The following is a 144,179-nucleotide window of genomic DNA, read 5'->3' as shown; positions in this document are numbered from 1 at the left end:
GGTATGTCTTTTATTTTTCTTAAATTCCATAGACATGTGATAGCATTCTGTGTCTATCTCTCCCTCTAATTAATTTCAATCAGCATAATCGTTTCCATGTCCATCCATGTATAGGAAAATTTCACAAGTTCATTTTTCCCAACAGCTGTATAGTATTCCATTGTGTATATGCACCACAGTTTTTTTAGTCACTCATCTATTGTTGGACACATGGATTGTCTCCAGATCTGGTTATTGTAAATAGAGCTACAATGAACATAGGCATGTAGAGGGCATGTTTTTGTATTGTATTTTTGTGTTTGTAGGGTATATCCCTAGGAGTGGTATTGCTGGATTATACAGGAACTCAATTTCCAGGTTTCTGAGGAATCTCCATATTGTTTTCCATAAAGGCTGGACAAGACAGCATTCCCACCAGCAGTGAATGGGAGTTCCTTTCTTCCCACATCCCCGCCAGCATTGATTGTTCTTGTTCTTGTGATGTATGCCAGTCTCTGCGGCATGAGATGGTACCACATTGTTGTTTTGATTTGCATCTCCTTATTAGTGAAAAGTGATGTAGAGTTTTTTCTTTTTATTTATTTATTTTAACATGTACATTTACTTTGTCCCTCGAGCCCCCAGATTGTAGTACATTATAATATTTCTTTTTTTATTGTAAGAATTTATTCAAGATACAAAATTGATTAACATAATGAGGTAAACTAACATAACAATATAATAACATAACATAAATAATATAATTGATATAATAATAATGCATGTTAGTCAAAGAAAGTTTCTGATTAAAAAACACAATTCTTTTTTTTCCATAATGGCTTACATATCTTTCACAGTAGTATTTTAGGTACATATTAACATTGAATCAGGGGAATACCCATCACCAACTATGTCCTCCCCCATTCCAATTCCCTTTCTACAACTCATATACCCCACCATCCACCCCTCAGGCTGCTAGAGTAGGTGGACCCCTCTTTGTCTGGCTTACTATTAGTGATCACATAACTGTTTGGTCCTGGAACCCTCCTTTGTTTCCCCCTCTATTTAAAAGGCAGAGCTAGATAAATCAAGGTATGTGGTTTTGTTTGAAGGAAGGAAAAGCAATGGATTGGGGTACAAAATAAGAGGGGAAAAAAGAAGTCAGGGCCCGGAGAGATAGCACAGCGGCAGTTGCCTTGCAAGCAGCCGAACCAGGACCAAAGGTGGTTGGTTCAAATCCCGGTGTCCCATATGGTCCCCCGTGCCTGCCAGGAGCTATTTCTGAGCAGACAGCCAGGAGTAAACTCTGAGCAACGCTGGGTGTGGCCCAAAAACCAAAAAAAAAAAAAGAAGTCAAAAGTCTAATATGCTGAAAATGGGCGGAGTCCTGGCTTCCAACCTCAGTCTGAAAGAGGATGTGAAAAAGGTAATTGAAACACCACAACAATACAGAAAGAAATATCACATTAAATAACCAGTGAGCACTACAGCAATAAAGACAGGCACCACACAATAGTCTCAGTTCTGAAATCAAATCATGCTCGAGTGCAAAAAGAAAAAGACAAGACAAAATAAAATAATATTGAAGACATCAACCTTAATCTCCACACCAAAATAAAGACATCAAAAAAATCGATCAATTGATAAATAAACATGTGGAAAAATGATTGTTTTGTGCTTTTTTTCCCCCTCTTTTTCTTTATCCCCCTGCATAGGCACAGTAACTATTGGGGATATTGTAGAGGGAATTCCATTGACCTAGGAGATATAGGGTTTCTCCACCCCTGAAATATACTGTCATGGGATTAACTGTAGACTCCTTGCATGATCATTTACTCTCCCCTTGTTGCTTTCGTGGTGTGTGGAAGACTTCTGCTTTGTCTTGGATGTTAAAATCAGATCTCTGTATCTAGAGATCTTGGTGGTTGTGCAGCTCAGAGAATGGAGCTTATGAAGTCTTTCTTTGTGGTTCTAGCAGTTCTGTTCTTCAGTGTCATTTTAATCCATCTTCTGTAGTTGGTGGTCTTGGTCGTTATGTTGCTCCTAGAATGGAGCTTGGGATAAAGTCTTTCGTTATGTTTCCGGAAGACCCGTTCAGTTGCGGTTGTCTCAGTCAGACTTCTGGAATTGGAGCTCTTGTTTGTTGAACAGATTGTAGACCAAAAGCTAGGCTAGAGCTTTTTGTTGCTGTTGTTGTTGTTGTTGGTCCCTGGATGCGTACTGTCCGGTTTTGGTTGCAACAACCAGTCGTCTGTATATAGTGATCTTGGCTTTTGCACAGATCAAAGGGTGACATGTTTTCTGATTTTGTCTTATCAATAGCTGATGAGGAAGGACAAAGTGCCTTTTTCCCATCTGTATTTCTTTTATGAGGAACTGTCTGTTCATTTCGTCTCCCCTTTTTTAGATGGGGTTAGATTTTTATATTGTTAAGTTCTGTCAAAACATTGTATATCTTAGATGATAGTCCCTTAACTGATGGGTATTGGGTAAATTGTTTCTTCCATTCCATGGGTAGCCTTTGTATACTAGTCACTATTTCCTTTGAGTTGCAGAAGCTTCTCAGTTTAATTTAGTCCCATTTGTTTATCTCTGCTTCCAATTATTTGGATTGTGCTGTTTTCTCCTCAAGGATGCCTTTAGTCTTAATATTATGAAGTGTTTTACCTACGTGTTCTTCTATATACCTTATAATTCCAGGTCTGATACCAAGGTCTTTAATCCATTTGGTTTTGACCTTTGTGCATGGTGTTAGATGGAGGTCTGAGTTTGCTTTTTTGCATGTGGCTGACAAATTGTCCCAACACCACTTGTTGAAGAGGCTTTTCTTGCTCCATTTTGTGTTTCTTGTCCCTTCTCTGAATACTCACTTCTATTCCTTTGATCTGAGGGTCATCTTTATTCCAATACTATGCTGTTTTAATGACTATAGCTTTGTAATACAATTTAAAGTTGGGGAAAGTGATGCCTACCATTTTCTTTTTCCTAAGCGTTGCTTTAGATATTTATGGCCATTGATTATTTCAAATCAATTTCAGGAGTGTTTGATCCCTTTTTTGAAGATGGATATCCTTAAAGGAATTGCATTAAATCTGTACAATACTTTGGGGAGTATTTTTATTTTAATGATGTTAATCCTCCCGATCCATGAATAGGGTATGTGTCTCCACTTCCTTATATCCTCTTTTATTTCTTGAAGCAGTGTTTTGTAGTTTCCTTTGTATAGGTCCTTCACATCTTTAGTTAAGTTGACTACAAGGTATTTGAGTTTCTTTGGCACTATGTGAATGGGGTTATTTTAAGGTTCATTTCTTCTCTATCATTATTTGTGGATAAGAAGGCCATTGATTTTTGCATGTTAATTTTGTAGCACGCCACTTTTCTATATGAATCTATTGTTTCTAGAAGCATTTTGGTAGGTCTTTATCGTTTTCTAAATATAATATCATGTCATCTGCAAAGAGTGAGTACTTGTCTTCTTCCTTTCCTACCTGGATGCACTTGATATCTTTTTCTTGTATAATTGCTATGGCCCAACTCTACTTTAAAAGCTTTTAAAATCAGTGAATAAATAAGATAAATGATAATTTTATTTTTTATTATTTATTTATTTGGATTTTGGGCCACACCCAGTGGCTCTCAGGGGTTACTCCTAGATCTGGACTCAAATATCTCCTGAAAGGCTCAAGGGACTATAGGGGATGCCAAGAATTGAACCTAGGTCTGTCCCAGGTTGGCTGCATGGAAGGCAAACACCCTACCACTATGCTATTGCTTTGGCGCTATAAATGATCATTTTAAAATGTAATCCTCATAAGAGAATAATATGTGTGGAGACAGTACACTAAGTGAGGAACCTGTGAAGCCTCATTTGGCTATCTGTGATTCCCCAGGGCTATCACCTTCATTCTCTTGCCATGAATTACCTCAGGCCTTCATGAAAGGAAGAGAACTGGGAAAAGTTCTATTTTATGCATTTCTAAATGTGCTAAAGAAAATTTTGTCTTGGAGAAGGGTGGTGTCTCTGAATGTTTGTATAGGTACTGGACACTGGTCCATCAGAGATGGGAAGACATGGGACACAGTTGTCACAATAACACTTGTGAAAACCAGTTAACCATGAGTTCATGACAAGATCCCAGGCAGGTCTGAGGGATCAGTGTGTCAAATGGTCCCTTTGAATAGTCTTTCTTAGCTTTTCTGGAGGTCAATGAGAGGAATATTGCCTACAGAGCATGAATTACACAACTGGCCTATTTTTGCCTTCACCCTCCCTTTGCCCTCTTCCTACTACATTCCTCCTAGCTCTTACCCCATACCATCTATGTGAGGCAATAACAGAAAGACATCATTTCCCTTATTGAAGCTCTACTCATGGAAGGTGTTCAGCCTATTAAATCAAACTATTCATTTGGGTGAATATTATTCTAAATGTCCCTCACCAACATAAGTTTTCCCTTGCTTAGCATAAACAAATCAAAGTTCTGAACCTTCTAATAAACAACTCTGGAGTTACCTTTATTCCTTTTTGAAAACTGCAAGCTAAGAGCTTTCTCACAAAGAACCCATTTTCCACCTCTCCCTCTTGTCCATACCAGTTTGGATAGCTTTCAAAGCCCAGAGATTTGAAGCCAGGGTTTTTATGACAAAGCATGAAGTTCCTTTAAATGTAATCTCATGATTGGGAATTCAACCCTTCAAGGAGTTACACTCTTGCTATGACTTTCCTATTGTGCTATTAGAATAGGCACAAAAGCTGGACACTGAAAACCTGAATTGCTCTTGCTATGTCCCATATTATTGTGATTGTTATTCCCATATTTTTATGAAAAATTCAGCATATCATATGCCAAAGAGAGGAGTCCAAGGGCCATGATCCCATGTAGGACTGCCTGAACAAATAGTAGGTATAAGACTTATCCTTGGGAGGACCTAGTAAAGACACAACAGCATATGTGCCAAGAAGACAAGTGTTAGGCAAGTAGTGCCTATACAGGCATCTATGGGATGATCATCAACAAGAGTACTTGTTTCATATCCTTTCTGGGGAAGGTTCTGAGGTTCTTAGCTTGCCTTCAGGCACTCTGACACAAAGACTCTAATTCACATCACTAGGGCCAGGCCTCAGGCTCATTCCAGGACTCTGGCCCCTGGAGGCATGCTGACACTGTGGTGGTAGGTGTGATATAGCAATATGCTATTTCGAACCATGAATTTTAACTGTATTGCAAATCATGATGCCAAAATCATGCATTAATTTACTCATACTGTTTCCCGAAAAAATTGCATGTGCGTTGCAAGTCTTTGGCTTTTGAGTTTGATTGCCAGGACACCCCTCTCCCAAAGGCCATCAGTAGCTGGAATAAAGTTTGAATTATTTTTTTTAAAGTCTGGCAAAAATCACAACCCCAGAACTGGCGGGGGGTGGGGTGGGGGCATGACTCCAGAAGCTCTGAGCTCTTCTAGTCCTAATCCTCTTTGCTTCTTAGCCATCCACTTGATCCTTCTTTCCCATGCCGACACATGAGCTTTGATGAGAAGGAGCAATACAACCCCAAATCTCACTAACTCCTTCTTGCTCCTGGACACAGTGTTAACCAGAGCTCTGGCCATGCAGAAATCATTGAAACAGCTTTAAGCTCAGGAAATGTAGACATTTGTGTGGGAGGAGTGCCTCACTGTAAAACTAAAAAGGAAAATAGAAAAAAGGAAAGAAAGAAAGAAAGAAAGAAAGAAAGAAAGAAAGAAAGAAAGAAAGAAAGAAAGAAAGAAAGAAAGAAAGAAAGAAAGAAAGAAAGAGAGAGAGAGAGAGAGAGAGAGAGAGAGGGAGGGAGGGAGGGAGGGAGGGAGGGAGAGAGAGAGAGAGAGAAAGAAAGAAAGAAAGAAAGAAAGAAAGAAAGAAAGAAAGAAAGAAAGAAAGAAAGAAAGAAAGAAAGAAAGAAAGAAAGAAAGAAAGAAAGAAAGAAAGAAAGAAAGGAATGAAAAAGAAGAAATGAGGGAAGGAAGGAGAAAGGAGGGAAGGAAGGAAGGAAGGAAAATTAAGGAAGGAAAATAGGAAGAAAGAAAGGGCTAGGGAGATGGTTCGAAAGGCTGGTGTGTATATTCCCTGCTGGTATAAAGTCTGGGTTTAATGCTCTGCACTAACTGGTCCCCTCACCCCCAGAAATATCCTGGAAATAGCCCTTGAGCAGTTTAGATCGACCCCTCCAAAAAGGGAAGAAAGAAAAGAAAGACAAAACAACTCGCCTGATTGTCTTTCTGCTTCAGGGCTGACCACACAGTATCCCCACCACAGAATGAGTTGAAGAAAAATGAGAAAGCAGAAATGTGGGGTAACAAGTTGACATTTCATGGTTTTCAGAAACCACCAAATTTGATTCCTTTGTCCCAGTGGTCCAGAACAAACAGGAGGCATGAGGGACCACCACCCATTGACATGCTCCCGCCTTCTGTGTCTGCAACAATGCCAGCCACCCACAACATACCACACCCCAGCTCTACTCCTTCCCACCCGAATTCAACTGGGAGAATGGGATGAGGCAAAGGGCTCCCTCCTTTCTTAGTCATGCTGGGTTTTTTTTGTTTGTTTTTTTTCTGTCAACCCAATGGGTACAATCCCCTGACAGTCGCTGTAAAGAGAAGGGGGAATGCAGGAAAGATGGTGAAGGTGCCTGAAGGCTGGAAGTTATCTCTACAGAAGAGGGTGGAGGGAATCACTTATCCAGCTGCTTCTCTTGAGAAATCAAATGGCCCCAAAGGCTGAAAACCTGCCCCAAATCCTTAATGATATTTTCCAACTAGAACTATGGCTCTCCCTAATTATTTGGGTAAGGTTTCCATTGCCTTACAAACTATGACACAGGCATGTGGCATTGTAGGAAATGACCTTCAGAAGCAGCTGACCTGCCAATTCCTTGGGACAGTCTGGGTGCTGATCTAAGTCTTTAAAGAGCTATCTAGCTTTAGGTCAGATACCTGTAGGCAGCTGGCCCAACAGACTGTCCTGCTTAAGGTTTAAGACGGAGATGAGGGGCCAGAGAGGGAGAGAACAGTGGATCAGATGCTAACCTTGCAAGCAGCTGACCCAAGTTCAATGCTTCCCACCACATACCTGAATACCACCAGAAGTAAGCACTGAATGCAGCGCTTGAACCCTGATTTTGACCTGAGCATCATCTGGGGTCACTCCTGAGCACATTGTCAGGAATAGCCCTTGAACACAATGGGTATAGCCAATAGCAACAACAACCAAAAAATGTGGGACACATGAAGGGGATATTTTTTCAGGTGTCACAGACCTTGGTTGGGATGAGCACCCCTGGTATCTGGCAGCAGTGGAAGAGTCAGTGTGCATCTCCCAACGAAATCTCTCAGTAGGGCAACACTAACAGAGGGCTGAGGAGGTCATTCCAAAGACTGGAGCACAAGCTCGCATGCAGGACACCTGAGTTCCATCCTGAGTTCTTCATGGTCCCTGAGCCCAAACACTACTGGGTATGGCCCAATAATAAAAAGTCTCTGATAATATTTAATAAAAACAAGAACTCTGACGTGCTTGTTAAAAAATCATTCTTTTGGTGCCGGAATGATAATGCATTGGGTCGGGCATTTTACTCTGCATCAGCCAAACCAAGTTCAATGCTAGCATTCCCTATGATCCCCTGAGCACGGCCAGGAGTGACTCCTGAGAGCAAAGGCAGGAGTAACCCCTGCGCGTCACCAGGTGTGGGCCACCAAAAAATCTGTTTCTACATTTGTTGTTGTGTCATGTGTTTGGGGAGAGTGAGAATCAAAGAAAAAGGATGGCACAAAATGCTCTCATCCTGGAGGGGCAGACAAGGAAGGGGTCTTCAGGGCAGACCTTGTCAAACCTTTGCTGTAAAGACCTGATAATAGGTATTTTTTGCTGTGTGGCCCATGTGGACTCTGTCACATTAGCTCAATTCTGTCTTTGTAGTGTGAAAACAGCTGTAGGCAATATCCAAATCAATCAATGTGGCTATGTGCCAATAAAACTTTATTTGCAAAAGCAGCCTGAATAAATTGGCTCTGTGAGCTGAACTGAGACTTCAGGTTGTGTGTCATCCCTGATAGTAGTCAAGAAGGGCACACGCAGTGAAAGTCTTTTGGTCTGACAACTCCCAACAACTTGCTGAAAGGCAAAAGAAGAGAGCAGAGGCCCCTAGGCACTCATAATCTCATCTCTTCAGCCATTCTCAGGCTAATCCTATGATGTCATGCTACAATGCAGTGGGTCACTGACAGGGTCACATTACTCAGAGAAAAACAGGATGTTTGACACCTAAAATATTCAGAACAAGACCAGAGCTCATCCCTGGAAAAATATGCTCTTATATAATGGGAAAACGGAGGAGTGAGGAAAGGGGAGGGGCAGCAAAGGGAGCACAAACCTGCTTGCAGCTGTCACCCCAGTGGATAGATAACTTCATTTCAGCTTCCCCCTGTACAAAGGAGCAGTAATCTCTCATTTGGGAGAAATGCCATCTGGTAGATGCTTTGAAAGGTTGTAAGGAAAGTATAAAGTACTTAGGTGGCCGGGGGAAGCTACTTCCAAAAGCATGAAATTTGCCTCGAAAGGATCACACGGGTTCTTTGAAATACCATCGCTTCCTAGAAAAGCTGGTCTAAACCAGGGGGATTAGGTAACAAGAGGGGTATTATCTGGGCCAGTCACTGGGGGAGATCTGTTTCTTGTGTTTACATACCTTCAGTACAGCTCAAATCTGCAACACTTACTCACAAAGCCCTCCCCGACCTGCTCCTGCCTTCCCAGTCCCCTCATTTGTACTCCAGACTCACAATGAAGAGCAAAATGACTTCTAATTCCCCGAAGGCCAGAGAGCCTGTGATTGTGCCCCCACGGCCCCATCCCAACCCCCAGCCTCGTTCTTGAGATCTTCTGGTTCAGGAAGTTCCTTTTAGCCCTTTGGAACACTGTGTCCCTTCGGTGTTTCACAGGGCCTCAAATGGGTTCAGAGGAACCAGTACATGCATTTGTCCTGTTGGACTCACCCCAGTGTTGAACTGTTCATTTATTGGATGATGGATCCTTTTCAAGAGCAATACTCTATGGATTCTTCCAGGCTGGAAGAGATAGTCCAGCAGGCAAAGTGCTTACCTATGCATGCTGTGGACCCTGGTCCAATTCTTAGTGCCACAGATGGTCCCCCTGAGCACCACCAGAAGTGATGCTTGAGCATAGCCATGGGCAGCCCACAAACCAAACATAAAACAAATTCTCCTTTTGAAGGCCCAGAGTGTTGATAGTTCTGGGAAGGTGGGAACCACTCTCTGCGTACTTGTGAGGTGGGTTGTCCAAAAGTTACCACCCAGGAGGCCAGAGAGATAGCACAGTGGTAGGTCGTTAGCCTTGCATACGGCCAACCCAGGAGGGACTCAGTTCAATTCCTGGCATCACATATGGTCCCCCCACAAGCCAGGGATGATTCCTTTTTTGTTGTTGTTGTTTTTGGTTTTTGGCTCACACCCGGCAGAGCTCAGGGGTTACTCCTGGCTCTATGCTCAGAAATCGCTCCTGGCAGGCTCGGGGAATCATATGGGATGCCAGGATTCAAACCACTGACCTGCATGCAAGGCAAATGCTTTACCTCCATGCTATCTCTCCAGCCACCAGGGGTGATTTCTAAGTGCAGAGCTAGGAGTAACCCCTGAGCACTGCTGGGTGTGGCCCCAAAATAAATAAATAAATAAATAAATAAATAAATAAATAAATAAATAAATAAATAAATAAATAAATAAAGTTTAAAAGAAAAGCAAAAGTTACCACCCAGATGACTTACTTCCCTTGAACTGCAGCTGATTTTGTGGGGCCTGGTCCAAGTTAAGGTTCCAGGTCAAGGTCTCTAGAAGAGAATCAACTGAGGCCTCAAGTAGGTGGGAGCAATCAGACCCACATACACACCATTGACTTCTCATTAACATTCTTTCCCCCCTTTCCCTTCCCTCTGTAGTTGTTATTATAGCTTTTGCTGTGACATGTGAGTGTGGTGGTGGTCTAGAGATTTGCACACTTCTTTGTGGCTCCAGAGAGCCCAGAGAGCAGAGCAGCTGAGTACACAATGGAGCATGCAGAGTGGTGCTGGGGATCAAACTCTCAGCCTCACAAAGCAGGACTCTCCCACTGAGCTAGCCCTAGACCCCTCATTAGCTTTATTTGGAAGTGTGGGGACATACCCAATGGTGGTGGGTGTCTATTTCTGGATTGGTATTTGGGACTTACTCTTGGAAGTGCTGGGGGACCATGCAGTGCTGGGGATCAAACCGCAGCTTCCTGCAGGGAAATTATCAGAACTCTGATCCACCCACACTCCAGTGCAACTCCAGATGTATGCTGTTTTGCTGCACACCACAGGAGTTGCAAGGTTGGGGAGTGCCTCTGCCAACTTTATTCTGAAGTCATTTTAGACTTTAGAAAATTTGCAAACGGGGCCGGAGAGTTAGCATGGAGGTAGTGAGTTTGCTTACATGCAAAAGGACTATGGTTTGAATATAGGATACCGTCCTATATGGTCCCCCGAGCCTGCCAAGAGCGATTTCTGAGCATGGAGCCAGGAGTGACCCCTTAGCACTGCCAGGTGTGACCCAAAAAACAAAAAAAGAAAATTTGCAAACATAGTTTACAAGTCACATATGCCCTTCTGATTTCTTACTGTGAGGGCAACAATGCTTACAATCATAGTGCAGTATCAGAACTTAGCAGTCAGTATTGGCGCTAATATGACTATATTTCTTAAAGACCCTTCACCATGAACCTGCCCCCCACAAAGAATGACCACTTTCTTTTTTTTTTTTTGGGCCACACCCGGTAATGCTCAGGGGTTACTCCTGGCTATGTGCTCAGAAGTTGCTCCTGGCTTGGGGGACCATATGGGACACCGGGGGGTCGAACCGTAGTCCGTCCAAGGCTAGCGCAGGCAAGGCAGGCACCTTACCTTTAGCGCCACCGCCCGGCCCCAGAATGACCACTTTCTAGAAGACTAAATGATGGTCATTATTTTTAGCAATAAAATGGGGTTAAAGTAGATTGGTCCTTAGATGTAATGCCATTGTGCACTGATAGTGTAACCTAACTTAGACACAGTGTAACCTAATTTACATAACCTTAACTTCTAGACAGAGAACCAAAAGATTCCTTTGACTTCGTTTATGAAGATATTAATTTTGATTGTGGTGTTGCATATGCTGCAGTATTTCTGAGTGGTGTGTATTTGTACTGTGTCTCACAGACAACTTTTATGTCCCTTCTTCTGCAAGACCCTTGCTGACACCTCAGAGTCCCCACTGTTACTCTGTCTCAGGGCTCTGTGTGTTTTTCTGTTGGCCATTTATCTATTCTGTAGCAAGTTGTATTGTTTCCTTCTTTAGTGTCTGTCTGTCCTACTGAAGGATCAGGTCCAGGAGGACAGGCACTGGTTGTCTTGGCATTCACTGCTAGAGCTCTGGACTTGGCATTTGGTGCCAACGTTTGTGTCTGCTGAATAGATGAAGGAAGGCGCATTGTCAAATGTGTTACATAATACACCTGGAGTGCTTCAGTGATACCCTTCACCCAAAAGCCCCCTGTAAATGTTTTCTTTACCAACAGCTCTGCAAACATGCTAATCCCCAGAAGCAAGTGGAAAATCAGACCATGTTTCCCCTGCTTATGCTTCTAACAAAAATAATTACCTCCACCTACACCCAATGTAACGAGAGATGCATGCCAAATGGAAGGCAGTTGGCATCTTCCGTGTCCAAATAAGATCAGAAGTTGACAGCATTTCTGTTCCCATGTAGTGTGGCAGAAGCGAAATTTCCCACAGCTAATGCAAACGGAAAGGCCAGATATGTTCATGCATAACCTTAACAGTGGATGTGATGATACTGGCCAGTGAAACAAGTTCGGGCTTGGGAGATTATGCCCATATAAGGCCCTGCAGGCAGCTCCCATGGGGCTTGAGATAATTTGATGCTCTGTGCAAGGACTAACAGGATTGCTCTGCAGGGCTTTGCTCACAAATGATCCCAGATGAAATGTCTACATTTTTATTTAAACATTTGATGACAAACCTACTGACACCCTAAACATCTTAGACCACAAAGACTCCTGAAAGAAGTGGTGCAAATAGCTCAGAGGCACTCATTGTGCAAAATGTTCCCTGATTTGTTGAGGATAAGTCTGGGTTTAGATGTGGCTCTGGAAAACACTTGAGTTTAGACATGCCAGTGACCGGTCAGGCCAGGTAGTCAGCATACTCTCCCTGTCAGGGCTTAAAATATACCATGTTACTCTCTACAGTCCATAAAGCCTCTGTCCATAACTGATCAATTCTCCTATTATAGTGCAAAAGTCTTAGATCATACGGCAATAAGTGGGCATGGCTATTTCTCTCTAAAGCAGCATTGATGGACACATGTGAATTTTATAACATTTACACATGTCAAGAAATATTCCTTTTTGTTGACTGAGCCATGTCTAGTGGTGTCCAGGGACCACTTTCAATTCTGTGCTCAGGAGTTGCTCCTGGAAGCTCTCAGGGGGCCATGTGATACTGAGGATCAAACCTAGGAATCCTCCATGTAAAACATGCACTCAGCTCATTGAGTCATCTCTCCTCTCAGCATCATGAAATATTCCTTAAATCCCTTCTCTCTCTTTCTCTATCTCTCTCACACTCTCTCTCTCTCACACACCATTATACATTGATAAAAGCCATGCTTTAGCTCTCTGATCACTGGCTTGGGTGGTATAAGACATTGCAGCAATGAAAATGGCTTGACTGAGAACAGATGAGTGGCTAACGAAACTGTGGTACATCTACATAATGGAATAATACACAGCCATTAGAAAAAACTAAGTCACACAATTTGCTTAGATATGGTTGGATATGGAAAGTATTATATTGAGTGAAATGAGTCATAGGGAGATGAATTGGCATAGAATAATGTTACTCATTTGTAGGATATAAGAATAATAAAGGATAGTATGGCAATAATATCCATAGACAATAGAAATGAGGGCAAGGATTATCAGTCCATGGAAGAAAACTTGCCACAAATAGTGGAACAATCAGTTAAAGCAAAGAAGGGAACACTATGAATGATTGTTGGAACTGATCACTCGGGAAAAGAACTGGGTGCTGAAAGGAGATAAAGAGATATGCATGTTACCCCTTTACACAATTAATGTTACCCCTTTACACAATTAATAATTGTGTAAACTAGTGTCTAAAAGGGAAAAATAGTGATAAAGAGAAGTAAAATATTTGTCCCAGACACAGGCAAGAGGAAGGGTGGAAGGGAAACTGGAGACATTGGTGGCAAGAAATGTACACTGGTGAAATGTGGTGTGCACTGTATGACTGAACCTTAATCATGAACAATTCTGTAACCATGTGTTTAAATAAAGTAATTTTAAAGAAAAAATAGCTTGGGTGAAATAAGATAGTACAGAAATAAAGGCACTTACTTTGATCATAGCCATCCCCAGTTTAATACCCAGTTCAATCCCCAGCACTTCATATGGTCCATCTGAGTCCCACCAAGAATGATCCCTAAGCACAGAACCAGGAATGTGTGTCCTGGTCATCTCTGGGTATGGCCTCCAAAGTGAAAAAAATCAACTGGGGCCGGAGAGATAGCACATGGTGTTTGCCATGCAAGCAGCCGATCCAGGACCTAAGGTGGTTGGTTCGAATTCCGGTGTCCCATATGGTCCTCCGTGCCTGCCAGGAGCTATTCCTGAGCAGAGAGCCAGAAGTAACCCCTGAGCACCGCGGGTGTGACCCAAAAACAAAAAAAAAATCAACAAACTAAAAGGCTTATGGGATGGTAGGAGATAATGCAGTGGTTAAGGTGTTAAATTCCTGGAACCACCTAGACACACTGAGCATTGCTGGGAGGTCTTGGAAGCCCTGGAGAACCACTGAGTGTGATCCTGAAGGCCCCCGGCACAACTGGGGTGGTCCAGCTATCCCCAAAAGCAAAGATCATGGCTAATACTGCATCCTTGGGTTCTTGCATTGAGCCACCATCCCAGTTGACCAGAACCTCTGGTGGGTATTCCTGCACACTGCTTTGGGCACTCCCCAAAATAGCCTTGGGCCATACTTGGAAGGCATCTATAGCTGAATCCTGCAGCAGACTGTAATGCACCAAAATGCACAAAAAACCTTGAATTTTACAAGGTCACTTTTTCCCAGATGGTCTTGACAAACTCTTAAGCCTCAGTTTCCTCATCTAATCAAACCTCCCTTCTAGCAGGAATGAGAAGTCAACAAGATAAGGTATAAAATGCACTAAGTATAGCTCTTGTACAGACAACAAACACCCCATAAATAACACTCTTTTTGTTTTTGAAATTCCCTCTGATTAGTGCTGGGATTTTCTTTTCTAAAAGCATGAGAGCCTAGCAGAGTCTGGCATCCATTAGACAGTATGAATTATTTGATGAGTGAATGAATGAATGACTAAATAACTGAATGAAGGAATGAGTGAAATTCTGCTGAAAGGTTTCCACCGAGACCTTCACTTACTTGCTGCTCAGGTGGCTGACTTTCTGTTGGCCTCACTGCCAAACTTCTATTTTGGACCCAGTGTCTGGGCTGAATTATCACTGGGGCCAAGTTAAGTGTTCAGTCATTGCTTGATAAATGGATGAACGAAAAAGTGGCCATAGCTCTAGCCAAGTCCTATGGTATTTAAAATCCAAGAACAGATTGAAAATTCCCTGTGGCCCCCATTCTTAGGAATTGTGATGTTGGGGTGGTCACTAGAAAGAAGGGAGTGTCTGGGAAAGTCTACTTGAGGAGACAGGAAGCTGTTGCACAGGGCCACCTGCTAGCCTGCCCTTCCCTGCCTTTTCAGCTGGTCCCTTGGGTAGGAGCTGGCTGCTGGCCTGCCCCTCACCTGCCTTGCTAGGAGACGCAGCTCTCATACAAACAAACTGGAATTCTTTGGAGCCAAATTGCTCCCTGTAGATGCACGCTCACTCTGAGGGCCATCCTGCCAGCTGTTAAGGTGAAGAAGCCAATGTTTCAGGCTCTGGGGTGCTTTGTGTGGCTGGAGGAAAGGTGAGGGGTGGGCCAGTGCTTTTGCGATAAACAGCATATGCTGCTCATTTGCCCCATCATGAGGAGGCTGTGAGGATTCCTGCACACAGGTCACTGGAAATTTCTTAATTTCTCCTGGGTCCTGGGTGGGTGGGGAGAATTTTCCAGCTGCCAAAGCCCTAGACTAGAAGTACCTTGTGAGCACAATCTAGGGGTCTCAAACTCGCGGCCTGCGGGCGGGCCGTTTGCGACCCTCCGTACAACATTTTGTGGCCCTGCCCTAGAGGAATCTTTTTTGTTTTGTTTTAGTTGTTTGGGTCACACCCCCCAATGTTCAAGGTTTACTACTGACTTTGCACTCAAGGATCACCCCGACTTTGCCTCCTGTGGCCCCCAGGTAAATTGAGTTTGAGACCCCTGAAAGAGCACCTTGGGCAGAACAGAGGGCTACAGCCCAGGAGAAAGAAGGCCTGAGTGAAGCCCCACTGGCTGCTGCTTGTTGATGCCGTCCCCCAACGAAAGAGAGAGAGAGAGAGAGAGAGAGAGAGAGAGAGAGAGAGAGAGAGAGAGAGAGAGAGAGAGAGAGAGAGAGAGAGAGAGAGAGCTCAGCAGCTGCCTGCCCAGACAACCTCTGCCATGGGCACCACTGGGAAGGAGTCTGTGGGTGAAGTGAGAGCTAAGAAGACACTTCAAGGTTTCCAGTTTTCCTCCTGAGGCTGGCTGCACTTGGCTCCCACTCCGAGCACTGACAACCACATCAGAGCTGTTTCTCCAACAGGCTCAGCAAATGGAAAATGTTCAGGACATTTGTGGGAAGCTGGAGGGAGCCAAACATAAGCCTGGCCTCATTTCCCCCACCACCCAAGGAGCCACCTTCCCCTGTCCTGATGAGGCAAAGAGGGAAGCCCTGGGACCACTCAGCTTCCATCACTTCCGGATCTGTGCAAAAAGCCTGTGTTTTGGGGTCTTGGAGTTCAGCCTAGCAGCCATTTCCTCTGGGATATTCTAGCAACAAAACTTAGCACGGTGCCCATGATGGGGATTCACCTTAGTTCCAGCCTTGTACTGAGCTGTTGTTTGACCCTAGAGGGTCACTGCAGGGCTGAGCTAGTGGAACAATAATGCCATGCTCAGAGGGTTGTGAAATCCTGTCTCTGGCCCTGTCTGTGTGGTACTAAGTAACGAGAGCAACCGTCTTCATCACTGTTGTATGGGGAAAAGAGTAAATGATTCTGCCTTCTCGCTCTTCTCACCTCACTTGGTTTCTTTTGGTTGTTGTTGTTCTGAGAGGAGGCCATACCCAGAAAGGGCCTGCTCCTGGCAGAGTTCAGGGGAATATATGCAGTGCTTGTGGAACCTGGGTCTTCAGCATGCAAAGCAAATGCCCTACGCACTGTAATATCTCTCCAGCCTCCCTCACTCACTCTTATCTCTCCCAACCTCCAAGAAAGGGCAGAGTTTACCCTGGCCCAATTTGTCACTCATGTGTCCATCAGTAGCACTGCAAAGCAGTCTATCTTTTCCTTTTACCTCTTAGATAGGATTAATTGAGCCTGATTCCTCAGGGTGATGGACAAGGCTTCCAAAATAAGATGAAATTCTGGTTATGGGCCAGAGAGATAGTCTGGGGGTTAAGCCATTTGCCTTATAAACGGTTGACCCTGGTTCAATCTCTGACACTATTTGGTCCTCTGAGCACTCCCAATAGTGATACCCAACCAAGCACAGAGCTGGAAATAAGTCTCGAGCACCACTGTGTTTTGGCCAAAATCCTGGAATAAAAATAGTTTGTTTGCTAGGTCACTAGGCTGTGTAGTTTTGAGTACAAAGTGTCAAGGCTAAGACCCAGAGGTGGCTCAGGAATACTATGTCTACATTGTGGGTATGAGGCCATGAGCTAGATCCTTGGCACAGCCCCACACATGGGGTGTGCTTCCAGTGACACTATTTAGGAAATAGCACCATAGTGAATTGTATGGTCTCTGGTACATGGTAACCAAGCATGTGTGATCACCACTGCTAAAGCAGATAGCCTTCAGAGAGCACCACAACCAAAAAAATCACAACACTGTTATGTGTCACCGCATGGCAACAACAAGGAAAAAGGAAAATGGGATAAAAAGAAGTGCCAATGGCTGGAGAGTTAGCCAAGGGCCCTTGACTTGCATGGGACTGGCCCAGTTCAATATCCAGCCCCGATATGTTTGCCAAGCATCATCAATAATGATTCCTGATGGTGCTCAGCGTGAGAATAGAACCAGGAGTAAGTCTTGATTACAGTCGGATTTGTACAGACCCCCCCAAAAAAAGGAAAAAAAGAAAAAATTGTCAGGGCTTTAGATAATACAGCAGATATGCTGCATGCAGTTTATCAGGTTCTTTTTCCATAGCCCCAAGTACTATTCCCAAGTACTACTAGTAGTACCTGTACTAAGTATTGTTCCCCAAGTCTACTAGTAGAAATCTCTGAGTACTAATCCAAGAGTAAGCCCTGAGCCCTGGATGCAACTCTCCCTGCAAAAGAAAAGAAAATAATTAATTGTATCCTTGGAATTAATCCCCAGTATATCGTGTTGGGGATGGGGAAATTATTTGAAGGCATTTGAAAGTGAAGCAAAGTCCACTTGTTCTGGGAGTTTCTAAAAGCACCAGGAAACTCCTTAGTTCATTCATTACCATTGTGTTAAGGTTCTACACTTTTTGTTTTGTTTTGTTTGGGGGCTGTACCATGAAAGAAAAGGAAAATCCTCACAATCTTACAAAATATCACAAAATACAAAAAGAGAACATTCTGAAACTCTAGGCTTCCAATTTTACCTATGTTGTACCATGAAGTGCTCTGGAGTTTCTCCTGGTTCTGGGCTCAGAGGTTACTCTTGGCAGTATTGGGGGGCATATGTGGTGTCAGGGATCATTGGTGCACATAAGAAAAATACCTTAATCACTGTCCTATCACTCCAAGCTTTAAGTGTCCATTCTTTTTGGGGAGACACAGAGAGTTGTGCTCAGAGGGATGGATACTCCTGGCTCTGAGCTCAGGGGTCCTTCCTGGTCATGATCAGGGTACCATATGGGATTCCAGGGTATCAGGATCAAACCTGGGTCAGCTGCATGCAAGGCAAACACCCTACCCACTGTGCTATAGCTTCAGCTCCAGTGTCCACTCTCTACTAAGCAATATTTCAAGGACACTAGGAAAAAAAGAAAATACAACTACTCAGCCCACGTACAGATATTCGATTTAAAGCACTTCTTCAAAAATACCAAAATTGTTTATTTAAGGCCAGAGACATAGTTTAACAAGCTGAGGACATGCTTTGCATGCAGGCCACCTGAGTTCAATCCTTAACACTTCCTGGAGTCCCAAGTAACATTGAGTAAGAGCCCAAAAAAGCTCATAAAAATAATGTACAACTGTATGACTTTCTCAACACTCATCAAAATGTACAGCTAAAATGAATGAATTTAGGCTTGGGCTAGGGAGACAGTTCAACAAGCCTCGTGCCTGTTTTTCAAGAAAGAGGTCTGGATTTTATCTCTAACACCCCAAGCACTTAAGTTTAGAGTAACTCATGAGGGCCCGGAGAGATAGCACAGCGGTGTTTGCCTTGCAAGCAGCCAATCCAGGACCTAAGGTGGTTGGTTCGAATCCCGGTGTCCCATATGGTCCCCCATGCCTGCCAGGAGCTGTTTCTGAGTAGACAGCCAGGAGTAACCCCTGAGCACCGCAAGGTGTGGCCCAAAAACCAAAAAAAAAAAAGAGTAACTCATGAACCTCACCAGATGTAATCTAAACTCCCCAAACTATTTTTATTATTTTGCTCATCTGTTCTTTTATTTGTGCGTATTTTTGTGGTGCCTGAGAATCAAACTCTGGGCCTCACACACATGCAGGGCAAGTGCCTTACTATTAAGACATGCATCCCTTTCCCTCTTTTGTTGTTATAGGTGCATTCAGTAGGAGTCTCACATACTTCATTGTGTTGCTTAAACATGCCAGAGATTGCATATTGCATGTCGGTGCCTGGGATCTCCCAGTTGGGGCCAGGATCAGTCTCAAGCATATGGGGCAGTACTGGAGGATGGAGTTAAATATTCCCACTCCACAATCAGTCATGTGTGTAATCCTCCCTCTAGTGCCATGACAATATCACAACATCATCAACAATAAAGGAATGGGAAAGAAGGGGAAGAGGAAAATCTTGATAATCTTACAAAATAGTGCAAAAAGAGAACATTCTGTAAACCCCGGGATTCTAGTTTCACCTATGTTGCACCCTATGTAAAATGAAATGTGCACAGAAGGAACATGTCAAAATGTTCTATACCGGGGCCAGAGAGATAGCATGGAGGTAGGGTGCTTGCCTTGCATGCGGAAGGACAGTGGTTCGAATCCCGGCATCCCATATGGTCCCCCAAGCCTGCCAGGAGTGATTTCTGAGCATATAGCCAGGAGTAACCCCTGAGCACCACCGAGTGTGACCCAAAAACAAAAACAAAAAAAATGTTCTATACCTAGCAGTGTTGGCAGTTATAGGTTATAATATGGAATGAATCTCAGGTTTTGCACATGCTAGACATGTGCTCTGACACTTGAGCCACATATCTGGCCTACAGAAAATATTTTCTTGTTGTAGTCACCTTAAATCTCATCGGCTGAAAAAGTCACTAGTCAAAATATGAAATGAAGGCTGGAGTGGGAGGTGGTAGGAGATCAAAGGAGACCCCAGGGGCTGGAGCGATAGCACATTTATCTTGCATTTATCTTGCATGCAGCCTGCCCAGGTTCTATCCCCGACATCTCATATTGTCTCCTCAGTCTTCTAGAAGCAATTTTTGAACACAGAGACAGGAATAACCCCCAAGCACTGCCAGAAACCCAATCAAAACAAAACAAAACAAAGGTGGCCCCTAGCCAGGTAACACTTCCTTGGCCTCCTCACCTAAACCCAGACAGACAGCAGGACAGCCAGGCAGCAGGGATCTCATCCATGTGCACAGGGCTATGGCCTGGAGACCAAGGAAAATCAAGGGTTTGGGGAGCTACTAGGGTATAGTCTTAGCAAAGCCCAGCAACAGGGGTACAGAGCAGCCCAACAAGGGAACACAAGTGACAGGGTTCTAGCTGCAGGTTTCAGGCTAGGAAAAGTGGACACTGCATAGAGAATAGGCTTAAGAAACATATCAGGGAGCAGAGAGATAGCATGTAGGTAAAGTGTTTGTCTTGCATGCAGAAGGACGGTGGTTCGAATCCAGGAATCCCATATGGTCCCCCGGCCTGCCAGGAGTGATTTCTGAGTGTAGAGCCAGGAGTAACCCCTGAGTGCTGCTGGGTGTGACCCAAAAACCAAAAATAAAAAAAAGGAAACATATCAGATCATTGTACACCAATGGCTAGTAGACAACAAAGGACACGATGCATGACATCATACATGAGTAAAATGAGAGGTCCAAATCCATCTACTTAACCTGGACAGTAATCTTTAACTCCTTTAGCAATTGAATTTTGTATGCAAAATTTCCATCATACACTGAAGAACCTATAAGTTCAGTAATAATCCACTTTCATGTCAAGGGGGTGAGGGGTCACATACCCCTCACATACAGTACTCAGAGACCAGATGGTGCTGGGAATTAAACCAGGACTCTTGCCAGCAAAACATGTGCTCTAGTTCCTGTGTCATGTCCTCAGTCCCTCTTTGACAGTTTATTAGTGAAATATTAAATGCTTTCTTTTTCTTTGTTTCAAATAACACTAGTATATAACACTGTGTAATTTAGTAGAACAACTTGACAGGTAGTTTTGTTTATTTTTAGCAATGAACTTTCATTTGCTTTACTACGTGAAAAAGTAATGTTCATTTAAAAAAATGAGGAGTTTGCAAAAAGTCATATGCTGACTGACATGACTTTATGTGACATTTTGGAAAAGGCAAAACTATTAAGGGACAGAATACAGGTCACTGGGTGCTAGGAGCCTGAGGTAAGGAGAAGGACATAGAAATTCTTTTTGAGAGATGAAAATGTTCTATACTTTGATTATGGTGATAATTACATAACTGTGTGCTTTTTAAAAACTCATAGAACTCTAAATACACTAAAATTACTGTGCATAAGTCCATACCTCAATAATTAAAGTTTGTACTATAAAGTAATTATCTGGATCATTTCTCTAGCTTTTATCTTGGAGAAGATGATAAACCTCAAAGATAATACAAACGTGGATGATATGAACTTGAAGGGTAGATTAAAGAAATAGGTCAGGGGAAATTTCTGTATTCTTGACAGTCTTTCCAAATTCAACCTTAGATGTTGAGTTTTGAGTTTTGATGGTGGTTCTTTGTTGCTTTTCTTAAAAGTCATTTGAAGAGCAGTCTCAGGTACATTAATGAAAATAAAAAAGGACAGAACTAAATATCCAAGCCAAAGGCAACAACAATAGAATCAAGAGACCCAAACTCTAACAATCTAAACTTTAAATGCACCTGTTATACTGGCAGGCTGGGGGGCAAAGGGTTGTGTTGGGATACCCTCTGGGAACATGGTGGAGGGAGGCCGATACTGGTGGTTGGACTGGTTCTGATTCATTGTATATCTAAAACCCAATTATGAAGGGCATTGTAAATCACAGTGGTTTCAATAAAATAAAAAAAGTCATTTGAAGGTTTTAGGAATACAGTTCAGGTGTTTATGCACATGGCTTGCTTATGACTAGCCCATACCCCCCACCCCCCACCAGCTCAGCATGGTCCCCCTGAATCACATAGGATGTGGTTCCAATGGCTTGTGAACACCTCTGGGATGATCTGGCACCACAGGACTTGAGCAGACTCACATCAAGTATTGCTGCAAGGAAGGTCTCCCCAAAGTCCTTCTGAGCACTGCTTGAGAGCTCCTCCATCAGAGAAGCCATTTGAGACCAGGAGTTAATTGCAAGGGTATAGTTATTTTCTTGCTACTTAATGAGGTGACTTGAATAAGAATTAAAGTATATGATTTACAACTCAAGCAATGGCTTAATAAAGCATTTATATCTGTGATAACACCTAATAAAACCCTTTACTGGAAACATTATAATGATTATAATGGACTGTCAAAACTACTCCCCTGTTGACTAGGTACACCACATAATGATCATTTGTTTGGTCGTTCTTGCCAATATTACTAATCTCAATTTAATTTGAAAGAGAATGAAAGAAGGGACAAGTGTCTGACACCAGTTTCTTTATAAAGATGAAAGTTTTCATCTACTACAACACAACTAAAGCTTCTCTTAGGAAAAGGAAGTCCATGAGCTTACGTAGGCTTTCCCTTCCTGCACGGAAGCCGAGGACCTACTACAAATCCTATCCTATACTCCCTGAATTGGACCTATTTTTCTCAAAATCTATTATATTATTACATTATTTAACAATGCTGTGTGTGTTTTTACCACACCTGACAGTATGTAGGGATTGCTCCTGGCTCTGTGCTCAAGGATCACTTCTGATGGTGCTCAAGAGGGCTATATATTGTGCTGGGGATTGAAGCAAGGTTGGCCTCATGCAAGGCAAGTGCTTTCATCCCTGTACTATTTCTCTATTTCTAATAATAGAATCTAAAAGTAACCTTTTGTTTCCAGGCTATGAAGTACAAGATTTAGAATAGGTCAGATTTCTGAAAAGGTGATAAGTAGCTCAGTAAAGGGAAGAAACCTGTTCCAGTTAGATTTTAATTTACCTGCAGTTCTTCCATTTCTCCTTTGAAGTGTCAACGATGAAGACCAGCAACAACACAAAGACAATCAGTTCAAGTACAACCTACTGAGAAATCACAGAGTAGTGCTAAAAATTAGAAGACATCTAGCAATTGATGCTAATAAAAGGTATAAGGAAAGGAAAAAGCAAAAAGGCAATGGTCATCCATTTTATTTACAAGTATAAATGCTGAGATCCAGAAACAAAATGTCAATAGCCAATACCGGATGTCTCTACTTAGCTTTGTCAAAGGCCTCGAGAGCACTGTGATTTCAAATCTAACTCCAGGTTTTTCCTTCTCCCAAGATCTGGTCTTCCTCTTGCCTTCCACATCTTGGTAAATGGAATCACCACTCACAAACAGATGGTCTGGAAACTCAATAGTCATCTTTAACAACCCACTCTCCTTTATGTCCATCCATCAGGAATTCACATGTTCTTTGCTGAATCTGTGTTTTACCCTCCTCTGTGACTTCTGGTCAGTGATCATTCCATGCTGGATCCGATGAATGAGCCTTTTTCATGTTGTGTCTCTGTGTGCATTTGTGTGTGTGTGTCTGTGTATGTATGTGTTTTTATTTTTTGGCTATATCCATTGGTGCCAAGGCTTACTTCTGGTTCTGCACTCAAAGGATGTGGGTGACTATGTGCAGTACCAAGAATGGAACCAGGCAGGAATCTTGCCTGCAGTACTCTCTCTGTCCACTCTGCAAATGTGTGTGTGTTTTGTTGTTGTTGGTGGTGGTGGTGGTGGTTTTATTTTTCTTTTTGAGCCACACCTGGTGGCACTCGAGTTACTCCTGGTTATGTACTCAGAAATTGCTCCTGACTTGGGGGACCATACGGGATGCCGGAGGATCGAACCGCGGTCTGTCCTAGGTTAGCATGTGCAAGGCAAATGCTCTACCACTTGTGCCACCACTCCGACCCCAAATGTGTTTTCTTTTGTTGTTGTATATCTCCAAAATTTTACTAACTTGGACATTGGACATCATCTACAATGCCTTCCTTATAAAATTCTTTGTCTCCCTTGATACGACTGCTCTTCCTTGTTTTTATTGTTTTTCCCTTTTAGCTCCTTCTCAATCTCCTTTCATGCTACTTTCTCTTGAAATGCCACCACTTTTGCTAGTCTTGATGTTGTTTTGTATTTATTTTTATAGACTTCCTATTATACATTTTCACTTAGCTATCTCATCCATTCCAAACTCTGTAGGAGCTGGAGCTTCTTGGCTTGCACACAGCCTCTTGCCTTTCACACAGTCTACCTGAATTTGATCCCCAGCATCCCATATGATCCTCTGGGCACTGCTAGGAGTAATTCCTGAGTAAAGAACCAGAAATAATCCCATAGTATCACCAGGTGTGGCCCAAAATCAAAAAAACAAAAGTGTAGATCTCTCTGCTGGGGGGAAAAGTTGACTTTGGGTAAAATTCATACATTACATGGGATCAATCATCGTTACTGAGAAAATAAAACATAGAGGCCTCTTTTATTCTGCTTCATTCAGACTTACATAAATAAATTATCTTTTATTTTGTTTTTAGAGCCAATAGAAATGGGCTGTGCCCAGGGCTTATTCCTGGCTCTTCACTCAAGAATTACTCCTGGCAGGGCTCGGGAACCATATGGAATGCCAGGGATTGATTCCAGGTTAGTCTTATGCAAGGCAAGAACCCTATCCTCTGTACTTAACTTATAAGTTAAGTTACATAAATTATCTTTTAAGACTCAATTCAGAATCACTTTCATCAGGAATATTAGGCTAATAATTCATCTGGGCCACTGGGCCAGAGAGATGACTCAAAGAGATAGAGTACATATTTTGCATGTGAAATTCTTAGTGTTCAATCCCTTGCATTGCATGGTCCTCAGAGCACTACTAAGTCCAGGCTTAGGCCCTCTACTACCAGGGGTGGCCCTCTAAAAAATAAAAAAAATTATTATGAGTATGTTTTTAATCACAAGATTGTGGGTTTCTTGGTGGCAGAAATAATTCCTTATGTTAGTTTCCTCTGGATTCTAGGGATCTACAGCAAGTAGGCAGTCAGCCAAAGTCTATTGAAAATGAATGATTAATGAAAATAAGTAATCAATATCCTAGGAAAGGTGAAGGTTGAATACCTCTTACCTTTCATTGAGTCAGAAAACTAGAGTTCAGCTGGAGAGAGTTAAGTGAAATGAGAGCAAAGTTGCATGTCTTTTTCATTCCACAGACCAGCAAACTTCATCCAGAGGTCAACTGTAAACTCAGAACCGCCATGTTGAAATGCAATTTTGACCATCCACAGCAGCTCATGAGAACACAAAAACACTAATCCAAATGGTGGTAAGTAATCTTTATTATCAAGTACCTTACCTAGCAAGTAATCTTACTTTGCAATCTTACCTAGCAAGTAACCTGACATACCAAGTAATCTTTCTTCTTTTAGTGGTGTCACCACTGGAGTTCCGTATAGGATAGATGTTGGTTCTTAAGATTTGGGGGGAGAAGAAGAGTTTTTCCCTTTCCATAGAGAATGTAGGGGCTACAATCCACTCAATTAGGAAAGTCTAGGATGGAACACTAAGTCGAAAATGGCTCTAAAGGTGAAGGGCCTGCACTTGAGTTGAATCTATATTGTGAGTCAGCAGTTCTCAAAATTCTAAGTGCAGCAGTATAAACCTACCGAAGAAGGACTATAATTATGAGTTAACACAAAAGCAATTTTAGGAAATGCCTGTCAGGGCCAACATGACTTTTTTTCTCAAAAAATGACACTTGTCTATAGATCATCTTTTTCTCAAGGTAGTTCTGAAGTGATTTTTCCTAACCACCCTCAAGGCAATGAGACTTCATTTTGGAAACATTGGCTGGGGAAGATGGTGACTCACACCTCAGACGAATTAATAAAAATTGATAAAATTAAAACCAGATGTTTCCTTCATCATTATATTGACCTTAACATGCTTTTTTTCTTGTTATATTGTCAATTGCTGATTTCCTTCTCACGAGGCAAGATTCAGGTTTTGTTTTTAAAATTTGAAGCTGTTGACCTCTGTCTCAGCAAATGTGCTTTGGTTTGGCTCCAATTTTGCACCAAAAATGCAGCTTGGGGATCAAATGTTTCAGCAAGCAGCTGGCATACAGTGTTTGAGGAGAGTGGCCAGAGCACGTTGGACACTTGCTTCAATAGATAGTTCTCGAGCCATTGAAGGGAAGCATACAGTGAGACAGTCTCCTTGTTTGCAGGCAAACCTCCAGCAAACCCAAAAGGGTCTGGCCAGCTCCCTGTGGCTTCTTTTCTATTCCTTGGCCCTTGACCTTCTGGAAAAATCAAAGGGCTGCAGTTTAGATAGTCTCAACATATATTTCTTCTTCTGGCCAGACCACCAGAGGATACACCAATATCCAGAGTGACACACTTTTTTTTTTTGGGCCACACCCGTTTGAAGCTCAGGGGTTACTCCTGGCTATGCGCTCAGAAATCACCCCTGGCTTGGGGGGACCATATGGGACACCGGGGGATCGAACCGCGGTCCATCCGCTTGCAAGGCAGACAACTAACCTGTAGCGCCACCTTCCCAGCCCCCAGAGTGACACACTTTTAACTATCCTAAAAACACTCACTCCCTGAGAACTTCAGAGGCATTTTTTATTAAAGAAGGAAAAATAACTTAATTTTTCCTTCATCTATGGTACTTTGGATAAAGCAATTATTTCCCCTAGACACCACCCACAGCACATAACTCCAGATGTTATTAGGTTAGAATGGGAGAATGGATTACAAATCCTGTTTCATGGGGGGACTTTGGGTGGGTTTTTTTTCCCCAGACCTGCATTGTCTCCCAATATTCTCATTGGTACCCCTCAGACTCCTCTAATCTCTCTTACCTAAGTGATTCAGAGGCCGAGTTAGATTTGTATGTGGATTAGTTAGATTTGTATTAACAGCTCTTGTCATAATAGGCATTTTCTGAAACTGCAGTCATTATTCTTCCACCCACCCCATAACCCAACTCAGATTTCTGAGTCATTCATTGTAAATTCCCCTCTTACTCATTCACACACACCCCTTAAAAACGTATTGGGTGAACTTCTTAAAATTTATTTTTTTATTTGAGTTACATCCTACAGTGCTCAGTGATTACTCAGGGGAGTATAAGTGGTTCCAAGGATCAAATATAGGTTGGTTGGCTGTATGTAAGGCAAATCCCTTAACCCCTCTACTATCTCTCTGGCTCTCACTCACTTCCTTAAGTGTCCAAATAGAATCTACCCATATCCAGGCCATCTCTCCTGTTCTTGCCTCTTTAAGGTCATACACATGGATCTAGTCAAGGCCATACTCCAATCTGGTCAAGTCTTTACATCCTCTCCTAATCCATTCTTGAGTCCCTAGTGATAGTCCAACCTTCCCAGTACAACCACAATGAGAGTGATCCTTCTAGAACTCAAATATGATTTTGCCTCCCATGCACTGCCACTTCTCAGTCATATAGTGGGCATGGTGACCCGGAAAATTCCTTATACTAGTGGCCAATGTATAAAAGAAGGTGCAAGTCATAGAAATGACAGAATCCTCTCTGGACTTCTAGTCTTTCCCAGGGTCTTAATTCGTTGCCTGGTCTTTCCTCCATCATCATTCCATATTGTCTGTCCACATGCTAGTCGTCCCTGCTAGACTGTGAACTCTGGATCCTGTTGAGTTCTGTATCCACAGTAAAATGCACAGTGCCTGGCACATTCAAAATAGTAACAGCCAACACTCTGTCCTCAAAGGCAGGGTGTTAATTACCTATGCTGCCATTACAAATAACCATAAGCTCAGCGTCGAAAATAACACTTGTCATCTGATGGGTTGGAGAGTAGAAGTCTGACACAATTTCATTGGACCGAGATCAATGCAAGTCTGTGTTATTTCTATGGCTTCTAGGGTGGAATCTATTTCCTTGCCTTATCTAAATTGTAGAAGTCACTGTTCTCTTTCCAGTCCAGCAACATAGTGTCTGTTTGTCCCTGCTACCATATCTCTTTATCTGAACACAGCTGGGCAAGGTTCTTCAATTTTGAGAGCAGTGATCAGGCTGGGTCATCTGGGTAATCAGCAATATTAATTCCAGAATGCTATAGTTCATCTTTTTACCATGGAAAGTACATATTCTTGTGTTCTAGGGATCAGGATATAGATGTCTTTGGGGATCCCTAGTCTGCCAATAGTGATCTAAACTCTACATGAATACTTTTTACACAATAGCAATACTTTGAACTAATTGGTTGAAATTATCTTTAGATGGAGGACTGGAGAGAGAGTATAGGAGTTAAGGCACCTACCTTGCATCTTGGTGACTGTAGTTCCCATTCCTGGCACTACATATGGTCCTTTCAGTACCATCAGCTATCACTCCTGAGCCCAGAGCCAAAAATAGTCCCTTAGCACCACTGGGTGTGGCCTCAAAACAAAGAGCGAAATTGTAGTTTAATTACCTTTCTGTATCCAGAGTATGGTCTGGGCTTAGGCCATGTCAGGTGCTGAGGGTCTGTTTTTCACTAGTTAATAAATAAAATATTTATTGGTTGACTACGAGGTTTAATATCTTATAAAAAACCTCTTGGTTTCCCATAGAAAAAGGAATTTTGATTGTTGAGGTTTCAAGAAGATGCTAGAAAATCAATCTTGTAGTACAACCAGGGGGTATAACCACTATTATCCCACACCAAAGCAGCTCTAAAATAGCCACAAAAAATCAGGCAACTTCCATTATCAGACAGAAGTCTTCCAGATTTTTTCAAAATGAAAAACACTTCACATGCTTTTTGCTTCATCCACATGGGAACACAGCTGTATAGGAAATTCAAATGAACAAAAGACCCAAAAAAAATCAGGCACTAAAGCCTCGTGACTCCCAAAGAAACCAAGAATTGAATATGTCTCAAACCATTTTTTTTTTGAGGATTAGTATTGAAACACACAGTGAACCACTTCAGTTCCAACAAATCTGGAGAAACTAAACCTTGTTTCCAAGAAGCACTCACAGAGCCTTCAACACATTTTTCCTTCACTGTGAGAAAATGAAATTAAAAAAATCCTCCAAACCTCCACTCGCACAGCTAATACTGTATTTCTTTCATGAGACCCTGTGCCCATCAGACACTACCATGAGGAAAAATGAGCAGACCCGTGTCCAACCAGGACCCTGAGGTTGAGTCTCCCTGGGCCCCAACCAAAGTACTGCTGCATGGGAAAGCATGGGAAAGAAGAGGGACTTTCAATCCTCCAGCCAGAACTGACCAGAAAGTGCCAGGTCTCATGGAGTTTGGGCTCTGACCACGACAGCCCCAGCAAAGCCAGTTCTCAGAGTTCAGTCTTCACCATGACAACCGCTTGGGACCCCCTCCAACTTCCTGAACTGGAGATTCTAAAAGAAAGCAGCCCTGAGCAGATGCATAGTCTGCAGTTGTCCACATTTTATCCATTTAGCACCTCATCAGTGTAACATTACAGAATATTTGACCTCAGTTTCCAGAGCCTTGACGACCTCAGTCAGAAGGTTTCACTGTCCATCACCTCATCCAATCCCCCGACAGGGTTGGTGGCTCCATGGGATTGGAGTCATAATCCAGTACCTACCACAGTGCTGGCATAGGACAGTAACTTAATACATGTTTACCAAATCTGTGAATTGTCATCATTTTTACAAAGGAAGATACAGGTTCAGAGTATTTTAAGATATCTCCTGTGAGTGCTCAGTGGAAGCATTCAATCCTTGTACTTCTCCCACTCTGACATGCTGGCATTCCAAACCCCACTCTAGCTAAAAGGGCTAGTACACTTGATCTGCGTGGCAGAGAACTGAATTCCATCCCTGGTAATACAGGATCCCAGCCCCCTGTCTAAGCACTAACAGGAATAGTCCTTAAGCACTGCTTGTTATAATAATCCCTAAAAAAAACAACAGATAATTTCTTTTTTTCCTCCCTCCCTCCCTCCCTTCTTTCTTCTTTTTCTTCCTTCCTTCCTTCCTTCCTTCCTTCCTTCCTTCCTTCCTTCCTTCCTTCCTTCCTTCCTTCCTTCCTTCCTTCCTTCCTTCCTTCCTTCCTTCCTTCCTTCTTTCTTTCTTTTTCTTTCTTTCTTTCTTTCTTTCTTTCTTTCTTTCTTTCTTTTTGGGTCACGCCCAGCCACGCTCTGGGGTTACTCCTGGCTGAATGCTCAGGGACCATATGGGATGCTGAGATTCGAACCACCATAATTCTGCATGCAAGGCAAACACCCTACCGTCATGCTATCTCTCCGCCATCCCAACAGATAATTTCTATACCCAAATTCAACTCAAGAAATGTTACAATATTTTCAACAAACATTTCTTTAGTATTTGCCTAAACTAAACGTTTCCCCGACTCTCACCATGTTCTCTGCCTGCCTGAGCCCTTGGGTTTTCTGTTAGTTACCCCCTGAGCAAAGCCTTCCACCAGCCCTCCCAAATCTGCAGCCCTACCTCTTCACACTGTTACCCTCTCAGTCCCATCCTGCATTTGTTACTTGCTTTTCCCCCTTGTTTATGCATGTGTTTAACTAGTTAGTTCATGGGGGGAAGCACTTGGCAGTGCTCAAGGCTTACTCCTGGCTCCATCCTCAGGGATCACTCCTGAAGTGCTCAGGGAACAATATGTATGTAGTGCCAGAGGTCAAACTCAGGTCAACAGTTTGTAAGGCGAATGGGGCAGAGTCAGGTCTGGGTGTCAGTTCATCACTTTAATATAAAGAGATTATGGCCACTGCAACAGCAAACAAAGTGATCTCAGGTGTAGTCATAAACACGTTTATCTAGAGAGAGCTCTTCAAGGATTGGAGTGTAGGCCTAGACCATCTCCAAGATGGCTTCTTGATGAAGCTTGATACTAAGAATGGGGAAGTACAGTTAGGGCAGAGAAAGGACCACTGTGACAATGACAGTTGGAAATTATCACTCTGGACAAGAACTGGGTGCTGAAAGGCGGTAAAGGGGTATGCATTCAGTAACATTACAAACCAGTGTCTAAAAGGAAAAAAGGAAAAGAGAGAGACAGAGAAAGAGAGAAGGAAAATGTTTTCCATTGAGGTGAGTAAGGACAGGAGAAAAAACTAGGTGGAGAAAAACATTGGTGGCAGGAAATGTACACTAATGAAAGAGATAGGTGTTGGATGTTGTATGACTGAAACACCATCATGAACAAGTTTGTAATGATGTATCTCAGTGATTCAATTAAATATTATTTTAAAAAATGAAAGACCTAAAAAAATAATGCCCCTTTGAGCACTGCTGTCTGTAGCCCTGGTGGTCCCAAGCATTATTGGGGTTGCCTTAAAAAATGATCAAACCAGTCAACCAAACAAAACTTCTAGAACTTCTGGTGTCTGGAAGATAGGAAAGGAATGGGGATTCTTAGCCTGGAATACTGTGAAGACAGAATAAGTCAGAGTCATGCTGCCTTCAGGGAGGTGCATGGTAGGAGCTGATAGGTGGCAGATTGAGGTTTAAGGTACTCCTCATTATTGGATATTTCCTGTCTTCCCCATTATCTAAGTGCTCTGAGAGTTGTCATGTATTGACTTGCTTTCACACCCTGCTTGCATGTGTGTGCATAGGATAGCAATGAAAAGTCACAAGCTACCATTCCCCCCTATTACTTTTTTGGGGGTTTTGGGCCACACCCAGTGATGCTCAGAGGTTACTCCTGGCTATGTACTCAGAAATCGCTCCTGGTGTGGGGGACCATATGGGACACCAGGGGATCGAACTGCAGTCTGTCCTAGGTTGTCATGCACAAGGCAGATGCTGGTTCGCACCACTGCTCTGGCCTCTCCCCCCTATTTTTAATGCTCATCCTCACCTCCCTGTAGGTAACACTTTGCTTATTATTCTTTTTTTTTTTTTGGTTTTTGGGCCACACCCGGCAGTGCTCAGGGGTTACTCCTGGCTGTCTGCTCAGAAATAGCTCCTGGCAGGCACGGGGGACCCTATGGGACACCGGGATTCGAACCAACCACCTTTGGTCCTGGATCGGCTGCTTGCAAGGCAAACGCCGCTGTGCTATCTCTCCGGGCCCTGCTTATTATTCTTGATGGCTAAACTTTATTTTATTTTTTAAAATAATTTCTATTGTGACTAATGTGAATTACAAGTTCTTCACAGTTATAAAGTGACAGTGAATTACAGCCATTCCCACCACCAGTGTTGTCCTCCCTCCACCACTGTTCCCAGCATGTATCCCATACCTGCCCCCTTTGCCCCTGGACTGCTAAACTTTATTTTTAATAATATATTTATTTAAGCACCATGATTATAAACATGTTTGTAGTTGAGTTTCAATTATAAAAAGGAACATTCCTATTCATCAGTGCAACATTCCCACATTGAGGGCTACACTTTAAATATCACCTGGGGTAACAATCTTTAATACTACCACCACGTCCCAGACTCCTTTTCATGATTCCTCAAATCTTTCATCAGAGACTTTTTATCACAGCCAACAGTGTCCAGGAGCAATTCCTGGCTCAGTGCTCAGGAGTCACCCTTGGCAGTACTCAGGGGACCATATGTGGTACTAAGCATTTGAACCAGGGCAAGGCAAACACTTTAACCCCTCTACTCTTTCTTGGCTCCTCTGTTTTTTGAAAACACACCTGGTGGTGCTTGAAAGCCACTTGGGATTCTGTGCTCTGGGATTGCTCTAATGGTACTTAAGGGACCATGTGATGCCAGGGACTGAAGCCAGACCTCCCTTATGCAAATGATGCTTTGTGCGTGTTCAGCCCATAGAGTTCTCACTCACTCACACGCTCTCTCTCTCTCTGAAGACCCTCATCATCGTTTTTATTATTATAATTGCTTTCATGTCCTGATTACTTTAGCTATTGCCTAGTTTTCCCTGCCTCATGAGACAGTGATTAGCCTCTCCCATAGGACAACACTGAGTAGGGAGTTGTTCACTGCTAGGACCATTGTGTGAGGCTCAATGTCAGCACTAAAACATTTTCTGAGTGAATGAATTTTGCAGCTACGAAAGTGGAAAGGCTTAAGTAATGGTTGGAATTGTGCAAGAAGCACGTAGGAGAGCTTTGCTTGAGCCCAGGTTGGTGTGATTCAAGAATAACAAGCACTACCTTAACAGATGCCCCTCTTGAAGAAAATACTGGAAAGCACAATGGAACGAAGTGGTCATGATGTTTCCTTGCCCACACGGAGAGGAGGAGCTGAGAATGCAAGCCCAACTCTGGCCTGTTAATATGCAGATTGAAATTAGCAGTATGATCTGACTTATCTGTGGCATAAAGAATAACAGGACAAAGGGAATACAAGATATCGAAAAGGAGATATACCTACATTACCTTTGACCCTAGATTATAGAAAGCAGAATGACAATGAGGGGGAAGTAAGAAGAGAGGCTGGAGGTAACAGAGGCAGGGGCAGGAACTTTGGACATACAGGTTGTGTAGACGTGTGCTAGGCATATATATCTAAACCACAGAACTAACAGCAGTGAAAGCAAAACATCCAAAGTACAACAACCAAACTTACTAACGTGCCTGGGAGGTAAGAAGGTGAGAGGGAACCTGGCACATTGGTGAATGAAGTGGACGCTGGAACACTGTATGCCTCAAACTCGATTATCAACAACTTTGTAAATTATGGTGCCTTAATAAAACACTTAAATAAAAATAAATTCTGCAACCATCTTAATCCCTCTCTAGTTCTATTTAGTAGCTTGGAGTCTGCCACTGGAGCTAGCAGAGCAGTGAACAACCTAGATTTTGGAGTCACACTGGTTTGCCCTAGCTACCACTACCTGTGACAAATTTTTTCTAAAGCACTTTATCAATAAAATATCTTTCTAGCATGGTTCAGTAAAAGAAAGGTTAAAAGAATGTCGCAGGGGTCAGAGAAATAGTACAGTAGATCAAGATATTTGCCTTAAATGCCTTCGATCCTGATTCAATCCCTACTACAATATATAGTCCCTTGAGTACAGAGGTCACCCCTGAGCACAGAACAGGAATAACAGAGTACTGTTGGATGTATTTCCCCTTCCCACAAAACGAAAAGCAGCAAAACCATCTTAGGATAATGCGTACATTGAAAATGGGTTTGGAAAATGTGGAGTATTGTTTTAATTTTCTTTTTTTAATTGAAGTCATGTAACCTTTAATTATGTCATGTAACCTTTCAGTGGAGCAGCACTGCAAATCAACAGTACACTCATGTGTTTCTAATGTTTCACATCTCAAATCTCTCCCTATTTCATTTGTGTATCATCCATCTGTGTATACCAAGAAGTGACTAAATGAAAACCTATTTCACTTCCTTACATGCCTGCATTGAATCAAGGTCACAAAAGTACTCACTCAATTCTAATACAAGCAAGTGGCTCAAGTGGTGCTTTTGTTTTGAACCACCCTCAGTGGTGCTCAGGGCTCACCCCTGGAGGGCTTGGGGATCGTACAGAGTGCTTGCCAGGGGTTGAATCCAAGTTTGCTGCATGCGAGGACTATCAATCTGTCCTCTCGAGTGGTACTTTGCATGTGCTAGCTCCAGGTTCAATCCCTGCCAGTGCCTACTCCCTCCCTGCCATGGGGTACTGCTCTGGTAGGCCCCAGCACTAGAGAATGGTCCACTACAGCAGTGGGGAAACAGAATGTAGGGTTTTGTGGTGACTTACTTAATATTGGTTTGTTCGAGGAAAGAGCCTGCATCACCTGTGCCTCTCACTGGCTCACGAACAAGAGTGCTGGGGTGGCTAGCAATAGTACAGCATGACATGGTGCCACAATTCAACTAGACAAAGCTGATGTCAGTCAACTAACCTACCAAACTTTTCTGATAATTTTTTTTGTTTCGGGGCCACACCCAGAGGTGCAGAGGGCTTACTCTTGGCTCTGTGCTCAGGCATCACTTCCAGTGGTGCTTGGACAACCATATGCAATGTTTGAAATTGCACTGGGGCCAGCCACATGAAGGCCCTATAGTAGCTCTCTGGCCCCATCAAGGTCTGTCTTTAGAGGCAGGATTATATTTTTGTGATCATTCTCTCAACCAAGTTTAGACTTTGCCTTACTACGGAAGTGAATATAGAACTCACTATTCCCATATAATGGAACTAACATTTTCATGACATTACCCATTACTAAGTTAAAAGGCTACAAACCAATGTAACAGCATTCACTGCTTTGAGGAGTATTTCTTAAATGGCCTAATTGTGACCTTAAGAAAATATATCCAACTTTATCCATAAGCACCAGAAATTTGACACCTCATAAGTTAAGTTTTGTTAGGTTTCTCTGTTTCTTTTTAAACATCAGTTCCCCCTCACGCAGTAGGCATATAGGTAGAAAAATAAATGAAGTCAGCACTCTTTACTTCTCACTAGAATAAACTCTGACTCAAACACAATGAATGGTTATATGCAAGGCTATAATTTTTTTAATGATAGATTTTCCTAAAAGAAACCACTAGAACATCATCCAAGTACTCCAAGGGAAAACAAAAAAAAAAATACATAAAGAGTAAAGGTCTATTATTTTAACAGCATATTGCCAAACAAACATAGACAACTAGGATAAAATGTCAAGAAACCTTAAAAATAACTTAAAAAGATGTAACATTCAAGTCACTCAAACATGTGGGGGTTCACAAAAAAAAAAACAACAAACAAACAGAAAAACAAGTTTGGGAGGAGTTCCACTTGCGCACGACAGCAACTCAGACTGTACTTCCGCCAGATTCATTCAGGTATCTACACTGGATGGATTTATAAACGGAATTCATTGTTTTCTTCATGTGGATATGTGCACACATATTAGAAGAGAGAAAATAAAAATTTCCCAGGTGCTGACGTAAGCACAGCAGGCTTGGTTTCCCTTTGATAAAAGTACGAAGGCAGATTTAGTTGGCTCAAGCTTTATCAGTTTTCCTACAGAAAAAAGTCTTAGGCATGCTGAAATAGACGAGTTATTGAATTGGTCATGCGATATATTTACAGCCATTTGCATCACATGAGCTCAGAAATGCAACAGATCTTTAAAAAAAAAGGTAGTTGTTAGTTTTCTGTATGACCTTTGACAACTGGAAATAACTTTGTAGGTCAATGACACTGAAGCTCAAAACACCCTAAACCAACACGAACAAGAACTTATTGACTGCATGAAGAGGCACAGAGCATAGAAAACGCACACATCACAGGGTTCCTGCATGGCAGGAAATTTGCTACGGCTACATAACAAATGGCTATGTCAACAGTTAGAGCTGCCACTGATGGATACGACAGTAGAGTCCCCTTAAAATCTCAAGGAGTGTTTGCAACAGCACAGGTGCCTTTGGGAGAATCTGTGTGTTTTGCTTGGAAAGGTAGTTTTCATGTGAAATTCTGCACAACATAGAACTATACCTATTTTCAATTTGGGTTAAGATTTAAGGCAATGCTATCTCAGACCTGAGGCAGGGATAACCCCACTGAAGTTTCTTATTTTTTTCTTCTGAAATAATTTTTGTTTTGTTTGGGCTACACCTGGAGATGGTCGGGGATTCCTCCTGGCTTTGCACTCAGGAATCACTCCTGGCAGTGCTCAGGGTGCCAAGATCAAACATGAATTAGCTGCTTGCAAGGCAAATGCCCTCCCCGCTAGTTGTACTGTCTCTCTGGCCCTTTTTCTGAAATATTAACAGATGAGTATCAACATTGAAATGTCTCCCCCTTTCAAATGTTCAGTGCACCTTTGAGTATTTTCAGCATTCCAAAATAGAATCCACTTTCATACCCTGATTATGAAATGGGAAATGGTTATGCACTCTTCCTGCAAACAGTAAAAAAAATTAAATGAACCACATGGCAGCTTAGCTATTTAATATTTAAAAAAGCAACATGAAACCCAAGACAACTGCACCCAGCAGATTCTGGGAAACCACCGCCCTTCCAAGAATTCTGCAGGGCGCTGTGTTTCTCTTCCAACTGACTGCTATAATGTGGGTCAATCACGAACTCATAAATTAACTTCAACTATCAGCTACAGACTAACAAAATGACATTAGACACAGTAAGTTGAAAAAGTTTTCCATTTTGCTCCTGTTTGGCTGCTAAAGAGCAGCAATTTAAATTGATATAAAAACTGAAGACCACAAAGCTTGCTATACAGATCAAGTACAAAATAAAACGGAAGCAGCAATTACATCTTACTTTACACCTAACTTTGCGGGGGTATTTACAGAGTTGGGAAAGGAGATCTCGGGAACCACCACTAGTCGGTCTCTTGCCTCTGCCTTGCAAGCCCACCTGATCTCTCGTACTTGAAACCGTGCATCTTGAACAATCTGCACCTGGACTTTGGCTTCACTTCCAGTCCTGGAAGTCACCTGCAGCCTCCATAGCCAAACAGCAGAGTGCTGGAGGCAAGGCATCTCTTCTGGCCCATTACCCAGTGGGGAGGCCCCAGGGTCCTTCGCTCCTCAATCTGAATGTGGCAAGATCTGAATGCCACCAGCCTCCTGTGCCATCGCAGGCCACTCGAGAAAAAGAGGGGAAGAAAGGCCACGACCAAGACAGTAGCAATCAACCGAAGGTTCCCACCAAAGAAGCCTCCTAGGCGCCTCCTTCTTTTCTCTCCTTCTCCTCCCACAGGACAAAATTCATTCACATCACAAGAACTCAGTACTCTGGTTAAGTGTCAGGTAAATAGAAGAAAGATTAAAGTTGTCATGATATTTTTTTATATTTTAACAGAGACATAGAACTAACAGAACACACACAACATCACTGTGAAAAGAACTTTCTAGAAACAGATCCAGTCTACATAGTGCAGCCAGTACAACAGGAAAGGCTAGTTGTTCACAATCTGCCTCGTACAGAATATTTATATTCTTCCAACGCCATAGAAATAGCATGTATATAGCTTTGACATTCAGAGACATGCACTGGGACTTTTTAGGTAGTACAAATTTCTTCACAATCACATGTGCAAAGTTTACAAATCACTAAGTGTGTATTAATAAGCTTAGGCTGGACTGTGTCTTGTAGTATTATCTAACAAATTCAACGGGGGTTCAGAATCATCCATAGGAAGAACAAGGCGGGTTCCCCGAATGACCAGTTCATGGTCCCCAAAAGTGAGCTCCCGATCCAAAGCATCTTCAGAGCTGTTGCCCAAAAATCTCCTAGGGGCGCCGGATGTTGTTGAGTCTGTGTTCACAGTCGAATCTCCATAGGTCAGACTAATGTCGCCATCATTGAGAATGAGATCTGAGTCATCATCCTTCAGTTGTTCCTGGTTCTAAACACAAATGAAAGAAGTTTTCAGAACCGTTTAAGAAATTTAAGCACCATTTTCCAGAAGAGAAACAGCAAGGATTCCCTATTGCAAATCCTCAGAGAAACCCACTATTGTCTTCCAGATCAAGCCGAAAATACTGAATTTGCTTAGAAGACTTTCTGAAACTGGGTCTTTCAGCTTCTCCTGCCTCAGTGGTCGCTGAACTGATGACAGCTGCCCCATTCCTGCACACCTCTTCCCTCCCATCAGCTCTGCCTGCCATTGTGGATGTGGGCCTGGTGGAGGGTCTGGCTAAAGAATCACCTTCTCCTGGAGTCTTGACTTCCTTGCTCCTGTGACGCTAGCTCAGGGGTTTCTCCTCATATCCTGCACCTACCCCTCTTCTAACACTCTTGTATTACAACTGCATTTCCACTGGTGTGCTCTACACTTTCCCTCCCACCAGACTAAGTTCCTTCTATAAAGTTTGAGGTATATACAGTTTCAACAAATATAAGTGAAAAACTTTATTGCTCATTTCACTCAAATTTTTCTGGTTTGGGGATTATGCCTGGTAGTACAGGGAGGGGGGACATGCCTGGCTCTGTGTTTACAAGTGACCCATTGGGGTGCCGAAGGGACCATATACCCTGTCAGGCATCTTACTGGGGTAAATGTAGACGAGACAAGTGTATTAATCCCTTTACTATCCCTCTGGCTCCTATTTTTAATTTAATATTTTAGTAATTAATAAGACTTTTACTTTGGTATTAACAATTAAGACAAATACAATATCCTTTCAATATAATAAACCCTCACCTTACACTTGTTTCTGCTTCCATAAACTTTAGTTCAAATGGAAACTTTATAGTCAAAAGAGTCTAATTAAAGTTCTCCAAAAGGAGAAGTCATGTACAATATCATTTTAGTAGTAACAAAGTCAGTTGAGAGGTTGGAGAGATAGCACACTGGGCCTGGCACCTGGTTAGCCCAGGCTTGATCCCTGGCACCACATAAGGTCCCATGAGCCCCACACTGAAAACAGAGCCAACATTAAGCCATGAGCACAATTAATGTGGCCCAGAAACAAACAGCAATAACAATAAGAATAAATGTGCTGAAGGTAAACTGTTAGGTTATACCTTATTTTACCTAAAACAAAGATCATCCCTGGTTCCTTTGTACATTTGTTTACAACTTGAGTTTTACCCCAAAACAGAGATTGTCTTACTTGTAAACCTGGGTGGGACTGGCTCATAATAGTCTGAGCTATCTATCCTTACTGCCCCACCCAGGAGTAGTCTCTGTACTCAATAAAAACAGCAGTTTCTGGCAGGCAGCTTGCTCTCCATATGAAGTAGAATACTGCCAGACTGCACCTGTTTCACCTTAGATTATTTCATGCATGACCCTGATTCAGACTCATTCATTCACCTGGGGTTGGAGATATGGCACATGGATTGATTTTAAAGTAAACCACTCAAATCCTATAATATCAAAATTCAACAATACATAAATTAAATAACTGTGTGGAGTCCAGTAGCTACTAAGGGATCAACATTGGTGGGCAACCCAAGTGGACCCCAAGACTGACTGCTGTGCCCAATCATTGCTATCTGGCCTAGCCAGCCAATTTAGCTTATAGTGATCCTCAGGATCACTTAACTCAGCTTGGAAATACAAGCCCCCCCAAAATAATTGTGGTACATCTAATGTGATAGGCGCAAGATGTTGCTTTCTCAGGTTGAAAGTAATATAATGTTAAAAATAGATGTGTTCATAGGAAAGCATGGAAGAGTATTCAATAAGCTGATGGCAGTTCTGCATGATACAGCTGATAGTGACTTTTTCCTTCTTTTAAGTCTCTGTCTACTCTATATTTTTATTGTCCAAGCACATACTACTTTTAAAAGTTAGAAATAGGGCTGGGGAAACAGTACAGTGCATAAGGTGTTTGTTTTACATGTGACCAATTCTGCTTTGAAACCAGGCACTACACATGGTCCTCTGAGCACCACAAAAGGTCACTCCTGAGAACAGGGTATGTCTCCACCCTCCTCCATCCAAATAAATGGCCGTATAATTAAGAAATAATTTTTTATAATATATGTTCTAAACATACACCTAGCAAAAAGTCTGAGACTAAGTTTTTCTTGAGGGAAACAGAGCTTATAGAATTAGCTCTTCAATGTTCTATGTGTTTCGAACACTTTATATTAAGAGAGTCAAAATATGAGGAGAGAGTTAAGACAAAAACCTTAAAGTTGGGCCGGAGAGATAGCATGGAGGTAAGGCGTTTGCCTTTCAATGCAGAAGGTCATCAGTTCAAATCCCGGTGTCCCATATGGTCCCCCGTGCCTGCCAGGAGCAATTTCTGAGCCTGGAGCCAGGAATAACCCCTGAGCACTGCCGGGTGTGACCCAAAAACGACAAAAAAAAACCCTTAAAGTTTTTTAAGTAGCTGTTGCTAGAAATTTGCTAAATAAGGAGCCCTTTCTTTCTGCTGAGGGCCATTTGGAAATTTGTGACCTTATCTCCAGGCCAGACAGTACAGGCATATGGGCTGCGGCCAGGCAAGAAGCAGCTGTGTTCTCCCGGTCACACACCAGGACCAGACCCCATGATTTCATGAGCCAGAAAATCTAGGTTAGGGATGGGCCGAATATTCCCCATTCCAAATTCAAATTCAGAAAGATAAAGTCATGTGAATTAAAACTTGAACAGGGCCGGAGAAACAATTCAGTGGGCTGAGCACATGCTTGGCTTGCAGGAAGCCTGGGTTCAATCCTCAGAACACATGATCCACCAAGCTCTGAGGACAGAGCTGGGAGGAGTTTCTGAGCACCATTGGGTGGGGTTCCACACAACCAAAAATTAAAACAAAATTCAAACAAAGCCCTGAAACCTAGCCAGATATAATCCTTTCTGCACAATCTGGTTGTAATACTAAGTCTGACAAGAGTCTCACTTAATTCACTGTCACTTGCAATAAAATCTGTCTGCCAGGAGGCAATTTGACGTTTCTGACATTATTAAATTTGGGGTTTAAGGTAATAGCTGTTAAATTAAAAAGTAAATATGCACCTGTTTTTTGTTGTGTTTTGGGCCATATTGGGCAACGCTTAGTGTTCAATCTGAGCTCTGCACTCAAGAACAACTCCAGTGAACTCAAAAACCATACGTGGTACCAGGGATTGAACCTGGATCAGCTGATTGCAACCTACCAGCTGTTCTATCACTCTGGCGCTGCATTTGTATCTTAAGGTGACATTTTTACCTCTCAAAGCTACAGTCCTTAGAATTACTAAGCTCTGGGGACTAGCCACGGAGCCACAACACTGGATACTCTCCATGAATAAAGAGAAGGTAACAGAGTTCAAGAACTCGTAGACAGGCATCAATGTCATTTCACCAATCGGAAAAAAGAGCAGCAAAACAATGCACTTCTTCTGATCTTGTGTAAAAAAGTGATAAAAGTGATGGATATAAAAACATCTAAGTTTGTGTAGAACAGATAAATCAGGACATAGCCCTTAATAAAAAGTCTTTAAGGGCTGGAAGTAGGAAGGCAAATTTTCCTTTTCTTTTTTTTTTTTTTTTTTTTTGGTTTTTGGGCCACACCTGGTAACGCTCAGGGGTTACTCCTGGCTACGAGCTCAGAAGTTGCTCCTGGCTTGGGGGACCATATGGGACACCGGGGGATCGAACCACGGTCCGTCCAAGGCTAGCGCAGGCAAGGCAGGTGCACCTTACCTTTAGCGCCACCGCCCGGCCCCTCCTTTTCTTTTTCACTTTGTACATTGCATGCTCTTTGAATATTTGGCTACAAACATATTACATTTGTCAATTAGTTAGAAACAGAAAAAAGGGGCCAGAGAGAGCATGGAGGTAAGGCGTTTGACTTTCATGCACAAGGTCATTGGTTTGAATCCTGGTATCCCAAATGGTCCCCCGAGCCTGCCATGAGCGATTTCTGAGCATGGAGCCAGGATAACCCCTGAGTGCTGCTGGGTGTGACCAAAAAACCAAAAGAAAAAAAAAGAAATAGAAAAAAAAGTTATGGGTGTATGGGTTACATCATACCTTCCGGCAAATACTGAGATTCCCACCCCATGAATGTGACTACATGGAACTAGGACCTATACAGACTTACTGAGTTAAGATGAGGTTATTAGTGTGATCCACTATGTGGTGATTGTCCTTCTAGAAAACATGGAATGGATGGGTGCATGCTTGCACACACCTGTACAATACCACAATACCAAGACAGAGCTATGTATGCTGTATCTATCTATTTACCAAGGCTTGCCAAAGCTCATCTGGAAACCACCAGAAGCTGGGGGAAAATCATGGAACAATCAGGTTCTTTCAGAGTTCTCAGAAGGAACCAATCTGACCACACCACATAACTTAGAGATTTCAAGCCGCCAGAACAGTGAGACAGCATGGCTTTGCTGTTGAGACATTCGGCTTGAGGTACTGTTATGGCAGCCCAAAGACAAAACTACAACAATTTGCTTTATACCACAGGACACACTATTGTGAAACTTTTGGCCTTTGGCAATAGCAACTGGGTCTCTGGTATTCCACAGACAGACTTCATTGATAGACTGAGCCAAGAAAGCTGGCTGAACCCTTGGCAAAGAGGAAGACTGAATGTGCTAGAGAGAAGAGCCAGAGCAATACAGGAGGGAAGACACAAGACAATATTGGATGTTTCCTGCGAAGCCACCACACAAGCTGTCAAGAGGGATTACCTGACCAAATGCAGGACTCCCTGATCCAGAGTGCCCCACCCCTGCAAAGTCTGCACTACTCTCTCCAACCCCTCTTGGAAGAGTCTGCTACCACATGCCCCAGAGGTTCCGGAACTGGGTGTTTGTGTCTGCTTTACTACAGTGCTGCTTCTTGATCTAAGGCATTGCATCACCGTGCAAATTGGTGGGTTTGTTAATATGGGCATTTTTCTTGATGCCACAGATTATTTTAAAAGGGTTGAGCTAGAAGAAAAGGTTTTATTTAAAAAATAAAAACTTGAAAAAAATTAGAGGACTGCATTGAAAAATAGGGGCTAGTTAGCATTTCTGTCATTTCTTTCTCTGTTGCAATAGTTGTAGGATCACTAATCACATGTTACTTGCTAAAGGGAAAATAGGCCCTCTAGAGTTTCTCTAGCTAGGTTCATGCCTCTCAGTGATTTGGCATACAGAGCTACAGTCACCTAAGATCCCCAAAGCTGATAGGTATGAAATAAAAATCCCATCATCTATTGTGCTTTAGAGGCACAAAAATGTTTCCTACTAACCCGCCTACTAAGATGACTGTGACAACTTAATTTGTAGATACAAACATTGATATTTATAAGTCAAAATCACATGGAGATACCTGCACTAATAAGAATAATATATAGGGCCCGGAGAGATAACACAGCGGTGTTTACCTTGCAAGCAGCTGATCCAGGACCAAAGGTGGTTGGTTTGAATCCTGGTGTCCCATATGGTCCCCCCGTGCCTGCCAGGAGCTATTTCTGAGCAGACAGCCAGGAGTAACCCCTGAGCACCGACGGGTGTGGCCCAAAAAACAAACAAACAAAAAAGAATAATATATAGAGGGGCCAGAGAGATAGTATAGGAGTTATGGTGCTTGTCTTGAACACAGGCTGATCCTGGTTTAAATCCTGATTCTTGAGCATAGAGCTAGAAGGAATTCAGGTGTAGCCCAAAAACAGACAAGAAAAAGAGCAAGACAGACTAGAGACAATGTCAAAAAAAATTGAAAAAAAAGGGGTGGCCATCAATGTAGCTGTGAGGTGAAGCACTTGCCTTACAGGTGTGAGGTCTTGGATTTGATCCTCAATACAAAAAAAAAAAAGACTGGGGGCCGGAGTGATAGCACAGTGACAACCAACGCAGGATGAACCCAGGTTCGATTCCTGGCATCCCATAGGGTCCTCTGAGCTTGCAAGGATCGATTTTTGAGCACAGAGCCAGGAGTAACCCCAGAGCACAGCCAGGTGTGGCCCCAAAACAAACAAAAAAGACTGGTAAAAAAGGTAAAAAGTACTGGTACTGATACAACAGAGAAGAGAATTCAGTATATTGTTGATGAGAATATTAACTAGCACAGCCTAATGGAAAATGGTACAGATATTCCTTAGAAATATAAGAACAGAGGCAAGGGCTATAACTCAACAGTAAAGTATCTATATGAGGCCCTGTATTCAAATGCTGATAAAACATACATATAATCAAAAATGAAATAGGAATTGAAGTTCTACAGGGTTCAGCAATAATGCTTCAGATATTTATTTCAAGGCTATGAAAATGGGTTATTATTCACAATATCCACAGGAAGGAATCAACTGGAATGGCTACCTCCAGAGGAATGGTTTAGACAGAATGAATAGCATTCTGCCATTCAAAAGGTGAAATTGTGCCCTTTGGGATCTAGTGAATGGATCTTAACATGATTATGCTCAGTGATGTAGAAAAACAAAAAGAAACTTATTGGATGTTTTCACTCATGTAGAAAATAAACAACAGAAGCAAACAAACTGGCAAGAAACAACTAATTTCTAGACTCAGTGAAACCTGTCGTGGTTACCAGCAGAAGGGAGAGGTGGAAGGAATGGATGGGAAAGTCTTTTAGATGGCAGGTGCAATGTTATAATCATACAGAGATACAAAGCAAAAGGTCTCAAATTCTGAAATACTCTAAATCAACAATAAATCAGGGGCCGGCACGGTGGCGCTAGAGTTAAGGTGTCTGCCTTGCCAATGCTGGCCTAGGATGGACTACGGTTCGATCCCTTGGCGTCCCATATGGTCCCCCAAGCCAGGAGAGACTTCTGAGCACATAGCCAGGAGTAACCCCTGAGCATCACCAGGTGTGGCCCAAAAAACAAAAAAACAAAAACAAAAAACAAACAATAAATCAATAATCAAAAAAGTAATACACATTCATTTAGTACTGAGATAAGCCCATAAACTGCATAAAATCAAAACCCAGACATTGACTGACTCATCTACTGATAGTATGTGTTATAAAATTAATTATGTTTCAGAGTTACAAATTCTGAGGCTGGAGAGATAGTATGGAGATAGGGCATTTGCCTTGCACGCAGAAGGATGGTGGTTCAAATCCCGGCATCCGATACGGTCCCCCAAGCCTGCCAGGAGTGATTTCTGAGCGTAGAGTATCACCCAAAAACCAAACCAAACCAAACCAAACCAAACCAAGCAAAAAAATGCAAATTATTTTCTGGCTGAGCTAAATATACTCATATTTTTGCTCATGGATTTTCCTTATAAAAGCAAGTAAAGCAGAAAAAAAAGAAACCCGCTAGCTACCCATCCACAGAGAAATGTACCTTAATGAAATTAGATCCTGGAGGAATGAGACCAACTTACCTCATAAGCCTGGGGGCTAGTCAGGCACCTGGCAACAGGACCACAGCAGGCAGGGAGCGTGGTTGTAAGTGGTGGCCCACTGTGTGTTAGCAGAGGCTTCAGATAACTGTGCTGGTTAAGGAAAAAACTATGTCTTGTTTGTCACCAGTTCAAAAGAACAACTCATTCCATTTAACCGCTCCCAGCTTCCCAACGACCTCAGAGACAGGAAAAGGCTTTCATTAATATCATGTTTCCCATCACATTATACTAGTGAGACTATCTTACTATCATTATTTAATAAGTCTGGAAACTGAAGCTCAGAGAAGTCAGAGGTCCATTCCCTCACTCAATTAAACATATTAAGGATTTGACTGAACTATCTCTCTGACATCCCTACCCCCAAGATTCTTCTTAATTATCAGTGAGAAAGTCAGCAGCACCCAGGATTCAAACTACAAAAGAAAGGAAGTGGGGGAAAGTTCCATAAACGGTCATATTTATAAAGCCAAAGTAAAGACTAAAGTACTGCAGATCAACATATTTATGCACTATAGAAAACATCTGGTCACACTAAACTGTGGAATGATGAGTTTACTAGTGTGTCGAATACTTGGTATTATACTAGTAGTACTTAACAGAGTAGTAGCACTGAGGCTTAAACTGAGTTCAAAGCATTAAGTCTGAGTACTTTCTCAGAAAAAACTCCTTTAAAAGACATAAAATATTCCTCTTCCAAAAATATAGATAGTCAAGTATCTGTTGAAGACATAAAAATGGAGCTCTTGAGCACTGTCATTGTGGTCCCCAAGCCAAATGCAATGAGCCCAGAATAGCCAAAGGCAATACTCAAGAATAACACACCGGGCCCAGAGAGATAGCACAGTGGCGTTTGCCTTGCAAGCAGCCGATCCAGGACCAAAGGTGGTTGGTTCGAATCCCGGTGTCCCATATGGTCCCCCGTGCCTGCCAGGAGCTCTTTCTGAGCAGACAGCCAGGAGTAACCCCTGAGCACCGCCAGGTGTGGCCCAAAAACCAAAAAAAAAAATAAATAAAAAAAGAATAACACACCTACAGGGTTTCTCTACATATAACAAGAATTTTTTTGTGGGGAGGGGTTTGGGTCACACCTGGCAGTGCTCAGGGGTTACTCCTGATTCCACGCTCAGAAATTGCTCCTGGCAGGCTCGGGAGACCATATGGGTCGCCAGGATTCGAACCAATGACCTTCTGCATGAAAGGCAAATGCCTTACCTCCATGCCATCTCTCCAGCCCCACATATAACAAGGTTTAACTGATGCAAAAAACCAAATTGAATCAGTCAGAAAATAAACTCTACTTACATGATCATGTGATATATTACAAGCAGGTTACAGTTGGTATTTTAAAGAAATTCAATAGCCCCAAATTAGGTTCTGACTTTTATCTCATACCATGCACAAAATTAACTTTTTTTTTTGCTTCTGGGCCACACCTGGCGGTGCTCAGGTGTTAATCCTGGCTATGCTCAGAAATTGCTCTTGGCAGGCTCAGGGTACCATATGGGATGCTAGAAGTCCAACTCAGGTCCATCCCAGGTCGGACTTGTGCAAGGCAAACACGCTACTTCTGTGCTATCTCTCCAGCCCACAAAATTAACTTGTGATGAATCAGAGATGTAAATGTAATAGTTCAGATTAATTATTCTTAGGGCTGGCTAGCACAGTAGGTAAGGTGCTTGCCTTATACATGTCCTACACTGGGTTTGATTCCTGGCATAATCCCTGGCACACCAGGTGGTACTCCACATACTGCCAGGAGTGATCCCTGAGTGCAGATCCAGGAGTAAGCCTTAAACACAGCTGAGTACGGCCCTTAAAGCAACCAAACAAATCAAAATCACATGTCTTGCAGAAAATATTGAGTCATTAACAAATTACTAAAACTAGAATGATCTTTCCATCAACAAAGTGCATTAAAATGAGGAATGAACATTTCTCAAAACAGGAAGAAGAAAATGAACAGGGGGTTTGGAAAGGCAACTTAGCAGTAAAGTACATGTGGAGAGCCTCAGGTGTGAACCAACACTGCAAAATAAATATTTGATTGTATTTTACGGGGGTTTACCAAGTGGTGCTCAGGGGTTTGAGAGCACCTTCTAATGGTCCTCAGAAACTGGACCAGGAGTCTAGTGCTAGGGTTCAAAGGGCTGTTCAGGCCCTGTAGTGCTAGGAATTACTCTGGCGGTGCAGAGCAAGTACCTGAACTTTTATATTATTTTTCTGGCCTTAAGTTAGAAAAGTGAAAAGGTAAGCCTGAGAGAAAGCACAAAAAGCTAAGCACATGATTGCATGTGGGAGGCCCAGGTTCAATCACTAGCATGGTCTCCTGAATATGGCTGGGCACTACAGGGAGCAGAGATAGGGAGCCTGGAGTATCTCCAGAGCATCTCTGTGTGGATCTTCAAAGAAAAAACTGAACCAAAAAAGGGAAGGACAACTCAATAATGGGCAAAACAGACAAAATTCATAAAAGAGCATATCCAAATAGCCAAGAAACATGACATGAGGTTTTGTCTCACTGGTCTTCAGAGAAAATCCAATCCTCAAACTCCATGCACCTTTACTACACACCTAAGAACATGGCTAAAATGGAAATGGTGGGCAGAGACCAAGTTGTGGTGAAAATGGAACCACTGGAATTCTCTCAACTCGCTGGTGAGTAGACTAAACAAATCAAAACCAACCTGGAAACCTAGAGCGACCTACTAAAGCTAAACCTTCACTGGTCCTAAAGCCTCCTCTGAGGTCCTAAATAAAGTCTTTGCTCAAGAGAAATGTGGGTTTGGTCACCATAAGACTCACACCCAGGGGACCGGAGAAATAGCATGGAGGTAAGGCATTTGCCTTTCATGCAGAAGGACTGTGGTTCGAATCTCGGTATCTCATATGGTCCCCCGTGCCTGCCAGGGGCGATTTCTGAGCATAGAGCCAGGAGTAACCCCTGAGCGTGGCCGGGTGTGATCCAAAAACCAAAAAAAAAAAAAAAAAAGACACCCAAATGTTTAGCTCTATTAGTAATAGCCCAAAGCTGGTAACAGCATGATGTTCATCAACAGTAGCAAGGCTGAGGCTGAGACAACAAACACAGCTCAGTGATAGTCAACGGGCACTGAATAGGAATACATTCTGAGAATTCCATTGTCTGTGAATTTGGTTACTGTGCAAACATCACAAGAATGTAACACAAACTTACATGGTGTAGGGCCAGGAAGACAGTATAGAGGTTAATGTGCTTGCCTTGCATGTGGCCAACCCAGGTTCAACACCTGGCACCACATATGGTCCTCTGTGAGCACTACCAGGAGTGAACCTTGAGCAAAGAGCCAGGAGAAAGGTGTAAGCAGAGAGAGCTGTAGCCTCAAACCAAAATAAAATAAGACCAAACCTAGATGATACAGCCTACTACACACACACCTATGCTTCATGGTATGGCCTGCTGGGAAAACCACTGCCATCTGTTACTGAGTAAATGTCATTAGGTGACACACACCTGACTTCTAATATGGAATACTAAGCAACAGTGAAAAAGTCATGATTAGGTAATAATATGGATAATTTATACAATGTAGACATAAATATTCAGAAGAAATATTGAATGACAGAAGATACACAAAATATATAAGGTTATTTTCTTAATAATGAAGATCAAAGACATGTAAAACCAATCCACAGGACCAAAAATCCAGTAACCCGTATCGGCAGATGGGGAAAATGTTCCTGACTTCAAGGGAATGTAATGCATGTTACGGCATGCTGGAAATGTTCTCTGTATCTTTATACCAGTGGCAGGCACACAGATGCACATACAGGTGAAAATACATTAACATGTACGCTTGCATATTTTTTTTTTTGGTTTTTGGGCCACACCCATTTGATGCTCAGGGGTTACTCCTGGCTATACGCTCAGAAATTGCCCCTGGCGTGGGGGGACCATATGGGACGCCGGGGGATCGAACCACTGTCCATCCTATGGTAGCGCTTGCAAGGCAGACACCTTACCTCTAGCGCCACCTTCCCGGCCCCACACTTGCATATTTAACTTGAATCTCAGCTATAACAATCTGGCAGGAAAATCTAGAACAACGAATAATTACATTGGAGGGCATCAGGTCTTAGTACCTCATATGATAGTAATGAACCAGATAAATTTTTGCTTTCACTTCTATAAAATACATCCAAAAATGAGCTGCATTTTAAAATTGTTTTTCTCTACTAAAATTATTACACTGGATTGCACATTTTGCAGAAAATGTATACATTTGATACGTGATAATACTAGGGGATTTGGGTTGAAATAGTGGGCTAGGAAAGCCCAAAAGACAGACAGAAAAACTGATGTACAAAATGATGATAATGGAGCCAAAGTAATGACATAAACATGAAATAATTTTAAAGAGCCAGGATTTCTCTCCCTTAATTCCATAAAAATGCTTGCATATTTGTTACCATACACTAATTTAATTTTGAGGCACTAACCAAATATGCATGTAAAAAATCTAACAAACAATATAAATGCTTCTAATGTTACTTCCATCCTCACCCCATTTTTTCTTTTGAGGCCATACCCTGCAGTGCGGGGGGGGGGGGGTTGGGGGTTACTCCTGATGAGGTGCTCTAGAGCAAAAACAAAAAGATAAAAGCATGAAGGGCCTGGAGAGATAGCACAGTGGCGTTTGCCTTGCAAGCAGCCAATCCAGGACCAAAGGTGGTTGGTTCGAATCCTGGTGTCCCATATGGTCCCCCGTGCCTGCCAGGAGCTATTTCTGAGCAGACAGCCAGGAGTAACCCCTGAGCACCGCCAGGTGTGGCCCAAAAAACAAAAAAAACAAAAACAAAAAGAGGTGCTTTAGTGGTTCCTCTTAGCAACACTCATTTCTCGCAAAACCTGGCTGACAGGGGTCCTAGAGGTGGCGCTAGAGGTAAGGTTTCTGCCTAGCAAGAGCTAGCATAGGATGGACCACGGTTCGATCCCCCGGTGTCCCATATGGTCCCCCCAAGCCAGGAGCGACTTCTGAGCGCATAGCCAGGAGTAACCCCTGAGCATCAAACGGGTGTAGCCCAAAAACCAAAAAACAAAACAAAACAAACGAACAACTAGCTGACAGTAGGACAGTGCGGGGCTGGGAACTAAACCTGGGGCTGCCAGCTCAGCTTCGGCACTTAGAACTATTTCCCCTGCCTCAAGCATGTTTTGCTTGAGCAAGCTTTGGCCAGAGAGCGAAAACAAGAAAAAAGTTGTGCCCAACAACTGCCTCTGTGGATCATAAATCTGGCTTTGATTAACTGAGAAGTCTCAACCTGAAAATTCCATGGTCACTTTTTCTAGTTCCCATCCCAAATAAGGAACTCATTTTAATAGTTATATTAAAAAACACAAAACCAACAAAACATGGTTCAATACATCATCAAAAGTTTGCAACCTTTTTTAGTTTGGGGTTGTACAACCCTGGTTGTACTTAGCAGCTATACCCAGATCTGTATTCAGGGGATTAAGTGGGTACCATGGTTGAACCCAGCGGCCCTAGATGTAAATCATAAGCTCGCACCCTTTGAGCTATTTCTCTAAGTTGCCTTTCCCAGGACAGCTGATGACCATAGAAGCTAGAACATAACGCCCAAATCAAAGCCAAGAAAATGGTTCAGTGGGACCAGGAAAGGATCCAGTAAAAAAGGGACCATTGGCCTTCTGAAGGGAGAAGTGAAGTGCCCAGTCTTCGGGACAGGACAGGAAGAGCAAAAGGACTTAGCACCAGATAGCAGTTGTGTTGGACATTTCTCTTTTCCAACGTTATTTCATTTCATTCACATATTTCCCAATGGTTGCCTTCTACTCTTCAATCTTTAGGAATGCAAGGACCAGAAAATATCTTTTATAGGATTCATTAAACTAGTTAAAGAATAGTTCATCTTAGGGCTCTTAATTCCTTTCATACAACTGATTTCTGCATGAATCCGCCTTATGTCATAGATTTCCAGAGGAAATTATTGGGGGTATCTCCCAATAAACTTCTTTACAAGGCTGAGGGGGAAAGACAAACAATGGGAGGGTTGTCTTGTCCTACAGAAAGGGAATGGGCCACTAAGTTGCTCCACTAAACTGTACTTATCCATTAGGCAAGGATACTTGTGATCAAAGTTGTACCATATCCGGAAGAGCCAGGCACTCTCAGCCTTGGTGGTTCTTCTTTCACTTTCTGGAATACCCTGCAAAAATATTCACAGAGAAATCAAAACATGTACATGAAGATACAAACCTATTTATTTGGTCATTCCTTTGGAGAACTGGGAACATAGGTAGCTTGCCACCCAAAGGATAGTTGCCATTCCAGCTAACATTGAAAATGTCATAGCTCATAGACTGCAGCCCTGGAATAAGCAATGAAACACTTTCTTTGATGCTTCTATTACACAGGTTGCATGATGATTTGAGCCTATTGTCACTTAAAAAAAAGTGGGCTGATGTATCCTCCAAATCTAAAAACCTCACTATGCGAAAGGCACCTTAAGTCAAAACTATCAGACAGGGTCAGCCCTACCTTTGGGAGTTACCACAGGTCCTCAAAGAAAACTGGCATTTTCAAAGCTGCTGCCAGATTCTGGGATCACTACCAAAGAACCAGCAGGTCAGGGAATTCTACGGCAGGCCAGACCGGTAGGAAGGAAACGAAACACCGAACACCACAGCACGACTCCTTCGAAAACACGAATCTGGGGCCACAGATTCAATTAGATCATCTGGTTCCTGCCCTAACTAGTTGAGCAAGTCCTTTCCTTCTCTGGGCCTGACTGTCCTCATATACACAATTTCGGGGTGGGAGGGTGAGACACCTGAAAGGCCTCTGCCAGCATGTTTTCTGCTCTTCTGATTTACAGAGAGCAGAGCTGAGATTCTCAGTCCCAGTCAGTCTTTCCTGCTCCTCACAGACATGAATCTTCCCTTTGAACATGAATTCAAACAGACACAAATTCAAATGTTTGAGGCTATTGCAAAGGTTTATGGAAAGTGAAAAACACTTGGATTTCTCCTCACGCAGGAATAGGTCTGAATGTTCACTGTCGGAAGAGCCATGATCATATGAATCTCACTCTCCCACATCCCACCAAGACCTGCCCCTAACCCATACTTCCTAGAATGGACACTAGGGCCGGGAAAAGTGATCTTTTCCTGTATGGCCCACTAGCAACTACTTGGATCCCTCTCAGTCACTCCATATCCATTTCTCCTCTGTGGTGACAGGAAATAGCAGGTAGAGACTCATGCAGACAGTGGCCAAGTGCCTGGTTGCTGAGCTGTAGAACTTCATTCTTGTTTGGACACAGGGGTGGAGGCAAGAAAGAGCTACTAGCGGCCCAAGGAAACCACCTCAGCAATTTGGCATCATGGCTATTGATCCAGACTGGTTTCGACAAGTGTTACAAGCCCGAGGAATTCGACTTTTAAGGCTCTGAGTGCAAAAGAGGCGAGTCTGTAGCACTACACACTCATTTCTCAACAGCTTGCAAAATTAGCATCTGGGGAATCTGATGACCGGTTTTGTGTTTGTTTTTATTTTTGACTCACCCCCACTCCCCAGGACAAATACATCAGGGTTTGCAGAGAGACCCTTTCCTGCTCCAAAAACCCCACTCCTGTGAGTTCCCACCTCAGATCCAAAACCAAGTCACCAATCACTAAAAAACAGGTGGCAGGTAAGTAGCGGATAAAGCACTTGCCTGCAGCTGGGTGTGACCCCCAAATCAAAACAAAACAAAAGCAGGTGAAAAACGTCTAAACAGGCTGGTCCATTTATAAGGAGGTCACAGAGTTTCACTGCCATCAGCCAGACAGGCTCGGGGTCAAAGCAACCACAAAGAAAGCAACACCTGGAACAAAGTGTGTTCGCCAGACAGGCAGGAAAGACTGAGGACATACATGCTTCTAGGCAGTTCTCAAGGGCAGCTGCTGGTCATCCAATTTGAAAACCTCGCAGGAAGAACAGCAGGAGCGGGGCTTACATCAGCAACAAGCCTTCATGCACAAGCCTGAGTGGAAAAGGGCTCCCAGCACCAGAGGAATCACTTGTGAAGCCCCGGGCACTTGGGAGAGCTGCTCTCCTCTGTGGCCAAGGCCCAGGATGGCTCATACATGAGAGCATCACCCTACTAACCAGATGCTGTTGAACATTTTGGTTCTGCCTCTACTGAGCAGAGCGCTGAGCCAGGAATGATGTCAGTTAAATGCTGATGCAAACAGAACTGGATCTAAACAATTGTGGCACATTCAGTCTACAGTTAGTTGTTCTTTTTGTCCCCCCCATCCACTCTTCTACCCCAAGGTAGCCCAGTTGATAAAAAAAAATGCCAGGGATAACTACAAAGCATATTTACCAAATGTTCTTGGTCAGAATCAACACCAACCCTAGAGAAGAGACACAAACAGAGAATGAGATTTGGAAGGCAGAAAAAGTTCATTCACAGATGTCAATGGTCACGAGCCAACTTTCCCAAATTGGGGGTAGTGGTGGTTATTGAGCTCTGGCTTCTGTATGGATATTGGTGGGTGTTTCTGTTCCTGCCTGTCCTTAGCAACTGGGTCCTACAGAGAGCATGATCTCCTACAAGCCCACTTAGCAGCCTGCTCAAAACATTTTTTTGCCTGCTTGGCAAATAACCCCTTTAGAAAGAGAATGGGGAAAGCAACATTGTCCTAGTCTGGATAGTTCCAGAAACAAGGCTGGCACAATGCACTTCTGGAGGTAGCTACAAGTTGTTGGACCACTCAGCTTTCATGGCAATATTCTGTTATGATGACTGAAGAGAGAGCCCAGTTACAGACTTTTACCCCTCGTCAGCCAATGGCTGGCCATTGATCTTGGTTCTTCATAATTCTTTTTTTTCTGCTCAAAATTCCTGCTTCCTGGGTCCCAGGGAACAGTTTCATTAGAAAAACATTCTCCTGAACTCCTTTCTTCTTACTCCTTACTGAAAGCTTTCATCAATGCTAAGAATTCTTTCTATACAATGGCTCACAGACCTCTTTTCCATTCCTCAAGCTCAAGTTGAGGTCTCCTTTTACTCGTGGGGTCTGCAGCAAATGGCAGTAAGGCTTTCCAGCTGCTGGAATCTTCTCTAAGACTACCAGTTAAGGCCTAGAAGTGAAAGGGTTATTTTATTCTTTATTTATTCCCTTGACGAGAGAACCTGGGAGCAGCTTTTAAATCAGTTAGGCCCGAAGTCCTTTTTGGTATATAAGAACATTGCAGAAACTCGTGGAGTGTCTTAATATACTACAGATGTCTTATGTATCTCTCTGCATGTCAACCCAATTTAACATCCTTGTACCCTCATGTTCTTCTACAGACCCTAAATAAAGCCCAAATCCTTATCCTCTCCCCAGCCTCCATGCCTTTACTCATGCTGTAAGTTAAATGCACTGCCCTGATTTCTCTAACCCTTTCCCAAATAACAAGTAAATCAGTCTTTGATCCCCTCAGGTAAATTTTTTGCTGTGCTGCTTACAGCACTTTCTAGAACCTTCCATCACATATGATACACAGAAGAGTATAGTGAGTTTACCTGTCAGTTTCCCTAGACTGTAAACTCCTTGAAGGTAAAGGCCATGTCTCAAGTCATCTCTGAGTCTAGCATAGTACCTAACATACAGCAGGTGCTCAAATGTTTATCGATTAAGATCACTACTAGAGACAACACAGAATAAATAAACCAACCCAGCCGTATGAGAAACTGCCTTGTTAGTAGCCCTGAATCCAAGAATTCCAGTAATATCAAAGGGAAGAAAATGATGCAAGACTTCATGTGGAAAGCAAGTGAATTACGGCCAAGTACTTAAAAACAGATGGCCATGACCATAAAAGTCAAAGAAAGGCTCATTTCTTCTTTGTTAAAATGACCTGAAACTATTTAATAGCGTCTTAGCCACGTTCGATTCTAGCGGCATTTGTGTAACTACAGCGACACCTAGTGGCATTGGAGATAGCACAGTTGTAATAAACATTTAGAGCACCTAGTGGCAAGGAGGTAGGCCCAGGGCATAGCCATGGGTTAGGCATGGCCCCTGCCCTCTAGGACCTCACAGCTTTGAGAAGGGAGACAGACGCCACTGGAATATCATCCCCTCCATCTCTGCAGCCAGGTAGCTGGGTTCTCATCTGGCCTCAGTTCCTTACCAGTTGTAGGAACTTAGTCCAATTATGCGACCCTATTTGCCATCCTTTGAGCCCCTGGGGAGTGGGGATACAATCCAGCACTTGGAGCTGCTGTGAGGGTGAACTATGAAAAGAATGAACAGTGTCTTCGGCATCTTTTTTTTTCTGCTGGTTTTTGGGTCACACCTGGTGGCACTCAGGGGTTGGTTACTCCTGGCTCTGCGCTCAGTAATCGCTCCTACAGGGCTCTGGGGACCATATGGGATGCTGGGATTCGAACCTTCGTCCATCCTGGATCAGCTGTGTGCAAGGCAAATGCCCTGCTGCTGTGTTATCTCTAGGCCCCATGTCTTCGGCATCATTAACACTCAGTACATGGTAATGTTTATAAGTGTCATGATAAGGCAGATTAAAATGAGTGCAGCAACAAGGAGGTGCTCATTGCTGTAGACCAGCCCCAAGAGAAGAGGCCAAGGAGACCAGTTCCCGAGGACCAGTTCCAACAGAAGAGGCTGGGGGAGGGGGTATTTTTGAGCAGTGGCATTTCCTGGGAGTAAAGAGCAAATTTTGGGCAGAGGAAACAGGGTGAGCTGCAATGTGTGGCAGAGGAAGGGACTCAAATGCGAATGTAAAAGAACATCAGAAGAACTAGAGCTGTTTCTAACTTGCTCAGCACAGCTACTGGCCCAATAGCTGGCACTGCCCTGCTTGGCTCATTTTTGATTTAGGGGACACACCTGGAGGTGCTGAGGCTTATTCCTGACTCTGTGCTAAGGAGGTCACTCCTGGGGGCACTCAAGGCATCTTGTGCAGTGCTGTGGATCAAACCAGAACCTCACACCTCTGTACTTTCTCTTCAGGACACCCCCAACAGACTTTTATACTGTCAATCAAGTCCCTCTCATGATTTAGATAAAATCCTACCAGATTTCCAGCTGGATCATAAAATCCACACTTCATTTCCTTTTTAAATTGTGTGGTTCCAGGGCTTAGATCAGATCGGAGTCTCATGTTTGCCAAGGCTGAGCTACATACATCCCTAGCTCCCAGATCCAGACTTGGTACTATGCCCCGGAAAGACCAAAACAAAGGGGACCACAAGCTGTAGCCTACAGTTCACATCTAGAACACCTTCTGTCCGTGTGAAAAAGAATGGTTGAGATGCCAGAGTGTTAGCACTGCACTAAGGCATTTGCCTTGCACAGAGCCACTGGGGTTTGATCCTCGGTATTCCATATGGTTCCCTGAGCACCGTTAGCAATGAGCCCTGAGCACTGTTGGATAGGGCCCAAAAACCAAAGGGGAAAAAAAGCAGTGTTAAAACAGCCACACCAATCGGTATATTCTCTGTGGCTGACTCATGGTAAAGTGGGAATGTTGCACTGGTGAAGGGGGGTGTTCTTTACATGACTGAAACTCAACTACAATCGTATTTGTAATCAAGGTGTTTAAATAAAGATATTAATTTAAAAAAGAAAAAAAGAGAACCTGAGTCAGGGACTATAAGGCCTGCAACACCTGTTAATTACTATATGGCCCTTTATGGGATCTATTGGGCAATCCCCAGGGGATCTTACCGACCTCAGTTCATAGGTACCTTTTCATCATGGCACTTTAGCTTGGTGGTTACTGTTTCTGATCTGTAACCCTCCCAAGTATCTGCCTGGCCTCAGGGCCTTTGCACTTGATTTCCTTCTCAGTCTTGATAGTTCCTCTTCTATCACCATGGTGTCATCCCAGTAGAATGAACTCAGCTATAACTAGAGAATCCTTTCCTGACCTTCTTAACTCCAGTCACCAACACGATGATAACAGGCTGGTCGTTATTGTGCTTAAATAGCATCTAAAGTTGGCACCTTCCTTGATTTGTTTACTAGTTTATTGTCTGTCTTCTCCTACTACTTTCTCTAAACTCATTGTGAAATTCTCTCCTCAGTGCCTTAATTTCACATTATTGACAATTTCTCCAAGTCATCTTTTGCCAGGTTGGCTATACACTATAACATGTTTAGCAGCATTCTTGGCCTCTGCCAACTGGATACCAGTTACAGCTCCTCTTTGCACATGAAAATCAAGCCTATTTCCAGACACTGCCATATGTCCCATTGCAGTTACCCTCAATTAAGAACCACTAAGTTAAGAGTTTAAACCAAATGCCTAGCACTCAGTGGACAAAAGGCACATGCAAAATGCTGTGTTAAGGGCTCTGAACTCTTAAAACCATCCCAGGAGGTAGGTACTAGCACACACAGATTACAAATGAGAAAACAGGCTAGATGAGGTCAAAGAACTTCCCCATTGGCACAGAATTCATAAATGAGGGCAAAGTCAGAGACAGGACTAAGTCTGTATGAGGCAAATTTTCTTCTATTTATAGGTTTTGGGCTCCCACCCAACGGTGCTCAGGTCTTACTCCTGCCAAACCAAAAGCTCTTTATTTACCAGTTCAAATCCAATAACCAGGAGGGGGAGGGTGGAGTGAGAGAAAAAAGTACCTATATCAAGTTAATCTATTCTAGGTGGATTTTTACATATCAAAGGTATAGATGAAAAGGAAGGAGGAAGCTCTGGAACACCTTTGTTTTAGGTAAAAGCAAGTTGTAAACAAACAGATACAAAGAAATTAGGCATGATCTTTGTTTTGGGTAAAACAAGGTGTAATCTTACAACTCCCCCCGCCCTTTTTTTTTTTTTTTTTTTTCAAAAATTTGAGAACTACGTTAGTTTTGTTCTATTGTTCTCCACAAGAAATGGAAACCCCCAGAAGGAAAAGTGGCTGTTAATTGGCATAGGCATGGTAAAAGCTGGGGAAATATAAAAGAAAAAAATCTTTAGCAGCAAGTAAGGTGGTGAGGAAATTTTCTAATTCCTAGGACTCGCTGCTGGTGAGGGTAAACTTGGCTGTAAAGCATCATAGGTTATATTGTGCATACATCATTCTCCAATCAACTTTCCCAAATCCTGTCTTAAGCGTATCACAAAATTTTTTCACTGACTTCTCTGAACAGAAACATTAGAACCTTTCTGCAGATATATCTAATTTGAAAACAAGTTCCTAAACATTCTTACAATGAGTACTGTAATGTGTTTAGAGCATCCAAGTTCTTTTTCCATAAACTTCTCTAAACAAAATCATAAGAACATTTCTGCAGGTATATATAGTTTAAAAATAAGTTTGTTAAAACATTCTTTTGATGAGTACTGTATTAAGTCCTCGCTCTGCATACAGGAATCACTCCTGACATGGCTTAGAGGATCATATGTGGTGCTGGCCAGTGACTGAATCCATGTTGGCCACATGTAAGGCAAGACTCCGACCAGCTGTACTATCGCTCTGTGCCATGAACCAAATTCTGAAGAGTCACTAGCACCCTCAAAATTATACTAGATAAATGGTAGGAGCAGGAGATATTTAAAATTCAACCTTTGTTAAGGAGGTTAAAGTAGACCCCCAAATAACCAACAACATGAGGCGGCTATAAGGCAGTTTTTTAAATTAAATGATGATTCTGCTCTAGGTCGAGCAAGAGGCAGCCATAGAGCACAGAAAGCAAATTGGGATGGTCTTGGTTTGATGTGAATGGGTGAGTTTTTGTGAAGTCTCCTTCTCGGGTCGAAGCATAGATATTCTGCTTGGCTTTTGTTGTAAACAAACTTGATGTTAACTCTATAAACACTCTAAGACTCCTCTGAAGGAATGATTATTTTCTAAACTCTCCTTTACAATAAATTTTGCTATTAGTAAAATAAGGTAGTGATTTATAAGCTAAGAAAATAAGTCTAATTCTTATAAAACCTACCATGGTCTAGAAGAAATTGAGACTGGAAGGTGCCTCTATCCAGCATTTATTTTTTGTATGACTTTTAACAACTTAGTAATGTACTAAGAGTTTAGTTTCTCACTTGTAAAATGGAGCCATGATGATTAGAAAAAAATGTATAGGATTATTTAGCACAATGCCCAACACATGGTAGTGATCAACAAATGCCAGGTTCTCCTTACAATTCAATCAATCAGGATGATAAAACCATTAACTAGCTGTATTCTCTATTATCTATAATAATAGCAAAAAACTGCTGAAAGGGATTAACAAAGTAAACAGAGATAAAGCTAAAAACAGTAACAGCAACATTCAGAACTGTGGTTTAGGATTGCCTGGCCTTTAGTATCGTCAAGAAAGATCAAATGAAATAAAATAAATGGTGAAGAAACTAAAAAAGCAGTGAAATATTGCTTTCTCTGATGAAGCCTCCACATTCTGGAAGGCCACAAGCTCTTCCTGTCTATGAAGTTTCAGACAAACACAGAACTAAAATTTACAAAGACTTTAGCAGCACGGGCTGCTGTAGTCATGGAAACAATTGTAGAACTCTTGAGATACCACGGGCTTGCCAGTGGAATACATTAATTTGTGTGCACTTCATATGACAATCTCACAATCGCAGCCTGATGTCATTAAGTTAGAAACAGTGCTGAGAATAATGATGGAAGAGAATAATGATGCCTAGCATGATATGGATTGGGATAGATATTACTTCTCAGATCATCACACCTAAGAACAGTTTCTCATTTCATTTGGTGATACGGATCAAGAGCCTTAAACAGATTCATATCCTTTGATAAAAACAACTCACTTTAAAGGATACAGCCTGAGGAAATAAAAACAAGAACACAGTAATGGTTCATTTACCAATGCTCACTCTAGTAATGGCAATAGCAAAATCTTCAAATGTTCCTGGTAAAAGCTAAATCCTTGAAATACAAAGATCAGTTTATTTGGTCAAATAAAAAGTGATATAGGCAGCATTAAAACAATGCTGCAAATATGTTAAGTAACATAAATGTTCACGTGAAACGTGTGAACATCAGTTACCTGAGTGCGTGCAGTGTTACCCCCTTTTGGCAAAAAGATATAGAATACATAGGGGAGGTCTGGAGAGCCACCACTCCTCCAAGTACTAACAACAGCTTCAATTTTCCTCTTTTATGTCCTTTCCATTTTTCCTCTACTACATTAGGCACTTTTGAAATGGAACAAAAATAAAATATTATTGACACAGCTTAAAACTTTCCTCCTGAATGATAATGCAATGTTATAAGGAGGTTTCCAATCAACACTTACCTTATATGTAAGCACGACAGCATGGCAGTAGTGCCACCACCGAAGACCCAAACTGTAAAAAACACAATCAGGAGCGTGGTGCTGAACATCATCTGCCGTGCATAAGTGGCGGTATCTCGAATGGCCAAGGCAAAAGCCATTGCCCCACGAAGGCCTACATGAGAAAAGAGGGATAGTGTCAAGAATCCATTTCTAGGACTGAGTGATAGCACAGCGGTAGGGTGTTTGCCTTGCATGCGGCTGCCCAGGGCGGACCTGGGTTTGAGCCCCAGTATCCAATATGGTCCCCCGAGCCAGGAGCAATTTCTGAGTGCATAGCCAGGAGTCACAGGGTGTGGCCCAAAAACAAAAAACATTACTAATGTGACACTCTTCTCAAAAAACTAGGAATTGAGCATCAATATGACCAACAATTTCACTTCTTGGCTTCTACCCCAAGGATCCAGAAACTTTACTCAGAAAAGCCCTCTGCACCCCCATGTTCATTGCAGCACTTTTCACAATAGTCAAAATCAAGGGGAAAAAACAAGCATGCAAGAACAGATGAGCAGTATGTATGGTGCATACAGACAGTGGAATACTACTCAACATTAAAAAGATGAAGTCATGCAATTTGCTGCTACATGGATGGACATGTACAGTATCAGATTGAGTGAAGTAAGTCAGAAGGAGAGGGAGACACATATACTGATCTCTCTTAGAAATGAGATATAAAACAGGGGTACAAGAAATAGGGCCCGGAGAGATAGCACAGCGGTGCTTGCCTTGCAAGCAGCTGATCCAGAACCTAAGGTGGTTGGTTCGAATCCCGGTGTCCCATATGGTCCCCCATGCCTGCCAGGAGCTATTTCTGAGCAGACAGCCAGGAGTAACCCCTGAGCACCGCCGGGTGTGACCCAAAAACAAAACAAAACAAAGAAATACCCAGCAGCTACAGAAAATGAGATCTTGTGAGTGCACACAAAACACTGGGACAATGGTGGGTGGAAGTGAATAAATACTCTGGTGGTGGGTATGATACAGGACTATATATACTATGCATGAAACCCTACTGTTAACAGTATTGTGAACCACAGTGCCTAAAGTATAATTTAAAAATAGTTTGTTCTTTCTACAGCTTTGTAGTACTCCACTGTCTGGACATACCAGTGGCTTATTCACTCATGCACTAGAAGGCAGACTTTATCTGTTTCCAGGATCTGAAGAGTATGACTGTTCACATCCAGATCAGTATGGCAAGATGCATTCATCTCCCCTATCATTTCTAAACTAAGGGTTTGGAACCTGACCACAAAATATCCCCTTAGAAGGAATTTTGCGAAATGATTAAAACACTTCTGTTGATAGCTGTGCCTTCAGTACTGAAGGAAGTCTGAGTATCAGCATATTAATTCCATCTGCAATCAAGCCAACACTGTGGTGGTGGAATATTGGAACTTTGGTGATGTTCGTAGTGTGGCAGCATATACTCTAAAAAGATGCGAAACTGAACATCCCTAAAATATATACAGATGTAAGTGAGAACAATTTTTTAAGAAAATAAAGCTAGCTTTGGGGTCCGAGTGATAGCATAGTGGTAGGGCATTTGCCTTGTATGTAGCTGACCCAGGACGAACCTGGGTTCGATCCCCGGCGTCCCATATGGTCCTCCAAGCCAGGAGCAATTTCTGAGCGAATAGCCAGGAGTAACCCCTGAGCGTCACCAGGTGTGGCCCAAACAACAACAACAACAACAACAACAACAACAACAAAAACCAAATAAAATAAAGCTAGCTTATACATTGTGAGTGATTTCTTCAAAGGGAAGAAGAGACGGAAGAAAAGTTTTAACTTACCTGCAAACATCATCATGTGTTGAAAATTTGATCCAATCTTACTTCTTCTGCCCAAATTGAGTAACAGGGATAAGGGATAAATATTGGCAGCTCTTCCCAAGAAAATAGCAATCTAAAATGATCAATGGGTTAAGGGTAATTTTTGAAACTATACTAGTTTAGTCTTCCACACACGCAGTCACCATGTTTGTACTTGGCCAGCCCCACAGTTTCACCTGTTTTTGAAAAGGATATAAATCAGCTGTGAAAACTTACGGGTACACCAGCCACACAGCTGAAAGGTAGTGATCCTAGTAGGAGAGGACTGGACATGTCCTTGGTCTGCTGAGGCCACACCTGCTACATACCTCACCCACAATTACTGCTTTGTCAATGGCCCTGTTCACCACTCCTCTATGTCTCTCTGCAGAGACACAGATCTGATTTCAACTTCATGTATGCCAGCATTTGAGCTGATATCACCAGGACATTTTTGGAGTGAGTGTGAGAACTCTCCCTCACCTACTTATACCTTTATACCCTGGCAGCCAAAAGTAGACCTCACAAAAGCTGCACCATTAGCAATAGTGCTTGGAATTCCTGGACAACTCCAATTTTAGTACTGTCATCCCTGTAGAAACACACCAAGCTAGACACCAAAATATATCTGAAGCCAGCGACTGAATGTTCAGAAACAAATGACCTCATTGGAGATACAATAATTTTCATAAATTTGCTTTCGCTGTATTTTTTCCTCTTCCTTCTTTTTTTCTTTAATAATTTTACTCCCGTTTATCTGAAAACAAAGTATTATGATCAACCATGTAAACTAAATGATACATGCTCTTTAAGTAATTAAAAAAAACTACTAGTATACTGAGACTATACATTTAAGATGGCAAAAGATTAAGATGGTAAGCTGTTTTTAGCAGCCTTTTTTATTCTGCTGCCCAATGGGAATTATGCAATGATGGGAATGTACTATATTCGTACTGTCCAACAGAGAGTGCCTAAAAAATGTTTGGAATAGTCAAGGGACTGAAATGTTCATTGTGCCTCAATTTAAACTTTTATCGTGACGTGCAGTTAGCTGCTACTAAATAGGATAGTGCAAGTCTAACATCTAGGAAATTTATTTCATAAGTAAAAACATGGTCAGGACAGGGACTCTGGGCTGGAGAGATAGCACAGCAGTAGGGCATTTGCCTTGCAAGCAGCAGATCCAGGAAGGACGGTGGTTCGAATCCCGGCATCCCATATGGTCTCCTGTGCCTGCCAGGAGAGATTTCTGAGCACAGAACCAGGAGTAACCCTGAGTGCTCCCGGTGTGAGCCAAAAACCAAGGAAAAAAAGAATAGGGACTCTTGGCTGGAAATAATACCAGGATTAAGGTGCTTGCCTTGCATGAGACTGGCCCTTGTTCCAGGTCCCCAGCACCACATGGTCCACTTAGCACCCCTTAGCACAAAGCTGGGTGTAGCCTCAACAACCCCTGAAAGTCTCTCTCTTCAAGGTCTATTACTATAAAGGGGTAATTCATTTTATTCATCTTACAAAGCTTCTCTTATTGAGATTCTGGAGCGAACAATATTGTTAGTAAAGGCTAATTCATTTGCACTGCAACTGTTGCCCTTGCTTCACAAGGACAAAGAGAAGGGCAGCTCAGCAGCTCAAATACCTCACACCAGTGAAATTCCTGCTGGCCTGTGTATGTTCCTCTGTGCCCACACTTCCCCCTTCCGTCAAAGAGATGCAAGGTAATTCAGGCTAGTTCGAACAAGAAACCATTTTGTTCTTTTTCTCCAGTTTGCAGTCTACAAAGACTACAACTTTACAATGACATTTTTTAAATTTCAAGGATCATAAAACACTCTCAGCCCCCTTTTCTGAAAGGAACATAAAGAAAAAAATCTAAGATTAAAAAGAAGTGAAGGGCCAAAGAGAATATAATGGGTAATATATTTGTCTTGCATGTGGTCAACCTGGGTTGGATCCTTGGCACCCCATAGGTCCCCTGAGCACCATCAGGAGTGATCCTTGAGCGTGAAGACAAGTGTGAACTGAGTACCCCAAAACCTAAATAATAAACAAAGAAATGGGAAATAAAGTACTGACTTAAGGAAATGTGAAAATGGATAGTATGAGTGTCATTTGTTTGAAGGTCAACAGAGCATCACTGAGCACTGTGGGTGAAAGTGCACCCTAAAAAATAAGTCACTTTAAGCCCTAGAGCAGGGGTCTCAAACTCACAGCTCTCGGGGCTGTTTGTGGCCCTCTGTACAACATTTTGTGGCCCTGCCCTAGAAGAATATTTTTTGTTTTGTTTTGTTTTAGTTGTTTGGATCACACCCCCAATGTTCAAGGCTTACTACTGACTTTGCATTCAAGGATCATCCCGACTTTGCCTCCTGCGGCCCCCAGGTAAAATTGAGTTTGAGACCCCTGCCCTAGAGAGTCCATGTACTTCCTATTGATATCATAATTTAAGGGGTTGTAATTTGGGGGTGGTGCTCAGGGGTTACTCCTGGGCTCTATGATCAGATATTGTTCCTGGCAGGTTCAGCAGACCATGTGGGGTGCCGGGAGTCTAACTTGGGTCCATCCTGGGTCAGCCACGTGCAAGGCAAATGCCTTACCACTGTGCTATCACTCAGGCCCCTCTGAGAGTGATTTTTAAAGTGCCAATCTGTATGGGTCGACTAAAGGCAAAAGCAACTGCACATAAACTGTGCCCCATTTGTGTACCATTTGTGTACCATTTGTGCCCCATTTGTGTACCATTGAAAGACAATGGTATAGAGGAGCGATGGCATAGGAGCTCAGGCCTTGCATGATCGATCCCTGCCACCATGTGCTTCCCTGAATACCATTAGGCATGATCCCAGAGCACAGCACCAAGAATAGCCCCTGACACCTCTAGGTGGGACCCAACAGAAACCACCCCCTCAAAAAAATCAAACTACTTCCAAGGACAGCACTTCAGTAATTCTGAAACTGTGATGTTTGCTGGAACTGTACTGTTCAGTAAATGGATGGATGAGACCAAGGGACGGATCAGCAGGGTAAGAAGGCTAGAATGATTTGTGTGGTAGTGGCTGAGAGCAGTAAACTGTCACAGAAAAAAACAAAAATATGGCCAAAGGAGAGTCAGAAAGGCAACAACTCTTTGCTGTTGACTATTTTTCAAGATAAGATTTTATTTCAGGGGCCGGAGAGATAGCATGGAGGTAAGGCGTTTGCCTTTCATGCAGGAGGTCATCGGTTCAAATCCCGGCGCCCCATATGGTCCCCTGTGCCTGCCAGGAGCAATTTCTGAGCCTGGAGCCAGAAATAACCCCTGAGCACTGCTGGGTGTGACCCAAAAATCACAAAAAAAAAAAAAAAGATTTTATTTCAAAAAACTCCAATTCTTTTCTATTTGGGGGAATACAACTGGAGGTGCTCATGAGTCAGTCCTGGTGGTATTTAGGAGACTCTATGGCTCAGGGGTCCTCAAACTTTTTAAACAGGGAGCCAGTTCACTGTCCCTCAGACCATTGGAGGGTCTGACTATAGTAAAAACAAAACTTATGAACGAATTCTTAGGCACACTGCATATATCTTATTTTGCAATGAAGAAACAAAACAGATACAAATACAATATGTGGCCCGCAGGCCATAGTTTGAGGACCACTGCATGTGATGCTGGGAGTTGAACCACTGTGACCCTGTCAGATCTCTCTGGTCCCAGACGTTTCTTTTTTTTTTTTTTTTTTTTTTGGCTTTTTGGGCCACACCCTGTTATGCTCAGGCTATGTGTTGGCTATGTGCTCAGAAATCACTCCTGGCTCAGGGGACCATATGGGATGCAGAGGATCGAACCAAGGTCCGTCCTAGATTGGCTGGCTGCATGCAAGGCCCCCAAAATTTCAATTCTTAACAAATTCAGAAACTTGGGGAGAATGTGAAGCCTTATTTCTATGTACAGAGAATTGATGAAACCATGGGACTGCTCCCCTACCCAAGTTCCTCTAAGACTCACAGGGTATGAAGTTGCTGACCTCGTGGAAGTTTTCCATGTAAGGTTCTTCTCTTATTAATAGAGCTTTATCTTTTTTGCATGAAGCTCATTCCCAGCAGACTAGGACTCTGCTAAATGACATTTTGGTAATACCCCACTTTATAACGGAGATCCTACTTAAGAGTTTAATTTTAAAAAGATTTCTGCTAATCTCTTTCGCAAAATCTTGAATTTAAAAAACTTTTGAAAATCACTAATTCAATCTCATCCATATTCATGCTCTCCTCCCTCTCTCTCTCCTATCATAATCTCCCTTACATGCTTCCCCTTTATGTACCACACCTGGAACATTCTTGTTCGGTACTTGGACTCCAGACCAAAGATTCCTTTACTTTTTCTCTTGGGTTTAGTTCAGAGGTCTTTTACTTCAAAAATAAACCCTTCTCAGGCCATGAACTCACGGGGAATAGGATCCAGCTGGTCAGGCTCCTCCTTCCCACTTATTCTCACAAGTGTGTTTCCCTGGGCAAAGCAGCTTGCACTTCAGTTGAGCCCAAGACCCTTTCTCTCTGGCTCCTGATGGTCCCTTCAATTGGTTCAGGAAGTGGTCTTGACACCATGAGTATGGACCATGCTCAATACGAACATTTGTTCTCTGGGCAAGAATCCTGCCCTTTGCTTGTCTGTTTACGACCATGCCAACAGCATGCTGGGGAACACTGCTCTTCCAGTTTTGCTAAGATAGCATATGCAGGGCACTCCCTTATGGACAGTGTCCATTCCCTTTATGTCTATGCTATCACTGCTTTTGCAGATGGCATGTATGTGGCCAAAGGAACAGCACAATGTTTTCTAAAAAGGCCTGAAGAACATACAGCAGGTGCCCCTCCTCTTTCCCTGTGTGCTGGTCATTTTGGTAATTTACTGGAAGATACCACTCCTAGCTGAAAGGGTCTATTTTTTCCTTTTGGTTTTCAGGCAGGACATGGCTATTCTCAAGGTCTACTCTCTCAGTCCAGTGCTTAGGGGACCATGCAGTGCTGAGGATCAAACCTGGTCCTCTTGCACACAAGCATGAGCTCAGCACTTTGAGCAATGTCTGTCCCTTTCTCTACTTTCTCTTGAAATAGTCCTCTCCTTCTTTCACTACATCAAAACAATGTTCTTTTCAACATCCTGTATTCACTCACTTCTGTTACAGGGCACTTATTTGACAGAATTGCAAAGCTAGCTGGTATGGACTATCTTTGGCCCAATCTTAATAGCTAAGTGGTCTTAGACAAAGTCTTATAATGGGGGAGACTGTTCTCCCTATTAGCCTGTGTGCTTTTTTACCTACTTCACAGTCCTCAGATGTTATTTTTACTGCTGACTACCCAACCTTTCCAAACTCCTATACAGAGAAAGCTTGACTCAAAGGAGTCCCAATGATGCCTACCTTCTATTATACACACCCTTGAGTAGTCCTTGCTTACAGTGTACCACAGTTGGTCTACTTGACCAACAACATACGGCAGAAATGACCACTGTGTGTCACTTCTAAGACTTCGGCTTCCACATTTGTTCCCTATGAGCTGGCTCCCTCTAGGGGAATGTCTGTTGGGAAGCAACCCATGAATGAAGCTCATGTGTCAATGAATTGTAGATACCAGTCAGCAGCCTATCCCATCCCAGAGTGTGACTGCCACCTCATGAAAACCACCCAGCTGTGCTGCTCCAGGATTCCTCACACCCAGTAGCTGCATAACGATACACATCTGTTGTTTTGAAGCTTCTGTTTGGAGATACTGGGTTCTACAACCAACTGATGGGTTACTGACTCCTAGTTCACTTAGCAGATCTTCCTTAGTGTGCAGATAATACACAGTAGCCATCAAACAGGAAGTCCTTCCTCTCTACCTAGCCTGCCCTCCCAATATGCTTAGGATTCAGTTCTCAGGATAGCACCACTACTGATTCCTCTCCCATGCACTCAGCTCCTTTGCCCTTTCAAATGGTTCATAAAGACTCAATTGGAGGTGGTGCCTCTTCTTCCTAGGATCTTTCAACTATCACTCAATCATACAATGAGAACACTTCCTTGAAATCTACTCTCTCACTTCTCTTTTTTTTGAAATTTTTTTTTTGTTTTTGGGTCACACCCAGCAGCGCTCAGGGGTTACTCCTGGCTCTATGCTCAGAAATCGCTCCTGGCAAGTTCAGGAGACCATATTGGATGCTGGGATTCGAACTACCGTCCTTCTGCATGCAAGGCAAATGCCTTACCTCCATGCTATCTCTCCAGCCCCTCTCTCACTTCTCTTTAATAATGTTGACAGCAAACCATTCTATCTTTTGGAGTTTTGCACAACTTCAGACTCCCCCCACTTGAACCTGGATTATTTGTGCACAAAATAAAAAGCACATGAAGAAAACAGAAAAGAATGGAAATCCTTATTTTACTTAAGGGAAAAATATATTTAAATGTATCTTTGTTTTGTTGTTGCACCATACCCAAAGGTACTCTGAAGCTATTCACAATTAAGGACCCAGGGGATCATGTGGTACTGGGAAGCCTGGCCTCCTGCATGCAAAACATGAGCTCCAACCCATTGAACTACCTCCTCAGATGCACTGTTTTTTAAGGGCGCTACATCTGGCAGTGCAAATGGATTATTCCCAGCTCTCTATGCTTTAGGATTATTCCTATTACTGGTGGTGCTTGGGGACCATCTGTGGTGCCAGAGATCAAACCAGAGTCAGCTGCATTCAAGGCAAGTGCCTTGTATTATCAGTCCTGGTCCTACTCAACTGCTGCTAAACACATTGTTATCAATCATGCCTTTTAACAAACACACTTCTCCCCTGTAGAAGACATTTGTCAAAACAGCTCACATTTTAAAGGATACAAAAGCTCCTACTACAAATGTTGGATTAAAGACGTGGTTTTGAAAGGTGAAGAGCGTCAGGCCCATGTAGGAGAAGATGAAATTCTCTGCCAAGAAATTGAGAAGCTCGAACAACTGCAAAGAAAGCCAAAAAAGATTAGTCCAGTTAATGATTTAAAAACTTCAACAACCAAGAGATTTAATTCAGCCACAGAAATGTGTGCCACTCATTTATAGACCCCAAAAATATGATTTGGATGGCAGCAAATGTAGAAATGCAAATTTGAGTTCAACAGAAAAAGTCAGAAATCTCCCCTATTTGTTCCCCATTTGACTTCCGTTCTCCAACCCCCGCAGTTGGTCATTCTTATCCTCCTTCCCTCAACCCTATGAATCTTTTTTGTTCTTTGTGTGCAGTGCTAGGTATTCACCCCAGAGCTGCACACGAGAAGCATGTGCTCCACCACAGAGCCTCATACCTGACCATGCCAATGTTTCTTCTGGAAAGTCTCTGCCACTGTCTTAGTCTACCAAATGCTTAATATACCATACCATTGCCTCCCACGATGATGCTATCTCAAGAACCTTAACTGGTACCCCTGCCACTGCCATTTTCTGTACTCACCTAATAAACTGGAAAATAGCATATCTCTCTGGAAATGGCACTTTCAAGACACCCCTCTCTTTATAAGCTCCAGGAGCAAGGCATGATTCAATACATTGGCCTTATCTCTCATTCAGTCTTCTGGCTTTGAGTTGTGTCCTCTCTGTTGTCTGCCTGCCTCCCCTCGGCCTGCTCTCAACACTGCCTAATCACTTATTTTTTAGACTGTTTTACTGGATCACAGGGAAGTTTATCTAGCTTTTACTATATGCCCAATATCATGCTAAAGACTCTATGTGCCTGATATCATTTTAACTTCCCCACAACTCTATGAACCAGGCACTATTATTATCTTCATTTACAACATGACCGAGGGGCTGGAGAGAGTGCAGGGGGCAGGGCGTTTGATTGCTTGTGGGATCCTGCCCTGAGGGGGTATCATTTCCCCTAGAGCTATCTGAATTCCTCCATAAGTCTAGGTTTACCCTTTCTAGCTCCTCAAGCCTCAAACCACTTCCCCCTCCTCTGTCACTGTATATGCGATATGATCAGAGACACCAAGTCTAAGGATGGAAGGAATGGAGGGGCTTTAACATCCACAAACTTTGCATCACCAAGACTGGAAATACCTCATCTGGTAGGCTTATTTGCTGTTTCACTTCCTAGAAACACTATGTCCCCAGCCAACTTTCTCATTACAGCAATGAATTAATCTGTAATATGAACCTGTAACCCAAATATATTGGGGCGAGGGGTTCGACTACTTCTTAAGGGGAATAGGATAACTATACCAAAAAGTGTGGCCCTTGGGGCCTGAGAAATTGTACAGCAGGTAGGGCTTTGCACTTGGCTGACCTGGATTCAATCCCTGTGTGCCCCATAAAGTCACCTGAGAGCCACCAGGAGTAAAGCCCTTAGCACCACCAGGTGTGGCCCTAAAAAACAAGAAAAAAATGATGTGGCTCTAGAAGAAAAAAAAGTACCTTTGCTCCTGTAATTGAATGTAAGCCTTTTCCAGGCTAATCTGACAGTGTACACAAAGATTTGGTTTCTCAGTACAGCCACACATTTGTTTCTAACACAAATATCCTGTACTGCTCATGTGTGTGTCCCATAGATCTGGACTAGAAAATGTTGTGCTATTCTCTCTCCAATGCTCTCCACAAAGCCCAAGTGGCTGCTCTCTAGCACATTCTGTGAAGCCCAAGAACTGACGTGCTGGACATTCCAGGAAACAGAGCAGCTTTCCAAGCCCTGAAAGACTGAAGTTAATCTCTGCATCACAGGGTATTTGACCTGACCAGCTGGATCAGCAGCCCATCTAGTTGATATCACAAGGCAAAACAGGCACACCTCAAAGATATATCTGGTTCAGGTTCCTGTTCAGCTTTCAGACCACAAGAAAGCAAGTAGTGTGGATTTGGGACTTCCTTAGTTTACATAAAAGTTAGGTTTGCAAAAGAGAAGTGTGCAGCAGGCATATCTAAAACTTAATGTACATTCCTTCATTTGAGCCTCAAGGTTGGTGAAGGATCTGGTTAAAAACAAACTAACAAACAAAAAAAAAATCCACCACCAACAAATGCCAGACACACAAAAGAGGGATGTCAAAGAAAATCTAGTGTGCCTGTGGCTATAGTTTTGTAAACTCCAGGAAGGTACTTTTAAGGCCATTAGAAAGAAGACCAGGAAGATAATTGACTGATCAACACAATTATAACCTGGAGCTTATCTGCTGATCACTGCAGCTTGGAAAATACCATGAGAAAAAACGTGAACAGCTCAAAAAAAATTCTTTTACCAAAATAGGAATTGTTTCACTGTAAAAGAAGAAAAGTTGAGGAGCAGAGAAATAATATAACATAGCAGCTGCTTAGCTAGAATAGGGCTGTGGTGTCCCAGAACCCTAGCTACATAGATCCCTGACAACTACAGGAGCCCAGGACCAGGTAAAAGTACCACCAGGTTCAGTCCTAGAACCCCCACAAAAAAGTTCATTCACAGGGGCCAGAGCAAATGCACAGTGGGTAGGACATTTGCCTTGCATGCAGCTGATCTGATTTCCATCCCTAGCCTCCATGTGGTTCCCTGAGCCTGCCAGGAGTAATTCTAAAGTGCTATTGGCTGTGTCCCAAAAACAAACAAAATGTTCATTCACAAGTGAGTTTCTTAGGCTAGAGAGGCAGTATAGTGGGTAGGGCACTTGCCTTGCTCAGGACCAATCTGAGTTTGATCTGTGTCATCCCGTGTCCCCCAAGTACTGCCAGGAGTAATTCCTGAGTGTAAAATCAGGAGTAACCCCTGAGCACCACTGATTGTGGCCCCCAAAAGAGTGCCACCCAAAAAAAGAGATGATAGTCTCTCTTACCTGTTTAGTTCTATGCTGAGACTCCGTGGACAAATTATTATATGTATAATGGGCCTGAGTGATGCCACAAAACAACACAGCAACCACACCTGTAAAGACAAAGTGTTCCAAATAGACCTGAAGAGCGAGCGACCACTTTTATTCTGAGTCTTATATTCTAGAAGATAAAAATGTTTAGTGTGCACATTTCTAGTTGTTATTTTCCAGGTTAAAAGGAGCCACTTTCAATATAAAACTGTGATTAAATTCTAAATCGATGGCATGCACCCCAATGCTAGTACCTGTGTTCACACACTAGACTAGTGGGGCATTTGTAGAAAAAAAGACAGGGAGAAAACATATTAAGGGAGGAGAGTAAGAAGATGAGAAAGAGAAGTTATAGGGGAGCAGGGCTCAGAGGTCTGTCTCAGGTCCACTTGTAAAGTGGGAGGAGAGAAAGCATACAGTCAAGAACATTGACATCATAAGACCCCAACTACAACCCCCCCAAACTTTAATCAGCACCAGTCAAGGTGGCAAGCTGGGGTATGGTGGGAAGAACTTGGGGATTTGGGTGGGGGGAGAGTTAACATAGCTGGTGGGGTTAGTGTTAGGACATTCAATGTCTAAAACTTCACTCCCAATAACTTTGTAAGGCACGCTTCTTGAAAATTCAAACCTTTCCAATCCACGACTGGCTGAATCAGTCCCTGCAAGGAAGTGCTCACTCCCAAAGGGTGACGAACCTGTGAAGCCCCAGGCCTCAGCCAGGAGGAAGGTGCTCCAGGACATCAGGAAGAACAGGCCCGTCTCCAGCAGCTGGAACTCGCGCAATTTGGTGAACTTGGTCACGTAAGATGGTCAAGGTTGGTAACAGAATCTTGGAATACAGAAGTGGGACTGGAAAAAAGAAGTCGTGGCAAGGCATGGAAGTGAAAGATAGGCTCTTGGGCCTCTCTAAACCAATGTCACAGAACAGGGACGCGACCAAGGAAAGAAACACAGCCTTCTGACTGCAAGGGAGCGCTCTGTGGGTCTGTCTGTTTGGCGGCCTTGCCAGAAACCACACAGAGACATCCAAAATGTCAACTCGATTCTTTTGCAAAGGGAGCAATTCTCTAGTGACAAGCAGTTTGTGGGTGTTACCTATCTGATGGGCAGCTTTGGGAATTCCGCTTGATTTGATCGTCACACACTAGTGAAGAAAATTCAGGCAAGTCACTGATTTCCACCAGCTGAAAACACATTTGCTAGTTGCCAGGGGGAAGGTCTCTGGTCAAGCCATTCAATACCTGGGTGGGGAATCTTGTACCAGAATTCCAGAACCATGTACTGTAACAGAAACATTAGCAGCTAGAGCTCCTTCCCTCACGGAACTTGGAATGGGGAAGAGAGAAGAAATACTAGCTGACCTGGCTCCTCCCATATGTTTTACTACCTTTTTCTGCCTCCATCCACCCGCACAATGGGATAACACAGCTTTTTTCCAGCTCAAGGTTGAGTAAATCAAACTTGGGAGACCCTTCGAAAAATTGCTGTATTTAATAATAAAGTCTTTTGGAAGTTTTTAGTAGCTGGTGGAGTCCAGAAGTATGATGACTGCTTGTGTGTAGCCAGTAAGAATTCGATCCTCAGATTCATATGGCCCACCAAGTAATGCCACCAGTGATCCCTATGCACAGAGCCAGAAGTAAATCCTGAGCAATGCGGGGTGTGCCTTTACCCACCCAAATACCATAATAATAATTAAATTAAAAATATTAAATTTTTGGGCCGGAGAGGTGGCGCTAGAGGTAAGGTGTCTGCCTTGCAAGCGCTAGCCAAGGAAGGACCGCGGTTCGATCCCCCAGCGTCCCATATGGTCCCCCCCAAGCCAGGGGCGATTTCTGAGTGCTTAGCCAGGAGTAACCCCTGAGCATCAAATGGGTGTAACCCAAAAAAACAAAAAAATTAAATGTTAATAAAATAATTTTAAAATAAAATTAAAATTAAACTAATAATTTTTTTTTTTTGGTTTTTGGGCCACACCCAGTGACGCTCAGGGGTTACTCCTGGCTATGCGCTCAGAAGTCGCTCCTGGCTTGGGGGACCATATGGGACACCGGGGGATCGAACCGCGGTCCGTCCTAGGCTAGCGCAGGCAATGCAGGCACCTTACCTCTAGCGCCACCGCCCGGCCCCAAACTAATAAATTTTAATAAAATTATTTTTAAAACTGGGGCTGGAGAAATAGCATGGAGGTAAGGTGTTTGTCTTGCACGCAGAAGAACAGTGGTTGACTCCTGGCATCCCATATGGTCCCCTGAGTGCTGATGGGTGTGACCCAAAAAACAAAGAAAAAAATTTTAACAAAAAAATTAAATAATTTAAAATTTTAAATAAAAATTAAATATCACAGAAGTTTTAGAGCTGGAAGTTCCTTAGAGATGATCTAATCCAAATCATAAATGGGGGGTACAGAGAAATAGTAGAACTTAAGACACTGCCATTGCACATGGCCAATCCTGGTCTATCCCTAGCAACATCCATGGCCCCCTAAGCCCTGCAAGAAGGGATTCCTGAACACAGAATCAGGCTGGACATGGCCTCTCTTCAATTAAATATTATTCAATTACAGGCCTAACCCCAAGGGGTCAGTGACTGAATATGGGAGCTGCAAAAATTTTGCTTTACTTTAGATTCCCTTAAAACTGATCTTCAGTGTTTGATTTGTATGCCTATTTTAGGTACTTATATATCCAGTTCTGTGTAAAAAAAGTATCAGGTGAAAGGGATTTCAGTGGAAAAAGCCCCAATCCTTTTAGTCACTGTGGTTTGCAATACTGTTATTGAGAGTGTATCGTGTTTAGCACTTTACCTACTTTCACCACCCAGTTCTGTTCCAGAGTAACCACTTCCCTCCAACAGTCATAGTAATCATGCCTGCTATAGAGATAGTCTGGGGGTAGGGATGAAGGGAAACTGAGGACACTGGTGAAAGAATGGGTGCTCGAACATTGTACACCTGAAACTCAATCATCAAAACTTTGTAACTCACAGTGATTCAATAAATTTTTAAAAAGCCCTGATCTACTTGTGTTTCCCAGAGTAAGTGATATCCAGCCAGAACAATAGTACAGTGGTCAAGTGCTTGCATGTGGCGGACCTGGGCTAGATCCCTGGCATCTCATATGGTCCCCCACGCACTGCACTGCCAAGGGTAATTCCTGAATGCAGAGAGCCACCATTAAGCCCCGAGCACCACTGAGTATGACCCCCCCAAACAAACAAAAATCCAAAGTCGTCAGTGACCCTTGCCCCTTGGGGCAGTCATAGCCTGGGGTGTTACTGGCAAGAAATACACTCTGTTCACTTAAAGTAAAGATTTCAAAGAGGAGGTGCTGAGTTATTTTCTTCCTGAAAAGGGGACAGTAGCCAAGTACATTTGGGAATTTCTGATCTAGTGTCACTTTCCTTCATGGAAGTCCCAGGAGGTGACCTCATCTGCATTAACACAGGAAACTCCAGGAACATTTGTTGTTGTTGTTGTTGTTGTTGTTGTTGTTGTTGTTGTTGTAGTTTTGGGACAACACTCAGCAGTGCTCAGGAGTTACTCTTGGCTCCACACTCAGAAATCACTCCTGGCAGGCTTGGGAGACATATGGGATGCCAAGAATCGAACCCAGGGGGCCGGGAAGGTGGCGCTAGAGGTAAGGTGTCTGCCTTGCAAGCGCTAGTGTAGGAGGGACCGCGGTTCAATCCCCCAGCGTCCCATATGGTCCCCCCAATCCAGGGGCGATTTCTGAGTGCATAGCCAGGAGTAAACCCTGAGTGTCAAATGGGTGTGGCCCAAAAAAACAAAAACAAAAAAGAATTGAACCCAGGTCTGCCTTGGGTCAGCCTCATGCAAGACAAATGCCCTACCACTGTGCTATCTCTTCAGCCCCAGGAACACTTGTTTTATCTTTGAAATCCACAACACAGTGTTTAGCATCAAGTCATGGTTTTTATTTTTTGGGGGGTGGGGATTTGGGGGGCACACCCTGTGATGCTCAGGTGTTACTCCTGACTATGCGCTCAGAAATCGCTCCTGGCTTGACAGAGTGATCCTGGGATGCCAGGGCATCGAACCGAGGTCCATCCTAGGTTAGTGTATGCAAAGCAAGTACTCTACTGCTTGCGCCACTGCTCCGGCCCCTCAAGTCATGGTTTTTAAGGGGTAGTAGAGACAGTCAAGTGGCTGACCCCAGTTTGATCCCTGAGAACACATAATGGTCCCAGCGATGCACTGTCAGAAGTAAGTCCTCTGAGCACAGAACCAGGTGAAAGCCCTGAGCACTACTAGGTGTGCCCCACCTCAAAACAAATAAATGTTTTTTGAATAAAAAATAATGATTTGGGCAGAGCAATAATACAGCAGTTAGGGTGTTTGCCTTGAATACAGTCTACCTAGCTTCAATCCCCAGCGTCCCATATGGTTCTCCGAACTGGCCAAGAGTGACCACCGAATGTAGAGCCAGGAGCAAGGCCTGAGCATCACTGGGTGTGGAAAAATAAATACCCAAGAATGACTTGTAAAAATTATTCTACTAATAAGCCAGTACCAGAACTACAATGTGGCTTCTTTGAACTCTAGAGATAAAGTCAGTGAGTTGAGATAAACTCTCTTCTGCCCCATCATACATTTTGTCTATGCCCTCCAATGGAGTGCCTCACCTTTCTCAAGAGTTAGTCTCCACCCAACAGATTCAATTCCCCTGGGTCACTGTGTCTCATGGGACTTGTAATGAAAGTGCGAGGGCAAGGAGCACTGTGCAAAATGAGATTCTGTTATTTCCTTACTGGCAAAGGTAGTACCTTGATATTCTCTCATCAAGTCCTAAATTATAAAGTAATTAATTACAAGTCAGTGCATTCTTGCAACCTGCAGTGCTTTGTTCTCCTTTTGTTCTCATTCTCTTTCTCTCTCTATTTTTCTTTAAAAAATTATTTTACTTCAAATAAATAATGATGGGGGCCGGAAAGATAGCATGGAGGTAAGGCGTTTGCCTTTCAAGCAGAAGGTCATTGGTTCAAATCCCGGCGTCCCATATGGTCCCCCCCCCTGAGCCTACCAGGAGCGATTTCTGAGCGTGGAGCCAGGAGTAACCCCTGAGCACTGCCGGGAGTGACCCAAACACCAAAAAAATAAATAAATAAATAAATAATGACAACTCCTTCCAAGAGCAGAACTAACAGGAGATCATTGAACACGGTGGCTATGGAAAATAGATAAATACGTTCAAAGGATATTAAGGCCGTCACCACTCCAGTAGCAGCACCCATGGAAAAAGAACCGCTGAAGATCCCAAGGAAGATCCCAATGGACTTGAACATAGCTGTGACATCGAAGGTGTGGCTGTTATCTCCAGCTGGCTGGTAGGCCACTATAGACCTACAAAAGAGACATCTGCTTGATCCTGTGGCCACTCTGGCTTTAACACTAAAAACACTCCAAAACAGGATTAACAGAAACAATAACAAGCATTTTCCAGTGTAAAAAGAATCAGAAAGATGAAGTCCGAAGGATTTAGAGGGAAGAAAAACCAAACTTGGGCATTTAAATCACTAAAATAAGGACAAAAGATAACCCCTCTTCCCCCAAGGGGGAAAATAATCTAAAGAAACCCTGCAGTGGCTTCGGCTAGCAAGAGAACTCAGCTTTCACAAAAAGGGCAATTTGGGGAGGTAGAACATTTTAATGTTTTCTGCAGGGAAGCTGCGCTGGAGTCTTTCCCACCATTTCCAGAGACATTGTGTTCAGGCCCTTCTTTGCTGGCTCTGCTTAAGAGTCACACATAATGAGTGGCTGAAAGTCCAAACGCAGGATTGTGAGCAAACTAATGAGCAAGTCCACTTTCATTCCAGCCCAAGATTCAGACTATTAAGAATATTGCTCAGTACCTTTGGTTTTCTTTATTGGTAATAGGGTGGGGGAAGACAACTGAAGTGCCCTTTCAATTTCCAGAAACCCAGAATGGGGCCGATGCCTAACATCCATTCATCCAGTGAAATGGACTTATATGAAAAGGATGTGAAAGGCTTTTTCAAAGAATTAGAATCCACTCAACAGTCCTTTGAGGGCAACCAGCTGCATCCTCTGCCACAGGAGTCTGAAAAAAAGTCACTCTGCGAGAGACCAGGAGACGTAATTACAGGAGAGACTCGACATCTGGAACTCGCAGTCCAAACCTGGTCTAAAAATCCTTCCTTGAAAACAGTTACACACATACGATTAAGAAATAGAAATGGCCATTGCCAGCAGGTCCTTGGCAAAAGCAGCCATCATTACTAAATGAATTCTCGTCTGTCTTAATTGAGAGACAAATTTTTTCTAAAACATCAAGGGACAAAAAGACCACACAGAAAGAATGCCCGAGAAAGGCAGTACAAAAACAGATTCCTCAGAAAATAATGAATTCTCCCGTAATTAGTGTAATGTTTTGAGGAGTTGAGGATTAAAAAATGGGCTCATTATACTATGGACACCTTATATTGTCTAATATTCTGGTGAAGTTAAAGAAAAAAAACAATTTCTCAAACAAAATTAAAATCTCCAAATTTTAGGATACTTTTTTACATACTGAGAATTTACTAACAACCGAGGACTAAAGTACGCACAATAGAATTTGATCTGAATATGCATAAGCAGCAGATATATAATCCAATAAAATAGTGAAAACCTAAACTCCTTTATCTCAAAAGTTTGCACACGGACAGTGGGTTCTCATACAATATGTATAATACACAAGTGAAAAAATGAGTAGTTTGCACTGTGACCCAATATATAATTGAGGACAGTTTATCATGGGGGCTGGCGTGATAGTACTGCGGCGAGGGCACTTGCCTTGCACACAGGTCAACCTGAGTTCAATATACTGCATCCTATTTGGATCCCTGAACAACACCAGAGTAATTCCTGAATGCAGACCCAGGAGTAACTTCTGAGCTTTGCCAAGTGTGGCCCCAAAACAAACCCAAAACTGTTAATCATGTGAAAGGAAACTTACTTATCTCTCTACTAAGTCAAACTAGCCAAAAGGGGAATTCTCTCTAGATTCTGCTTGAAGAAAAAATGAGGTTCTGTTTTTTCTCTTCTCATCTTTTCTAAGATGCGTTGTGAACAGGGAACTGAATCTGAGGACATGGAGCTGCTGCTTCAGTGAAGAGAAAAATTTCTTGGCTATCAGAGAGATCATGAATCTTTTTTTTTTTTTTTTTTTTTTTTGGTTTTTGGGCCACACCCGGCAGTGCTCAGGGATTACTCCTGGCTGTTTGCTCAGAAATAGCTCCTGGCAGGCACGGGGGACCATATGGGACACTGGGATTCGAACCAACCACCTTTGGTCCTGAATCGGCTGTTTGCGAGGCAAACACTGCTGTGCTATCTCTCCGGGCCCGAGATCATGAATCTTAACAAAAGGTGAGATCAAAGAATCAATGGAAATTCCAGACGCTGCAGAGAAGCTGCACGTACTGGGTGCCTAATCTGATCAAATTAAAATGGAAAAATCTGATTGAGGAGGTTAAAAAACTGCAAGGAAGGCTCATCTTCAACACCAAACTGGTTGGTCTTGTAGCTGCCACCTGGAAGAAGCTTGCACTTGATGTGGAGAGAGAGTCATCCTCTAAAGGTCTCTATTTCTCAACAGAATGTGGAAGGGAACCACTTAGGTGACTCCCAGTGGCATCACTGAGGGACAAGTGGACAAACTGAAACATATGGACGTCTTAAAACTTAACAGATGAGAACCACAAGGAAATAAAATAGAGCATCTGAGCAGCGTATAATGAAAATCATTCACACCGGGGCCAGAGAGGTGGCGCTAAAGGTTAGGTGTCTACCTTACAAGCGCTAGCCAAGGTCCCCGGAGTCCCATATGGTCCCCCCAAGCCAGGGGCAATTTCTGAGCGCTTAGCCAGGAGTAGCCCCTGAGCATCAAACGGGTGTGGCCCGAAAATCCAAAAAAAAAAAAAGAAAAGAAAAGAAAATCATTCACACCTATCAGAAATGATTCCTGATTTGCTAAGGAGATGACATAAAGAAGGGTCAGAGAATATTTTGAGAAGGGTCAGAGTGGAGGGACATTAATCTCATCATTTTAATTTTTCGTTATTTTTTGCGAAGTACAATAGCTTTATTTAGGAAAAGGGAGAGCACATCTCTGCATCAGAGATCGTGGGCAGCAGAGAATTTGCCTAACTTTTCCTAATTTCAGTAAAGTCTAGCACTAACATTGAATTTTAGAAATGGTATCTAGACTTTTGTTTTTTTGGGGGCCACCTGTAGCACTCAGGTTGCTCCTGGTTCTACACTCAGAAATTACTCCTGGCAGGGTTGGGGGACCATGTGGGATGCTGGGGACTGAACTTGAGTTGAAATTTGCATGCAAAGCAAATGTCCTATCTGCTGCACTATCACTCTCCCCACCCCACATTCAGACATTTCTGAGACCCAATCTAAACATAGGATTTTAAATATGTCTCTCTAAGTGTTCATAGTAACCAATTAATCACTGGTAGGGGACCAGGATATTTGATGTGGCTTTAATAAATATAAAATGTCCTTTATGTCAGTGCCATTTTTATGACAGGTCCACTCCAGGACCCCACTGCCACAAATGGAGCCGGGCCTTACTGTACCACTGAAATATGGTTGCCGGCGTGTGTGCACCAGTTGTGACTGGAATGGGTGACTCCAAGAACACATGCACGAGACACAACCCTGTGTGCATGTGTGTTTGGGGGGGCAGAAAGGAAAGGGCAGGAAGGGGAGCTTTAAAAAATAATTCATTGAAAGAAAAATAAAGTCACCTGAAGAACAAATGTTATGACAACCTTCTTTTTACCTGATGACTTCCAAATGTTTTCAAAATGCTGGCTAAAATCAAAGATCCCAGAATAAATTCTGAAATTGCTTCTGCTAGATTAGTCCATGCAAATTTAATAGTTGCTCTATTAATCATAATAATACATTAATAATTAATTAATAATAATAATTTTTGTATGTGTGGTTTAGGGGCCATACCTGTTGGTTCTCAGGAGTTACTCCTGATTTTGCACACAGAAATCACTCCTGAAAGGCTCAGGAGACCATATAGGATACAAGGGGTCAAACCCAGGCCAGCTGTGTGCAAAAGACAAAGGCCCTATTGTTGTACTATGACTCAGGCACTCCCTCATTAACAACTTTTAAAAAATTGTTGTGCTGTTGGGGATCAAACCCAGGACCTCAAACATACAAGCAGTACCAAAAAGCTATATTGTATCCCTTTCCTTATCAAATTTCTCTTATTAACTAAATAGTTAAGAAGGGTTAAAGGAGCAAATACTTGTGTGAGTAGTAAGCCTGCATCTGATCCCTGGTACCACCATATGGTTCCCAAGTACCACCAGAAGTGAATCCTGAGCACACCCTGACCACAAGTATGGTCACAAAACAAAACCGAAACATGTCCACGTCACTTGTCCACCGATGATGAGAGCCTCTAGAAGGACTCCGCCCATTTTCAGCATATGTAACTTTATCTAGTCCCGCCTCCCAGTTAAAGGAGGAAATAAGGGAACAACCAAGACCAAACAGGTGTAAGACCACTAAGTAGCAAGTTAGTCATAGAGGAGACTAGTATTCTTGCAGCCCTGGGGGTGAGGGAGGAAGATATGGAAGGTAGGATGGGAACGGAGGTGTAGGGAGAACAATTCGGTGATGAGAATCCCCCTGTAGGGAGAACAATTCGGTGATGAGAATCCCCCTGATATTAAGTTAACATGTACCTAAAATATTATTGTCAACAATATGTAAGCCACTATGATCAAAATAAAAATATTGGGGCCGGGTGGTGGCGCTAGAGGTAAGGTGTCTGCCTTGCCAGCGCTAGCCTAGGATGGACTGCGGTTCGATCCCCCGGTGTCCCATATGGTCCCCCAAGCCAGGAGCAACTTCTGAGCGCATAGCCAGGAGTAACCCCTGAGCGTCAACGGGTGTGGCCCAAAAACCAAAAAAAATAAAAAATTAAAAAATAAAAATATTAAAAAATAATTTGTCCAGGAGCCGGAGTGATAGCACAGCAGTATGGCGTTTGCCTTGCATGCGGCTGCCGAGACAGACCTGGGTTCGATCCCCAGCATCCCATATGGTACCCCAAGCCAGGAGCTATATCTAAGCACATAGCCAGGAGTAATCCCTGAGCATCACCAGGTATGGCCCCAAAACAAAAAAAAAAATCGAAAAAATAATTTGTCTGCATGTTTGGGCTTCATTGTTTTGGGGCCACACCTGAGAGGAATCAGTCCTGTTGGTACTTGGGACTGAACCCAAGTCAGCTACTTGCAAGTTAGTGCCATGAATTTCATGGCATGTTTGCCATGCCCTGTGCCATACCCTGTCTGAAATGTTTGTTTATTCACTGTACTTCCCTTTTTATAAATTATTAATTACCCTAAAGACATATTTTGAGGGTAAATGTGCAACTGTGGATATCCAAGTTAACTGTTATGTCCATATAACACAACACTATGCAATTTGCTTTTTTGTTGTTGTTATTGTTTTTGTTTTCAGTGTTCAGGGGTTACTCATGGCTCTGCACTAATATATCACTCCTGAAAGTGCTCAGGGGACTATATGGAATTCTGACACTGGAATCTGGGTTGGCCACATGCAAGAAAAATGTTCTACCTGCTGTTCCAGCAGTCCCAACTCCAGCCCCAAAATTATGCAACTGTGTCAGTATACAGAGATCAACCCACAAGTATGAGGAAAACAGTTCACTTTGCCTTCACCAGATTAAGGTGTTGACTTTAACAAAGAAAATAGCAGCTAATCCAACAGTCAACAAACAAAATAGCTTGCAACATACATTTTCCAAAGACTTGCCTTAGCCTCCTACTAAGTGCCAAACAGGACTCCTTTACAAAGGACAAAAGACCTCTGAACATGAAGTAACAGAATTCCACACCCAGTCAGGTACTTCTATGTAATGCACCTGAAGAGGCAGGGGTAGGGTGTTGATAATTAATATATCGCTAAGTACCCAAACTGTTAACTTCCCACAATCAGCAACACCACTTGGTTTTTCCCTTCAGCTTCTGGCTAGGAATTCACTGGTGCAACTCCACTATGACACTTTAGAATCACAGCTGGAGAGACAGCATGGAGGTAGGGTGTTTGCCTTACATGCAGAAGGTCATTGGTTTGAATCCCGGCATCCCATATGGTCCCCCGAGTCTGCCAGAAGTGATTTCAGAGCGTGAAGCCAGGAGTAATCCTGGAGCGCTGCCGGGTGTGACCCAAAAACCAAAAACCAAAAAAAAAAATAGATTTGGGGCCGGCATGGTGGCACTAGAGGTAAGATGTCTGCCTTTCCAGCGCTAACCTAGGACAGACCACAGTTGGATCCCCCGGAGTCCCATATGGTCCCCCAAGCCAGGAGCAACTTCTGAGCGCATAGCCAGGAGTAACCCCTAAGCGTTACCGAGTGTGGCCCACCCCCCCCCCAAAAAAAAGAGTCACTAATTTTTCAGATGCAACAGTTTCAGAAACAGGTCTTTATTGAGTCCTGTGCTATGCATGTAATGAGAGAAGACAACAGAGATGCTTCCAAAGGCCAAACACATATTCTGCAAGAACCTCAGGTCAGACCTCTGGTTCCCTGAATACCAATGAGCACAAAGCTGAGGGTAGCCCCTGAGCACTGTCAGCTATGCCCCTGAAAAGAAAACCTGATCTAGGGGCCGGGTGGTGGCGCTAAAGGTAAGGTGCCTGCCTTGCCTGCGCTAGCCTTGGACAGACCGTGGTTCGATCCCCCGGTGTCCCATATGGTCCCCCAAGCCAGGAGCAACTTCTGAGCACATAGCCAGGAGTAACCCCTGAGCGTTACTGGGTGTGGCCCAAAAACCAAAAAAAAAAAAAAAAAGAAAAGAAAAAAAAGAAAACATGATCCCTTCTATTTCCCTTTTTATCCTTAACTGACAACGATCTGGCATTGCCCTACAATGCTACTTATCCAAACACAGAACTTATCAGTGATATTTTGTCTTTCACACCATTCAGCTGCTCTTCATTATCCATGTCTTCCTGTCTTTAATTCACGAACAATCTCTGCGAGACCCACAGCTGACAAATGTGACAAGCGGCAAGCATGGATATGAGTGAAAGGGAGGAGGCCTCGGACAAGCACAAGGTCTGAGTGTGCAAGTGCCAGCATCCCAAGGGAACTTTGCAAACAGCAGCAAGAATGAGAAGGGAAAACAGGAATAAAGAAAACAAATAATACAGCACCAGAGACATAGTATAGTGGGAAGGGTACTGGCCTTGTTCACAGCCAACCTGGGCTCAATCCGTGGCATGACCTGACAGGAGTGATCCCTGAGTACAGTCAGGAGTAAGCCCTGAGCAACATTAGGTGCAGCTCAAAAAACAAAGAGAAAAGAAAACACATACAACTTTCATTTTGCACTTATAATCACTGAAGGTGCTTATGATTAACATTAATATTAGTTTTAGACATTATGTGTTTATTTGGGGGGGCATTCCCTTCTGATGGCACTCAGGGGTTACTCCTGACTCTGCACTCAGAAATTACTCCTGACAGACATCTGAGATGTCAGGGATCAAACGCGGTAGGCCATGTGCAAGGCAAAAGCCCTACCCACTGTACTATCACTCCAGCCAGTGATGTTGTTGTGGTTATGCTCGAGATTGTACCCAGAGTTTTAGGTATACAATGTAAGTGCTCTGCTGGTGAGTAAAATTCTGGGTCTAGGGACCAGAGATATTTCACAGCAGTAGGGTGTTTGCCTTGCATGCAGCTGATCCAGGAAGGGCAGCAGTTCGAACCCTGGCATCCCATATGGAGCGATTTCTGAGTACAGAGCCAGGAGTAATCCCTGAGCACCGCCGGGTGTAACCCCCCAAAAAACAATTCTGGGTCTATGCTGTCTTTATTTCAGATGGGAAAAGATTGGGCCACACCCAGAGGTACTCAGGGATATTTCTGGCTATGCTCAGGACAGACCCCTTATAGTACTGAAGGGACTATACCTTGTGCCAGGGATAAACCTGGGTCATTTGTCTGCCATGCAAGTGGCTTACAACTGTACTATATGTCCAGCCTTATGCTTTATTTCCTAAATATCTACTAGTTATAGACAGCTGCCAAAAATCTGTCAATAAATCTGACAGGAAATAGAACTTAGCTGCCAAAAATATCTGTCAATAAATCTGACAGCGGATGGAGTTTACTTAAACTGTACTCAATAAAATATTTTCCCTCTTTAGTTGGAGAAAGTACAGCAGGGAGGGCACTTTTGTATACTGCTGAGCCAGGATCAATCCCTGCCATTACAAATGGTCCCTGGAGGGCCCAGAGAGATAGCACAGCGGCGTTTGCCTTGCAAGCAGCCCATCCAAGACCAAAGGTGGTTGGTTCAAATCCCGGTGTCCCATATGGTCCCCCGTGCCTGGCAGGAGCTATTTCTGAGCAGACAGCCAGGAGTAACCCCTGAGTACTGCCGGGTGTGACCCAAAAACCAAAAACAAACAAACAAACAAAAACAAAACAAAACAAAACAAAAAACAAATGGTCCCTGGAGTCTGCAAGGAGTGATACTGGAGCACAGAGTCAAGGGTAAGCTCTGAGAGCACAGCTGAGTGTAGCACCAAAAAAAATTCCCTCTTGCTTATTGAAAAAATGTATTACCGGTCATAACAGGTTATTTTTCACTTGGCTGTAAGGCCATGGGATGCAACCAAGCCATGGAAACTAGAATTGTGACTAGTTAATAGAGTGGAAATTAAAAGAGATAAGAATGAAGAGGAATGTAAAGGGCTTTTATTTCTCATACAGAAAATTCTGGAATGGAGTAAAAGCAATTGTCTGTAGGGTTAGGTATTTTCCTAGTTGGACTGAGTTCCTTAGAAGTTCAGACCCATTCTTTCACCTATAAACACCATCTACTAATAATTAATATGTATATTAATTACCAAAACCCCACTAGAAGTAATCCCTGAGTCAAGAGTAAGTCCTGAGCACTGCTAGGTGTGGTCCCAAGCCAAAATGAATTTATCCTAACATTTACAAAAGTTTGTAAAAATTTCTGAGGGCTGGAGCAATATAGTACAGGGATTATGATGCATGTTTTACATGCAGCTGGCCTTGGTTTGATCCTTGACACCCCACAATCATCCCAGTACAAGGCCAGGAGTAGACCTAGAGCAGTGCTGGGTGTGGTACATTTCCTCACAAAATGACTGAAATGATTATGTTAAATGAGCAAATACAAATTAAACAACAACTAGGTATTTCTCAATCAACATAGTGGCAAATATGAGGAGATAGACACTCCCAGAACTTAATGGTTAAAGTGCAAAATGGTATGATCCTTTTGGGCAACTTAGCAACGTCCAGCAAAATTACAAATACACTTACCCTCTCACCCACTAATCTCACATCTGAGAATTTATCCTACCAAAATCTCTTTGCCCAAATAAAGCAGGTAAGTTCAAGGTTAATCACTGGAGTATTACTTGGGCAAGCCAAGAACTGAAAACCCTTTCTGTTTCCAGTCCTAGAATAAACAGAATATAGCATAGTTTCTAGGACAGTTCTTAGAACACTACACGGCTCTCAAAAATGAGCAAAAAATTTGATATGAAAGATCTCCAGAGATCAGTTCTATGAGTGAGAAAAAGCTAAGTATACAATACATAGAGTGTGCTGCTTTTAAAATCAGAAACAAGAGGCAAGTACTGCTTTCTGACACAAAAGAAACCAACAGTGTTGGGGGACTGGCTCAAAGGACTGGGAACAGGCTTTGCACTCAGGTCTGAGTTCAATCCCCACACTGCATGGTAGCCTGGCATTGCTGGGTTTGTGACTCCCCCCAAACTGGCAAATGAAAAGAAACTAATAAAAGGGTAGTGTGTGGCTCTGTGATAAAGTATAGAGACCCCATTATGATCTATTCTACCAGAAAAAAACACTACAAAAGGTTACCTATAGCCAGCTGGGAAATAGGCAGATGAGGGCATCAGAAAGAGTATATCCAGACTTCAGCATGAAACTTTCCATATATTTTTGACATTTGAATCTGGCCAATACATTATCAAATTGAAAAATCAAATTTAGGGGCCAGAGAGATACCACACAGGTAGGGAGTTTGCCTTGCATGTGGCCAACCTGGGTTTGAACCCCAGCATCCCATATGGTCCCCCAAGCCCTACCAGGTATAACCCCCAAGCACCAATGGGTGTGGCCCAAAAACAAAATAAAAAAACTAATTTAGTTAGGAAGTAAAACATTCACATTATGTCAAAGCAATAAAAGAATAATACATGGGGCCGGCGAGGTGGCGCTAGAGGTAAGGTGTCTGCCTTGCAAGCGCTAGCCAAGGAAGGACCACGGTTCGATTCCCCGGCATCCCATATGGTCCCCCCAAGCCAGGGGCAATTCCTGAGCGCTTAGCCAGGAGTAGCCCCTGAGCATCAAACGGGTGTGGCCCGAAAAAAAATAATAATACATACTGTATAATCACAATTATAAAAATAGTAACAGTCATAGAAGCAGAGAGAGAGTTCAAGGGACTGAGCACATGGCTTTGAATATGGGAGGTACATGCTTAATCCCCAGAATCACTTGGTAACCCCCAAGCACAGAGCCAGGAATAGCCCCTGAATACCACCTGGTATATCCCCCAAATCAAACATCAAAACCAGAGACAAAATGGCATGCATACAGAACAAGAGTAAAAGAGCATGTCCTGGGAGAAAGCACTTCCGCCTTCTTACAGTGATGACCAGTGGAGGAGATAAAATTCTTTTTGGTATTTTTGGTTTTGGGGTCACACTCGGCAGCGCTCAGGGGTTACTCCTGGCTCTACACTCAGAAATCGCTCCTGGCAGGTGCGGGGGACCATATGGGATGCTGGGATTCGAGCCAATGACCTTCTGCATGAAAAACAAGGAGATAGAATTCTTGACTGGGTAAGATTGGAATAAAACCATCATTTGTTTGTTTGTTTGTTTTTTGGGGGCCACACCCGGAGGCACTGAGGGATTACTCCTGGCTATCTGCTCAGAAATAGCTTCTGCCGGGGCCAGAGAGATAGCATGGAGGTAAGGCTTTCATGCAGAACAGTGGTTCGAATCCCAGCATCCTGAGTCGACTGCTTGCAAGGCAAACACCGCTGAGCTATCTCTCCGGCCCCAAAACCATCATTTTAATAAAACCATATGTATTGTTCAGGGAAAGGAAAGTTTGTGCCACACCCAGCAATGTTTGGGGTCACTCCCAGTGGTATTCAAGAGACCATGGGGTACCAACCAGATTATCAAGCCGGGATCAAATTGTAAGGCAAGTTCCCTTAACCTCTGTGCTCTCTCCAGGCCCTATTTTACTTCGTCAATAGAATATGATATCTAAATAAAAAGCATGCTTTCTGGGGGGGGGAACCATGCTGTGGAGTAGCAATAACTTTTTCTGCAGACCAGGAAGAAATTTCTGCAGACTGACACCAATCTGGATCCCAGTTAAACACCCCAGTCCTAGAGGTGAGGAAAGCAGCTCACCAGGTTGAGGACACGTTTTGCAGGCAGAAGGCCCAGGTTTGATCAGTACTGGGCCTCCCAAGCATCACTAGGGGCAAACCCTGAGCCTCGAGATGGGAATCACCACTGAAAACTGTCAGAAGTGAACTCAAAACAAAAAGGAGAAAAAGGAGAGTCACTATCCCAAGATGTTGGTCTGTAGCTGCACTTGCACTGTTGCCTTCCTTCGGCTTCCTTGAGTTTCCAAGTTACTTAGAAATTTGTATTTCCTCATGAGGAAAACAATGCTTCAGTCAAATCTTCCCATTTCTCATGCAGATATGCAGATATTCCTTATGCATCCAGTTCAGTAAGTGGCTTTTGGGCCCTGGGGTTCCAACATTCAATAAATATGCAAAGAAAGCAAAACACTTACGATGACAGGACTATGGCAACAGCATCATTGAGGACACTCTCACCAAAGAGCAGTGCATAGAGTTCAACATCAACTTGGAGCTCGTGGAATATGGCAAGAACAGTCACTAGCCAGGAGAAAAAGTGGAGGAATATTTAGACATGACAATGGTAACATACTGCACTCTGCAGTAAACCACTAGTTAGAAATGAATTTCTACATCTTATAATAGAATCTGAATAAACATGCTCTTATTACAGTCAAGATTCAGTAATTTTACAACCCCAGGGGTTCAGTCATTTTGTCACCAGTTATTTTTCCCTTTTCCTTATGTACCTGTAAGATCTCCTTTCTCTCCCTTAAAACAAATGAAAATACCTTTAAAGGACTGAGCTGCTCTCCATTCTTCATGCAAATGCAAGTAATCATTTTCTTTGGTTTTTTTTTGTTTGTTTTTTGTTTTGCTGTTGTTGTTGTTTTTGGTTTTGGGGTCACACCCAGCAGCTCTCAGGAGTCACTCCTGGCTCTATGCTCAGAAATCGCTCCTGGCAGGCACCGGAGACCACATGGGATGCTGTGATTCAAAACACCGTCCTTCTCCATGAAAGGCAAACGCCTTACCTCCATGCTATCTCTCCTGCCCTTTAATCTTTTTCTTTGGTTTTTGGGCCACACCCAACCGTGCTCAGGGGTTACTCCTGGCTCTGTGCTCAGAAATCGCTCCTGGCAAGCTTGGGGGACCATATGAGATGCCGAGAATCGAACCCAGGTCAGTCCTGGGTCGGGCGCATGCCAGGCAAACACCCTACTACTGTGCTATCTCTCCGACCCCAATGCTAGTCATTTTATCTCATATATTTTCTATTCGAGAAAGAGTATATTAACAATTTTTTTCATTTTTGGTCACACTTAACAGTGCTCAGGGCATACTCCTGGCAGGGCTCAGGGGACTATATAGGATGCTGGGGATCAAATCCAGATGAGTAGCATGCACGGAAACTACTCTATGCACTGTACTATCTCTTTCCTTTCCTCCCTCTCTCCGTCCCTCCCTCCTTCCTTCTCTTTTTTTGGCTTTGGGGTCATGTCCAGCAGTGCTCAGGGGCTACTCCTGGCTCTGTGCTCAGAAATTACTCCTGGCAGGCTAGGGGAACCATACGGATGGCAGGGATTGAATCCAGGTTAACCGTGTGCAAGGCAAACACCCTACCCACTGTGCTACTGCTCTAGCCCCTATACTAACAATTTCTTACAGAGTATTAACCTTTCATGAAAAGTATTATGAAAAAGCCTTTTCCATTGCAAATGTCACTTTTATTTAAAGCTTTACAACTCACTTCAATTTACCTTGCAAACTTTAATCAGACCACAGTTTAGCAGTTTCCTGCAAAGATAGCAGAAAATGATGACCTAAGTTTGGTTTTTAGTTGGGATAAAGTTTATGAGCAGAATTATCGAAACCATAAAAAGCCAACTATCAGGCTATTATAGCTGTGGTTAAAAATCCCAAAACGGGAAGAAGAGGGCAAAAAACCCCAAAACATTAAGGCCAGAGAAATAGTACAGGAGGTATTAGTAGCCTCGCATGTAGTAACGATGGTTTGAATCCCCAGAATCACATAAGGTTCACTGATCCTTGGCACTGCCAAGGATCTTTCTTAAACACAGAGCCAGAAATAGACCCTGAGCTTTACTAGGTATATCCCAATACCCCCCCAAAATACAACTCATTTTTATGTTTACATGTTGGCTTTTTGTGGGCATACCAGCAGTTGTCAGGGGTTACTTCAGACTCTGAGGTCAGGGATCACTCTTGGAAGCTCAAGATACCATATGGGGTACTGGGGATTGAATCTGGGTTGACCCTAGACAGGAAAACTCCCAATCCCCTGTACTATTTCTCTATCTCTCTGATCTCCCAGAGACTCCTCTTAAATCATTTTATGACAATTCTTGGAAAATCAGGTAAGATTTAAGTTGCATTTATGGACAGAGTGATGGTACAACAGGTAGGGCACTTGCCTTGCTCAGGGTAAGCCCTGAGCACCACTGATTGTGGCCCCAGCATTAAAATAAAGAGAAAAAGTTGCATTTATAAACTTTAATTGCTGAGTCACATACAACTTTTAGCACATGAAAGACCCTCACAACTGGAGATGGACAGAGACTCTTAAAATGGCAAGGCCAAATCTAGGAAACTTGGAATTTTCTAGACACAGTGCCCAGAAAGATAGGTCAAAGGGCTAGCACACATGTCTATCATGTCAAGGGTCCTAGGATGCATCTCCGGTACTGCCTGACTCCTGGGCACAGCAGGACATAGCCATGGTGGCCCCAGCACCACTGGGAACCCCAAAACACAATACAAAATAAAGCTCAAGATATATAACATTTCTGACTGGAGAGATAGCATGGAGGTAGGGTGTTTGCCTTGCAATCATAAGGTCAGTGGTTCAAATCCCAGCATCCCATATGGTCCCCTGACCCTGCCAGGAGCAATTTCTGGGCATAGAGCCAGTGGTAACCCCTGAGTGCTGCAGGGTGTGACCCAAAAACCAAAAAATATATATAATGTTTCAATGGCAAAAGCAGTTGATTTGAAATACTACTGAGACAAAAACTCATAAAAGGGAGCAAAAGTGGGTGGAAATAATGCTACAGACACTTGAAGAGAACTAACGTATGCTGAAGGGTTCTCCTAAGTGAGCAATTATAGAATAAGAGCGCCAGGCAAATGCCTAGATGACTAGGAATAGAAACTGCTGTCTCACTTGAGAGCAGCAAGAGTTGTACTTGTTTGACTTGAGCCAGTTGGGCAATTTTCTCCCAAGCCAAACCAGAGGGTTAGATTAACTTCGGATTTCACAGGGGATTTTGCGAAGCCAAGGAACTTGCGTCTAAGATGAGGGCTTGGAAAACAGACCAGTGGCTTCTTGCAACAACCATGCTAGCTGCACAGTGGCCACAGGAGAAGCTACAAGCTCCATTATTGGGAGGAAGTAGGAGGATTTTGTTTGAAAGTAAAACCACACAAACACCTCTAGCAAATAACTTCCATTCTTTTCAAACCATCTCTCCTAGGGTGGGTGTGTTAGTATGGATGCTAAGGAGCCTGTCTGCCTTCCAAGCAGCTGACCCAGGTTCAATCCTTGGCTCCACAAGGTCCCCCAAGAACCATCAAGAAAGACCCAGCCCCCAGTAAAGAGCCAAGAATAAGTCCCCTCTCCCACACCTCTATGTGGGGACCAATCCTTCCCACAAATGAAAATAAAATAACCTCTATACAGTATATGACATTCTCCTATATCTCACAGAGGCCCTTATTATCAGAGTGAACAAAAGAATTCACACAGAACTTTAGGAGTCAACTTTTGCTTGTGTTGGGTGAGGACAATGAAAGAACAGGACTAGCTTGCAAGGTCAGAAGGCAAAAAGGAAACAAACTTCTACCAAGGCCAAGAGCCTAGTCAAAGAGAACTTCCATTCGTTTTGCTTTGTTTGGGTCGGGGGCCACATTCCTGGCCTTGTACTCAGAGATCACTCCTGGTGGCCTTTGGGGACATATAATCTGGAGTGGTGCTGGGGACTGAACTTGGGTCAGCCGCATGCAAGGCAAGCATTCTACCTGCTCTGACCCCAAGAGAATTTCTATTCTTAATTTCTAAAACTTCAGTCCATGTTCCATATGGTCCCCAAGCCCCATCAGGAATGATAACTGAGCACAGAGCCAGGAGTAATCCATTTCAACCATTAGCTGTCACCCTTACCAAAAATTACCCTCCCCCCAAATCCCCAGGGCATGGAGAGATAGGACAGAAGATCCTATCTAGCATGCAATTGACCTGGGTTCTATCCCAGGTACCATACATGGTTCCCATCATTCCCTAAGCCCCTCTAGAAATGATCCTGATCACAGAGCCAGAAGTAAACCCTGAATACTGCTGGATGTGACCCAAAATCCAAAATTTAAAAAAGAAACCATTTTATAATGATGTCAATTCTATTCACACAATTCTTAATGTAATTAAAGCCCACCAATGGCTCCAAATCATACTTGTAGTGCTCATATGTTGGGCAAGAAAACAAAGGCCTTTGACCATTCTTACTCTTATTAGCTTAACTCCAAATATGTGGGGAGATCCCACTTACAGCAACAGCACATTGAGCTCTGTAAATCATTAGCTTGGGACTCAAGAGATAGTACAGGGATTAAGGTGCTTGCTTGCATGTGGCAGACCCATGTTTAATCCCTGGCACAATATATGGTCCCTGAATACTTCCAGGGATGACCCCTGAGCACAGAGCCAAGATAAGCTCTGAGCACTACTGGATATGGCCCCAAGCCCAAAAATAAATAAGTAGATTCTTGTAAACATATTCTCTTACTTTTACATGTAGAGAGCCGAAAATAAGGAGGTTTTAGGGGTCTGGTTTTCCAAAAACTTGAAAGCAAGAATTAAAGTAGCCATTTAACTAGTTCATCTTCTGTCACTATTCACAGTGGTTAGAGACAAACAGGAAATGTAAAGAAAATACCTCACACCTGGGCCAGAGCGATAGCATAACAAGTAGGGCATTTGCTTTGCATGCAGCTACCCCAGGTTTAATCCCCGGCATCCCATATGCTCTCCCCGAACACCAGGCTGCCAGGAGTAACTCTTGAGTGCAAAGAAAAATACTTCACACCCTTTATTTAAGCAGCAACAAACTGAGAACCAATAACAAGCTACTATAATAAAGTAAAAGAAAAAGATTACTGTGAAAAGTTTGAGCCAAAGGAACCATAAATAGGCAACTGGAAAATATAGTATCAAGGACAGTATTTCACCAGGAACCATACACTTCACCAAAAAGTCTTTTGAGGACTAAGGACTGCTGAATAAGGCATCTAGGAGAGGGCATTAGGGGCTAAAGCACAGGCTTTGTACTCAGGAGGCCTAAATTCAAGCCTTGTGTTTACATGGTTCCCTGAGCACTGTGAGAGAAGTAGCCTCTGAGCACTGAACGATGTGGCCACAAAATCAAAACCAATCACACACACAAAGTTACTGTCCAGTAAGTATTTGAGCGCCATGTTTATGTAAAACATACCTGGGTCAGTGGCAGAAACGATGGCACCGAAGAGCAGGCAATCTGTGAAATAAAAATCTCCAGCAAGTTGCCCAGTCACTTTCATCAGCGTCACACAGCCATACATTATTGACCTGTTCAAGAAACAGATTTCTACTTTAGGGAAAAAACATTAACTGTTAAAGGGAATTAAAAGAAAGTAAAAATATGAATATGGATGTACAGAGCTGGAGAGATAGCACAGCGGAGAGGGCGCTTGCCTTGCATGCAGCCGACCCGGGTTCGATCCCCAGCATCCCATATGGTCCCCCGAACAGGAGTGATCCCTGAACGCAGAGCCAGGAGTAACCCCTGAGCAACGCCAGGTGTGGCCCAAAAAACAAAACAAACAAACAAACAACAAAGAAGATGTATGGTACTGCAGAACTCTTTTAAGTTTAAATATGGTACTACTTAGGCCTTAAAACATTTCAATTTGTTGTCTAGATGAATACATTTTACACCCCAAAGTCCCTACCCACTCTCAAGAATACTATTCAGCATTAATCAAATATGCATCATTGAAACATTATATAAAGAGAGTTTGAAGTTTTATGTACTCACCCAATTACAAAACAAGAAATTGCTGTTCCAAGAAAAGCATATGCTAGGATAGACCCAAGGTTTCGAAAGAAATGTCTCTGACAAAAGAAAAAAAAACACAAAAAAGGTGACATTGTATTAGAATACTCACCAATTCTTTGGAAACATAAAATCTGCCTATTCCAGGCTGCTATGCTAATATTAAATACATTATTCATTAAGAAAATAAGGTAATTTTTCTACAGGCAAAATAACTGCATTTAAAATAAAGGGGAGAATGGAAGGCAACCAGGAAAGAACAGCCTGTTCCTAAAGTGTCAAGACAGTTCCAAGTACATGAAAGAGAAAAAGCACTTACCCTTTTCAGACTATATCCTGCATAAAATATGATTGGAGGAAGTAATATGTTGAAAAATACTTCGGGATCAAAAGTAACCTGTAAAATAAAGCCTTCACTTAGATGATTTCCCTGCATTCCTCCCATTACATAATGCAATTACCAACAAGAAAGTGATTAACTGATAAACAATGGGCACAAGGCAAAACTATTACTGTGGTGACTAAAAAATAGTTGATATGAGATAGTGATATTCCATTTCTCAATCAAAAGACAAGGAGTTAATTGGAAAAATCAATTAAGTCATTCCTGCAGAAAGTGGGTTAAAATGACATGGCACTGGGATTGAAGAGAGGATAGGGGATAAGGTACTTGTCTTACAATGTGGCTGACCCAAGTGTATGGCACCACTTGGCTCCCTAGGCACCACCAGAACTAGTCCAAAGCACACAGCCAAGAATATCTCCCAAGCATCACCAGATGTGACCCAAAATCCCCACTGTAAAAAATACTATGACATAAAAGCCAAAATATAGGAGATAACTCAAACATGACACTGCTTAAAACACCTAATATTATCAGATGGCCTGTTCTTTTACGACCCATTTGGTCCACTTGTGCAGATGCCCTGTTTTGTTTATAAGGTTGCAGTAGGATCTGACATGCCCACAAAGAATCTACACACAGATCCATGCTAAAGCAGACTAGGACTCTTCCTAAAGTGGATTTTCCCAGGGCTCCTGCTGCAAAATACACTTACAGTTTGGACGGCATTTTTTAAAAAAGCAGGAAGATAAATAGAAACACAATCAAGATGCTGTCTAAACCTGAGCTAGTCAATGTAGAAAGATAGATGCCAAGAGGCCAAGGGTGGGCAGACAGCGAGGTCTGAGCCACAGGAGACCCCATGAAGCTTACTGTTAGAAAACTATGAAAGCGACAGGACAGAGCAGCTCGGTAAATATCTGAGAAAATCCATTACCAGCTCCTACGTAAAAGCTTCATGCATAGCCTAGCACAATCAAAATACTCAGCCCATAAGATTGTGTGAAACTATGACTCCAAGAAAAGAATAAATTATGCTCAGTCTCTTGAACTATCAAGGCCAGAAAAGTCTTGATGATCTACAGCAGGGGTCTCAAACTCAATTTACCTGGGGGCCGCAGGAGGCAAAGTTGGGGTGAGGCAGGGTCGCATAAAGGATTTCACTTACCGAATATTTGCAATAAACAATCGCATTAGTAAGAAAAAAAATTGCAAAAAATCACATTAAACATCTGCATACCCCAAACAAAACTGCTCAAGGTATGCGAATGTTTAATGTGATTTTTTTCTTACTAATGTGATTTTTATTGCGATTATTCGGTAAGCAAATAATCGCGAATAATGCGATATTTGAAAGCCGGCCGTGGGCCACAAAATGTTGTAGGAAGGGCCACAAATGGCCCACAGGCTGCGAGTTTGAGACCCCTGATCTACAGTAAAGAAATCCTAATGGAAGATCATCAGCATTAGCAAAGAATTATGATGTTGCAGAACCTCGAAAATCTTAATGACCATCTGAGAAGGAAAGAAATGCTTATGCATCCATATGACTCACTACTGGGGGGCCTCCAGGTTTTTTCTTTTGTTTTGTTTTGGGGTCATACCCAGTGGCACTCAGGGTACACCTGGCTCTGCATTCAGAAATCGTTCCTGGAAGGCTTGAGGGACCATATGGGATGTAAGGGATCAAACCTGGGTCAGTACCAGGTCAGCTGCATGCAAGGCAAATGCCCTACCTGCTGTGCTATCACTCCAGCCCTAAGCCTCCATGTTTTGAACAGAACCACAGAATAAAATGCCATGGGCTATTGTCCTTGAGCTTCATTCAGGAAAGGCACAGAGGACCCGAGAGAATGCTCAGGAGCACAAAAGGCTGGAGCACAAACAGGAGCCCTGGCTTCAATTTGGTTTACAACATGACCTGTCAAGTACCACGCACCCAGAAAAAAGATGTCAAGAATAATTATTTCCGGGGCTGAAGTGGTAGTGCAGGTGGTAGGGCATTTGCCTTGCACACGTTAACCTAGGACGGACCGAGGTTTGATCACCCCGTGTCTATATGGTCTCCCAAGCCAGGGACGATTTCTGAGTGCATAACCAAGAGGAACCCCTGAGTGTCACTGGATGTGGCCCAAAACAAACAAACAAAATTTATTTCCTTCACATTACATTAGAATGGTTAGACATTGAGGTTTCTACTTTGCTTTAAAGGGCTGATTTTTGGGGACCTGATATAATACTGGTTTACCAACAATGTTTTAGGAACAGAGCTCCCCACCTCTCCAGAGGTCTGTGACCCCCTCACCTATGTCATCACAAGGCTCTGGCATTGCTCCAGGACAGTTCTTGGGGACTCCTGCAGTCCTATGGGTTCCCCTCCCTTTTCCCCACAGCTGGAAACCTCTCTCCTGTGACAAGGGCTTGCTTGGAGCTCTTCCTCTGCTTCATTAATCCCACATACAATTCCTTCAAAGCTCATGAAAAGTTCATGATTTATTTTTCCTGAATCACTTTGCTCCAGTTAAACACTTAAAATGTCCAAAGAGCCCCTTCAACTAAGAACTTACCTTTCTGAGCATTTCATTGTCCTGAACATTATTGAGTTCATGGGAACTAATCTCTCCTTTCAGCATATACTCATAAAATTTTCCACTAACATTCACCAATAAGGTAGTTGGGCTGGACTCTATCTCACAGCTCAGGGTCACATTATTTACATCACTTGGGACATGAATGCCATATCGAAGCACAAGGCCCACCAAAAGTCCTGAAAACAAGAAGAGAACAACATAAGGAAATTATGAAATTGCTTATTCTGTAGGCCCCTCCCCTCAACACACTCTCCTGAGTGGAGACCAGAAATGATCCTGTCAGTCCCATATGGTTCAGAATAGATTTTTAGACCAAAAGCAGTTACCTCTTAAAGCATTACTAAATTCACTAATCTGATTTCACCCAATGTTCATATAATCCAGTGGGTCAGGAGGGAAGAGCATTCCCGAGAAGGGGCACATAGAGCATTTCTAGACCAATATATAAATTATTGAGCCAGACTAACAGTACAATGGGTAGAACACTTACCTTGGCCATGGCTGACCTGGGTTCAATCCCCAGCAGCCTATTTGCTACCCTGAAGGGATCAAAAATGAAGAAATACCTTCAACTGGCCAGAAAGAGATTTCAGAAGTCCCAACCTGACAGTGCCATCATGTTAGGGGTGTGATAGTACAGGCCCTAGCTGGCATAGTGCCCAGAGCACTACCAAGTGTCATCTTGGAGGGGCCCTGAGCACCAATGGGGGACATGATTAATTCCCAGTATCTCACCCTCACACCCCCACACAGAACTGTAGGCTCAATTAACCAAGACTCTCCTTTAGGCTATATGAGCACCACGGGGGAATTACCCTTCTCTAAAAGTTAAATTTGATTCATTTTTTAAAAATATTATCTTACTTCCATTCATCGACCCCTTTCTCAACTGATTCCTAAAGCAGCACTGGCTAACCAAATACTCCACATTTAACAAGAGGGAAGTCACTAAGATGTGTAGACTGATTTCTACTACTAAAAGGTCAGAGTCTGAAATATGTATCTGCTTCAAAAGTAAAACAGAAACCATGAACAGGGCCCTCTGATATCAGTGAGCACTACTTAGTTTATACCTGCTGCACCATACTGATACATAAATATGCACAATGTTATAGGCACTATAAATCTGTGTTATGAAACATGTTAATAACTACTTTAGAAATATAATATATATACACCATACACTTCACCCTTTTAAACCATAAAATTCAGCAACTTTTTATTATATATTTGCAAAGCTGTACACTGACCACCATTAGAGAATTTCAAAACAGTTTGTGGACCACAAGCTGGGACCATGTGATACCAGGGATCAAACCTGGGCCTCGAAAATGCACGTGTAAGAGCTCTAGTGAGCTCTCTCTCTCCCTCTCTGTCCCTCTCTCCCTCTCTCTCTCTCTTCCTCACTCCCTCTCTCCTTTCTCTCCCCTCTCTGTTTCTCTCTCTCTCAACATTTTAATTGCTCCAAAATGAAACAGCATGCTACTGGGACTCACTCTCCATTCTGCCATTTCAACTCCCAACCCTGATACTGATCTGCCCATTCCGGACATTCCATAGAAACAGAATCCTACAATATTGGCCTTTTGTGTCTGATTTCTTTCACTTAGCATAACATTTACAAGGCTTTATCAACACTATGGCATGGAATTTCAGCTTCCTTTCTAGGATCTAATATACTCCATTCTACAGCTGTACCTGAACAGCAAACTGAATTCCAACTCCAAGCTGCCACTGTCCCATTTTGCCTGCCTGTCTCTGTTCACGCCACTCCTGTCCTGTACATGTGGGAGTAGTACCATAAGCAGGCCCCTAGAGCTCTGAGATGCAGACAGGGTTCCTCTTTAAGGAACGCTCAATCCACTTTGACTGAATAAGCACCTAGAATGTGCTATTTTAGTCTATAAAGGCTTATATAAAACAGAAAGTGAGGGAACTGAGCGATAGTACAATGGGTAGAGCACTTGCCTTGCATGTGACCAACCCAGATTTGATCCCCGGAATCCCATCAGGTCCCAAGATCTGACAGAAATGCTTTGAGTGCAAAGCCAGGAAGTGGCTTCCCCCCAAAAAAAATCAGAAAGATGTCTCTAAGCAAGATTAAGAAGTAGAGGGACTGAGGCTTATAGACATTTGGGTTTCAAAACCTGCTTTTGCCACCTGTAGTTCTTTGTCCTAAGGGGATCAGTTATCCTCTTGAGCTATATCTGTTCCCTCACATACAAGATGGAAAATTGAAGTTTTTAGAAACTTGTTTTGAACATGAAATGTAACAACATACGCTTGTAAAACAAAAACAAACAAAAAAGTCACCCAGACACACTGTTCAAAAGCAGTGCTGTCATAATTGTTTGCTGCTTAGTGTCTTTTGTTTTGTTTTTTTTTGGGTCACACCCGGCAGCACTCAGGGGCTACTCGTGGCAGGCTCGGGGGACCGCACCGTCCTTATGCATGCAAGGCAAATGCCCTACTTCTGTGCTATCTCTGGGGCTCTGCTTAGTGTCTTGACTTTTATCTCAGATTGGCCTTTCACACTTTTCATTTTAGTTTTCTGTGTATGGTACTTTTATTATAACTAGTTGCCTTTTGTTTTGTTTTGTTTTTCGTTTTTTTGGGGGGGAGGCCACACCTGGTGATGCTCAGGAGTTACTCCTGGCTAGAAAAAAAGGGAAAAAAGGAATGGAAGGACATAAGGAAATCTTTCTAGAGGCATCAGTCACCCACTGAGGGTGCAAACTGACTATTGTCCAGCACAGGGCCATAGAGGAACAGAACCCATTGGAGGAAGAGCCAGAGGCAAAAAAGGAGCTTCCCTGTGGCAGAGCTGAGGTTGGAGCAGGAACTTTTTTTAAAGAATTTTATTTTTATTTTAGCTTTTTATTATTTACTTGTGTTTTGGGACCACACCTGGCAGCACTCAGGGGTTACTTCTGGTTCTGCGCTCAGAAATTGCTCCTGGCAGGCTCAGGGGACCATATAAGATACTGGGTATCAAACCTGGGCCCGTCCTGGGTTGGCTGAATGCAAGGCAAATGCCTTAGCGTGGTACTATTGCTCTGGTCTGGGAGCAGGAACTTCAGACTTGCCTCTGAAAACAAAAGGAAATTGGAGGGTTTGGGGAGGAGGGTGCACTTGCCATCGGATTCCTTTTTCACAAGGCGAGAGGGGTCACAAAAACCAGCTAGAAGTTGCTGCAGTCATTCAGGTGTAAAGCATATCCACCCGGCTCAGTCCAAGAAAGTCAGGGCCGAAAAGAAAGCATTATCTTTGACAAGGATTTGGTGACTTGTAGACCAACAGGAATGCAGGTGGAAGAGTTCCTGGAACCTAACCTGCCTTGGCGGTGAGGTGGGTCAGCTGACCTGATTAACCAGGTGGAGAGCAGGGCCACTCCATGACCAAATACCCACTGATATGGAGAAATAAATGCAGTTCGGGGCTGGATGTCTGGGTGACACAGGCCTAGTGAGTATGTGGGAACTGGGGCTCCAAAAGGCAGGGAGAGCGGGTGCTTCAGTGCATATACACTTGGTAGCCAAATGACTGGTGAGGGGCCAGAGTGATGGTCAAGGGTTAAGGCACCTGCCAGGCATGTGACCAGTCCAAGTTTGATCCCTAGCACTGTAGAGTTCCCAAAGCACTACCAGGAGTGATCCCTTGAACACTGACAGAGTCAGGTTTAAGCTGAGCAGAGTAAGTGTGACCCAAAACCCCCACCTCCAAGTCCTTACAAAAACAAAGCTCAAGTCAAGTGGGAAGAAAATTTCCGAAGCAAGCCCTGGGTTTTAGAAGAGTAAGTCTAAGCCTAAGCCTGATAACATCAAAGAGGGCAAGGCACTAGAGTAGGAAGGAAAGAGGAGAAAGTTATGGAAAAGAACAAATGCTACAGCCAGCTGAGGAAAGCAGCACCAGTTAGTGCCCACTGGGTTTGGTAACAAGGTCAGAAGGAACTTTCAGAAGAAAAGGGCAGACGGAGCAATGGGGCAGGGAAGTGCCGATATGAGGCCTATGAGCAGGGATTGGCTTTGAGAAGTGTGGAGACAGGAACTGTTTTCTAGGCAGGTTTCAAATGAGTGGTTTATTGGGACTGTTGGTGGGGGATTGGCCCATGCCTGGTGATGGTCAGAGCCTACCCCAAGCTCTGTGCTCTGGGTTGCTCCTGGAGTGGGGCTTACAGGATCAGGTGGTGCTATAACTGGAATCCAGGTCTCTCACATGCAAAACACATGCTCAGTGCCTTGAGCTCAGGCGGAGCCTTAATTAGGTTTGGAAGTGAAGAGCAATGATTAACTGGTAAACAGTATCATGGCACTGACTTTTAACAAAGGTTCAAAGTTAAAGTAAATAAAAGGGTAGCCTCAGAAGATATGTCACTTCCAAAAATAACAAAATCAAAAAGGGCCAGCTGGGTATCAGCTATGGCTGATAAGCAGAACCAAACAGGGAGGGGCTCCAGGGGCATAGTTGCTCTGCCTGTTTTTTCTTTCATTTGGGGGAGGGGAGCATACCTGGTGATGTTCAGGGCTACTCGTGGCTTCTTGCGCAGGGGACCATATGTGACAGAGATGAAATCTGGGGTTCCTGCATGCAAAGCATGCACTCCAGTCCTGTGACACTTTCTTCACAAGTCTTTCCAACTTAGGAGGTTCAGTAAAAGTTGGCCTGTTAAACTTATGTGCAAGGAGTGGCACAGGGCAAACAATCAGGCAGCTAGGACCTGAGCGAAAGCACTGCGGGTAGGACGTTGGTCTTGCATGTGGCCAACCCGGGTTCAATCCCGGGCATCCCATATGATCTCCCGAGCACCACAGGAATCCCTGAACAAAGCACCAAGTGTAACCCCTGAACACCACTGGGTGTGGCCCCAAAAGAGAAAGTTAGGGGGCAGGAGCGATAGTACAGTGGGTATGGTGCTAGCCTTGCATGCTGCTGGTCCAGGTTCAATTCCCAGCAGAAACTGTCACCCAATTTGTCACCAGCAATGATCCCTGAGCACAGCTTGTTATGACCCCAAAACGAGGGGGGGGGGAGGGACGAACGGAGGGAGAAATCAAGGAGAGGATTAAAGTGCTGGCCTTGCACACAGCTAACCCTGGTTCATTATTCCGTGGCACCACATACAATTCCCTAAGACTACCAATAGTTAATACCTGAGCTTAGTAAGGAGTAGTCCTAAGCGCCACTGGATTTTGATCCCCCTTAAAAAATGACATAAAAGAATAATAAGTTTTTTACACTACTATAAACACTTGTAACAGAAGCATAAGTCCTTTCCATGTGGCCAAGAACACATGTGTAAGGAACCACACCCATGTGCTCCACTCTATCAGATCTGGTGCTTAAACATCATTCATGAGGACTTTAGCACTTGAACAAATTCGATACGCATGCCTTGGCAGTTAAAATACCGGTCAGGGGGGCCGGGCGGTGGCGCTGGAGGTAAGGTGCCTGCCTTGCCTGCGCTAGCCTAGGACGGACCACGGTTCGATCCCCCGGCGTCCCATATGGTCCCCCAAGAAGCCAGGAGCAACTTCTGAGCGCATAGCCAGGAGTAACCCCTGAGCGTCACAGGGTGTGGCCCAAAAACCAAAAAAAAAAAAAAATACCGGTCAGGAAAATAATTACTTATGTTGGAGGCGGGGGAGAGAAATCACAATTCTTTTGTTATAATATCAGGCGCCAGCTAACTTCGAATTATTTTTTAATTCAAGTTGGACAGAACAAGCTAATCTGAATTCTGTGAAAGGTCAAATCCTAACCATAGGGTTAAATCCATTCTCAGCAAAAAGAAAATAGATGAGAAAAGAGCTTTGTTAAAGGCCATAAGGCAGAAACGTTTATCTTCTGACATAGATGAGGCAGAGAAAACAATGATCATATAAATTTTTTTTTACTGCCAGTCACAGTCAACAAAGACCCAGCCATAAAGAAGTAGCTTTCGCAAACCAGATCCCACTACCCCCACCACATTCCTGAGATAAAGAACTGGGTATTACCCAGGGTTCCATCACTTTATCTCACAGAGGCAGAAATTGCTCTGCTAATGGATTTCAGCACATCTTGTTTATCACGAAAATTCTAAGAGTAAAAAAATATGTAGAAGGAACATCAGTGGAATATTAGATATGGCCAAAACTACATAAAAATATCTACAGATTTCAAAGTATGGGAATATCTATCATCTACTTCTTGACAAAAGCAGATCCCAGCTTAAAAGCTAATAGAAATACAATAAAATCCCCCAAAAGTCAAGGCGTGGGCCAGGCAGTAGCTCAGAGAGCCAGAGAAGGATCCAGGTCTGATCACTGAGCACCTCTGGAGTAGTTCAACAATGAGAGATGTCAAGGCTTTTTCTCACCCCTGGTTCTAGTTTTCCAAGTATTTATCATCTTTGCTGCTCAGCAAAGTCTTGGTAGTTATCTAACCTTTCTTCTTCAATTTCTGCCTATTTTCCAGATAGGCCAAAAATCATCTAATTTCAGGTGCCTCAACTCCAACCCTCTTCACTTCAACAGGAATCCTTTCTTTTAACTCCCCTCTTGACAAAACAAAACTTGCTTTTTTTTTTTTTTTTGGTTTTGAACCACACCTGGCTGTGCTCAAGAGTTACTCCTGGCAGTCTGGGGGACCATATAGGATGGTGGGGATTGAATCTGGATCGGCTGCATGCAAAGCCAATGCCTTAGTCACTGTACTATCGCTCCGGTCCTAAAGCCTCTTTTCTAAGGGAATCCTTTCTCCCCAAACCTAGACCCAATACTTGTTTTGGCCTATAATAAAGTAACTGTGCCTCCCAACTTTCAGGAAACAGATCCTACCGTACAAGTTTCAGGCATTTCTTGTTCGTCTGAGTCAGTACATGGTTAGACCAAGCTAGAGCATACACCTCACATTTGTGAAGCACTGGGTTAAACCCCATGTACTCAAGAAACATAAAATTGCATTAAAATGAAGGTGTGTGCCTTACCTGCCTGATCTCACTGATATTAAGTGATTAAAGCCAGTATTTAAGTTTTTGAGGGGCTATTTTCAAAGCCTTTATAGTTTTCTCATCATCTCCTTACTCTCCCTCACCACAAATTTCTCCGGGAACTTAGATCTCTGGTCTCTTCTAACATTCCCTCAAAATCCACTTCCGGAAGTCCTTCAATGCTAGTCTTGTTTTCAATTGGGGGGGGTGGGGTAGAGTCACCACTGGTGATGCTCAGAGCTTACCATGTTCAGGGGTAACTCCTGGGAAGACTCTATATCAGGGATTAAAGTAGGGGTGAAGGGCCGGCGAGATAGCATGGAGGTAAGGCATTTGCCTTCCATGCAGAAGAACAGTGATTTGAATCCCTGCATCCGATATGGTCCCAAGCCTGCAAGGGGAAATTTCTGAGCGTAGAGCCAGGAGTAACCCCTGAGCACTGCCGGGTGTGACCCAAAAACCAAAACTAAAAAAAAAAAGTGGGGTTGACTCAATGCATGGCAAGTGCCTTAATCCCTCTTCCAGCCCTATAACTTTAAATGTTATTTCTCTTGGCAGCGCATCTCACAAAGGCTCATACTCTGTGGTAGGAGTGGAAAGGGATGGTCGGTGTATGAATTCTGGATCAGCCAAGTTCTGAGGTTGAGACCATTTCTCATGGAACTAACCTTTTCAAATAGGTAGGACTTAACATGGAAATACAATTTTGTCTTATGGGTTACATTATGTTTTGTCTCTTAAACATTAGACAATATGATTAGGGGATTCAAAGCAGGCTTTTGAATTAGATGGAGTGAGTTTGAATCATGATAATATTAAAGGGTCATTTTACCTCCCAGCATCCCATCTTGCTCAAAAGTGAATGGCTCCCATCTCACATGAGGTGCTTTTTTTTGTTTTGTTCTGTTTTGTTTTTTTGGGTCACACCCAGTGGCGCTCAGGGATTACTCCTGGCTCTGCACTCAGAAATCGCTCCTGGCAGGCTCAGGGGACCATATGGGATGACAGGAATCCAACCAGGTCTGTCCTGGGTTGGCTGCATACAAGACAACCCCCCTACCGCTGTGCTATCACTCCGACCCCTCACATGACATTTAAAAGGAATTTTACTTGCAGGGCACCTGACTCGAACATACTCGAATGCTCAATAAACACTACCTAGGAAATCACCAGGTTTTAAATGCTTTGTGGACAGGGAGGATATCTTATACCTGCCTTTCCCCTCTTATCTCAGACATCAGACATGCTTGACAAATGTTTACTGATGAATCCACTAAGTCTCAGACTGCAAAAGAAGTATTTTATCCCTACTGTTTGTTTTGTATACCATCTGTAAAGACACTGCTGTGCCTGATTGCTTTTCATACTTAGTTAACTATCCCTACCGTTTTTACTGATTGAGTCACTTTTAAGCTTCTTAAGCAGCTAGTCCAACCAACAAAATATGTGGGTGCCCTTGATAGTGTATTTGTAGCTGGAGCTATTAGGCCATATCACAGTCTAAAGTCAGCTGCACCAGCAATTTAACATTTTTAAATCCTAGATTCTCAAAGAGAAAGGAGATTTTTTACATTGCAATTCACCCAGGATTTGGGGAACTAATCAGACTTCGGAGATAAAAATGATAATGAGGGGTCGGAGCAGTGGCGCAGGGGCCAGAGCAGTGGTGCAGGCGGTAGGGCATTTGCCTTGCACATGCTAACCTAGACAAACCATGGTTCGATCCTCTGGCATCCCATAAGGTCCCCCAAGCCTGGGGAAATTTCTGAGTGCATAGCCAGGAGTAACCCCTGAGCATCACTGGGTGTGCCCCCCCCAAATGATGACAATGACCAGCACATCTGACATCTGGACCTCACTAGAAGAAGTGGCCTTTCTCCTAGAAGCCAAGCTGGAAAATAAAGATCTTAAGTAGTATATTAGCATAAGAGTTATGATGAAACAGGAGCGTGTATAAAAGGCAAAGGATAGTATCCAGGACTAGATACCCCCCAATCAAAGTACAGAGTCCCAATCTACGTCTTGTCAAACTGGATATGGGGGTTAGACTCCATCACCCACAAATAGAACAGGCTTGGTCCGGAATCAGCATACAGGGCCTACAGAGCTGGTGGTGCATGCAGCTCTGGCTTGATCCCCAGGACCACAGAATAGGAAGCCCCAACATTTTAAAAATAAAGGGAGGGAGGGGCCGAAGTGGTGGCGCAAGCAGTAGGGTGCTTGCTTTGTACAGGATAACCTAGGATGGACCATGGTTCAATCCTCCAAGTCCCATATGGTCCCCCAAGCCAGGAGCAATTTCTGAGCACATAGCCAGGAGTAACCTGAGCACCCCTGGGTATGGCCCAAAAAGCAAAAATAATTTAAAATAAAATAAAAATAAAGGGAGGGAAGGGGACAGGCTAAAGAATGCCAAGTAACGGCAAATCCGTAGGGGGCCAGAAATGTGGCTGAGCAGTAGAGTGTAATGACATACAATGTGTGATGTTCTGGGTTTAATCCCTAGCACTGTCCCACAACAAGACTAAAGTGATGGCAGAATTTAGTGCTAATATATACACATGTCTATAAAAAGGCAAATATATGAATATACCTATGTGTAGATAAATGCACATATGTATCGATATGTAAGATAACTACTTAGTGTTATATATACATATATATATACACCTTAGTGTTGATATATCTATTTTTTTTTGTTTTGGGGCCATACCTGTTGACGCTCAGCAGTTACTCAGAAATTGCTCCTGGCTTGGGGGGAACTATATTGGACGCTGGGGGATCGTACCGTGGTCTGTCCTAGGCTAGAACTTGCAAGACAGATGCCTTACCTCTAGCAACACTGCTCCAGCCCCATTTTTCTCTTTTTTTGAGGTGCATAGGAATTGAACCCAGATTTTCACACGTTTGATTGCTGACCTCTCCATCTCTGGCTCCATCACTTTTTATTAACTTCAGTGTCAAGACATGAACAGGGCAGGAGAGATAATATAAGTGCTTGCCATGTGGCTAACCATGGTTTGGTCCGTGTTACTGCATATAGTTGGCCCCTCAGCTCTGCCAGGGGTGGCCTGAGCACAGAGCCAAGAGTAGTCCCTGGCCCCACCACAAAAAAAAGGCCCAGGGTGTAACCGAGTGGTAAAAGGCATGCTTCACATATGCAAGGTCCAGGATTGCGTCCCTGGTGTCACAAAACATAAAGTGCTCTAATTGCCAAGAAGCAAATATTCTAGCACCCCTCTCAGTTACCCATCCCCTTTTTAATTTGCCTCTCACAAACTGAGCCATTCAAAGCTGCCATCCAAACGTACATCCCAGGGGCAGGGGCTAAATTTTACTGCCTTTTCATTTTGGAATGTCTTCTAGTGCTCTCTTGCTCTCCCATCTCCCACCTGTTTGGTTTGGGGGTCACAGTTGATGGTTCTTAGGGGCTACTCCCAGCTCTGTGCCTGGGGGTCACTCCCAGTGACCCTGTGTGGTCACTGTGTGTGGGACCCATACAGGGCCACGAAAAACTGAATCTAGGATTCCTACATGCAAAGGAACGTGTTCAGCTCCTTGAACTATCTCAACTTCCTGTAATAGAGGGCAAGGGTGGGTGTGCGTGTGTGTGTGTGTGTGTGTGTGTGTGTATCTGTGTCTGTGTGTCTGTGTGTGTGAAAGTATGTGTATGTGAGAGAGAGACAGAGACAGAGAGAGTGAGAGAATTACACTGAATACACAGAGACAACTCCTGGGAGTACTTAGGGGAACATGTGATACTAGGAATCAAACCCCAAAATCCTCCTCTGCAAAGCATGTGCTCTGCCCACTAGGCCATCTCCCCAGTCCTTTCTCTTTTTCTAAAAAAAACCCGGTAGTCTCCTTAGAATTCAACTTCTCCCTCAATAGACTATCTTTAAAAAGACAGTTATCACTATAGCCATATTTATAGAGGTCAAGTACTATGTTGAAGGCATTTTTCCTCCGATAATTCTATTATCACAACTTCCACTTTCTAAATGACAGCCTAAGATGGGGAAGGGCTTTGTCAGAGCATACGAAGCTGGTGGCAGGTGTGACTGAAATGTGAGTCTGACTAAAAAGTGGGGGTTGGCACACCATGATGGAAGTGTATCATCCGGTCCAAGATCTAAGAACTAAGAACAGGTTTTCCATGTTAGAAGGCTCATAAAAAGAAAAAAGTATCACAGATACACAGAGAAGGCCAAGTGTCCCACAAAATTGACAGAATTTACTAGCTGGCCATTTCCAGAAAAGAAGTGCAGACATCTGGGCCCAAAGCCTTGCCTCTGCAATCACCACATCACACTCGCTCTAGATACAGGAAAAAGGCATCTGGGAGCAGTTCCTCTGGTTACCACGCCAGGTTCTTTACTTTTGGGGAACTGTCGGTATACCCAGCAGCTCAGGGGCTATTCAAGGCACCCTGTGGTGTCAGGTAGCAACCCCAGGGTTGGCCTAAATGAAGTCATGCCTTACTAAGTCTCAGCTTCTTAAATGACAGGTCCTGTCACTTTTTACAAATTTCTTTTAAAAGACATCTGTTGGGCTCTCTCTCCCTCTCTCTCTCTCTCTCCCTCCCTCTCCCAGCTCTGTACACAGCTGAAGTGGTTTAATGCCTGGCACCCCATTGCCCCCAAGAGTAACCCTCAGGCACTCAAGCGCCGCCAAAGTAACCCAGGAAATCCCCTGAACCACAGGATCCTCTCAGCATCTCCTCAAGGGCCCTGACATTGAACCCCTCCCTGCCCATGTGGCCAAGAACTGCTGCCAGAAGGGACCCAGGGCCTCCTGAGCAGCACTTGGGGGATCCAAATAATAATTTAAAAAAATCAACCAAACCAATGTTTTAATTTATTATCAGTGCTGGATCTGCATACCTATGTCTTATCTTCAGGAGTGTATGAAATAAATATTCTTGGGCCTAAAGGGGTAGCAAGGGAGAAAAGTTTATTTTAATTATTAAAATGGCCTGTGTCCCCCATATCAGTCAGGGGCCACTTCACCCCTTTGCATTTCCGGGCATACATAGTTGACTGGTTAGCAAACATTTGCTAGGGAGAGTATATAAATTACCCACTAATCTAAAGAGGAAATTTCCTAGCTCTGAGGCCATTGGAGCTTCAGGATCATTGCAAATACCGTATCAAACATACCTCTTCCAAGAAACAGAAGAGAGAAGAGAAGAGAGAAGAGAAGAGAAGAGAAGAGAAGAGAAGAGAAGAGAAGAGAAGAGAAGAGAAGAGAAGAGAAGAGAAGAGAAGAGAAGAAGAGGGGGCCAGAGAGATAGCATGGAGGTAAGGCATTTTGCCTTGCATGCAGAAGGACAGTGGTTCGAATCCCGGCATTCCATAAGGTTCCCTGAGCCTGCCAAGAGCGATTTCTGAGCATAGAGCTACGAATAAACCCCTGAGCACTGTCGGGTGTGACCCCCCCCCAAATAAAAAGAAGAGAAAGAAGAGAAGGCAAGCAAATACCTCAGATGCTCATATGTGTAAATATGAAGAATCCCAGAGAGCAGAGTTATGTACACACAGGCTGAATATTTGACTGACTGTCACAGAAATGAAAAATAAGCTTGACTTCACAACATTTTCCTGATACACCCAATCACCTTCCCTCAACGCTCCTGACAGAAATCATTTTATTCCGAAAGACAGGTGCAGTGAGGTGCCTGAGAGGCGTCATCGTCTTGATTTTATTTTTCAAAGTGGCTTCTCCCAGGCAGGGTGGAACATAAGGCCCAAGTGGCTTATCTGTTTAAGTCTGTTCTACCTGGGAAAGAATCCTGACTTTCCTCAGACTGGGAGATTTCTACCCCCCCTCCTGTCTTTAGTCCTTGGACCTTCAGGGTCACCAGCAATCCAATAAGCATCAGGGCAGTTCAAAGTGCCCCTAGGTCCACCCTTCTCACCTGTCCCCCTACCCTGTTTCCCAATTCTTGTAAAATGTAAAGTGAAAAGAAACTGAAAGCAGTCGAAGCCCCAAGAACTGAATTCCTGGATTCCATTATCCGTTCATAACCTTCAGCCCAGTGGCAAGCCCCTCCTAGAGTGCGTGTACTTGGGGTTCTGACTGTCCTGATCAGGGCAGAGCACAACAGAAGGCTGGGAAGCGTCTGAAATCTCCCCAGTGCTGCCCCACCAGGTGCCTGAATTACGGGGGTGGGTCATCCATAGGGAAGCGGATCCCACCGCGTGGAACACGAGGTCAGATCAATCAGGATCCGCGTCCACAAACCCGCCAGGAGCCCAAGGGGGTGTGGAGGGGGAGGCAGCGCTCGATTTCCGTTTCCAAGGGGCTCCGGCAAAGGCCGTCGGTTCACACCTCACCCTCCTCTGAAGGAAGGACGATGCGTAGTCAAAGAGACAGGGGGCGCTCCAGGTGGTCAAAGAACACTCCGATGGGGGAGCGTTTTGCTTGCGGGGGCCCTTGACACCACTGACACCGGGGAGGAAAAAAAAAAAAGCAATCGCGCTTGCACGGCTTCTCCTCCCTAGATCCCCCGCCTCCGAGTTCAACCCGCGACACCGCACCCGTTCCTTTGCCACCCAGGCTCGGGGTGCCCGTAGGTGGGCATCAGAGGAGGGAGGGGTGCGGGAGGAGGAAAAAGGGGTGGGGTCCGAGATGGGGGGGGGAGAGAGAGAAAGGTGTGGAGCAGCTAGGAAGAAAAAAAAAAAGGCGACGTTCAGGAGGGGAAAGGAGGCGAGGCCGGGCCACAGAAACGGGGGGGGGGGGTGCCAGGCAGGGAATCACGGGGTGGAGGAGGGCACGGCAGAAAATGGAAGGAATTCGAGGGGGAGCCGAGCCGATGAGCTGATGGGGGTCCGGCGAAGAAGCCCAGAAAGCAGGAGCGGGCAGAGATGATGGATTGGGGGGGGGGGTGCCCAGGCAGGAGTCAACGGGATGTGGGTGGGGGGGATCGGGGAGCACTTGCCGTAAATCATCGCCAGGCCGGTCTCGTGCAGGAAGCGGGCCCGGCGGTGCTTGAAGAGCCAGATGGTGAGGATGGTGAGGGTGAGCAGCAGGATGAAGATGAGCAGGTTGGCGCTGTCCTGCCGGTGACTCGCCTCCGCCTGCTTCTCCGACACGATCTCCTCGTCCATGGCCCCCGCGGCCCCGCCGGCGCCGTCCGCGGCCCCGACCCAGCCGCACAAGCCCACGGCGAGCAGCAGCCAGCACGGCCGCAGCAGCACACGCCACTGGGCGCCCTGGCTGCCACCGCGGCGAGGGGGACCCCGCGAGCAGCCGCGCCGAGCCATGACGCCCCCAGCCCGGCCCCGGCTCACCCGCCGCCGCCGCCGCCGCGGTCGCACCACGCCCCGGGGGCTCACGGGAAAGGGGCGGGGCCTCACGCGCCGCCGCCGCCGCCCTTAAAGGGGCCGCCACCCGCGCGCCCCGGCCCCGCCCGGCGATGCCCACCCACCGCCCACCCGAGGCTAAACCCACCGCCCCACCTTCCGCGTCCTCCATCCCTCTGATTGCAATCCCATTCTCCTTGTTCTCGCCTCACTGGGCCCCTAGCAGCGTAGTTGTCAGTAAGAGAAGGTGCTCAGGGGCCCGAGAGATAGTACAATGGGTAGGGCGCTTGTCTTGCCTATGGTGGACCCAGGTTCAATCCCCGACCTATCCCGTTGGTTTCCCCTAAAATGTATTCAGGAGTCACTCCTGAGTGCAGAGCCAAGAGTAAACCCTGAGCGATATTGGGTGTGGCCCAGAATGCCAGGAGAAAGAAAGTGTTCACAGGCAAAGGCTATGTATGATTACACATGTGTCTGCATGTTCCAATTCCTTTGTATGTGATTACCCGGTTAGAAGTCATCCCCATAGAGAAAGTTATCAGTGTGATAAAAAAAAAGATTCCATCATTGTGGCAAAGAAGATTCTAATTCACACCAAACACTCTCTTCACAAAGAAATCCAACTGGAAAGCCAGAGACACAGATAATACAGTAGATAAGGCACTTACCTGGCAGTTGACCTGGATTCCATCCTGAAACTATATATGGTGTCTGAGCACACTCAGGAGTAAACCCTGAGCACTATCATGTGTGATCCAGAAACCCAAAAACAAAGTAACTTTGGGGCCAGTAATGTGGCTCAGTGGTCCAGCACTTGCATTACCTGTATGAGTGAGGTTCTGAATCCTGACTCCAGGTACCTACAAACACAGTCCCCACACCTCCAGGATGGACCTTGAGCTGGGAACTGGGCACAGCACTCACTGGAAAAAAACCCAGGAGAGGGACTTTCACCCCAATGCACTGCCCCAGTAGACATCTCTGTGGCCCCCCAAACCAGAAACCATTTGGTAGGGTATGTTTCCCTTTTCTTTCCTTCTTGTCCAATCTTTTCTTTCTTTTTTGGGGGCCATACCCAATGGTACTCAGGGATTATTCTGACAGGCAACTATATAAGACGCTGGTATTCCAACCTGGGTTGGCCAAGAGCAAGGAAAATGCCCTACCCACTATGCTGTTGCTCTGGGCCCATATGTCCAGTCTTAAAAGCCCTTGGAACAGCATCTTTGACACTACTTTTCATCTTTCTTTCTGAGTCTTTCTCTGTTCTCAGCCTCCCACCAGAAATTTCACAGTTCTCACCTTACTGAGAACAGCGGGCTCCCATTTTGCTCCACCCCCTCACTCTGCTGAGCTTTTCTTTTCTGTTGTGTAGGGGTTTTTGCTAGAATTGCTTTCCCCTCAACATGAATGAACTACAAACCCTCACCGCTGACCTCCTACCCTCCCTTCCAGTCTCTACCTGTTGGAATCTGAGTAGATTTTGTTGCAATGCCTTACCAATTTCAACCCCCAATAGGTTCAAAATGAGATCATTCCCCCCCAAACTACATAATCTTTCTTTTTTCACACTTTCCATGGTAGTACTACCAATGCCACCCCATTCATACAGCCGAGAATTTGTGACTTTCTATGTTCTCATCTCATTTTCCTATATATAGAACTTAGCAAATGATAAGTCAAGTGACCTTCAAGGATCATCAAGCTTTTCTAGCATGGATGCAAACTTCACTAACAAGCTTTGCATTCTAGGAGAATGGTGAGATAAACACACACATACATATACACACAAAACCACAGACACAGCACTACCACCATCAAATTTTAAAAAACCACAAACAAACAAATATATTCAGCTCCAAAGTCTGTCTGTTTATGATTAGGAGGGCCCTAGTAACCATCTTCATACTCTATTTTTTTTATTCTACCTAAGGCTTAATTTACCTTCCCAGAAAGCTTCCTGGCAGCCTCTTTCTCTACCCTGGTTCCAGCCTACACACTGCCTTCTTCATTTATGGCTGGGCTTTGTAGTCGACTCAAGAAGCTCAGGTGGGAGGCCGGAGAGATAGCATGGAGGTAAGGAATTTGCCTTTCATGCAAAAAGTCGGTGGTTTGAATCCTGGTCCCCTGAGCCTGCCAGGAGCGATTTCTGAGCATAGAGCCATGAGTAACCCCTGAGTGCCGCCGGGTGTGACTCCAAAACCAAAAATCAAAAAAAAAAGAAGCTCACGTGGGAATCCTTTTCCATCTGTCCCACAACAGTCCCTGCCGCACCCCCAGAAGACCTAGTGCAGGGGTGGCGAACACGAGGCTCTCAAGCCTCATGCGGCTCCCAGCCAAAATGAATGCAGCTCTTTGCCTCTTATCATGATTTTGTATACTGTGGCTCTTTGCCAAGTTTGGATTTTGTTCTCCTGCTTCTGAAGAGGGACCTCTGAGGAGAGATCTCCGAGCATGGAGTCTCACCCCCAGGCTGCGGCCTCCGGCCTCCCATCCCTCGGAAACAACTGCACGGGCTAGTGAAGGGGGACCCGTGTGTCACATGTTGTGTCACATCTTGCCATTAGTTCTTAGTGTGGAGGACGTAGCACACCCTCAGCATCATTGCAGGATTTTGACACTCAAAATGGCAAAATGCAATATGTGTTTAATATATTATTGTTAAAATTATGTGCTTTTGTGCGAGTGTTTGTTTTGGCAGGTCACTGCGTAGTGTGGCTCTCTGACTCTCACAGTTTAAAAGTTTGGCTCTTTGTGTCGAACTTGTTCGCCACCCCTGATCTAGTGAATGAGTTTGACCTGCTTCTTCAGCCTAACCTCCTGCTCATTTCCAGGCTGTTTCGCCTTAATGCAGTGTCAAGCTCATTCTCTTAGTACTGGGAGTGGTTGTGCTAGCCAAGTTGCTGCTGGGGATGTGCCTCGGGTGGAGTATACACTTTGCATGTGCAAACTTTTGGTTAGATCCCCAACACCACAAAACTAACCAAAGAAAAGTGGCCACTCTGAAGCAGAAGCTCAGTAGCATAGAACACCTGTCTTGCAAGCATAATGTTGGGAGTTCGAGCCTCTGGGTCACCACCTGCAGCAACTCTGCTGCTTGAGCCTGGCAGCTGCAACTGTCTGTGATGGCTGATTCTGCAGGTGATTTCCAGCTATGCTTCAGCCAGTGTGTGTGTGTGTGTGTGTGTGTGTGTGTGTGTGTGTGTTCGTGCGCGCACACGTGCATGCAATGTAACAAAGGCAGCAACTAAAAGATGTACCAACAAGTGCAACCCCTGGCAAACATGTGTAAGTAAGTTCTACTGCCGGAATGTTTACATACTCTATGATGGTTTTTACTTTTATTTTTATCAGGGCACTTAGGGATATGCCCGGAAGTGCTCATTGTTTTTTGTTTTTTTCTTATCTCTTCTTTTTCTTTATTTAGGCTGGGGGCCATACTCAGTGATGCTCAAGGCTTACTCCACTCTGCACTCAGAAACTACTCCTGTTTGAGCTCACAGGACCATAGGGGACCCTGGGGATAGAATCCAGGGTTGGCCTCATGCAAGGCAAGTGCCCTCCCTACTGTACTATCTGTCCAGCCCAAGGGTGTGATTACTGGCTCTGTGTTCAGGAGTGATCCTTGGCTGTAGTTTGGGGGAACGTATGCAGTGTTGCAGATGACCTGGGGAAAGGTATGTGATGCTGGCAACTGCACTGTGAAGCTGAGCCCCTCCTTGCCCTAGCTCCTGAACTCTTGCTCCAGCCCACTTGCACCACAGTTCAAAGAATGCAACAATAGGAGAGGAGTACAGCCAAAGGCACAGAAACTACAAAAATAATGAATGAGCTTGATGAACCCCACAGCTAAAAATGCTGGAAACTCACAGCCAAGCACCTGTGGAAGCTCAGCAACTCCAGCAACAACAACAACAAACACACAGAAGAAGGATTGATGCAAATAGAACCTCGGAATAATGACTATATATAATTTTTCAGTGCCAGTGATCAAACACAGAATGTTGTAGTGCTACGCTATATCCCTAGGGAAAATAACACAACTTAAAATTTTAAGTCGGGGGTGGGGGGGGCAGAACTGGGCTTAAGACGCATGACTTGACTGTTGGCCTACCTTGGTTCAAGCTTCCCCAAATACTTCTGGGTGCAAGCGTGAAGAACCTAGAGCACTTTCAGGGTGGCCTGAGGAATCCCAGACACCACAGGGCCAGAGTAGCAGCGCATCTTTGGACCCTCATACTGAACTATTAACCCCATTAGCTGAGAATCACCAGGAGGTTACTTTAGGTGGGAGACCATTTCCACAAATAAATAAAATTTACAAAAGTTGCTTGCTTGAGCAAGTTAGTGATTATTTTCAAGTTCCATACTCTGCCCCTGAGTACATGACCCTAAGGATTTTGGTGTGTATCCCTCTATCATCCCTGTAACCTACGGCAACCTCTCTATGAGGAAATGTAAGATGCAGTTACTATACTAAGCAGATCAGTACCCATGCTGGGGTTCCACTCCAAATGTACTTCTTGCAGCCAGAGTTACTAAGGCAGGTAAAGTGCTTACTTTGCATGTGGCTGACCTAAGTTCGAGCCTTAAAGCCACATATGTTCTCTAGAGCACCGCCAGGGGTGACCCCTAACCATGGTCAGTAGCTGCCCTTAAGTACTTCCCAGTATAGTCCAAACCAACCTTCTAGAAAATAAGGAAAAAATGTACTTTCTTTGTTGTTTTTGGGGGTCACATTTGGTAATACCCCGAACTTAGTCCTAGCTCTGCAATCAGGACTCACCCCTGGCGGTGCTCCAGAGACCATATGACCATATGGGATGCTGGTGATCAGCAGATCCAAGAATGTACTTGTGGGCCAGAGAGATAGCAATGAGGTAAGGCGTTTGCCTTGCATGCAGAAGGATAGTGGTTGGAATCCCAGCATCCCACATGGTCCCCCGAGCCTGCAAGGAGCGATTTCTGAGTGTAGAGCCAGGAGGAACCCCTGAGTGCTGCCGGCTGTGAGCCGCCCCCACAAAAAAAGAGAATATACTTGTTTCTCATCCCAATACACTCTATGACTCTCTCGCCCCCACTTGCTTCTCATCCGCCTTCCTTGCCAATCCCTAAGAGCCCAAGTGTCTCTCTCAGCAAATACGCATGCAGAGACGTCCCCTGCGTCTCCTCCTTTTACTGGTAATTGAATTCCGCCCTGGATGTCACATGCTCTTACTCAAGTGGAGTCTGTTCAGTCCAAAGAGTACAGCAGGTAAGGCACTTGACTTGTATGTGCCCAGCCCGAGTTCAATCCCTGAGCATTATCAAGGACTCAGCACAGAGCCAGGAATAAGTCCTGAGCATTATTGGCTGTAGTCCAAGAACAACAACAACAACAAATTCAAGTGTAGTTAGGCTGCACTCAGCCTAACTCCGGACCCCCCACTAGCACATAAGGTCCCGAGAGGAGTGATTCCTGAGCACAGAAACGGGAGTAAGCCCAGGGGAGCACCACTGAGAGTGACGCAGAGTTTGTTCATTTCCTCACCACTCAATGTCTCTCTCACACACACAATCACACACCCTTGTGCTGTGAATCACATGGTCTATAGGAGGTATAGAGACTCCCCAGTGCTGTTCACACACACACACACACACACACACACACACACACACACACACACACACACACACACACACACACACACACACCCTTACACCTGGTCTTCAAACAGCAAAGACTCCCCAGGGCTTTTCAGGGTCATTGTTACTCCGCCCTTCATTGACTTTTAACACTCTCTCAGTGCCTCGATATATGACTTCCTGGTCACTCCCACGCAGTCTCAGAGGACTTGGGCATCCAGTTCCAGCTTCCTCCATGCACCTTCAAATGACTCACGTAGAATTCCAGCCTCTCCTTTTTCCATAAAGAAAAAACAAGCACCTCAAAAACAAACTGACAAACAAAAAACACCTGTCCTCACCTTCTTTTCTCTTGCAACCCGCTTAAGTATCTCATTGCTACTCTCCTTTCTTTCATCTCCCCCTGACACCCCCACCTTTACCACAGCTTCCCCGGAAGAGCTGTCACCTCCTTCCTTGTGAAATTGATGACGCAATCTCCACTCCAGGCCTGAGCAGTAGTTTACTAGGTTGAGTGTATGCTATGCATGTAGCTAGCCCAGATTCAGTCTCTGGGTACTGCCTGGGTCTCTGAGCACTGTCAGGAGTGACACTAGAACACAGAGCTGGAAATGGCTCTTTGTTTATTTGGGGGCCACACCTGGAGTTGCTCAGGGCATACTCCTGGCTCTTCACTCAGGAATTTAGATGCTTGGGAATGAACCCAGGTTTGCTGCATACAAAGCAAGTGCCATGCTCATTGTACTATCTCTCTGGCCCCCAAACTCACTTCTTTCCATCACCAACTTCCTTCTTCCAGGATCCACACCAAGAACCCTTTGGCACCTTCAATATCTCATTTTCCACTATCTCTTTCTTTTTTTTTTTTTTTTTTTTTTTTTTTTTTTTTGTTTTTGTTTTTGTTTTTGGGTCACACCTGGCAGTGCTCAGGGGTTATTCCTGACTCTATGCTCAGAAATCCACTCTGGCAGGCACAGGGGACCATATGGGATGCCGGGATTCGAACCATCGACCTTCTGCAGGAAAGGCAAACACCTTACCTCCATGCTATCTCTCCGGCCCCAACCACTATCTCTTTCTAATCTTTAAAAACATGTACATGTTTCTTCTTATATGAAATAAAATTTCCTCTATTACAGAACTATATTTTCTCCAAAGAGTTATATCTGTCTCCCTCACTGCGTTTCCAGTAGAAGAGGTTTAGCACTCCTCTTGCCATACGAGACAAGTTGTCCGTTTTGTATTGCATGAAACTAAAAAACATTTCACTCTATTGTTGTTGTTGTTGTTGTTATTGTTGTTGTTTTTGTTTCTGTTTTTTTGGGCCACACCCGGCAGTGCTCAGGGTTACTCCTGGTTCTGCACTCAGAAATCGGTCCTGGCAGGCTCAACAATCATAGAGGATGCAAATGCCCTACTGCTGTACTATTGCTTTAGCCCCACATTTTACTCTTTTGGGTTTTTGGGGTTTTTTTTTGGGGGGTGGCACATCAGGAGGTACTCGGGACTTTTTTTTTTTTTTTGGTTTTTGGGCCACACCCGGCAGTGCTCAGGGGTTACTCCTGGCTGTCTGCTCAGAAATAGCTCCTGGCAGGCATGGGGGACCATATGGGACACCGGGATTCGAACCAACCACCTTTGGTCCTGGATCGGCTGCTTGCAAGGCAAACACCACTGTGCTATCTCTCCGGGCCCTGGACTTACTTTTTAATATAATTTTTATTTTAATTATAATGGATTACATATCGTTCACAGTAATATTCCAGGAACATATTTACATTGAGTCAGGGGAATTCCCACCACCGAATTGTCCTCCCACAACCACTCCCATCCTGCTTCCCATATCCTCCACTCTCCCCCCCAGGGGCTGCTAGAATGTGTGGTCTCTTCTGTGTCTAGTTTATTACTTAGTGGTCTTATAACTGTTTGGTCTTGGTGCCTCCATTACTGCCCCCTCTCATTGGGAGGCAGGACTAGAAAGTTCAAGTTACGTGGTTTTGTTGAGGAAGAGAAAAGTAATATAATGGGGTAAAAATCGACTACGCCAACTATGAGCAGAGTCATTCTAGAGGCTCTCATCCTTGGTTTGAGGGACGGAGGGGAAAAAAAGAAGGTGAAACACAACAACAGTTCAAAAAGAGGAATCAAATAAGATATCCAGTGAGCACTGCAGCTATAAAAATATGCACCACATAGTTGCCATGGTCATGAGATAGGAAATATGACAAGGCACAAAAAGGAAGAAGAGAAAAGAAGAAAGAAAAAGTAAATGTATAAATAAAAAAATGGACAACTACTTCAATATCCACCCCAAAACAAAGAAATCGACAAAAACTAGATAGAACAAAAGGATTATTTAGTGTTTTTTGTCTCTCCCCACCGCATAGGCACAGTAAATATTGGGGTCATCCGAAATGGGAATCCCCTTGGCCTAAGAGATACAGGGTTTCTCTACCCTTGGACTATATTGTCATGGGATTATCTATAGACTCCTTTCACGTTCATTTTTTTTTTTGTGCCGTATGGGAGACTTCTGCTCCGATCTGGATGATAGGACTTATTATTGACTCTGCACTAAAGGATTACTCTGGCAGGGTTCAGAGGACCAAACCTGGCTTGCTAGTGTGCAGGAAAAGCTCTTTTCCTGCTGTACTATTGCTCCAGACCCACATTTTACATTATTTCCACATTTTACATTTTTATGGCTAAAAGCAACTAAAAGAATATAGGTTTGCTTCACTTACTAATAGCTTCTGAGAAACATGTTGTTATGGCAGTTCAAATATTATACTTATAGAAACATAGACAGTGTAGTCTACGGGGCCGGAGAGATAGCATGGAGGTAAGGCATTTGCCTTTCAGGCAGAAGGTCCGTGGTTCAAATCCCGGCATCCCATATGGTCCCCCGTGCCTGCCAGGAGCCATTTCTGAGCATAGAGCCAGGAGTAACCCTTGAGCACTGCCGGGTGTGACCCAAAAACCAAAAAAAACCAAAAAAAAAACAAAAGACAGTGTAGTCTACTACATGCCAATGTCATGGGATAGGGCTCGTCACATATGAAGTTTGCTGCTGAAAAATGTCATCAAGCCATATATAATATACATATTATATGTTATATATTAACTATTATATATCAGGGCTCCTAAAACTTTTTAAGAAGGGGGCCAGTAAACTGTCCCTCAGACCATTGGAAAGCTGGGCTATAGTTTAAAAAAACTATAAACAAATTCCTATGCACATATATATATGTATATGTATATATATTTGGTTTGGGGGGGTCACATATGGTGGCGCTCAGGGGTTATTCCTGGCTCTGCACTTAGAAATAGCTCCTGGCAGGCACGGGGGACCATCTGGGATGCCGGGATTTGAACCACCGTCCATCCTGGGTTAGCTGCGTGCAAGGCAAACGCCCTACTGCTGTGCTATCTCTTCGGCCCCCACATATATTTTTTTATTTTTAATTTATTTAAAGAAAATGTATCACATACTTGACATAAATGATCATAATACATTTGTTTTAGGAAGACCAAAAGAAACATAATTTAAACAATATAGAAAATTGAAAGAAAAACTAAAGATATGGAAGAGAAAGGAAAGAAAAAAAAGTTCAGTAGCAAGTATATTTTTGAAAATTATTGAACCGTAAATGAACTCATAAAAGCTCCAGCAGAAAGTTTAGTAAGATCTCTTTATAAGGATAAGAGTTTAAAAAATACAGTAATAACAATGTGAGAGTGGCAATTGTTGTTGTTTGCATAGGCCCAGCAGAATATGGGGAACATATATTATTTTGAAGTAAAAAAAATGGGAACAAATACAATATTTAAAACGAAGAACAAGGGCCAGAGAGATAGCATGGAGGTAAGGCCTTTGCCTTGTATGAAGAAGGATGGTGATTCAAATTCCGGCATCCCATATGGTCCTCCGAGCCTGCCAGGAGCGATTTCTGAGCGTAGAGCCAGGAAGGAGTAACACCTATGCATGAGTGCTGCCAGGTGTGACCCAAAAAACAAAAAATAATAAATAAATAAATAAATAGTCATGGCAAACCCTCTGAAGTTTGGGCCATGGAGTAGTTCTGGTATGTTGTGCATACCAGAGGCCCAGATTTTGTCCCTAGCATCACATGATCCCCTGAGTCCCACTGAGAGTGACCCCTGAACATCACCAGATGTGCCCCCCATCAAAAAAAACTAAACTCATTTCCAGGATTGTTATGATATAGGAAGGAAACATAAAAGCCATATATAGAATTTTAAGAGGATTGGTCTCCATGTATGGGATCACTGAGGGCATTGTTGAAAGAAAAAAATTATAGAGAGAGATTTATAATTTGTAAGGAAAAGAGCTCAAAAGTTTGAAGTACATGCTCTTCCTACAGGTCCAATTTGTCACTACACGGGTCCCTTGAGCATGACCAGGTGTGACCCCAAGCAATGAGCTGGGGTCAGTCCCCAATACTGCCACTGTGTATCCAAACCAAATGAAAAAATTTAAAAACACAATCCACAGGGCGGGGGCGGAGAGATAGCATGGAGGTAACGCATTTGCCTTGCATGCAGAAGGTCATTGGTTTGAATTCCGGCATCCCATATGGTCCCTTGAGCCTGCCAGGAACGATTTCTGAGTGTGGAGCCAGGAGTAACCCCTGAGCGCTGCCGGGTGTGACCCAGAAACCAAAAAAAAAAAAAAAAAACACAATCCACAAATTTTGAAATTAAATTGCTTTATTAGATTATCCCATTATGGAGCAGTATTTGTTTTAGCAAGCAGATAGGCCTGTAAAGAGTAAAGAAATAGGGCCCTTGGGGCCGGAGAGATAGCATGGAGGTAATGCATTTGCCTTTCATGTAGAAGGTCATTGGTTTGAATCCCAGCATCCCATATGGTCCCCTGAGCCTGCCAGGAGCGATTTCTGAGCATAGAGCCAGGAGTAACCTCTGAGCACTCCTGGATGTGACCCAAAAACCAAAAACCAAAAAAAAAAAAAAGAAAAGAAATAGGGCCCAGAGAGATAGCACAGTGGTGTTTGCCTTGCAAGCAGCCGATCCAGGACCAAAGGTGGTTGGTTCAAATCCCGGTGTCCCATATGGTCCCCCGTGCCTGCCAGGAGCTATTTCTGAGCAGACAGCCAGGAGTAACCCCTGAGCATCGCCGGGTGTGGCCCAAAAAATCCAAAAAAAAAAAAAGAGTAAAGAAATAATGAAAGGTCAATAAAGGCAACCAGAAAAAGATATTTCGTGTAAAGGGGCTTGTGAGATATAGAACAAAATGTCAGGCACTACTATCTAACCCTGAAACCTTCACTTAGCGAAGCCCACCCTTATCTTTGATGAAGAGCCTAGAAATTAATTGGAAAACCTTCCAACTCTGGCACACCAGCCCAATTTTTTTAAATTTATTTTACCATACTTACTTATTTATCTTTTCTCTCTTATCTTTTGTTTTCCCTTTCTTTCTCTCCTAATCTATATGTTAGCTAATTATTTATCTTTTCTTAATTCAATTATTTCTTAAGATCTCAGACCTATCCTATAAGTGTCAGGCTTCCAACAACAACTTATGAATAGGTCTCTAATGTCTGTCTATATGTGGGCATGAGTTTGTATACAATGGACTTCTCTTTGTCTGCCAAACCTATATTGTAAACAATTATGCCTATAGTGTATATAGCCTCTCCTATATATTTTCTCTCCCCACTTCAGAACTTCTTCTATCCTCTCATCCCCCCAATTCCTGTTTGTTGTCCCTCCCTATTTAACCCTCTTTACCTCCAGCTCTTAACTCAGTAGGTACCTATTTCAATCTCCTGCCCCAATAAGCCACCATCCAGCTCCCAAAGCAAAAGGACACCCTCTCAGCCCCATATCTCATGTCCTGGTAAGAAACTACAACCAGGGCCCGGAGAGATAGCACAGAGGTGTTTGCCTTGCTAAGCAGCCGATCCAGGACCAAAGGTGGTTGGTTCGAATCCCGGTGTCCCATATGGTCCCCCGTGCCTGCCAGGAGCTATTTCTGAGCAGACAGCCAGGAGTAACCCCTGAGCACTGCCGGGTGTGGCCCAAAAACCAAAAAAAAAAAAAAAAGAAAAAAAGAAACTACAACCAACACTCCTGCTAACTCATGCTATGTAGCCCTTCTTCTTCTTACCCCTCCCAATGTGGACTGTTGCATGCTACCGGATTCAGTTCCAGAAGGACCCCCAGCTCAAGGACACTACCTGATCACTTACTGCTGCAAATAATTTCACTCTCCACAAGAATATCTCAAAAGACTTAATGGGGAAGCCTATATTTCCTTTATATGTTTAATACCTCTATAATAATACCTTAGTGTGTTTATTCCCAAATGTAAGGTAGCCTCTTCCATCACTGTTTTTCTTTAATTATTTTTCTACATTTATTTTAATTTATTTCTTCTATTTCATATATTTTTTTTTCTTTAACTTTACCTGTTTTGGTTCTGCTTGGCACAAAAACCTAGAAAAAAAGTCTGGCCTGGGATAAAATCTCAGGTCAAAACCAGGGCACAGAGATTGTGTAGCCTGTCATTTTTACCCCCAAATGCACCAGTAATATAATATGGCACCATTCTCCTTTGCAAAGGCATACTAAAAAGGGGATAATTTTATGTATAGAAACAGGCCCTTATCTACTAGAGATAAGAACCCATACATTTTATAATACAGGAGCTCATCCCACCCTGAATATATGTCATGTGGGACCTACTTAGACTCCATGTGACTGGACAGCGACCATCCAACCCTGAGCCCTAGATCTCAGACATAGAACCGACACAATTCCCTGCAACAGCACCAGGAACCAAACTTCCCCTGGGAAATTCCTAATAGCACTCTGGCATCAACTAGAGTCAGTTTCGATATGACACCCTGATAACGAGAAAATGGCAACAATTTGGCCTAAGAGCAGGTTGTCCTATCTTATCACCTAATGGTAAGATGAAATCAGAAGGGGCCAAGAGATAGCATGGAGGTAGAGCGTTTGCCTTGTAAGCAGAAGGATGGTGGTTCGAATCCCAGCATCCCATATGGTCCCCTGAGCCTGCCAGGAGCGATTTCTGAGTGTAGAACCTGGAGTAAACCCTGAGTGCTGCCGGATGTGACCCAAAAACCAAAAATAAATAAAAAATCAGAAGACACGTTGTCCTTTGATCTGAGCAAAAACTAAGATCGCTAACTATAGAAGACTGACTTTAACAACCATGACTGGGCAGAACTTAACTGGACCTAGCTAGCCTAGGCTATGGCCTAGGATTTGTACAGTAGCCAAGATCTCTAATTCCAGAAGTCTGACTTTGACAACTCAACTGAGCAGAACTTCCGGAACCATAATGAAAGACTTTATCTTAGGCTTCGTCCTAGGATCTGTGCAAAAACAAAGACCATTACAGAATACTGATTACAAGAGTGATGGAACAGAACTTCTAGAACCATAAAGAAAGACTATCATAGCCTTCATCCTATGACATGTGCAGCTACCAATATCTCTAGCTGGGGCCTGAGCAGTGGCATGGAGTGGTAAGGCATCTGTCTTGCCGACACTAGCCTAGGATAGACCACGGTTTGACCCCCGGCATCCCGTATGGTCCCCCAAGCTAGGAGCAATTTCTGAGTGCATAGCCAGAACGCCTGAGCATCACCGGGTGTGGCCAAAACAAACAAATAAACAAAACAAAGCAAAAAAGATCTCTAGTTACAGAGATCTGATTTTATCATCCACAACTGAGTAGAAAGTTTCATGGCACCATAAAAAGACCTTTGTGTATGAAAATGAGCATGTACAGAGCTAGTAGTTTTTCCCATGACAGTATGCTTCAAGAGCAGAGAAACCCTGTATCTCTTAGGCCAAGGGAATTTCCCCAATATTTACTGTGTCTATGAAAAAAAAAAAGAAGCACAAAACCTTGCCACACCAGCCCTCATTCTTTTATTATCTTGTTCTCATGGTTATTATTTAGTGTTTGTTTTGTTGCTGTTGTTTTTATGCTGTTGTGTTTTTTTGTAGTTGCTGGTTTTGGTTGTTTGCTTTTTGTTTTTTGTTTGTTTTTTGTGTTTTTTTCTTTTTTCCCTTTCTTTTTTAATTTGATATTTATAACCTTTAAACGGACTCCTCCTGTTTTTTTCTTTTCTTTTTTTCCAACAGAACCACATAACTTGAACTATCTTCTTTTTTCTTTTTCTTTTCACAGATTTTCTGACTATTCCAACTTCTGGTTTTCCCATTTTGATTTTATTTAGCAGCTAGGATACTAAGATGATAAAGACTAATTTTTGTGTCCTATTTTCCTTTTTTTACACAAATCTGATAATTTATTCCTCCTTTCAAGAAATACAACTTATCGGGGCCGGAGAGATAGCATGGCAGTAGGGCATTTGCATGCAGGACAGTGATTGGAATCCCAGCATCCCATATGGTCCCCCGAGCCTGAGAGGAGCGATTTCTGAGTATAGAGCCAGGAGTAAGCCTTGAGTGTTGCCGGATGTGACCCAAAAACCAAAAAAAAAATACAACTTATCATGAAATCTGTTTTTCTTTTACTGTAAGGGAAGAACCAAGATAAACATATTTCTATATTAGAAAAATTTATTTTAATATCTTTATACAATTTGATTATAAACATGATTGTAATTGGGTTTCAGTCATATAAAGAACACCCCCCCCTTCTTCTGCCTCATAAATCGAGGGAGAAAATCCATGGTACCAGCACCAAAGAGTCGTATGAACATTGAGTGGAAATAAAAAATGATCAGGGTGGGGCCGGTGCGGTGGCGCTAGAGGTAAGGTGTCTGCCTTTCCAGAACTAGCCTAGGATGGATAGAGGTTAGATCCCCCGGCGTCCCATATGGTCTCCCAAGCCAGGAGCGACTTCTGAGCACATAGCCAGGAATAACCCCTGAGCGTCATCGGGTGTGGCCCAAAAACCAAAAGAAAAAAATGATCAGGCTTAAAGCCAACGACAACAGAATCTATACCCAATCTACAACAAGCTATACACAGAGGGGACCAGTTTACACCAGCAGTCCCGGGGACAAATGAGGAAGATATGGGATGCATGCTGGGAACATGGGTGGAGGGAGGACAACACTGGTGGTGGGGTTGGCCCTGATTCATTGTTACTATGTACATTAAATATTGCTATGAAAGATTTGTAATTCACTTTGGTCACGATAAATATTATTTAAAAAAAGAAAAAGGCTCTTTCAGAGAAGGGTTGAGAAAAAAAGTCAGGCACTTACTTGCCTTGAATGCAATAGACCCCAGTTTGAATCCCCAACACCACATAGGATCACCTCCAGGAGTGTTCTCTGGTCCCTACTCCTACAAAAATATTTTTAAAATAAATATTATAGGGCACCTTTCCAAAGGGGAAGGCATGGGTCTCACTGTGTTGATTACTGTGTAGGGTACCATGTAGATTACCATGGGCAATTTGTACTTACAGATCAAGGAACTCTGGGTTAATTGATTCATGCTGATATTTTTGTTTGTTTGTGAGTGACACCCAGCAATGCTCAAAGGTTTTTTCCAGGTCTGTGTTTGGGAATTTCTCTAGCCATGCTCTGTTCTAAGGGCCATGTGGTGCCAGGGTTTGAATTCGGGCCTCCTACAGGTGAAGAATGCACTCCTGCCCTTTGAGCTACCCCCCTCACCCCTACAATAATATTTTAGGAAATGATTAAAACAGAAATTAGATCAAATATTAGGTTGGGTTGGGGGGAACTATTAAGACTCCATCTGGAGTCTGCTTTTTTTTCTTTTAACAACATTAAGCAATAGAAGTGCCATGAAAGGCCTCACCACAGGCAACAGAGGAAAAGCTATGAAAGCTGCCTCTGTATCTACAGCTTGGAATGACTCCAAGATCACTTGATGCGGAAGAATCAGCAGATCCCTGGCCCAATGAGGCCTGCAGCTAGGAGGCTGAGACTGAAGATCATTATCCAGTTATGCACCCATATCTTCTCTCTTTCTCCAATCCCATTTTCTCTCTTCTCGCCCCCACCTCAGTCCATGCCAGCTATCAAACTCAGGGCTGGAATTATGTTCTCCCATGAAGCTATATTTCTGGCCTTAAGCCCCAAATCATTCTTGCTTCTCTTATTAAAAATCTCAACCATATATGTGGAAGAAACTTGTATAGGGCACAGAGATCACTCAATAGAATGCAATTTATGCTTGGCATGCAGGAAGCCTGGGTTGGATCCCTAATATCACATGGTCCTCTGAGCACCACAAGAAATGACTCACCAACAGGGAAGAGCCCCAAAACACCAAATGTGGCACCAAATTCCAAAAAGGGCATGAACAGATGCAAACTAAATGAATCAATAAAACTACCTCCAATTCTTTCCTCCCATAATTTCCCTTCTTATAAAAAATCAGTGTAGGGGCCAGAGAAATAACATAGGAGTTAACGGTACTTGTCTCACCACAATTCGGTCCCAGTATCCCACAATGCTCCAAACACCAACAGGAGTAATCCTGACTGCAGAGCCAGGAGTAACCCCTGAGAGTCGTGGGTTGTGGGAAAGAAGAAAGAAAGAAAGAAAGAAAGAAAGAAAGAAAGAAAGAAAGAAAGAAAGAAGAAAGAAAGAAAGAAAGAAAGAAAGAAAGAAAGAAAGAAAGAAAGAAAGAAAGAAAGAAAGAAAGAAAGAAAGAAGGAAGGAAGGAAGGAAGGAAGGAAGGAAGGAAGGAAGGAAGGAAGGAAGGAAGGAAGGAAGGAAGGAAGGAAGGAAGGAAGGAAGGAAGGAAGGAAGGAAGGAAGGAAGGAAGGAAGGAAGGAAAGAGAGAGAGAGAGAGAAAGAAAGAAAGAAAGAAAGAAAGAAAGAAAGAAAGAAAGAAAGAAAGAAAGAAAGAAAGAAAGAAAGAAAGAAAGAGAGAGAGAGAGAAGAGAAAACATATTTTAAAAGTTATAAAACTTAAGTCATAATGATAGCACAGTGGATAGGGCCTTTATCTTGTACACAGCTGATCTGGGACTGACCCTGGTTCGATCCTCAGCATCCCATATGGTCACCAAGCCTGCCAGTAGCGATTTCTGAGCACACAGCCAGAAATAAACCCTGAGTACCACCAGATGTGGCCCCAAAACAAACGAACAGGGCCCGGAGAGATAGCACAGCGACGTTTGCCTTGCAAGCAGCCGATCCAGGACCAAAGGTGGTTGGTTCGAATCCCGGTGTCCCATATGGTCCCCCGTGCCTGCCAGGAGCTATTTCTGAGCAGACAGCCAGGAGTAACCCCTGAGCACTGCCGGGTGTGGCCCAAAAACCAAAAAAAAAAACAAAAAAACAAAAAAAAAAACAAAAAAAAACGAACGAACGAACAAAAAAACACAAAAATAAAGTTCTGAGACATTCCGGGAAGCTCTCCTTCGACCTGAATCAGGAACCCCATTTTGGGCACCCACAGTGCCCCAGAGAAAAACTGCATTCTTCGTTGTTTTGGGTTGTTTTTTTCCATGTCCTTTAATCCTGGGGGATTACTTCAGGCTTTGCACTCAGAAATTACTCCTGGTGGTGCTCATGAGACCATATGGGATGCCAGGGATTGAACCCAGGTCAGCTGTGTGCAAGGCAAGTGCCCTACCTGCTGTACCTTCAGTCTGGCCATGCAGATTGAGACCACATCCCTCCTGAGGTATTTTTATATTTTACTTACCTGTTGACTCTGCTACAGTTCATGTACACCTTGATGGCAGGTCTCAGGTGCTACTAATTTCTTTACTGACAGTATAAAGACATGTACAGCATATAAGACCCAACCAAAACAGGTAATCAATAAAGCATCAGTGGTTGTATCTTATTTTTAATTGATTGTCAAAGAAATGTCTCTGGGAGCTTGACCGATAGCACAGCGGTAGGGCATTTGCCTTGCATGTGGCTGACCCAGGACAGACCTGGGTTAGATCCCCAGCGTCCCATATAGTCCCCCGAGAGTGCCAGTAGTGCTTTCTGAGTGCAGAGCCAGGAGTAACGCCTGAACACTGCTGGGTGTGGCCCAAAAACCAAACAATAAATAAATTCTCAAAAAAAATTTAAAATAGAAATGTCTCTGGATAATGCGTTAAATTCCCCTAAGGACAATGGAAGAGTAAGAGGATGGCTCAGTGGTTGAGGTTTGTCTGTGTGAGGCTCTGGGTTTGATCCTGTCATGCTACAAGGTAAATAGATAAGCTAAAAGAATGTTCTATAGTACTCTACAGTAAGTGTTCAGTAAATACTTGAGCTCTGAAAACTAGAGTTAAGATTATTTTCGAGTTGGTAGAGATCTTAGTTCACTGGAGTACATGATAAACACCAAACTAACTGATTTATGTATTGAGGAGAAAGGTTGCAAAGCTAAACTGAAGTCCTACTGTGGAAAATCATCATACCCCCATTTTTATTTTATTTTTTTTTATTTGTGGGCCACACCCGGTGACGCTCAGGGGTTACTCCTGGCTATGAGCTCAGAAGTAGCTCCTGGGTTGGAGGACCATATGGGATGCCAGGGGACGGAACCTCGATCCGTCCAAGGCTAGCGCAGGCAAAGCAGGCACCTTACCTCTAGCGCCACCGCCCGGCCCTGTTTTTTGTTTGTTTGTTTGTTTTTGGTGTTTTGGCCACACCCAGCGGCGCTCAGGGGTTACTCCTGGCTATCTGCTCAGAAATAGCTCCTGGCAGGCACAGGGGTCCATATGGTATGCCGGGATTCGAACTAACCATCTTAGGTCCTGGGTTGGCTGCTTGCAAGGCAAACACCACTGTACTATCTCTCCAGCCCTAAATACCCCCACTTTTTATTCATATTTTTCTGGCCATGCCTTGAAAGTTCTCAGGAGTTATGCCAGACTCAGTGCTCTGGGAAGAATTCCTGGCATTGCTTGGAAGGGACTGTGCAGTGCTGGGGACCGAACTCAGGCCTCCTACATGTGAAGCCTGTGCTCCCACCCAGTGAGTTAGCCCTTTGGTCCCCCCTCAGTTGTTTTTTGTTTGTTTGTTTCTGTTTTGGGATCACACCTGGCAGCACTCAGGGGTTACTCCTGACTCTGCACTCAGAAATTGCTCCTGGCAGGCACGGAGGACCATATGAAATGCCGGGATTTGAACCACTGTCCATCCTGGATGGGCTGCTTGCAAGGCAAACACCCTATCACTGTGCTATCTCTCCGCCCCACTCCCTTTAGTTATTTATTTATTTATTTTGGGTTTTGGGTCCACATTGATCAGTGCTCAGGATTTACTTACTGGCTCTATTCTCAGGGATCACTCCATATGCTTGGGGGACATATGGGGTGATGGGAATTAGAGGGCAGCCACATGCAAGATAATTGCCCTGTACACTTTATTGTCTCTTGGTCCTTTCTTCCTCTTGATTATTCCTTTCGTTGATCAATAGTTCCCCAGAAGTTGCTTTTGTGGCTAACTCATCTCTCTTGTACCCTGAAGTCATAAGTTCAACCCTGGACACCACATCCATGTGCTAACTATGATGGTGTCAAGTCTGTGCCAGACAGTTTTGCTGACTCTAAATCCCTTGGCACCTTGGCAATTACCAGGCATGCAGCAGACAGGTGTGTATTAGCAACAGGAAGCACTTGCCCTAAAATGACATGTGGGCTCTGTGAATGGCAATGAGCACATATGTGGGCACCACACCTAGGATGGGTCACTGTTGTGTGTATGAGCACACTACAACCAAATGCACGAGCATCACACCAAATACCAGTGCAACCTACAGGCAACACAGTAGCATCAACAGAGGGAAAAGAAGAGGGAGCATAAACAAGGGAAGTCCCATCACCAATATTGAATTGGTTGCAGAAAGGAGGCTAAATGAAATGCTGAGAGAGGGGTAGTAGGGGAGACTATTTATATTTATGGGGGGTTGTTTTGGGGCCACACCTGATGACATTCAGAGGTTACTCCTGGCTCTTTGCTGAGAAATTACTCTTGGAAGACTTGGGGGATCATATGGGATGCTGGGGAATAGAACCCGGGTTGGCTGTGTGCAAGGCAAATGCCCTTCCTGCTGTGCTATCTCTCTGACCCGAAGATTAGTTAAGTTTTTAAAGAGCCGGGGCAAAGAACTAGGACAGGGAGAAGATATCTGCTTTATATACCGCAGATCTCAGCTTTACCCTGATACCATATGTGGTCCCCTCAGTACTCCATTAGTGACCCCTGAACATAGAGCCAGGAATAGCCTGTGAGCACCACTAAGTATATCGACCACCCAAATTAAGAGTTTAGGAAAGAAGTCTTGGGAACCAAAGTGATAGTAAAGTGAGTAGGGCACTTGCTTTTCATGCTGCTGATCTGGGTTTGATCTCCAGCACCCCAGATGATCCCCCAAGACTTGTCAGGAGGTAATCCTAAGCACAGAGCCAGGAGTAAGTCCCAAGCACTGCCACCAAGTATGGCCCGAAAATGAACAAATAAAAAGAAGACAAAATAAATAGTAATGGTTCTAAGAATGTGGCTCAGTGATAGAGTAGCTGTTGCATGGGTGAGACTGTGTGATTGAGGCCTGCACCACCCTCTTCCACATCAAAACCAGTTATGTGACCTCTACTAAGCACAAGTGTTGGGGCCCGTATAACTTATCAAATGGGCAACACCCCACTCTCAGATATTGCAACAACTATAACAAAGGGAAGGGGAGAAATTCAAGCCTTAAAATTCCCACTTAAAAGCTAAAGATTGTAGGGGCCGGGCGGTGGCGCTAAAGGTAAGGTGCCTGCCTTGCCTGCGCTAGCCTTGGACAGACCGCGGTTCGATCCCCCGGTGTCCCATATGGTCCCCCAAGCCAGGAGCAACTTCTGAGCACATAGCCAAGAGTAACCCCTGAGCGTTACTGGGTGTGGCCCAAAAACCAAAAAAAAAAAAAAAAAAAGCTAAAGATTGTACAGTAGGTAGGTCATTTGCCTTGCTCTTGGCCAACCTTGGTGTGATCACCAACACCTTATATGATTCCCTGAACCTGCCAGGACTAATCCCTGAGCACAGAACCAGGATGGTCACTTTGCCAAAAATTCACACACACACACACACACAACCTTGGTGTGATCACCAACACCTTATATGATTCCCTGAACCTGCCAGGACTAATCCCTGAGCACAGAACCAGGATGGTCACTTTGCCAAAAATTCACACACACACACACACACACACACACACACACACACACACACACACACACACACGCAAACAACTAAAGATTTTCAAGGACTAGAGCTCGTGCAGGAGTTAGGGTTCCTAGTTATTACATCCCTTAAATCTCATTGGGGATCACCCCAAGCACAGAACCAGAAGTACCAGAACCTGAGTACTGCCAAGTGTGGTCCCCAGAGAAACACTAAAAAATTTAAGTGTACAATAAAAAAATAAATATCTGAAAATATATGAAACGTGGGATGGAGAGATCATACAGGAAGTCACTTGCTTTACCTCTATGATCCTCCACATATAGGCACACATGTGTTCCTCCAAGCACCATAAGGAGTTATCCCTGAGCCAGATACAGAGCACCATCAGGTAGCCCCAAACTTCCAGTCCCATCAAATGAAGGTCAAGAGCTACTGTCCCAGTGTAAATAAACAACGGAGGGTTGAAGGAATTGGGGTAACAATGTACAACACTGCCCTTGCAAAAGTATGGTCATGGGTTCAATCCCCAGAATGACCACGTGTGTTAATCATGATCCTGGCAGCTGTTATCTGGAAGTCCTGGTGCTTCATGAGGGAAAGAGGGCCCTGCCCATATTTCAACAATGAAATGTTTGAAGCAGGTTGGCACCAGACTGCATGAGCTGTGCTATATGACATAAGCCATGGATTGCATCCAGAATGGCTTTGAGATGCTCACAGACTTGCTTTGTAACCTTGGTAACCTGGGAATGTGGTAACCTAGGAATGTCTTCCCAGTGTACTCATGGCCTCTGCCTTCTGAAATAACATGCTTGGGAATTTCTGCTGCTGGACTGTCCTGCCAGCTGCCTGCAAATGCACTACCCACCATCAGACATTCTCACCTTTATTCTGGACAGTTTTTGTTGGGGTTCTACCAGCCTGTGCTCAGGGGTTACTCCTGGCTCTGTGATCAAGGATCACTCTTTCCAGGGCTCAGAGGACCATTTGTGGTGCTGGAGATGGAACTAGGTTTGGCTGCATGCAAGCCAAACACCCTATCCACTGTGCTATCATCTCTCTGGGTTCCTAGACCCAGTTCATTTTAAAAAAAATATTACTTTATCAAAAACCTGTGGTTACACAGTTATTCATAATACAGTTGTGTTTTTTTCACATTTGCAAAGTTTTTCTTTCTTCTTCTTCTTTTTTTTTTTTTTTTTTTTTTTTTTAGTTTTTGGGTCACACCCAGCAGTGCTCAGGTGTTCCTCCTGGCTCTACACTCAGAAATCGCTCCTGGCAGGCATGGGGGACCATATGGGATGCTGGGACTCGAACCACAATCCTTCTGCATGCAAGGCAAATGCTTTACCTCCATGCTCTCTCCGGCAGCCACATTTGCAAAGTTTTTCATGATTGAGTTTTATTCACACAGTTATACAGTGCACATTTCCCACCAACAGTGTCCCAGTTTGTCCTTCCACATGCCTGCTTCAGGGTCAGACATTTTTGTTTTTTTTGGGGGGGGCATACCCGGTAACGCTCAGGGGTTACTCCTGGCTATGCGCTCAGAAATCACTCCTGGCTTCTTGGGGAATCTTATGGGACCCTGGGGTTCAAACTGCAGTCCATCCTAGGTTAGCATGTGCAAGGCAAATGCCCTACTGCCTGCGCCACTGCTCCAGCCCCTAGGTCAGACATTTTTGTTCTCTCTCTCTCTCTCTCAAAGTTTCTCTCTCTTCATTTTTCCCTTTCAGACACCATGGCTTACAATATTGTTACTGAAAGGGTATCATGCGAGTGGGAGAAACTATTCACCCAACACCCTTCAGATAAGGGGCTAATATCCAAAATATACAGGGCACTGACAGAACTTTACAAGAAAAAAACATCTAATCCCATCAAAAAATGGGGAGAAGAAATGAACAGACACTTTGACAAAAAAGAAATACAAATGGCCAAAAGGCACATGAAGAAATGCTCCTAGTCACTAATCATCAGGGAGATGCAAATCAAAACAACGATGAAATACCACCTCAAACCACAGAGATTGGCGCACATCACAAAGAATGAGAACAATCAGTGCTGGCGGGGATGTGGAGAGAAAGGAACTCTTATCCACTGCTGGTGGGAATGCCGCCTAGTACAGCCTCTATGGAAAGCGATATGGAGGTTCCTTCAAAATCTGGAAATTGAGCTCCCATTCGACCCAGCTATTCCACTCCTAGGGATATACCCTAAGAACACAAGAATACAATATAAAAACCCCTTCCTCACACTTATATTTATTGCAGCACTATTCACAATAGCCAGGCTCTGGAAACAACCAAGATGCCCTTCAACAGACGAATGGCTAAAGAAACTGTGGTACATACACACAATGGAATATTATGCAGCCGTCAGGAGAGATGAAGTCATGAAATTTTCCTATACATGCATGTACATGGAATCTGTCATGCTAAGTGAAATAAGTCAGAAGGAGAGAGAGGCGCAGAATACTCTCACTCATCTATGGGTTTTAAGAAAAATAAAAGTCATTTTTGTAACAATTCTCAGAGACAATGAGAGGAGGGCTGGAACACCAGCTCACTCCATGAAGCTCACCACAAAAAGTGGTGAGTACAGCTATAGAAATAACTACACAGAGAACTACCATAATCAAGTGAATGAATGAGGGAACTGGAAAGCCTGTCTGGAGTACAGGTGGGGGTAGGGTGGGATGGAGGGAGATTTGGGACATTGGTGGCAGGAATGTTGCACTGGTGAATGGGGGTGTTCTTTACATGACTGAAACTTAATCACAATCATTTATGTAATCAAGATATTCAAATAAAGAAGGAAAAATAAAAAAGAAATGGTATCATGCTTGTCACTTTTATCTCCTGTCAGCACCCAGTTCTTGTTCAGGCTGACTATTCCCAATTCTCATTGTCATAGTGCAATGTGGACCCAGTCCTTTTGGAGCACAAGCTCTGCTGGAGATGCTGCTGAAAGCACCTGAGTCTCCATGTCTCAGTAGCATGTTGCTTGGGTTTTCAGTGTCTTTTGGTGAGAATTTCCACAACATCACAAGTGATTTCTGAAGGCACCATATCCTGGTGTCCGTAAGTACTCCAAGAAATGTGTGTAAGTCCCAGCAAACACAACTAAAAAAAGGCCAGGAAGAGTGACTCCTGGTGAATATATTTGTGAACAGCACAACAATCCTTCGACTCAGATTGTACCTGAATGCAACTAGAGTGCCACCTGCAGGGAGCACTATGACCAAGAGTGCAAGTTCTGCAATCTGATGTGCAACCTCATAAATTGCCCAATTAGGATCTGGAGAGATAGAATGGAGGTAGGTTGTTTACCTTGAATGCAGAAGGACTGTGGTTCAAATCCCGGCATCCCATATGGTCCCCTGAACCTGCCAAGAGCAATTTCTGAGAGTAGAGTCAGGAGTAACCCCTGACCGCTGCCGGGTGTGACACAAAAACCAAAAAAAAATTGCCCAACTAAAAACATGTTCCAGTGGGGAACAGAGACATAGTACAGCAGATGAGGCACTTTTTCTATTTTCTTCTTTCATTTATTTAAAGAAAATATATCACATAATTAACACAATTGATTATAATACATTTGTTTCAGGAAGAAAAAGTTATTAAGAAAAATAGAAAGACTAATGAGATGAAAGAGAAAGAAAAGGTTCAGTAGCAAGTATATTTTTGAAAATCATTGAATGACCAATTAACTCATTAAAGACCCAGCAGAAGGTTTAATAAGCTTTTCTTCTCTCTCTCTTACCTTACCCCTGAAGTTTCCTGTCATAAAATCAACTCTAGGCTCCAGGCATACTAGGTTGTCCAACCCTAGTCATAGTCTGTAGGAGGCACTTTTTTAATCCCCAACAACTCATGGTCCCTTGAGCCCCATTGGGAGTGATTATTGGGAGTGATCTCTTTGTGCAGAACTAGGAGTAGGCTCTAAGCAACTCTCAGTGTGTTACAAACTAAGCAAACAAAAATTTAAACATCCCTTAAATATTCAAGCACCACTGTCAGTTGGGGAGGGGCAGTCCTCTCAACAAAAATATCACTGACAATAAAGATAAGAGGGAGGTTTATAAAAAAAATTCTGACAACTGAGCAGAACTTCTGGAACCATAATGAAAGACTCCATCCTAGGCTTTGTCTTAGGATCTGAGCAAAAACCAAGACCACTAATTACAGAAGACTGATTACAACAACAGTGATGGAACAGAACTTCTAAAACCGTAGGGAAAGACTCTATCCTAGCCTTTATCCTACAACTGATGCAAATAACAAGATCTCTAGCTACAGAGGCATGATGTTATTATCCACAACTGAATGTAAAGTTTCCTGGCACTATAAAAAGACCTTGGGGTCTGTAAATACATGAGTATGGAGCCTGTAGTTGTTCCCATGGCAGTATGCTTCAAGGGCAGAGAAACCCTGTATCTCTTAGGTCAAGGGAATTCCCTGTCTAATTTCCCTAATACTTACAGTGCCTATGTAAAAAAAAAAGCACAAAACCTTGCCACACCAGCCCTCCTTCCTTCGTTTTTTTCTTCTTATTTAGTTTTTTCTTTTTCTTCTCTTTTCTATTTTTGCTTTCCTTTCTTCTTCTTTTTATTTTTTATTTTTATTTTCTTTCATTCTTGTGGTTATTATATGATGGTGGTTGTTTTTTGTAGCTGGGTGCTTTTTTGTAGTTGCTGGGGTTTTTTTTTTTTGTTTGGGTTTGTTTTGGTTTGGTTTTTGGGTCACACCCGGCAGGGCTCAGGGGTCACTCCTGGCTTTGTGCTCAGAAATCACTCCTGGCAGGCTCGGAGACCATATGGGATGCCAGGATTCAAACCACCAACTGTCCTGGATCAGCTGCTTGCAAGGCAAACACCCTATGCTGTGCTCTCTCCAGCCCCCGGGATTTTTTTGTTTTATTGTTTTATTTTTCTTCTTTTTCCCTTTTCCTCTTTTAAATTGATATTTATAACCTCTAGATGAAATCCTCCCAGTTTTTTTGTTTGTTTTCTTTTTTTCTCCCAACAGAACCACGTAACTTGAATCATCTTGTTCTGCCTCATGAATTGAGGGGGAAAATATGGACGATACCAGGACCAAACAGTAGTATGAACATTGAGTGGAAATAAAAAATGATCAAACGCAAACAACAAACTCAAAGTCAATGACAACAGAATCGATACCCAATCTACAACAAGCCACACACAGAGCAGACCAGTTACACTAGCAGTCTGGGGGGCAAATGAAGGAGATATGGGATGCATGCTGGGAACAGGGCAATGGCCCTGATTCATTGTCACTATGTACCTTAAATATCACTGTGAAAGATTCGTAATTCACTTTGGTCACAATAAAAATTAATTTAAAAAATTCTGATGTTCTTAAATATAAAAATGAGGCTCCTGAAGCTCTTGTCTTGCATGCAGTTAACCAATGTTTGACCTTATACTTATGTTAACCAAGATTTAACCAATATTTAGCTACGTATTCCTTTGAGCATCACCAGGAGTACCTCCTGAGTATTAGGAATAGCTAGGAGCAATCCCTGGTATTATTGAGTGTGACACCCCTGCAAAGTCATATTGACTTTGTAAGTAAGAGAATTCAGAGGATCATGGGCTACAGAAAGTTCGAAGTCGAAACTTGTTCATCTTTCTGACCCCAGGTTTTGCTGCTGTCTTTGTGGTGACTTTATTTGATCTTGATATCTGTAAAATGCATGGATTTTCATGTGTGAAAATTGCTTCTTTTCCAAAGAGAGGGACAGACATTAGAGGAGCCTGGGGGCAGAGAGAGAGAGAGAGGCAGTTTCTCACAAATCACCCTGCAATGCAGTATGGGGTCCACAGAGTGAGAACCATGTCAAGATACTATTCAAATGACTTAATCACCTCCATTGCAATATATAATAATTGTCTTTTTGCTGTAGGTTTTTCCCCTATAATTTCATTATACTTAGTTTAAATAAGCAATATAAAATAAATAATTTTGTGTCTGCTAAGGAGGGCAGACTTAAGAGTGGATTCTGGGAACAATGATGGAGGGAATTTAGGGTGGTGGTTAAGATTGGTGCTGGAAGGTGGAATGGCAGAAACCAATATATTATGAGCAACTTTGTAAACTATGGCATTTAAATAAAGTAATTATAAAAGGCATAAAAAATGAGGCTCCTGGGCTGGAGTGATAGCACAGCTGTAGGGCGTTTGCCTTGCACGTGGCTGACCCAGGACAGACCTAGTTCAATCCCTGGCATCCCATATGGTCCACGAGTTATATGACTTCTCCAGTGATTTCTGGGCACAGAGCCAGGAGTAACCCCTGAGTGCCTCCAGGTGTGCCCCCATACATAAATAAATAAATAAATAAATAAATAAATAGAAAAATAAACAAATAAAAGAGGATCCAGAGGAATAAGAGCTGTAAACAGTGCTGGGCCTGTTTGATCCTGAGCCCTGTCAGAAGAAATCTCTGAGCACAGAGCCAGGAATAAACCTGAGCACTGCTGGATGTTTTCCCCAAAAGCAAATATACAAGAATGAAAAAGATAAACGAAGCAAGTAAATTATTTTTCTTTATTTTTGGGTGTTGGGCTGTACTCGGCAGTGCTCAGGGGTTATTTCTGGCTCTACACTCAGAAATTATTCCTGGCTGGCTCAGGGGACCATATAGGTTGCTATGCATTGAACCCGGGTCTATCGCATGCAAGGCAAACACAAATAAATTCTTAAACCTCATCACCCCCAAAGAAAACATACCAAGATTAGAGTAAAAAAGATATTATAAAAGGAAAAAGGAATTTTGTTGACAAATAATAGGACCATAATGTATTGGCTGCAGTTGGAAGAGAAATGGAAGGTTGGATCCAAGAGCCAATGCAGTGGCTGGAGAGACAGTACATGAGTTAAGGCTCTTGTCTTCCGTACAGCCGACCATGATTCAACCCTGACCAAAGAAATAGCTCTGGCTTCATATGAGGAAAGCCCAAGTTCCATCCTTAGCATTTCCTAGCCCTCAGCAAGCAATGCCCCCAGAGCACTAAATCTGGAATAGCTTCATAACACTGCCAGGGTGTGGTCTCAAAAAAGAAATAAACTTAGAAATCAATTTATAAAGAAATAAAGGGTGACCTCCAACTAGCTTACCCCAGTACTGTTCATGGATCCTCCAAGCACATGAAGAGTGACTCTAGAACACAAAGCAGGCATAGTCCTGAGAACTGCCAGGTCTGCTTCTGTCTGCAAAAATAAAGAGCCAATGCTGAGGAAACATGTATCTATTTGGGGAAGTTATGGGGATGGGTAAATGGGGAGCATCTGAGGAAGAATTCTAAGATGACTCTAGGGTTTTGAATTTGGGTAAGCAGAAAATTTAAGTCCCCGAGTGGCAGCAATCAACTTGGAGGCAGAAGGGAATGTATGGAGCTGGACAGGATGAAGTTTTTTGCAGATATCAAAACAAGGAATCAGTCACACAGGGGTCTGGGGTTTAGAAGTACAGTCAGGACCAGTGACAGATGGTTTTTGGGGGTACGGTGGGGTTTGGACTACACTCAGCAGTACTAATGGACTACTCCTGCCTCTGTGCTCTGGAGTTATTCCTGCAGTGCTTCCTCTCTGGCCCCCAGAAATAGTTTTGGGAGCTGTACATGCACAGTTAGAGATAGTGAAGGGCTGCTTCTAGTTGATAGCAATAAAGAAATAATTACATATTTTGTATGTTTATTTCCTTAATGGTTATAATTCTTAGTGTGTTTATTTCCAAATGTAGAGGTAGCCTCCTCCATCCCCCTTTTTTGCTTGTCTTGGTTCTGCTTAGTACGAAATTCTAGTAGAAAAAGTCTTGCTTGGGATCAAAGCTCAGTACAAAACCAGGGCACAGAGATTGTATAACTTGTCATTTTTACCCCCAAATGCACCAACAATATAATATGACATTGTTCCTTTTGTCATAGTCACACTAAAATGGGTAAATCTTATGTATAGAAACAAGTTCTTATCTAATAGGGATAAGAACCCATAAACCAGGTCAGAGAGATAGCACAGAGGTAGGGCGTTTGCCTTGCACGCAGCCAATCCAGGATGAATAGTGGTTTAAATCCTGGCATCCCATATGGTTCCCTGTGCCTGCCAGGAGCGATTTCTGAGCACAGAGCCAGGAGTAACCCCTGAGTGCCACTGGGTGTGACCTCCCCCCCCCCAAAAAAACCCATAAATTTTATAATACAGGTGCACCTTCCATCCTGAGCATTCGTCATGGGGACTCTACTTAGACCTCATGTGATCAGACATTGACCTTTGAACCCTGGATCCCAACCTTAGAACTGGCACAGTTCCCTGTAATAGCACCAGGATTCAAACTCCCCATGGGGGGAGTCCCTAATACTGCTCCAGCACCAACTTACACCTGGGTAGGTTGATAAGACATCCTGACAACGAGGAAACAGCAACAACTTGATCTAAGGGCAGGTTGCCTTACCTCATCATCTAACAGTTAGATGAAATCAGAAGACACTCTGTTCTTTGATCTGTGCAAAAATCAAGATCACTAATTACAGAATACTAACTACAGCAACTGCCACTGAGCAGAACTTTTCCTAGGAATGTAAAGAAAGACTAGCTGAGACTTCGTCCTAGGATCTTTGCAAAAACCAAGATCTATAATTACAGAGGACTGACTTTGACAATCACGATTGAGCAGAATTTTTCCTGGCACCATAAAGCAGGAACTTGGGATTTGACAATGAACATGTCTGGAGCCTGTAGTCGGTCTCATGAAAATATACTTCAAGAGTGGAGACACCCTGTATTTCTTAGACCAAGGGAATTTCCTTTCTAATTTCCCCATACTTACTGTGCCTATACAAAAAAAATTTGTGGGCTCAGAGAGATAGCACAGCGGCATTTGCCTTGCAAGCAGCCAATCCAGGACCAAAGGTGGTTGGTTCGAATCCCAGTGTCCCATATGGTCCCCCGTGCCTGCCAGGAGCTATTTCTGAGCAGACATCCAGGAGTAACCCCTGAGCACCGCCGGGTGTGGCCCAAAAACCAAAAACCAAAACAACAAAAACAAAAACAAAACAAAACAAAACAAAACAAAAAAATTTGCCAAATCAGCCCCTTTTTTCTTTTTCTTTTTTTATTCTTTTAAATTTATATTTATAGCTTCTAGACAGGGATTCCAGCCAGCTTTCTTTCCCTTCTTTTTTTTAACAGAACCATAGAACATGAATCATCTTGTTCTGTCTCATATTTCTATGTCTTCCTACAAATTGAGGGGGAAAAGTGGATGGTACCAGGGGTAAAATGGTCTCATGAGCATTGAGTAGAAATAAAAAAAATGAACAGACCTAAATACCCAACCTAAAGTCAATGACAATAGAATTAAGAGACACAAACTACAACAAGCTATACACAAAAGGAACCTGTTGCACTAGCAGTCCAGGGAGCTAAGGGTGGAGGTATCAGATGCATGTTGAAAACAGTGGGGGAGGGAGCTCAACGCTGGTGGTAGGAATGGCCCTAATTCACTCTCACTATGTACCTTAAATATAACTGTGAAAGACTTGTAATTCACATTAGTTTCTATAAAATTATTTAAAAAATAAATAAAAGCAAAAATATCTAAAAAAAAAAAAAAGAAATAGGGGCCGGCGAGGTGGCGCTAGAGGTAAGGTGTCTGGCTTACAAGCGCTAGCCAAGGAAAGGACCACGGTTCGATCCCCCGGTGTCCCATATGGTCCCCCAAGCCAGGAGCAACTTCTGAGCACATAGCCAGGAGTAACCCCTGAGCATTACCGGGTGTGGCCCAAAAACCAAAAAAAAAAGAAATATATATCTAAAAAAAAAAAAGAAATAGGGGCCGGCGAGGTGGCGCTAGAGGTAAGGTGTCTGCCTTACAAGCGCTAGCCAAGGAAAGGACCACGGTTCGATCCCCCGGTGTCCCATATGGTCCCCCCAAGCCAGGGGCAATTTCTGAGCGCGTAGCCAGGAGTAACCCCTGAGCATCTAACGGGTGTGGCCCAAAAAACCAAAAAAAAAAAAAGAAATAATTACAATAAAGTAACTCACAAAAGTTGTAATTTTCCAGTGCAATACAGGTTATATTTGGTGGGCCAGAGAGATGGTACAGTGGGTAGGGCACTAGCCTTGCATATGGCCAATCTGAATTTGATCCCTTGTACTCCATATGGTCCCCTGAGCACTGCCAGGAGTGGTGTCTGAGTGAAGAGCCAGGAGTATGCCTTGAGTACTTTTGGGTATGGCCCCAAACCAAGTTATGTTTAACTTGTTTAAACTATGTTTAACCAGGGGGATAATTCAGTAGCTCTGAATGCCAACCTTGCGAACCTTAAGTCATCAATTCAATTCCCAGGGCCACCACAAATAAGAGCTCCGTCCTGGCCATCTACTCTTTGAGTTTGGCAGCTCTGCTGTCTGATCTGAGCACCACAAGCCTCTCATGGCCACACCACAATCAAGGGAGTGTGAGCACCACAGCCAGTGGAATGCAACCTCTGATGAGAAACACTGAAAAAAAGTGTGTGACCTTTCAAGACCAGGAAGTGTGACTCCTGTAGAGGACAACTCTGAACACTGCAACAACCCCCAGAGAGCACTACAATCATATTCACAACTAGAGAGTGTGAATCTCCACGCCCAAGAGGATGCATACAAACACCACAGTGAAAGAAATGCAGGGCTGGAGAGAAAGTACAGGAGGTAAGGTGCTGGCCTTGCATGCAGCAGAACCCAGTTTAAAACATGTGCACCCTATCTGGTCCCTTAGAACCACCAGGGCTCACTCCAGAGCACAGTGCCTCTGAGCACTGCTAGGTATGGTCCAGTCTTTCTCAATTAAAGAAAAACAAAATCATTCATTAATAAAATAAAAGTCATATGTCTGCATCAGACCCATAGACTATTCTCAAAAGAAGGTAAACTAAGTCATAAAAAATTATGAGCACACTGGCTGGCAGTTTTGGGAGGAGAGGTGGGCCAAGATCCTGCCCTGTCTTTGCCACATCAGCTATCCCCATCACCTACAATCACCATTTTGCCAATGGTCCAGTTTCACCACTTATCTACTGCTCTCTGCAGAGACACCTATCTGACTCAAACTCCAGACATGGAATTTGGGTTGACATTACCAGGACTTTTGGGGAGTACAGGC

At 43.5% G+C, this 144,179-nt stretch overlaps 1 protein-coding gene across 1 annotated transcript; it reads right to left on the bottom strand.

Moving 5' to 3' along the window:
• Positions 1-35,202: 35,202 nt before the first annotated feature.
• Positions 35,203-112,216, bottom strand: SLC9A6 (solute carrier family 9 member A6). Its single transcript, XM_049766652.1, has 16 exons — positions 111,865-112,216; positions 97,931-98,130; positions 95,340-95,417; positions 95,003-95,079; positions 94,421-94,533; positions 89,351-89,456; positions 77,641-77,787; positions 73,121-73,221; positions 72,396-72,484; positions 69,445-69,558; positions 62,578-62,689; positions 60,743-60,896; positions 53,842-53,872; positions 51,599-51,678; positions 45,454-45,559; positions 35,203-38,065 (listed from the first exon to the last, which is right to left on the bottom strand). The coding sequence occupies exons 1-16, from the start codon at positions 112,187-112,189 to the stop codon at positions 37,790-37,792; spliced, it is 2,109 nt and encodes a 702-aa protein (XP_049622609.1). The 5' UTR covers positions 112,190-112,216; the 3' UTR covers positions 35,203-37,789.
• Between the last annotated feature and the right edge of the window lie 31,963 nt (positions 112,217-144,179).

Source organism: Suncus etruscus, chromosome X (assembly GCF_024139225.1).
Source record: "Suncus etruscus isolate mSunEtr1 chromosome X, mSunEtr1.pri.cur, whole genome shotgun sequence".
NCBI lineage: Eukaryota > Metazoa > Chordata > Mammalia > Eulipotyphla > Soricidae > Suncus > Suncus etruscus.
Note: the sequence above shows the minus strand (reverse complement) of the source record. Positions and strands in the feature narration are given on the sequence as shown.

Excerpts from the sequence above, each read along its gene's own strand:
- SLC9A6 (XM_049766652.1), bottom strand. The coding sequence starts at position 112,189 with ATGGCTCGGCGCGGCTGCTCGCGGGGTCCCCCTCGCCGCGGTGGCAGC. Across the intron at positions 95,418-97,930 it reads ACAATGAAATGCTCAGAAAG|GTTACTTTTGATCCCGAAGT; the intron begins GTAAGTTCTTAG and ends TTTATTTTACAG. Across the intron at positions 51,679-53,841 it reads ATTCTGACCAAGAACATTTG|GGTATTCCAGAAAGTGAAAG; the intron begins GTAAATATGCTT and ends ATATTTTTGCAG.